We start from the raw sequence: 132,860 nt of genomic DNA, 5'->3' as shown, positions 1-132,860 counted from the left end.
CACTCCCAACCAGGTGCAGCCACAGACCTCTGCAGCTCCTGAAGTTTAATCATATTAAGACTTTGCCCTTCGGGGCCCTTATGTGTAGGAGGTTTGCAGAATTAGCAGCAGATGGTCCCACAAGAAATTCCAGTATCCCAGTGTGACTGCAGGAGAAGGCAGAGAGGGAGAGGGGCACCCATTGACCTCCCACTCCCCATCAGGTGGCTGTAAGGGATGTCCCCTTGCAGAGCTGGCCAGCAAGGTCACCACTGATGCTTCCCTTCCTACTGTGTCTTGTCTTGTCATCATCAGACCCCACAATCACTGTGAAGGTGTCAAAAAAGGGACAGGAAGAAAGAGGCCAAAGAACTTGACCACTCAGGCAGAAACCTTTCAGGGTGACAACAGCTGTGGGAAGTGACTTTTGGTGAAGAGGTCTGGCACCTCATGTTCTGACAGAGCTGCTGGCAGGCAGATCACAGCTCCCATTTGACCTGGGAAGCAATGTAGCTTGATTGTCCTTTCAAAAATAAATTAGGAAATGGCTAATGCCAATTTTTAACAAGTGTCAGAACAAAAGAAGCTTCCTAGCACTTTCCAAAATGATGCCAGAAGGTTGTTCTCAAAGGAATTAATTTTGTCTAATTAAATATCTTCACAGAGCTCTCCAAGTATCAAACCACAACATCAACATGCAGCACTCTGCAGACTAATCGGAGTTACACTGGAATTGGCATCGTGTGCTGAAGTGTCAACAGATGGAGAGGGTGGTCACGATGGAGGAGGAGTGGAACAACAAACCTCCCTTTCCACTTCTGCCCCAAATGACACACTTCACCCCCCATCTCAGCTCACCCATCTGTTAAATCCATGGAAAACACTTCCTGCAGCACGGATTCACCCCGAGGGCAAGCTGGCTATGGGCACAGAGCAGGGTGCAGAGGCCTTGAGGGAGCTGAGAGCTTTGGATGTTTTGGATGAGGTTCAGATGAGTGGGGGTAGAAGGATCTGGGGGATTGCATCTCACTCTGCACTACAGCAATGGGACCCTCACTTTGCAGCCCCTGAGCATTCAGGCTGCTCAAGGACTCTCAAATCTCTGTGTTTTGTTGTACATAGCAGCAGAGACAGCCCGGAGGCTTGAGCTGCATCCTGGAGGCAGAGGGCTGCTGCCAGCTCTGCCCTGGAGCATCCTCTTCTTGGATTGCTGATTCACACCAAAAAATCAACCAATTTTCCTTCCAGCCTGATTCAGTTACTGTCACTGGCTCCTTCTTTTCCTTATTAATGTCCCTAGGAAGTGAAAACCTTGTGTTACAATCAGCTCTGTTGTTACGCCCAAGTTGCTGTTCTGAACTCCTCCTCTTGATTGAGGAGGATTTACACCCATGGCTGTGTTTTGGTAAGATGGATGGGTTTCTGACACTTGGAAAAGAGCTTTTTAAAATGTACCGTATGTCAACACCTCCTGTTTTATAAAGCTAGGATTATTAGTTACAAATCAGATCAAATGGAAAGAAAAAAAGTGGGAAATAGCAAAGTCTTCAGAGGAGTATAAACAGCCAGTTGAAATTGCTGGTGCAGCCTGGTATAACAGAGCCATTCCATGCAGGCTCAATGATTTCTCCAGCTGCTCTGAAATCCCACTCGCTTTGCTACCTATTAGGAGCATTTACCCTATTTATAGGAGACACTGTGACAGTGAAACTGGATGAGATTGGACGTGGATGCTCCTGGAAAATCCTCCCTGAGTCAGCTGCAGCTCGCAGTGCAAACCTGGTGCCTCAGCACTGCTCGGGGTCACCTGCCTGCAGGAGCATCTCACCTGCTTAGAACTGTCAAATCACTGATCCCTTGCAGCAGACAATACAATTATTCCAGGGTATTCTGGCTTTTTTAGTGAAGTGACAGGCTCTCAGATGAATTGTTTGCAAGCTGGATGATTTCTGTTGACAGGGATAGTCTTTCTGTAGTAGGAAAAAGAAATCAAAAACTGACTTTTTCTCTTGCAAATAGTACAGGAGATGAACAAAATTATCAGTGCTGTGTGTCTATGTCCATTTAAATGTGGTTTTTTATGGCTTCTGCTATTGCCATGGCCCTGTAAATGCTGGCTAATAGAACGTCTCCCACGGGTGGATAGGGGCTAAAGAGAATTTTCAGCAGGAGAGGGAGCTCTCTCTGCACCAACTGCTGGGGAACCAACGCTTGCTTCAGGCATTAAAAATGCAAGGGAAAAGTTGTGCTCACCATTTTGTCCTCATGTGTTCTCTCATATGCTTGCAGGAATTTCACAGGCTGTTTAACTGCAGTGATTTGGGGTTATATATCTAGTGATGCTCTATAAATCTAATAGTTAAAAGAGCTTCCATGTGGGGTGTGCTTTCATTTGGTCCAAGAAGAAATAACACACACACACAAGCTTTTGGAGGAGCTTGGTGTTGGACAGGAAGAGCACACTTGCCACCTTAGGGAGCTGCAGGTGGGAAATTTTCCCTTATTTCAAGAAGTTTACAGAATGCTAAAAGCTGTGCAAGACAGAGCCACAGTGGTACTGAAATTCCAATTAAAAAATAAAAAACTAAATCAGATGAAAGTATTGCTGCCCTTCTGATGAAGGGAAGGGAAGGGAAGGGAAGGGAAGGGAAGGGAAGGGAATGCCCACAATACTTGACATCCTGCTCTGGTGGTTAGGGACGCAGGAAATAGATAGCTGGATAGATAGCTGGACAGATAGCTGGACAGATAGCTCCTTACGCCCTTGAGCTTAGAGGCACAGCTCTCAGGCAGGCTCAGCCCCCCGCACTGCCTGACATCCTGCTCTGGTGGTCAGGGAGGCAGGAAATAGATAGCTGGATAGATAGCTGGACAGATAGCTGGACAGATCGCTGGACAGATAGCTCCTTGCGCCCTTGAGCTTAGAGGCACAGCTCTCAGGCAGGCTCAGCCCCCCGCACTGGGCTCTGCCCTGGCCCCGCCGGTCCCGGAGGGGAGCAGGGGTGTCCGGTTCCCTGGTGCCGAAGGGGAGCAGAGGTGCTCGGTTCCCCGGTCCCGGTCCCGGAGGGGAGCAGGGGTGATCGGCTCCTCGGTCCCGGAGGGGAGCAGGGGTGCTCGGTTCCCCGGTCCCGGAGGGGAGCAGGGGTGCCCGGTTCCCCGGGGCCGGTCCCGCCGCGCGGGGGCAGCAGCAGGCGGTTTCCAGCGGGACGGGAGAGGGAGGCGCCGCATCCCGGGAATGCCGCGGCTCCCGTGGAGCTTGGCCCTGCTCTGAACCATAGAATCACGGATGGTTTGCGTTGGAAGGAACCTTTCATGTGCTGGGACACCTTCCACTACATCACGTTGCTCAAACCCCCATCCAGCCTTGCCTTTAATGTTTCCAGGGATGGGGCATGCACCACCTCTACGCCTGTTTCTCCACCCTCGTTATAAAAATTCCCCTTCCTTATATCTAATGTAAATCGACCTTCCTACAGTTGGAAACCATTCTTCCTTGTCCTGTCCCGACAGGCCCTGTGAAAGGTTGGTTCCCATCTTTCCTGTGAGCCCCTTTAGGTGCTGGAAGGGGCTCTAAGATCTCCCTGAAGCTCCTCCAGGCTGAACATCCCAACTCTCTCTCCCTGTCCCCACAGCAGAGGTACTTCAGCCCTGTCAGCATCTGAATTGCCTCCTCTGGCCTTGCCCCAGCAGCTCCATTCCCTCCTGTGCTGGGCCCCCAGCGCTGGAGGCAGCTCTGCAGGTGGGGTTTGCAGAGAGGGGCAGGATCCCCTCCCTCCCCTGCTGCCCACGCTCCTCTGGATGCAGACCAGGCTGTTTGGCTCTCTGGGCTATCAGCGCACATGGCCAGGCCATGGCCAGCCTCTCACGTCCAGTCTCACACCCAGCAGCATCCCCCAGCCCTTCTGGCAGAGCTGCTCTCCAGCCACTCCAGAGGTGCCCTTCCATCACCCTCAATGCGCTCCCTGAGGCCCCCGGGCTGTGCTTTGCTGGGAATGAGTGTGGGTGTGGGTGGGATTTAGCTCCAGTCACTGATAAGGGCAATGCCGTGCAACTGGCAGGGTGTTAAAGTGGATTAGAGTTTCATTTAGGGTCATTACAGTGGATTAGGGTTTGATTTAGGGGTGTTAAAATAGATTAGGGTTTGATGTAGCAGGCCCCAGATTTAAGGACTTCATGCTGCTCCTGCTGGGTGGTAAAATAAGGCTCTCCTACCTTTGTCCTCTGGGATCCCCACATGGATCTGTGGGAGCTTAGCTGTATTTTCTCATATTTTTTGCTTTATTTCATCCTGAATATTTAATTTAAATATCTGATGTAGTTCAATCCTCCTGGCTGTTAACACACTGAATAAGACAGATTTTAGCAGCCCTTTCGTTACTTTATCTTTCTTGTGGTTTTTTTTTTTTCTGTTTTTGAATTTTTTTTTCTTCTCAATAGGAAAGTCTCGTTTCCAATTTACTGCTGTGGACAAAGCAGTACATGACAAAGATGTGTTTCCTTTTCACACTCTGTGTTGGTTTTGGCTGGGTTTCAGGTCTGACCTCTCCCTATATACCAGATGTTTGTACCCTGTTGTGGTTGGTGCTGGACAGAAAACATTGCCAGACAAGCAGATCTTCTTTTTTCTCCTTTTAAGAAGAAAATCTTTGAAAAAAATCCTTATTCTTGGCTCAGAACAGGAGGGATTTAAGTCTTCTGGTATCGATTTGATTAAGAAAACATTTTTCATTTTCTGCTGTTTCTTCCATGTTGGGATATTCTCAAACACTAGGAAATTGCACAATTCAAATGACTGCTTAACTCAAAATTGCAACAACTCACAATTGCAACAGCCTTTGGAGTGAGCTCATGCCTGACTGCTGAAACAGAATATTCACTGATAAAATATTTATGTGTTTAAAGAAGAAAGCCTGCAATACATACCTTAAAGCCATGACTTACATTTCAATCTCATAAACAGATTTGGAAAACCACTGGGTTTGTTTTGTTTCTCAGCGTAGCAGAGCAATATTCACCTCTTAGCTTTGGGCACAAAGTTCATGGCAGAGAAATGGCATTTCAGGACTGATTTAATCTCTCTGTATTTCAAAGTTACTTCCATGAGGCACACAGGGGACCTCAGCATTTCACAGTGACAACAGGACTGAGTTGTGGACCTGCCTGTGCAAATCTCCCAGCCAGCAGCAAGTAAAGGTTTAGGAGCTGGAGCAGTCCCAGACCCAGCTAGAAGAAGGAAATGGGAGCAGTGGGCCACATATTAACCAGTTCTTTAATGGAAACTCTAACTGGTACAGCTGGGATGAAAACTGATGCAACTCTTCCAGGAGGTCACTGGTCTCATTAGGTACATATTTAACAGGAATAAATTCCAGTGCTGAGCCAAACCACAGCATCAGAGGTGAAATCAAAGTCCCCAGGGAAAGCCAGTATCCTCTGAGCACTATTTTAATCTCTCAGCCACCTTTGGTACTGACATTCATTTTTCCATGAAAGGGTTTTTATTTACTTGGGATAGTGTGTCATTCTTCCCTGGGGAGCTGGAATTTTAGCCAGGTGCAAGTCATAGCAAAGCTTTGCCAAATGCCCCATGCACTGCAGCGGGTGGCACAGGGAAAACCTGCAGCTCCTGGGTGGAAAAGGACAAGCCCTGGTGCTGCCATTCACCAGCACAGCCATGCTGACAGCAGGGTAAGACTGGGGTACCAATGTTTGACCCAGCCTGCTGGGGGCTTGAGATGGAGCACAGCAGCCAAAATACCAGTTTCCCCTTTCAAGTGTTCTCAGGGGTGCTGGTTTGGCATTATGCATGTCCTGGTGTGGAATGTGCACCCATTAGCATGTTCCTCCAGAATTAATCAGACAAATGGGACATGATTCTTCTCCAAGAGCAGGAAGTAAAGCCTCATTTCCTGTAAATCTGTGTCCTGTATTACTAGAATCCCTCCCCACAGCAAGCAGAGTGTGTGATGTGATGACATGCACGCTAATGAGCGGGCTGAAAGACAGCTGCCTCTGAGCAGGATGGCAGATGGCCACGCTCACAGGCTTCCTACCCTGACTGTCTGGAGGTCAAGTGGGAGAAGGAGTTTTCAGGAGACATATAGAAACTTCTCTTCAGTTCTAAAACATGTCTTTCAGGGGCAGTTGATGTGGCATTGGAGCTTGAAGTGTTTTAGCAGGCACTGGCAGAACGTGCAGCACAGCATTCCCCTCCCAGGAAAGCAGGATGGCAGGGCTGGGCTGGGCTGGGCTGGCTGCTGTCTCACCTGACTCCACAGAACCTCTACTTCTGCACCTCCCAAACATCCTCAGCAGGTCTGGAGCTGCAGATGTCGTCACACCAGAACAAGCTCCTGTTGGCTGGAGCCTGAGCTGTTTCCAGGCTTTGCCTTTTTTGGGGTAACCCAGGAATACATGCTGAGTTTAGAAAATGTGTAAATACTGAAACCAGAAGTGGGGTAACTTCTTTCTAAGAGTGAAAGAGTTGGTAGGCTTCTTCTTACAGGTCATCTTCCTGCAGTTCCTCTAAGATCTGGGTTGGCAATGCAGAGCAGGCTATGGGTTCTTCCTCTTTGCCTGCTGACTTCATGGTGCACATGCTGTGTGCTGGGTTCAGAGAGACAAACTTCCCCAAGTCCTTGGTACTGCTGGCTACAGGCATCTTGCACTCCACTGCCTCAGTCCCCCATCTGTACGCTGTGTGCTGGCTCTAGTGCTCATGGAACTGATCCAGCTGAAAAGTCAAGGAAAAAGGAAAAAGATGGAGTTTGAGCCTGGATGAATCCATCAATCTAACTGACAGTACAGCCACTTGACAGCAAGTGTTTCCACAAGAGAAGGGGCTGCTTTGTCCTTGAGCAGCAGCTGATCTAGAAGCCAGCTATTGAAAATCATGTTCCATGAGCACTCCTGCTTCCCTCCAGCCCCATCTGCTGTGTCCCAACCGAGGAATGCCCCTGCTCTGTTGTTGGTGGTTTCAGCCTGGGCTGAGCTGGCTGGAAGCTCTTGGTGAGTCGTCAGCTAAATTAATTCCTGCCCCAGCACCCTGGGTGGCTGTGTGTCACCAAGGGTGATGAGAAGGACATCAGTCTCTTCCCTTAACACTACAATGGATTTGTGCCCAATTAAAATGACTATTAACTGTGGCCTTCATTAGTAGGACTGACAATGGAAACTTTTAATCAAGTGTTTGGCTTGCAAAGAGGTGGAGGAGGGAAAGGATCACTTCTCCATTTATCACGGGTAAGTTACGAAAAAAAAAAAACCCAACCTAAAAAAAACTCCCCTTGAGTAATTTGAGTGCAATACAGCTGGATTTTAAAATTCATGATTTAGGCGTGGGAGGGAGAAAATGTATTTTAAACCCCTGCTTTCTCCGCCCAGCCAGATAAGTTTAGCAAGGATCAGGTTAAAGTGGTGACTGTTTTCCTTGTTGGCTCGAGTGTTTCTGCCAAAAGTGGATTTTTTTTGTCCACTTATAAGGGGGCTGGAGCAGGGGAAAGGTGCTGTAATGGAAGTGCTGACATCACTTCAGCACAGGGCAGCCCTGCTAATGGTGCCCACAGAGCTGGAGGAGCTCACTTGGCAGCTCACACCCAGCTCAGCCTGACAGAAAGGCTCTTTGAAAATAACTTACTGCTCCAAAAATAAACGCAGAAAGCCCAACCTTCTTCACACTGAACGGGTGGCAAAATTGCTCTCAGCTTTATGGGAGTCCCAAGACATTGTCCAGGGCTTTCTCCAGCCAGCACTGCCATGGGATAGGGTTAATTGCTTGAGGTGTGGTGGGAATTGTTGGGTGTGATTTAATAACACTCCACATCGAAAATAGGAGGGAGGAAAAACCAGCCAAGCTGGAACAGCCCTGGCCCTGCTGAGGGTGGAGGCCAAGCAGGGTGTAAAGGTGTCTTATCTATGCTGTGTCCTTCTGTCCCCAAGGAGAGCTCTTAGCTACCAAATGTCCTCCCAGCCCCAGAACCCTCCCATCGAGGACTGTCCCAGGCCGCTGTGGTCCCACTCTTGGCTTCCTCACATATTTTGCATGACAACGACCCCTTTTTCTTGTGTGGAGTGGGAATCTGTTCCCAGGGAGGAGGAACAAAGGCTAGGTGCTTTAAGCCACCGTGCTGTGGGCTTTGGGGAGTTTCTGGTGATGTTTTAGGAGGAGCTGCCTTTGTCTTTGCTCCTGTTGGAATGCATGTTGTGCTACAAACCACAGGGCACAGCAAACCCACTGCAGGTGTGGGCAGCAACCACCCTGCTCCACACAGCACCGACCCAGGAGAGCTGGGCTACGAAAAAGAATCTGCTGTTTAACACCATGTGAAAGTCCTTCAGCTAGGGACACCACCATTTATTTGATTTTTCAGGAAAGCAAGTCCAAAACTGAGTTTAAAGCAGTCAGCTGTTTGCAGAGGGGAGAACTGTGCAGAAATCAGGAAGCTCTCAGGGTTGCTGAAGCAGACACACTCATTCACACCACAGAATGTAAAGGGAAACTGAAGGGAGCCTGGGCCTTTCAACGAGAAATTGTCCTTTTTACATAATGAGTGTTTCAGCGGGGAGGTGACACTTCACCAGCAGGACTCAGAACACTGGGAATGCAAGGGACACTCAGGAGGTGGGAGAGCAGTGGGGCTATCACAAGAGCTGGGAAAATGAATTGAAAATGTGTATTTCAAGTGAACTTCTATAGTTTGGAAAAGTGATGGGGTTACTTGAAAAGCAGGCTATGAAGAGATTTTGTTTTAAACTCAAACCACGTTAAGGTGAAGAGCCCCAACACAGGCTTGTGCTCAGTGAGGCCCCAGCATGGTGCAGCACAGCACATCATTCACTTCCTTGCCCTCCCTTTCTGTGGAAAATGTGTTTATTTAGTGGTGGCCAGTGTTTTGTTTACCCATTATGCAGTGACAACAGTGTCCACTGTGTGGAAACCCAGGTTGCATTAGCAAACCTAACAAAGCTGGAGCATCTTTGCATTCCCTCCCTTGTCCGTGTTGACCGAGATGAAACCCCTTTTGCTTTCTTTGTCTCAGAGCACAGCCTTGGAACTGCAGTAGAAAATTCCCTTGATTCCTTCCAGCCGAGCAGAGGCTGCCACAGGGGCAGGTCCATGCCTGACCACGGGTCCTCTGTGCCTCTATGCAAGATGTCTTTATGTAACCCCAGCCTCCGACCCAGATTAGCTTTCGCCGAAATGCAGGTTTGCAGCAGCTGTTCCAGGGAGGCTCTGCAGGAAGCCTTGTGTGCTGCTGGAGGGTTTTATTTCACTTCTCTGTACAGCTTGTAAAAAGCTTCTTGGAAACCAGATCTTTGCGTTTTACTTAGAGTTCACTTATCTGCCACAAGCTGTTTCAAGTTACTCTTTCCGAACCATATTAAATTAATCCTTAGGTAAGAAGGAAACAGCAACAAGTACTGTGTATCTTTGTTGAGAACTCGCCGCTTCTAATTATGTGTCCCTCTTCTAAGTTTAATATCGAGGACTACAAAATGAGGTCAACCTCTATTAAATATAATGACTTTCCCTGTGGAGCTTGCAATGAAAACAGCTTCACAACAAAGGCTTCTATTTAAGGGAGAGGAAGTTTCTATTACAAAGTAGTCCCCTAACTTGGTGCAGGGGCTTTGTTTTCATTTGCTGGCTACAACAGAGTGAAAAAAGATTTGGGTTGAGGCTTTAACCAGTGCTTATCTGAGAAAAGCCAGGCAAATTAATACATGAAGATAGGGAAGAACAAAAGCACTGTTGCTGCAGGAGCTGACCTAGAACCAGTCTGGCATGCAACATCTGTGATCCTGAGCCACACCAGGGCCACTAGGAGCTGCATGCAGTGGGCAAAAAAGGAAAAGCAAGAGCAGCAGGTCTGCGTTTCTATTTTTGCTGTGGGCTGGACACAGTTCCCTATAGGCACCCCAAGAACAGGCAGCGTGGTCTGCTCCTGCAGGAGACAAAATGAAACTTGTAAGGGATGCAGGAGCTACTTTTGAAGACTTCTGGGAAGAGCACCTTTTGGTGCTGTGCTGTCTTACTGGGCAGCTCCTGTGTGCTCTGGGGGCAGACCCTGCCCTGCCCAACCAGTAAGTCTGCATATCTCTGGTTTTCAGAGGTGCAGTGGCTCGAGCTGGCTGTTGGGTGCTTCTGTAGCTATTTTTTGTGGCTTTTTGGCTTGGTATTAAAAGCTAGGTAAGCACAATGCTGTCTTATTAACTAAATTCTCTTTTACACCAGAAATAGAGGTAAACATGGCCATACTTTTTAATCATTATTGCTGTTGTCCTGAGAGCTTAACCACTGCCAAAGTTTGCTCTTTCTTTAAAGGTTTTTTTTTTTGTTTTTTTTTTTTTTTCTTTTTCCTGCAGCCTTGCAGGAATGTGCCAGGCAGTTGTTAAAACGCTGCTCCTGCCAAGAGCAGGAGGGTTATTTTGGCATCAGCCCGCAGCCCGTACGAACTGCACCGCCCTAAGGTTGCCGTGTTCGAGCCGCGTGGAGAGAGCAGTTCGAGAACGGCAGCCCTGCGTTGTTCAGCTCCGGCTGCTCTGCTCCCCCCTTCCCTCGCAGCTCAGCTCTCTGCTTTACGCTCCCGATGCCCGCAGCCGGCTGGAATAGCATGTCAATGCTATTTCAGTGTATCAATGCCCCGGTGCGCGGTGACGCGCGGCAGCCTCCCCGCAGGAAACTCGGGCTGACCCTGGGGCGCGCTGGCAAGCGCGATGCGGATCAGCCTTCTCCGCCAGCGGCGGTGCTCGCCCTTTAAGAAAAAGCCTGCAGTAATTTTCCATTACCCTGCACGGTCCTGTCTACGTGGCAAGAATTGTTTGTGGAGGCTGGAGCATCGCGGGTGAGGCGCAAGCCCCAATCCGCCTGCCGTTGCCTGGCTACGCGCTCGGCATGCCGGCAGCGCGCCAGGCTCCTGGGAAGCACCTTTGTTCCCGAAAAGGGATTTGAGTTGTGTTTTCATGCCGAAAGCTGGGGACAAATGCTGCTTTTTCTCAAGCAGCCTAGCAGAACTGGGCTTTCCAAACAGCACAAGCCAGCCAAAATGCTCAGTAGTAGCAGTAGCAGCAGCAGTAGTAGTAGTAGTAATAATAATAATAATAATAATGATAATAATAATAATAACAATAATATACATGGAGTCCATCTCTTGTGGCAGTTTCTCTTCCTTTACACAAGGAAATATCTTGTAATGAGCTCGTGATGTTTGTTTTCTGTTGCTCTGATAACAGTCAATCAAGGTAGAAATACTGTTAGCAAAATCCTCCCCCGCTCCTGTTCTTTCCATCTAATAAACCAGACGGATCGCTGTTGTTCTGCAACTTGATAAACAGGTTATTTTTTTTTTATGTAAGCTCTGGAGTCCTGACAGGAGAGTAGTCTGAAATGCCTAAAATATTTCAAATGCCGCCAGCAGAATCTGCAGCAGCAGGAGGAGCTGGTCTGTGTGCTGTCCCTGCTTGCTGGGGCTTAGCTTTAAGTATGGCAGCAGCGTCAGTGCAACAGGCGTTTCCATCATGCCTCAAGCATGGTTTCAGCTCTAGGATAGCTTATTTTATCTGTTTGAGGCTTGATACTTGTCATTAACAAGAGTTCTGTGTTCCTGCTAGCAGCCCGTGCTGCCAGGGTCTCTCCCAGCAGCAGCAGACAAGCTACAGTGGTAGCTGTCACACAAACAAATGTGCCCCCCACTTAGGTAATGCTGCCACTTCCCTTCTGCAGCAGCTCCAAGAACCCTGAGGAGTTGCTCCCCAGGAGGAATGAATGAAGATTACTTTGGGGTGTCTGTCTACCACTGGAAACCTGAGAATTGAAAAATTAAGTATAAAGTGGAACACGCTGAGCATCAGCCTTAATTCTGCTTCATGGAGTATGCAGCCAGAGGGAAATTTTGTGCTGGCATTCTGGCATCCTGCATTGCACAGAGGAACAAACCTCACCCAACAGAGCCCTGGCACAGCTACCCAGGGGACCATCTAGCCAGCCCCACTCCTTGGGGAGCTCCACTTGGATCGTGGCTTTGAGGCATCTCTCCTGGGCACAGGCATAGCCTGCTCTGCAGCCCCGTCACCTGTCTCCTAACCACAGCCTGTCTGAGGTTCACAGTTAAGAGATGTTGGTTTCCTGCAGTTTCTCTCGCAAATTAACAACGTTCTGTGCTTTCTGGGCCCCTTTTTGGTCCTCTTTCCTCACACCCAGCCTTTCCACCACCTCCTCCTCATCCCTGCTGCTGAGGGCTCTGTTGCTACCACCCAGCAGCTTCAGTGATGCCCCGGCCATCTGGGGACCTGCACAGTGTTCCCCACCTCTGGGAGAGCCATGCAGGAAGGGTGGAGCAGAGCATGTTTAGCAGCCTGGCTCCATGCCATCCATCACTGGGAATATGCTGATCCTCCACCAGTGAAGTGTGCCTTGTCTAATGGAAACAACTGAGCAGACGTTTGGGAGGGTGAGTTTCCACATCCCAAGGTCAAAATTTCCCATATGGATAACTTGATGGTAAGAATCAGCGCCTTATCCATGTTACACACTGCTTGGCTCTCTGCTCAGTGAACTTTTGGACTTGTTTTATCTGTCCTTGGATTGGTTTTTGTTTGTTTGTTTGGATTTTTAAAAGTAAACTACTGCCTCTTAGTATTAAAAAAACCTGTATCTAAGAAAAGATGGGTTTGGCTCTTAAAAACCGGTTGTTACTAGTAGCCCTTTTCCTTTTCAGTGTGTTTTCAGAAGTGAAAAGCAATACTTGGGAACTCTTTATTTTTTCAAGAAGGCATATAAACACAGAGGTGTGCAAAAGAGGGTCCCTTTCCAAAATACATGGGTCCTGTGCTGTGTCTGCTCTAAGACACCACCACAGCCGCCTTTGCTTGGGATTTGCTCCACACAGGAAAATGTGGAGGATCCTCACTGCCAGAGGAGAGTTTGCCTCCCTTGTTTGTGCAGTTAGGAATGTGGGTGAGTCACTGCTTTCTTTGAGGGATGAAACCTTCCATCCCAACCCCTTATGCCTTTGTTTGCTTTTAGAATTGCAGTGCTGTTGAAGGTAATTCACACTCCTGTGGCTTCTCTGGGGCTCAGGTTTAACATCTGTTTTCACATTTTGTATTCCCTTTTTAAAAGCACAGAGATGGGACTGTATCTTCCCACGTGTGGTCCAAAATCCATAGGATCCTGAAGACCATAGATCAGAGCAGGGTCCGCAGTGTTTCCAGCGCCACCAGGGCAGCAGGGTGTGGCTCTTGAACAGCAACATCCCTAATTAAAAGCGGCAATTTCCAATGACAAAATTAGAACAGTCTTTGAGGTCATTTCGTTTCAGGAAGGCAAGAAAAGCAGAGAAAGAAAAAATGTGCTAGAAAGACACAAAACCCAGATCACAGTTTTCTAACTTTTCTAGCTTTCAGCAATTTAAGCTTAGGGACCTGTGGCCATTTTGTGAATAAATTATCTGATTTCAAAGGTTTTTAAATGCCTTGAATGATATGCCTACTTTAGAAAATGAGGTCCTTACTTTATGGAGAGGCTTAAGTATCAGTTTCAGTTCTTTCTTTTATGTTTTGCAGATTGAAAAAAAAATATATAAAAGACTTCATAATCGTGCCATTTTTCTTGGCTGAAATTTGACATCTAAACCTGATCTTTTTTCCATATGTAATAGATAGTTTCATTTTTGTGTTGGTTTTGTTGTTTTTTTGTTTGATTGTTTGTTTGTTTGTTTTTTAACACTGTAAATCTGCAAGTTATTCCCAAAAGCCCAGTATTTATATTTATTCCATAGCAAGCATGTGACTGGTGTGACTGCATAATTATATCAAAATGAATTTGAGTTTCTTTTGTTGCAAAATGTTCCGGGGCTACAGATCTGTTTTGAATGCATAATAAGCTCCGGGTATTGAGATTACAAGAGAAACTATCTGCAAAATCCTATGGATTAAGGTCATGCATGAGATATTTAATTCTCCCTCCTGTGAGGTTTGATTGCAAGATAATGTGCTCCCACTGACTTCTTAAAATGAGAAAGCTTGAAAAATTGACCAGATTCTGTCAAATTTGCTGCACTGCTAGTGGAACTGGAGGTGTTGAAGAAATGAAGAACTGTGAGGAAAAGAAGAAGCAGAGACCAGGAGGGTCAAAATCCCTGCTGGTTCACAGCTTGGAAGTGAGGAAAGACACCATGATGACTTTTTTTTATTGCCACAATTTGATCTACTGTAGAATTCAGTATATGAGAAGGGGCAGCTCTTCCCTCTGTTGCTGTGACTGCAGCAGTGTCTCAAGGCTGCAGCTGGGATCAAGGTTCTGATGTGCCAGGCCAAAGGATGTGTCCTTGAGGGTAAAGGATGAAAAGTGTGGATGGCAGAAATGCGAGGAGCAGAATGGAGGTTGTGGGGGAGCACCTCAGTCCTGTGGAAATTCAGTGATATCTCTTCCCCTCACCCCAAATGTATATATGATCAGTGACCACAGAGACTTGATGGAAGATAAAACTGGTTAAAACTCTCTGGGGGACAGCCAGTCCCCAAGACCATTGCTCTCCTCCACGTCTGCCAGGAGGTGGATTCAGTGAATTCTTTTTTTTATAGAGGTGGTTATTCTTCTGCTTTTTTTTTTTTTTTCCCCTCTCCATAAACTATTGAAAATATCTATGGGAATAACTTCTAGTAACTGATCCTGTCATACAAATGGGGTGTATCCTTATAGAGAACAAACCACCCAGGGTTCAAGTTAAATATAGATCAGCTGCATGGACTCCCTCTCCAAAAAAGGTGTGGATGTAACAATTTCACCCTGTTGCAGACATGATTAGTCACTGGTGTTCTTCATGCCGTCTGTAACTAGGGCATCGCTGCTGCCTCACTGCCTGTCCGAAGGGACCTGGGTGGTGTTTCTGCAAACGCCATTGGGCTGAGGAAGGGGTGGAGAAATGCAGCTCTCAGCCCGGGATATATTTAGTGAATGCAGCTGTGGGAGGCAGCAGGAACAAGAGAGCTTTTGTATTGCCTGTGCTCTCACAGCTCACATGCCTAAATAATCTGCTAGTTTCTTACCCATATGTTTCCTCCCCCGGTCCCCAATGTTTTTAATTTGAATGTAAAGTTATACTTTAGCCAGAATCCTTCCTAGAGCTTAAAAGTGAGGTGTGTTGCAGTGTCAGCCTTGGTACAGCACTGCGGATGGGGCAAACTGCAACTTTCAAGGGCACTGGACTTTCTCCATGGCGACTAGGGAAATTTGACTTCATCTCTGAGGGAAGATAGTGATGTTTGAATATGGCTTTCATGTGCACTGCAGAGCTTGATGGGGTGGGAGCAGACCTGCAGTGCTGCTGCGGCCCCTCCCAAGCAAGTAAAGTCTGCTTCTTGCCACGGCTGCTGAGCTGCAGTGCAGAGCCTGCTTTTGGCACCCTGGGCACTTCAATGAGCTGTAAAAACCCTGCTGGTCCTCCTGGCATCCCTGGGAGTCTGATCCAATATTCACTGGTATGTCATGGGATAAAAAAGGAGGACAAAAATAGGTTTACTGACCTGTTGGGTCAAGCGGGAGCAGGTTTACTGTGGCTGTGCATTAGGACTAATTTGTCTGTGCTCTCTGGCAATGTTCAGACTTGCCCCCAGAGAAAAAGATCGAGGCTGAGAATTCCCTGTGCATCTTCTTCCCTGGCTTGTTCAGTGACATACAACAAGCCACGAGCTGGCCTGCCTCATGCTTTAAAGCTTTATAACAAGTTATACTGCAGCATATGAATTTTTTTTTTTTTTTGTCTTGTTCTGATGTGGTTAAGGGGTTGAAAAAACAAGACTGGTGGAGGGTAGTGCTGTCTGGATGGTGGAGACATGACATTTAGAGGGAGACAGACTCTGCCATCGCTTTCCTAGAGCTCATCCCACCTTAGGGTGTTTTTCCACCCACAGCAGCACTGCTGGGAGATGTTGCAGTGACACATCCGTTCTTGGGCAGAGCAGCACTCTGACCCTTCCCAGCCCACCATGGACAGCATGGATTTGCTGTTCCTGTGGCAGGGACCTGATATCCGTATCGGAAATGCACCTCCTGTGGGTGGCTTTTATCATTCCACCACAGGCCAGCACTGATCCTGAAACACATCCAGCTTCTATTAAAACTGTGTGGTGTACGTGTGCAGGATATAGCTGTCCCACCTTTGCATGCTGTGATCAGAGTTTCAGTGGCCAGTTTGTCTATCGAAAGTATTTATTATTAAAGTATAGGAAAAATGCATCTATGAAAAAATCTGTACGAACACGAGTCCACACGGTCTTTTCTGTCTCGAATCCCGCGGACTGGCTTTGTTTCCGCACTTAAATGGTTAACAGGAGCACTAATTGGCTCTGAGCGCTCCAGCCCTTTGCAACAGATTATTGGCATGCTGGTAGGAGCAGCTCCCTATCTTCCCTTCCCCCTTCATTATAAAAACATGTACTGTAGAGAAACCAAATACCACATGGCGCCCTGCGCCGAGCCCGTCACCGCTCCCGCTCCGTGTTCAGCACAAAAACTCCTTTTATATTTGGGAAGCGGAGGGAGAAAATTCTGGAAAGGCAAGATCGTGGCGATAGCGGCTGAATCGGCACATTTATTTACAGTGTGCAGGGGCTGGAGCCCACAGCCCCACACACCCACGCCCGTGTGGGGAGCAGTCCCGGGGGGGCTCCGAAAGCGGAGGGGAAAGGCCGTTTTGTGAAGGAGAACTCTCCCCGTCAGGGTTCGGCTTTGCGGGGGGCTCTCGGGAGGTACCGAGGGGCTGAATGTGAAGAGAGAAAAATAAAAGCTTTGCGGGGAAAAAAAAAAAAAAAACCAAAACAAAACAAAACCAAAAAAAAAACCCCAAACAAACAAAAAAAAGTAGTTGCATTTCTGCTTTCCCGAGGAGCCGTGGGCGTTCTGAGGCAGCTGTCTGCAGAGGCAGGCGCCATTTCGTGAGGCGGCATTAATGCAGCGAGAGGAGACATGTTGTGTTCGTGCAGTTCGGATTTTAAGGTTTTTCTCCTTGGTTTGAAGCAAAAGGCTTATTCATCTCACCTTCACCCTCGTTCAGTCCAAAGGCTTTCGTTTTTTTAAACTTGAAGGAAAAATGTTATGACAAGCGGGGAAAACCAGGGGAAAAGGGGGGAAGTTCTGAGGGTATCGCAGTGTGCAAGCAAAATCAGGTCTCCCTCCAGGAGACAAAAAATCTTAGAGGTGTACATGGTTCCAAAAATGTCACGAACAGTGTAGGGAGGATAACCAGGATGACAGCGTGGCTGTACACCCAGCCCAGGTGTGCAGGGAAAATGCGGTACATCAGGAATGTTTTAAATAGAGGATTTTTTTTTTTTCTGCTAAAAAAAAAAAAAAAAGAAAAAAAAAAAAAGAAGTCTGACTGGTCCATGCACACACGAAACTGGCCTTTTGTGATTTACACGAGCTGACTTGACTTCCAGGTTTTGAGATACTGGTTTTGATCTAAAAGCCCAGACTATTGCTAGTGCTGCAGAACTGTGCTTTTGATCAAAGGAGAAATAGCAATCGTGGCAGGAGTGGGCTCAGGCTGATGCCCTTCAGTGCAGTACTCCTGGAATAAGCTGCAGCATTTTCATTAAGAGCTTTTGGTATGGGAGTTGACTTTTTACCACTCCGGGACCTTTCACTTGCAAAATGCATTATAAGGCTCATTTGTTTAACAAGTCTCTGGGAGCTGGAAGAGGGAGAATTAATGCTGGCATTTGGGAATACAACTGATAGTGCTGCATTTGATTTTGGTTTCATGTCATTATTTTCTGGTTTCAGAGGCAGGAAAAGCTGCTCATTTATTTTTCATGTAGCTGTATTTTTTTCTCCTGGCTCCTTAAGGAGGCAGAGCTCATGATATGGTGCTGTTAAAGGCCTGGAGCTTTTGATCTGATGTTCAGTTTCAACAAATTTCTGTTCTAGAGGTTCTGCACTTTGGGGAAGGCTGCACGTTATAGAGATAAATCAGTGCATCTTCTAAAGGAAGAACTACAGAATGAGTGCAGAGGGTCTCTGTTTATTTTCCTTGCTGACCCATCAATGACCATCTCTCTGCCAGCTGACCGGTCCGTAATGTGTAGCTCAGAAATGTTGTAGCCTCTGTGGGAATATGGTGTGGGATTGGGAATGCTGCAGCAGTGCAGCACGCTTGGGTGTGGGGCTGCTGACTCCCAGGAAAGCAGCCATCGTTATTTCAGCTGCTCACAAAAGACTTGAAAACTTCCAGCCACAGTATTCAAATCCCAGCTAGGTTTTCAAGGAGTATTAGTCATATTTAAGACTCCTCCATGTTATGTGCAGCTGAATTTTGCAAGGTCTTTGATCTGCTTGCTCTGGGTCTAAAGGTTCCTTTTCAAGCTTGTCACCTGCAAAGATTTCTTTCAGACGATGATTCCTTTATTACAGAAAAGCCTCTTTGCCATTTCACAACCATTATTTTTCTTGATTGCCCTTTTTTACTCTTCTAAGGTTACATTCCATCTGCAGTTCAAACATAACCTGGGTGCAGTGCACTGATCAGCAGCAATAAATGTAGAACTCTAGCGTGACATTTGTGTATATCCTTGGTTTGTTTGTCTAAGACTCTGCATTATAATGATAACATAAAGCATAAAATAGTTTCCATATATAAAAATCACTTTTTCAACATATACTCATGTGCCTTTTGGAACCTCTTAATTAGGTTATATTTTCCCCTAAACTTCATTCCACATTATTAACAGCACTTGAGTAGACTTCCAACATTCCAATTTTGGTTACAATTTTCATTCTGTTCAATGCGTGTGTGTGTGTGTGTATATATATGTATATACAAGAAGATAATCCTTTATTAATTTTTTGAGCAGAACAGTTTTTGTTTGTGCAGCAGAAGTCTTGTGCCTGAATGTTCATTATCAGCACCTGATATGCTAGCCTGGAGCACAATAGCTTAATAATTGGAGTTTAAGGGGGAAAAAAAAAAAGCTAGTTAATAAAGTCAGTGTTTCATTTTCATGCATGTTATGATTGTAAATTATTCAAGCATTTGCCTTTAGCTCCTACACATATGAACTTATGCTCGCCACACTTTTTTTTCCCCAAAGTGCTCTATGGTTTCCTTTGTCTTACACCCTAGGTTGGACTATTCAAATGTACTGTTTAATATCAGTAGCATGTGTGCCTCATTACAAGAAAATCTGAGATAATTTCCAAATTAAAACATTTTATTTTGACCTATTTGTTTCTACTTCTGTCTCACGTTTGGTCTCTTCATTGCCAATGTTTTAGGGAGGGTTTTTAAAGGCGTACTGAAGGAGAGGAATAAGAGGTGAAGTACCTAGCACAATTTATATTCTTTCTTTTGCCATTATTAATAAAAATATGAAAAAAAAAAAAGAAGTGTTGGGGAAAATTAAAAGAATGGATGCAATTTTATCTGTATGTGCAAAGCTACAATGTGCTTGCTCTTACTCTTGAAATTTAGACCTCTGCTTCAGGTTTTCTTTCCCTTCTGCAGACCTGATTAGTTCATTTCAGTTGCATTTTGCAAGTACTGCCGTACATGTTCATCCCTAATTCACTTCATGTGCTTCCAAATCCTTAGGACAACATTAGGTTTAGACACCAAGAAAAAACTGGAGTGATTCCACGGGCCTAAATGTAATTACTCAGCCCTGAATTAAAGGCACAGGCACGTAACTTATGTCCCATGTGTCTGGTGTAACAAGAAGAGATCAAAATCTCAGCTTTTGTCATTAAAGTAAATGTTTCTACACTTAAGACACATTTGTAGACAGAAGTGATAGACTCTGGTTAGATGCATGATTAAATCTTGAAGAAAATAAATCTTGTTTTGGGCGCATAGAACCTTGTTGTGATCTTCCTCTGAGTGAAATGGCATTGAAGGTGACAGATTTTTCAGGTGGTGATCAAGCAGTGTGCGTGTCTCAGCCAAGATATCTTGTGTTTGCTCTGCTGCTTTAATTGCACAAAAAGCCATTGACCTAATTTTGTGAGAGGATTGTACCAACAGTGTTTTCTAGGGTTGCTTATGTTTTGCCACAGCTTGCTGCCTAATATAAAACTTCAACTATTAAAAGTGCACTGTGAATGGTTTTAAGCTGAGACAAGATTGTCACCCTTACTGGGTTGGTCGGAGAGAGGGGGAGTGTTTGTTTCCGCGTGAAAATCTCCTGTCTGCAACAGTTACAGCTGGTAATCCTGGAGTTTATGTGCCTGACATGCCCAGAGCTGCTCTAGTCCCTGGGCTGATGAGCTTTTCTGAGTTGGGTAAAGTTCTGGCAAGAGCCAGTTTATAAATTGACTGTAGGAAGAAAATATAAAAGTTCATAGGAAACATTAGCCTGACACAGGAGCTGTTTCTGTTCAGGTGACATTGTAACCCAAGTGTGTCGGTGCCTCTACTACAGCAAAAATTGGACTCCACATCTAGCAAGAATTGACAAATACGAAAAAGTTTGTTTTGAGCTACTACATAAGTGGTCTTTTATATATATGGTGCACTACAACAGGGTGATTCAGTGCTTTTTCACACTATGAAATAAAAAAAGTATATGCTTGTAAGATTTCAGAAAAAAAGGTACCATTCCTTTTCCCTGCATGTGGCAATTTACTGAATAATGCATCATTTTGTCAACTTTAATATACCAATCAATAAATGCCCTAAGGTGCCACCTGCACACGGGAGACGAGAATGAACATCATTATAGAAACAGGCTTGAAACTTGCTTGAAATAAAAATCCCAATTCTGTACTTGTGGTTTTGGAGGCCTGGGCTGTTTTTCTTTTCATTCTAGAGTAGCTGTAATTTATCTTGTTCAGTCTGAGTGAAATTCCTCATGTTTACAAGGCTGGTATGAAACCCTTTGCCTCCAAAACTCCAAGGAGATTTACCAAGAAAATATAGTTGTTGTTACAATCATCACCATAACTTTCCAAAGTCTCCACTAGAACTCAAATGGAGAGTGCGTAAAAATAAAAATTTGATCTTATAGTTGGACTTTTTTTTGTCCTCCATCCTTTGATTTTGATGTGTAAACACATATTTGTGCTAAGCCTGTTTTCCCTTTTCTGATCATATTCCTCAAACACTTAAGCAATCAAGCATTACTGGCTTTTGTTTGCAGGAAATAAGTTTCAAGGATGGTCATGTAAATACCTTTGGAAAATGAGATTTAAATGTGCGTAAAGAAATAATCATGCTAGAATTTCAAATTATCTCAACTTACAAAAAAATTAATTTCATTGTCTGTATCTTCTAAAAATATAATTTTTCAGCTACATTTAAAATCCAGATATTCTGAAGATTTGGCTTAAAAGTTAAAAAATGTTCTGACTCATTTTGTAACAATTCCATAACATATTGGAAAATGGGAGAACAGTATCTATTTTGAAATGTAAAATGGGATTAGGCTCCCTTAATATAGGCTCCCTTGGGAATAGGCTCCCTTGTGCTGATATTTCTGGGGTTTTCAAAACACTCCAGTGACTCTGCAGACTCTGTTTCCAGACAGAATGGTGAGATAAAGAACACTGCTTGCAGCTCCTACCATTTAAAGTGATTTTAAACCCTATCACCACGTCTAATCCTTGTATGGTTCCAGTACTGCAAGTTTCCAGGTAGGGAACTTGATCAGTGCAGAGCAGTTCAAGTGTGTCAGCCAGGTCACAGCACCTGCCTTGGTGTGCTCTACCTCTGGCATTACAGTCCCTGGGAAGGTGCACTTTAGTTTCTTATTTGCTTTCAAAGGTGATGTCAGCAGTAAGCAATAATTTTTTCATGTAACGAGACATGTAATACCTTGTTAACACTTTTATAAATTCCAGTGTCTAAGTGGAGACAGGTAAAATGGTCAGTATTTTTCTACCATGTCCTAGTACTCTTATAAAAGTTTTCCAAGCCAAGCAGAATAGTTTGTTACCTAAAAGGTGACCTTGAAAAAACAGGACATTCCATACAAGAAGTAGGGGCTAAAAAAGGGGGTAAAGAAACAGATTTGTTGTTCCAAGCTCCACTGGTTTACTTTAAGAAGTAATTAAACATATTATTATCCTATCACCCAGATTATTTAAGTTTGAAACAGTCTAGAGTTTTAAACACTCATAGGATTTCACCAGAATAAGGACTACTGCATCTTTCTGACTTTTCTTATACCTCTAAGGCTGCCATTTAAGGCAACAGCTGTGTGTTAGACATTGACCAAATACAGCATAAATACCTTGACTGAGATGGACTCTATTTCTTACATCCATTTAAGATGGCAGCAAGGGTTAGTTTGAAGATGATCTGTAATAAAAACAAAGAACTTCAAGTCTCAAATCTCCTTAAGAAAATTGGATTTGATTTCCCAAGAAAAATGTGTGTATATTCCCTAGTGGAGTTAATATAGAGGATAATAATTAATCCTCTCACTAGACAATAGTTGCTGGTCTGCTATTTGCTTTATTGTATACAGGAACTCATGCAAAACTGAAACAGCGAGGTGTGTCGGTTGTTAAGGAGCTCTTAGATCTAAACTTTGAGCTCAGGCCACAAGATCACATGTGCAGTAACAGTACTAACTCTTTGATAAATTGTGACCAACAAGCTAAAAATTTGCTTAGGAGAGACCATTAAGTCCCAAAAGATATGTTGAATCAATTTTTGACCTCCATTTCTTCTTTATATTTTTTTATTTATAACTTACTTTCCTTTGAAAGCAGGAATAGAAAGAGCTGAATCTTGGTTAAAATGGCTTCATTTTGAATAAACTGAAAAAACACTGGGGTTTGGCTTAGACCGAAAGATTTTTTTCTTTACCATATGTTTGTAACACTGATAAGAATTTGTTTCTAATTATTCACAGTAATAAATCTTTTTTTTTGCTGCTCACAAGGTTCACCATTCTGAACATGAGCCCCATGGAAGTGCCAGCAAACCCCCCATATTAACATAATCTCAGTTTTTGGTGTTAAAGCCTAGGAAAAAAAAAGGGCATATGTAAAAGTTCTCTTTACGTGTGTCGATGTGTTTGCAATTATTCATTACTGGCTGGAGCAAAAGTCTGGATTTCAATTCCAGTTCCAGACTTGAAGCAGAATGAGCAGCACTAGTTCATTGCTAGAAGTGAGTGTTATCCTTGCTGCTGCTGGGTTTATTGCTTGTCTTATGACAGTAGCAAAAAGCTTTAGCTGGGATCAATACTCCGGAATCATCTTCACACAGGGAATGTGGTTCCATGCTTAGAAGATGAATTTGTACCTACTTGAGCAGTAACTGTGATTTTAATAGTCAGTTACTGAGGAAGGAAACAAAAGGGGGGAGAGAAAAAAAGCATATTGTTTGTTTGACCAACATGTTACAGGTTGCATACAAAATCTGAAAATAGAGCTGCTGCTTGATTCAGGACAAAGTGACAACTTCTATAAACACCCAGTTCACAGGAAGTTAAATGCCTCCCACAAACAGCTTGCTGTGCTCAAAGGGCATTCCATATCCTGTTTGCATATTCTCTGTCCAAGTAATCCAAACTATTCTGTTTGGCCTAGGGCCTAGGGAATTGGCATTGATTTCTTCTGAAAAGTGAGAGTTTTGGTTGAAGAAAAGTTTGGTGACATCTCTCAGTCTTGTTCAGACTCGTGTTTTCTACTTCAAAAGGCAGATACAATACTTGGCCATTTTGTCCAATATTTGCCTTTCCAAACATTTTGTCCAATATTTGCCTTTCCGTTATATTTGTGTCTCCAAAGATCTGTGGGCTATGCTGTATAACAAAGAATAAACTGCTTCACCAACCTTTTGGTGTCCTCTGGTACAGAGGGCAGGTTGGGACAGGTGGGGAAGGGACACTGCCCTGAGGGATCACAGTGTGCCTTTGTATGTTGTCCCTAAGGGATAATAATATGGGGCTGGGGGAAGGAAGAAAGGTTCTAGAAGAAAACAGAGTACCAGAAAGTCAAGTTCCGTGCCTCCATCTGGAATTCCAGCCACAGACGCAATCTCAGAAAATAGTTCCCAAATTAGTAATGGAAACATTAACTCGTGTCATTATTTTCGGACATGTGGTTCATAAAACATGGCTGAAGTGTTTGGTCCAATGATACACAAAGGAAGAGAATGTGTTATCTGAAGAAGAAGGAATGAGGAAATTGCAGTGTAGAAGTGCTGAATTTAGGAGGCAAAAAATGGGGTAACTGCAGAGGCAGTAGGAATGAGAATTTTGTTCCACTGTTTCGTTAGGAAGAAGAATGCAAACAGTCTGTTCCTGGTAAGGAACAGCAGCACCATGGCACCATGGCTCTCAGAGGGACTGCACTTGTGTTCACCTCCATGCAGCTACTCAGGGCCAAGGAACGGAGGAGGTCATGGATACTCGTGGAAGGATTTCCAGAGCTGCTTCAGGTCTTGGTGCCCAGGAAGCCAAAGAGCAGTGCTGCACATATTTAATGAAGATATTAGACTTTGAGTAATTTTTTGGTTACAAATAGCAGCAATAGAGTACCAGACTTCCAGAAACATTTATCTATAAATGTACATAGGGTTGTTATGTTGTTTGTTTTGTGTGTGTGGTTTTTTTTTTGAAGATATTAGACTTTGAGTAATTTTTTGGTTACAAATAGCAGCAATAGAGTACCAGACTTCCAGAAACATTTATCTATAAATTTAGATGTTTATATGTTAAAATGTTTATAAACATTTATCTATAGGGTTGTTATGTTGTTTTTTTTGTGTGTGTGGTTTTTTTTTTTTTTTTTTGTTAAGAGGAACAGTCTATTACACTAGACAGTCTGGTATAGCTAGAGAAAATCAGATAACAGTGCGAGCACACAGGTTAGGTCTTGTTCAGGCATAATCTCAACTCTCCTGGCTGGAATCACACTACTCTTACAAGGTACTATTATGTCTAGAATCCCTGATCTCTTTTCTCTTTCATGTGGTTATTGCAAGTGATCACGCATATATTCTGCTAGAAACGTACTTGTGTTTGGGAAGAAATAAGAGAAAGGCTGGAAATTGTACATGGAATTTCTAATCTTGGTCTTTGCTGTGAAGTTTTACCATGCAGGATTGGCTGAAAATGCTGATATAAGGAGAAGTGCTGTTGCTGCACCCTGCTTTCATCTGGATCCTGCCTCATCATTCCCCCTTTTTTCACTGTTGGTGGTTTTCCAAGGAGGACAACATCTGAGTTCTGTCCATGCAAGCACCTTTAGATACAGTTATATGAGAGCAGATCCACTGAGAGCAAGAGAATTGGCCTTTGCAGGAATCTAAATGGGAAAGAAGTTGCAGAACAGGCTTTCTGCTATCCATCGTCTCCCTAGACTAGAACTTCAATAGTTCTTCTTGTGAGAGGGGAAAAAAAGGGCATTTTGCTCCTTTTCAGTGAGAAGCTGCATCAACTCTTTAGTACCACCACTGATTCCGTGACAGAGGTTCCTGTGCTGTAGCACCTTTATGTGGGTCACCACCATCCCTTCTCTGAAGATGGTAACACCTTATCCCACTGTCTACAAGTAGTAGCTATCCCCTGCTATCCTATACACGAGGTCATCTTTTGTCTGTATTTTGAAAGGAAATACAACTCTTGGCTCAAAATCATAGGGATTGATTCTTTTCAGCTGGCCACTTCCTTGTGGTTTTTCCAGGACTCAGGAGAGAGCTGCCAAAGTCCAGCTGCGTGGTTTCTAGTGCCAGACTGGATCCTGAGGCCTTTCAAAAAATCATTTGAAGTATTGTTAGTTTAATTCTGTCATAATTACCCAGGTTCATTAATATGAAAAAGGAAGACAGACAATTTCTTTCTGCTTTTAGTGGAGTCATAATCATTTGAAGTATTGTTTAATTCTGTCATAATTACCCAGGTTCATTAATATGAAAAAGGAAGACAAACAATTTCTTTCTGCTTTTAGTGGAGTCACTTGGGCAAATGAAAGAAAGTGAAACGTGCATATTATTCAAAGTGACTGCCAAAGTGAAACTTTATATCAGTAAAACTGATATAAATATCAGTTTTGTCATGTTTGCTCTGTGTGCTTCTTGCAGAGGAGCACCATAACTGGGGCTGGTGACAGGATTCATAGCAGTGTGAGGGATGCCTTTCCATCTTGCTGATATCTGAAGTGGTTTCCATGGCTCTAGTCAAAACAGGAGACTGTCCTGGTAAGGCTGGCACACCAGAATTTCTATGGTGTTAGCTGAGAAAAGAACACCTAGTTTTATTTGTGCATCTGTGCAGTTTCTGAGCAGCAGTAATGGGGGATTGATGTGGCAGACGGGCAGGTTACTGGGTTGTGCTGGCTCTGTGCCCCAGCCGGGCTCTGGAGCTGAAGGTGCACAACAGCGGTGTGTATCCCATCAGAACAGAGGGGTTCGTAGCCCCACTTCTCTGTAGGGACCCTGGCAGGCGAACTGTCCCTGGCTCATGTCAAGGGCTGGTAACAGAGGTGGTGTTCGTGGAATGGCGGCAAACGGGGCCGTGAGATGCGGGGCGCCAGCTTAGGGGGCTGAACCCCGCTGTGTGTCAGAGGCACGAGGAGATCTCTGGAGCGGGGTCTGGCAGAGCTCGGGCCCAGCGGGCTCAGGCTGTGCCGGGGCAGTTCAGGTGGGACGGCCCGGCCAGGTGGGGCTGGGAGGGGGCGGCGGCCGCTCCTGCTCCCGCTCCCGCCTCCCCCTGAGGGGCGGCTGCTGCGGCCGGCGCGCGAGGAGGCGGCGGGAGCCAATGGGGGGCGGCTGAGGCGGGGAGCGCGGGCCAATGGGAGGCCGCGGCGCCGGAGCGCGCGGGGCCCGGGCGGGGGGAGGCCAATGGGGAGCGGCGCGCGGCGCGCGCGCAGCCGAGGGCGGGGAGGGGCGGCGCGCAGAGGGGCGGGACGCACGCGCGGTGCCGCCCCTTCCCCGCCGCAGTGAGGAGCGACCGGGCGGCCATGTTGTGCGGGGGGAGGGGAGCAAGGAGTTGAGAGGAGACGGCGGAGGCTCCCTCACACACACGGCACAAGATGGCCGGGGAGCAGCGGCAGCTGCCGCCCGTCTCCCGGCGCTGTCCCCGCCGCTCGCGCCGGAGACGCCCGGCGGGCGCCGCCGGTGCCGCTCCCGGGCGCCAAATCGGGCCCGGCGCTCTGTGGGCTCCGGGGCTTCGGAGGGCGGCGAGCCGGGCTGCCGAGCGGGGCTGCCGACGGTCGGGCAGCAATGGCGCCGGGCTGCCGAGCGCTGCCCGCGCCGCTCCCTCGCCGGGCGGGCGCGGGGCTGCCCTTGGCCGCGGGCAGGGAGAGCCGGGAGCAGCGCCCGTCCTCGGGGTCCCGGGTGCCTGTCAGCGGGCTGCTTTTCGCCGGGTAAGTGCCGGAGTCTCCGGGCTCCTCATTGTCCTTTGTCCTTGGGAGGAAAAACAAAATGTCCTTGGAGCCGGGAGGGGGAGGGGGCGCTGCCTCCCCCTGCCCCCTCCTTTCCCCCCCGCCGCTCGCTGAGGGGACCTGCGGGTACCCTCGGGGACCCCCGCCCGTGCCCGAGACCGGGCTGGGCTGAGGGGGAGCGGCGGGACGAGGAGAGCCCCGGTGACCCTCGGCGGCTGCGGGCGCTCCCTTCGCTCTCCTGCAGCACCCGGGAGGCTCCGCACGCCCTGTCCCCGAAGCAGCCCCGGGGGCAGCAGCAGCGGGGTTTGGCTCCTCTGGGCAGCACCGAGCACAGGGGGGCTGCAGACCGGTTCCCCCCAGCGCGGCGTTCAAGGGGGGGTATCTGCAAACCAGCCTGGAACTCCAATGCAGCAGTGGAGGGAGGGGGGAGAGGTGAAGGCTGTACGACAGCATCACCGAAATGTTTAGCCCCGTGTCTGTGTGAAGAGCGTTTCTTGCCCGTCGCTGTTCGGATGGGGATATGTTTTCGTAGTTTCTAAGAACAAAGACGCCATGTCCTTTTCTCTTAAAAATAAAACTTGGAGTGGTTTTTTTGTGGGGTGTTGGCTTTTAACTCTTTGTAAACCAGTAAGGGAAAGAGGCTGCGGAGGAGACCGATTGGTACTTTATGAAACAATAGAGAAAAATTTATTTCACTGGAGAAGCAGCAATTCAGGTGAAGAAGTTTAAAAGAAAACTCCTAGGAATTACGTGCAAATTTGATTTTGCAATTAAAACGGCAGTGTAGAAACTTAAAAGCTTGAGAAAAACAAAGCTCGGTCATGCCAAGTCTACCGTTTAAAGTTGGCAAAATACTACAGTTGTGATTTAGACGACACTACAAAAAGAAAAGAGAGTTACTTAAATACGAATTGCACGATATGGAAACGGATGAGTTTGCGTCTGACATGGAAAGCTTTTAAAAAACATTTCATGGGTATCAGGTTTGTTTTTATTATTCAGTTTATAGGTTTTTCAGAGATCTCACAATTACTTCTCATTACAAAACATTTTAAACGTCGTTTCGGTGTTCTCATAATTTAGAAGTTGTACAACACCTATTGCAAGACTTTCTAAAAATGCAAGTTTAAATGTAATGGCTGACGTTTGTTTTGTATTGGCTTGCGTTCAGCAATTACCAATTTAAGGGTAAAATTGTGATTTTAAATATATGAGAAGTCTCTGTAGAAGAGCAAAAGGTAAATACTGAAAACTTTAGTTTTAATTGGAGGTTGTGTATAGCCATATTTGTTGGATTTTAATGGTGTACGCTTGTGCAAGGTTATAAAACTCTGTGCAGATTTTAAATACTGCAGTTGGAGGTAAATATGCATTTTTTCGGTACTTCCTCTGCAAATAAGAATCTGTCATTGTAACAATTGAAGTTAGTCCTTTTTTTTGGAAATAGAAATACAAGTTTTAACAACCACTGGACTTCTGTCACCTTTATGCAAAGTGTTCGATGTCTTTATTTTAGGTTTGGATTATGGTGGTTTTATAACCCCAGCAACAGTTCTGCAGTGTAGAACAGGTTCTGGCATACACACTTTGCCCTAAAGAAAGTTCTAGCTTTAGGTGGGTGTCTCCTGGATTTGTCTTAAGTATATTACAGGATAATTTTTAAATAGTTTTGACTGGTTTATTTTAACAGCTGAAAATAAAATAGGTAATTATCCAGAAAATAAATTACTTGTAATTCATAATGTGTTTTATTTAATAGTTCTGCGGCAGGTTTTTTATATTTTAAGGTGTAGGTGTTTGAATTTATACATCTTTTAATTCAGCGTAAAACCGGTTTTTAAAATTGTATATTTGCAGAATATTGTATATTTGCAGAATGACATACACTTCTGGAGTATGAAGTAATGCTGGTGATAAATATAATTGCTGCAAAATAAAATGTTGTGGCTTTTCACAAAACGCAAGAAAAGTTGGCTAGAGGTTGTGCAAATATGGTGTTCCTTGTGTTAAAAGAACATAGTTTGAGATCTGATTAAAGGTTAAAGAAGCTGAAGACTTCAAAACTGTGTTCTAGAGGGCAAAAAGATGTTTTTTTGGGGAGATGAAGTAACTTAGGACTTAAAATTCAGAGACGCTTATGACAGAAGCCATTTTAAAATAACCTTGCTATCAGTAGAGGTTTTATTTAATTTTGTATAGCCTACTGCTGAAGATTTTAATGTGAAAAAAATTAAAAGGGCTGAGGGATATTGTGTGAGAAATTACTCAGTAAAAAAAATCTTAAATTGGAATTTTAGCTTTAAGTCTTTCAAAATTCAAGTAATGGGAGACAGAAGAGCAGACTGCAGTTATTCATGAAAAACACAGGTCATGTATGTTGTATGTCAGTCACTCATCTCCAGAGGGTTTTTCTTCAGCCAGGAATGTACAGCCACTCAAACTTTTATTTTTAGAGTTCAGATCAAAAGACAGTTACTGCAATCATAAGTTTGTCCTGACTTTAGTAATTATTAAGATTGGTAGGCTTCAGGCATATGGCTAGCACTGCTTTTCTAAAGCAAAATACTGAAAATTTCCATACTTTGTTTTTTCAGGTAGGATTTCGTGAACAGAACCTTATTTCCTGACTAGCTTCCTGAGGATTCGTTCATGCCTTATTTTTCTTAGGTAAGAATGGTTATACCTTGTGTTAGTATATTCATTTCCTTGTTATTTTTTTGAAACTAGAAATTGCCTTTTTGCTACTGTGCAGATGGGAAGAAAAAAAAATTTCATAAGGAGGGGACACATTTTATGAATTGTCTGGACTTCTAAAAAGCTTTTCTTTGGGGTTACAGGTATGCTGTCTTCATGTAATGTCATGTTTATGTGCTGCTTGGGTATAAATTTCAGTTTACTGAGGCTATTTAATAAATGGACTGTTTATTTTTATAATATATGGATACATATATATATATTTAGTATTTGGTGGAAAAGGACAGTATTTGCGTATGAACTGAAGTTCTGTATGTCCTGTTTCGCCAGTGAAAACCTACATTAAACTTTGAAAATTATTTAGGTTTTTTTACTTAATGAGTTTGTAGCATTAATGTTTGGGGAAATTGTAGAATTTGTACTTGAAGGTAGTAACCCAAGACTTCAGGAATTCATAGAGGAGATTTTTGGGGGCCTGTTTCTTGTTTTTGGGGACTAACGCTTAACAACGATGGAGTATTGGTTTTGTACTGTTGGTAAAACTTTGATTTATTCAAGGACATTTCCTTTACGGGTTTTCAGAAAGTTTGTCAGTCAAGAATGTTAGGGCTTAATGAGCTTTTCTGTACCTCGTTTTCAGACAAACCTGGTTTTGTTGTTTTTTATCTTTAAGGGCTATTACTGGATATTGTTCTTCCAAAGATTCAGATGACTGGTTGGGCAAAAGACCTTGAGCAAAATCCTGTTCCGTGCGTGCCAGGTACGTTACCCTGTGTTGTGGGGTTTTGTTTGGTTTGTGTTTTTTGTTTTTTATCATCCTGGAAACGATTTTTTTTCAAAATAAACATTAAACATTTAAATTTCAGTGTTTTACCTTGTTGAATTTATTTTCTTTCAAGCATAGTGCATTTGGAAATTGTTAGTATGTATGTACTACAGCAATCTTAATGTCTCCTGCATCTTTGAAGATTTTATGGTCACTCACAAGTACAACTTTTTAACAATCTGCTATGACCATGTTGACATGTGGTGAAGCCAAAGGATTGTCATCTCCTAAGGATGTTGTCTAATCAAACTTCAGGAATGCTTTTCCTTAGTTCAAGGTATTGGTTTATTAGCAAGGGACGCTCATAAGCTTTTCCTTTTTGAGAAATTGTTTGTACAATAAACTTTAAAATTTGGGGTTTGGTGTAAATTTTATTCTGAAAGCCTAAAGTGGTGCCCAGTTATTACAAGATATCTTGCTCTCTTTGCAGTGTAAACAAAGCAGCTTTTTGCTGTTGATTTTTTGTTTTTACACTTGAGATTCTTCATTTAGGATCAGAGTAACCCTTGAGTCAGGCTTTCACCACTCTGTAATTAAAAGTGGGGGATCCTGTTTGCCTGTCTTAACCGATTCCTTTTCACAGCTTCCCATGCTCGTGTACTTGCGTGCATGCTCAGGACCTCAAAGCGTGAGGCGTCTTCATGAGGACACGTGTATCAGGATTCCGAAAAATACTTTTGATGATTTGCTTTTTCAAGTTACATAATTCATGATGATAACCCGAAAATACAATTGTGAACCCCCCACCTTAGTGCAGCTAGGGTTTTTTTGGCTTGGATGGAGCCTTCAGTCTGTTCACAGAAAAGATATTGTACACAATTTTCCATAAGCTTTACAAAAATGTCTCTTCAGGTTGTAATAAACCTTTATCTGCAGTGAGTCACTGCTGATGTGCAAGGTAGAGTTCAAATTATATTTATAGATATTGGATGTGTGCCACCATCATGGATGTCCTGCAGCAAACACAGCTAACGAGCAAGGTGATATGTCAGAATGTTCTGCAACTTCATCGTGTGACTGTCTGATGGCAGGTGTGAGAACTAGAAGTTTGTGTTAGAAATGATCTCATACCTTAAGAACAACTGGGCGTATCTAAAATCCCACCTAAGTTTTCAGTTTAGAGGGTCAAAAATCACAGATACTGCACAGCCTATTACGATAAAGGCAAGGCCAGTCTGAGTCACACAAACTTCTGATAACACTGATGGGATTGAACCTGTCAGACTCGATTTATATTCCTGGTATTAAATTCTGCAATGTCTGAATCTGCAATTTTTAACTAACCTGCTCTTTAAAAAACAAACAAACAAAAAAAAACCACTAAAAAAGTAAAAATCAGAAAATCACAGTGCTCAAGAGCAGATCTTGCCTGACTTGAGCGTTTTACTATAAATAGGAAATTCAGCACTTTGCTCTTAACGGTTTTGCATCTTTCCAGTATTGTCCTAATGCTGATAGTGCTGAATAGACATTACAGTAAAAGCAGCTTTAACTGTCCCTTTTGTGAGCTCTTCAGAGCTGCCTTTTCTTGCAAGAACAACTTGTTTTTGGCTTCCCCTCTAGAATAAGTAGACCTCAGTGGGTTAGATGCACACTGCTGGGACTTGAGGGAAGTTCTAAGTTCATGGCTACGCTACAGCGTGCTTGTGAGGATCGAGGGGGGTCAGGAGAACCTCTCAGGCTGAGTCCAAACATTCTCAGTAGAGGAAGCTGTTCTTCTGCAGGGATGTGAGCCCGCATAGAATAGATTCTGGTCGCATTGGCAGCGTATGTGGAAGAACGTTGGTGCGGTGATACGCATCGTCTTTGCCAAAATACTTTGTTAATTAAATAATACAAGACAAAATGTGGTACCAGTTCATAGCTTTTGGGTGTCTGACCTGACCTCTTGCTGAAAAGGGAGATGCACTGTGTGATGGTTAGTGCCAGTCTTTGGGGGAGCCTATGGTGCCGGGCATGTTTTGTGTGGTAGGCTGTACTGTACTTCAAGTGTCTGTAACTTTAAAACAAAAATAGGCTATTAGATAACCTAGAAAAAGTAAATTCATGTTTATTTTTAAATAGGGGATGGATTTTTGTAATCACCCAGGCTACAACAATTACAGCAGGTAGTCTGATTAAAAGATTTTGACATTAGATACAGGAAACACAGCTATTAAATGAAAAGTTAATTTCTTTCAGCCAGGATTGTATTTCCAAGCTCTGGTTTCTGGCTCGTGGCATAAACCTGTAGCTTTGGTGATTGATTCTGTAGTTTAAGAGTGAATGTGTTTTGGATGTAAAAATGAAAAACTTAAAGTACAGGGGCATATTCTATAATAGTGAAAAAATAACTAATGTGAATGAAATGTAATATGTTATCAACATCCTCGTGCTGTTTTTACAAAGCTCATTGTTTGGTTTATCCACTCCTTCCAAGAAGAGAAGTGTCACTATTACTACGTGATACCACTCTGACACACCAAAGATTCCTTTTGCACAAGTGTGCTGAGGTCAGAAGAACAAAACTCTGGTGGAGTCTTCATAACACTGTCATTAAAGGAAGGTGCTTTGTGGTGGCAGCCATATTAAATACTACCCTCATTAAAGTTTCTGTCAAACTGCCGTAGCTGTGTGCTTGCTCTAGAGCTGAACAAAACAAGAACCAACTTGGATGCAGTGATGGATGTGTAGCTGTGCCGTGAATTATTACAAATGGCTGAGAGCTGTAAATTGAGAGTCTTCCAGTCATTAAATTTACCTGTCTTCATATAGATTGTAGTTTCTAAGTGGTCTTTTTTGAGTGAAATGATTCAAAGTGCCCAAGTAACACTTGTTTCCCTGGTTCATTTTTTGTGCCTTGGATGACTGGTGGATGCCTCATGGCTGATCACGGTCCAGCAGCCATGTTGTGGTTCTTCTAAAATGGTGGATGGGCACTTCACAGAAGTTCTGTGCTTCCATTTAGTAGCAGCTGCTTGATGCAAATATATTTTAAAATATCATTAATACATTATTAAACCTAAATTTCACATGCATTAGGATATTCTACATGCTTCTGCCAGCCTACTGCTATTTTTTTGTAGTTTCCCTTTTTAAAGGCTTTTTCCATAATAAGCATTTCAAGTAAATTACATCAACAAAGAAATTACAGTCCTCTTCATCCCATATTTCTTTTTACACCTCTGAGTAGCTGTCAAATGGAAGAGAAGAATTTAGAGGATTGCACAGTACGCTGTCACTGGATAGGTTCATTAATTTTTATGTGTTTGAGGCTGTATTTCAGTATAAGTAGAATCTGAGAGATTACAAGAGAAGTGGTTTGCTTGTATGTGTCAGGAGGATAAACTTGAATGTCTTATTTCATGTAGTTGAAATTTACCCTGGAAAGGGGGTTCATGAGTTGTTTTAGAGTATTAAGTCTTTAATCTTTCTACCTTTGCTTAAGGTAACTGTGATTAAGAATTTATTGATACAGATTGCCAAGAGGCATTTTCAGAGTCAGATTTCCACATTCGGACCTTGCCCTTACATGAGTAACTTTGAGATCTAGTAGATAATTTGTTCCACATAAATGTGGTACATAATTGCCCTGCATCCAGCAGATATCTCCTCTCAATAAAAAGAGCATTTTATTTTCTCTTGTGAAGGGCAAGTCCGTTTGCTTAAGCATGCTTCCAGAATTAATGCCTGATTGATCTTTTTTGAAAACCTCACAGAATATATTTTTTGTTGTTTTTTTCTCAGTGAATTTGTGGACTGGGTGCGAATTTCTTAAGTTGTTCTCAAGTTTTTAATAACAGGTTCCTCAGTGATAATTTTAAATTTTTTTTTAATAAAATAACTTCTGTAGCACATGCTGTGAGCTGGGAATGGTTGTTTTTTTGTATTTGTGGGGGAGTTTTTTTGTTTGTTTTTTTTAATGAGGGCTTTTGTAATAAAAGCTGTTGCTTGGTCTTGTAGACCTTAAGGTTTAGATCTCTTTTATTTTTGAATTTATTTTAATTCAAGTGTTCTAATATCCCATTTTCCCTACAGATATGTTGAGGAATTGATTTACTCACTGTAAGCAAAATAGCTGCTCTTGGTTGAAGCACTGGTAAGTTGTTACTCCTAATAACATTTACTTTTTAGCTTTAAAAAAACCCCAGCAACCACACATGGCTATAATGTTTAAGTGGCTGAAGGCTTCGGCTGAATACATTCTGAAGGTCATTAGTGTGTGGCCATGTGTGCATGTGTGCTTCAGAAAAGCTTAAAAGGACCCTGGATCATTCCTGCTGGCCTCTGGGGAAGTGAGCAGTACTTGGGTAGTGCTCTCTCCCTGGCTGGCTGCAGAACAGCTTCCAGATCTGATTGTAGTTCTGGAGGCTTCCGTGATTTGACTCCAGATTTCACTGAGAACTTTTATATCATAGTCGTGCTTGTTCAGAAGGGTTTTTGGTATGCAGATGTCTGTTTCTAGAGAAGTACTACACACAATTTGGATAACAAATGGTGTGGAAAGTATAGCAGGAAGAACTTGCTGTACAAGCATCTTGTGTTGTCCTTATGCTTCTGTCAGGATCAGTGGGAGCCTTTGGGCAGACAGTTACTGTCTCCTGTTGTACAATTGTTCTGTTTGTCTTCTTCATTCATAAAGGTCTGCCTTTGCACAAAATTATAAATGCCAGTACAGTTTCCTGTATTTTTTTAAATGAAACTGCTAGCTGATAGACTTGAAATTATTCCTCATATAGTCAAAACATAAAATTGGCAGGCTTGTGTAGGTAAATTAATTCAGTTCTGTACTGGATGAATATAGGGAGAGAATTTTTTTTCCCATTTTCTTAAATAAAAGGGATTTGGTCTTGACTTTTTGTTGTCTCTGGCACATTTTGTGACTTCCTTGGAAGTTGCTTGTGGAAAGACCCAAGTCCTTTTGTCTTTCTCTCTGCTTATAATTCAGACTCCTTGATTCTGCATATTTAATTAGGGCATTCACTACATTTTGTGTGCATGGATTAACTTTTTTTATGTGAAGCTCTATTCCTGTAGCACTGTGCTTTGGAATATATGCTTTTCTTTAAGAGACAGTTTCTTTTTGTCTGACATGCTACCTGATTGAGCAAAGCCCTCCTTAGGCTTCAGATAACTTGGGAAAATGTTCCAAGATGCAAATCCACTCATTTTAGTGGCTAGATGACAGTGAATTTCAGCTGTCCCATGGCTGTGTTTGTTAGTAGAGCCCTCCAGCAGCCATTGCCTTCTGCACTGCCTCAGGTTCTGGGAGAGAAGCTGCTTTTGTACTCCAAAGTCCTGTGCTTCTCTTCCACTCCATAGTGTGGAGACTAATGTAGAGCCCTTCTGAAAAGGAAAAGGAATTTGTGGGAGAAGGTGCAGACCTTGCCAGGATGTCTTAGTGTGGCCTCCTGCTGCTTCTGGATCAGTTTCATTTTGGACCAATTTTTTCATTTGAGTTTTCAGTCCTAAAGCAAAGCAGTTAGAAAAAGATGTAACAAAAGAGTTCATGGGCTTTGAGGAATTAAGTTTTTAATGTGTGTACACAAACTTAGTTTTGATAAGTATTTTATTTCTTCTACTACTGTGGTCTGTAAGTTTTATTTCTTTGTTCTTTCAGAAGCCTTAAGCTATTTTTCCCACTGCAGGTGTGTGTCCAGCAGTATATTTCTTGATACGTTTCTTCTCCAGCTATTCCTCAAAACTCTTCTTATGCTATCCACTGATGCCTTCCTAGCCCCAGTCACCTGCTAGAATCTCTAAACATGTGACTCATGTTCCATTTCAGTATTAATCTTGGTGTGATTGCTACATCTTTCTGTGTGCATTTCTGTTTTTTCATTGGGTTGTAAATTAGCTATTGTCAGATCTGGCTCTTTGAGTAGAACTTTGGCTTTTCAGTTACACAATGAGTAATTTTCCATCCTTTTCTGGTTTACAATCCTTACCTAAAGGAAGAGGTGAATGTGAAACCCTTAAATGACTTAGTTGAAATGGTTGTCTACAAAAGAAGTTTCAAAAAGCAATTGTGAAAGCATTCCAGTGTGTGGATCTTGAAAGATCTGGTGTTGCATTCTTTGGTTAACATGGTGTTTAGTTGAAGCACTGAGTTTTATTTTTAACTCTCTTTTTTAAGAGATGAGAGAAAATACTCAAAAACACCAGGAGCTTTATTAAAGTTGGCATACTTTGCTTAATGAAGTAAAATTTATTATTTAAAAGTACTCACAAATGAGTGCATTTGTGAATAAAGCCACATCTTACCTGGAATTAACCTTGAAATGTGACAAACCTGGGAAATAGCCTTTCTTACCTATAAATACCCAACCCTACATGGGTTGTGCTTTTACTGCTCTGCTTAAGGAACACCTAAAGGTGGTAAAAGCAGACTTAGGGCTGTCCAGAGCACTTAGTTCCTGCTAAGGATGGTACAGAATAACATAATGGACTTAGCTGCCAATAGGGGACACTTCTTTCCTCCAGTGTAAAAGTTACCAGGGATGTCATTGAGAATAAAACTTTGGTTTAATGGGCTTTGAAGTGTAAAACTTGAGGTTTGGTTTGCTCAGAACCTCATTTTGTCCATTCTGCTCCCTCTGTTGGAGTGAATTCCCTTTCCCAAGTAGGTCACCTCGGTTAAGAGTTTGAGCCTCAGATTTCATTCTGGAATAGTTTGTAGATGTATTGGTGTCTTGTGCATGGATATTGTACGTGTTGGGCTTCGGTCTCACCCTTTAAGGAATGCAGGGTTACAGTGGACCTGAAATGGCTGAAGCCGTGGGTTTGGCTATAAGGGACGTCTGTTGTTGCTGCAATCTTCTAATACAGCAACAAATAATTGCAAAAGAAGCTGAAGAGAAAAACTTTGTAAACTCAGATGTTTTGTAATTGTTGCCTTGAACCTTTAAGCAGGTTGGGAATGGATGGCATGGAGTGCCAACATGTTACCAGTGGTTTGAAGGTAACTTTGTCAGGATTACAGGACTACCCAGGTCCCTGATTTATCATGACAAAAATAACAGTGCTTGGAAACCAAACCAGTAACTAGTAGATAACAGAAGCTTGAAAAATGGGCGGATGCCTAAATCATTTTACAGAAGGAATGGTAGACTCATGTCATCTAGGAAAAAAAATGGGTTTTCCAGTATCTTCCTCACATGTAGGATCACTGCGTATGTCTTCATGGAGGAGTGTATTTTTGTAACATTATTGAAATTTCTTAGTATAATGTGCCTCAATTGATAAGTAAACAAATGCTGTGAAATCTTTTAAAGCAAATGTAAATTTCACAAGTGTAGAGGCTGCTATTAATATTTTGGCCATTCCTGTGGCATCTTTTTGAGGTATAATAACTTGGAGAACAAGAATGTGTTCTTAATTCTAATACCTCATCAGTTCTGTTTACTGCTAATTATTTTACAAGATTTAGAGAAGCATTTAAGATGAAGGTCATGGGGTTACTTGTGAAGTTCTTGGTCCAACCAAGTGTAGGTGAACCGAGCGGGGAAATTTGCCCTGAAATTGCTTTTGGCAGGTCCTGTGAGTGTCTGAGGCAGAGGGCTAACCCAGCTGGAAAGAGCCTTTTAAAGGGTGACTAATGCATAACTAAATTACCTTTTTTAGAGGTGAGGAAAGTTCATGTCAGTAATTGGATTTCTATATCTTAGGCTTATTAAAAATAACTTTAATGGTCTTATTTATGGGATATCTACTGTACGTATGTTAGTACTTCTCAGTGTTTGATTGTGTCAATAATGCAACAACTTTGTGGTGTTTTTTTTCATGTTTTGATACTTCTGTCAAGACATTACCATGAAAAAACATTCAAAATTTTAATTCATCTTCAAATGCCTAAATAGATTTGAAATTAATTTGGTGAGAACTGGAAAAAAAACCAAACCCAAAGCAACCCCAAAACTAGCTTAATGGGAGGGAAAAACACCTTTCAAAATATTTAATACATTGTCTTAACTGAGGATGAGTTGAATGTTTGAAATAGAGCATTTCTTTAAACTTGAAAGTTCTGTTTCTGAAAGCATGAATGTCCTGGGGTTGAATACTCCTGCAGCTATTCATGTTTCACAGTGCAAAGCGAAATTACCAGATGTCATATTCCACTTCTATGTGCACGACTTTCCCATTGTATTTAAAACAGGGAAGTATAGAACAGCATAAAACAGGACACATGGGTACTTGTGAAAGTCAGACTGGGCTTGTTGCACTGCTTCCAGTGCTCTTTGCTTTGCTGTAACTGGTTATTTTGAGATGAGACTGGGGAAGCTGGGATGCAGAGGCAGAGACCACTAGATGGCCCCACTGGTTTTTGCTGGGCTATGGGTAATTTCTGCAACCCTTGTCAGAATCTGCCCAGGATTATCAGGGAGCAGAGTGGTGGTGAAATTGGCTTTCAGACTAAAATGTGGTTAAACCTATACATATTCAAAAATATAAATTGATGTTGGAATGCAGATACTCAAAATCATGAAGACATTTTAAACCCCTTTTTTGCATGTCAGCATTGGTTTCAAAATGATGTTCTTAACACTTAGTAACTTCCTGTACCTAAGTTTTGCATGTGAGGAGGAGTAAGGTTTTACTTGAAGTAAATTGAGCTTATATTTCTTAGAAGAAGATAGAAAGATGGGAACATTTGGTTTATATTTATCCATGTAGATATTGTTTGTTCAGCTTGTTTTGTCACTCACCTGTGGGCTTGGTTGCAGTTCCATGATGAGTACAGTTGGAATTACCTTGCTAAAGGTAGCTAGTGTGACTTGTGACCGTTTTGTCTGATTTCTGGTGTGTCCTTTCCCACCAGTAACTAAACCAGTCATTCCATTTGCTTGGAAGCGTGTTTGCTGTTGCACTGTACATCTTTCATGAGCTGGAAAACTGGGTTAAGATGGTGGAATGTCTTGTGTCCAATCACCCACCATCTGTCTATAAGAAACCAGTTTTCATTGGTTTTGGTGGATCTGTGTCTTTAAAGAAAGGAGCTTGAAGAGTACTTAAAAATTTTGGTTTGTTACAAGAACCTTGGTGTTCTGCTAAGCAATGTCAGCTTCAGGGGGTGGGCCAGTGCAATGAAAATGGTTGCAAGAGCAAATTTCTTTGATTTCCCACCACAGATTTCTCTAGTGGTTTAAAAATTTCAAATGGAATTCATGGATCCTGAAGGGGTTCTTGGACTTCTGATATTTTCTCCCATTTTTTATAGTTTTGGTGAAACTTACTTTTATTCTTGAATTGATTATTCTCCATTGTTTCTGATAAAAGTAGATATTGTGGACTGTGTAACATGGAATGAAGCATGAGTTACATGTTTAAATTATCTTCAAGGTACAGTAGTTGAATGTCTCAGTTTAAAGCAATGATGTGTGTTCCAACAGCATTTTTCTTCTAATTTTTCATAAAGAATCCATTCAGATGAAGAGTGTCAAAAGGAGTCTACGAATGAGACACCAAGATGGCAGTTCCACTGGGGAATGAGAGGTTGAGGAAATGGACTAATGCATGAGTGCTGGGATGTCTGTCCGAGAAAAGGATGTTAAAACGTGGACTCTCATGTTATTAAACCAGAGAAGATCTGGGTTGTGATCATCCTATCAAAATGGACTTGCATTTGAATTAATCAGTGACTGTCCAGTGATGGATCTGTTTGAGGACTGGGTGGCAAAATTTTCGTTTTGGGTTGTTTTTGCATGACAGGCAAATTAATTTGGTAAAAGATCTGTTGCTACTGCTTTTGAGAAAATGTAATTTATGAAGTGATTTTAAATAAAAGGTTTTGGTTTATTTCACACTTTGTGTTTGTCCTTTCTGGCTGAATATTTTTTATTGACTCGATACTGAAGTGGGTTACATTTTTGGTTGCTATTAAACTGGGAAATACTTTAGCTAAGTACTGAAGGCAAGGTAAAATTTTGTGCTATACTTGGTATCAAATGTGGTTTTCATTTGCAAATTATGTTCACTTTGCCATGACTTCCAATGAATTTTTATTCACTGGCTTGTTCATTCAGGTGCTTAATATGAGGGGTTTTCAGTACTTGGCCTATTGTCAGGGCACTGCTGCTGAACTTTGTGAAGTTATTTTAAGATGGAATTGATACCAATTGAAGGCTGAGAAAATACGACAATAAAGGAGTACTTGAATGTTTTGTATAACTTTTTTAGGTATGTTCTTGGGCTGTGTGTGCGTACCGAAACTTTTCAACAGATTTCCTGGACTACAGACTTCCTGAACAGTCTCTTTGGTCTTAAAATTGTTCTGTGCGAGTGTCCAATCTGCTTCACTGCTCTTGCATGTAGCCTCAGTGTCACAATACTGTGCCATGTGTTTGATGAGAAAAAAATGAGTTATTTTTGATATGGCTACAAATGACATATTAACCTTTGCAAATGAATTCTAAAATGGTTCTGATATTTGAAGTCATGATTTTCTTACAGGTTTCTAGTGGATCTAATAATTTAACTGTAGGCATTTATATGTTTCACCTGAAAGTCAAAGTTGTCTTTGTTTTGTGCTGGAGGGTCAAAATGGTAAACCTGGTGCTGAGATAATCTTGAAATTATATTTGAAAACCCAAACAAATTCCTGTTCATTGTCTGTGTTTAACTATTTGCCTTGTTCGGACTTTTTTGGAAGTACCCGTTTTTGCCATGATGAGTTGCTCATACCTGTTCCATCCAGCCATTTTGGTGGTACACGCTTGCCCCACTTTGGTTTTGCCGTGTGTTTTTATGGTGGAGTTGGATTCTGGGACCAACCTGAAGGGTTTCTCATTCAAATGAGTGGATTTCCTTAGTGTTACCAAAAAATATTTGGAATAGTCTTGCATTGTGGTTCTTTAGTTCTTACAGTTGAGGTGCAAGGAGTCTTCTGTGAATAATTGGTAAAGTGGAATTTTTTTAATGGCTTGTGGCATTGGAGAGTTCCTAATGAAACCCCTTGTGGAAAGAGGATGGATGGTTGTAGGAGATAAATGGCAGCTCTGTGGAGGAATTAAAGGGGATGGTGTTGGTTCTGATGGTCAAAGCCAATGGTTTTGGGCTGTTGGGATGCTGTGCCATGGATGTTCCCACAGAACCCCAAACTTGCCCATTGCCCCTTTGTCCTCCAGTGGTCCCCCAGTGGCTGATGGCTCTGTCTTGTTGTGATGCTTATGAATATGCAAGATGTTCTTACGCTTTAAGGGGTTGGTTTTGGTCATGGAAGACAACTGGTAGTCAGAATCAAGTGGTATGGGGGTACTTGGATCACCTCCATTCCCTTGGTGATACATCCTCTCAATTCCAGGATGTCGTGTTGGAGATGTCCATTGATTGATTTGCAATTCTGCAGCTTGGCTATTGTGCAGCTTTAAAATTAATTTGTTCTGTTAAAATCTGTTAATGACCATGAATGGGTTAAGAAAGTGCATTAGAAATGAGCAGTTTGATGGAGTTGGACTGGCTTGAGCGCAGTGCTTTGGCGTAGCTGATGGAAGCGGTGTGGCTGCTGGATTTGAGTTGTGGGGGGAACCACTAGGGAGGCGCTGTGGAGCCGGAGGGCAATCTCAGCTCTGTGGGCTTGGCTTGGGAGTGGAGGATGCTCCTGTCCCCCCCTGCCAGTGCCAGCACTGGGGGGCAAAGGGAAGAGCTCTTGTCTGGGGATTCTGCCACCGAACTGGGGGGAAGCTGCCCCTTGGGTGGGGTGACCCCCAGGGTGGGCTGCTGCTGCCTGCATGGCTGTGAGCTCCACTTCCATGCCTTCAAAATGGCTTGTAGCAGCACCACTTCCTGTCCAGGGAGGAAGTAATTTTAGCCCAGGCACTGAAATATTTAGCAAATCTTTAAAACAAAAGGCACAAATTCCATTTCTTTCTGGCTTCCAAAGGGTGCCTGAGCCACATGGGGTTAAGGTGCCCCTTGAGCTGGGGTAGTTGGAAGGAGCCAGGGCTGTGGGGTAGCAGGCACCCTTTAGGTGGAGGCTCTCTCTTTTTTTGGTAGAAATGAAGGGGTGGGTCTATGGTACATCACCTGAGTTGTGGGGTAAATGTAGAGAGTGTCAATCAAAGGCAGAGCTCAGAGCTGGGAAGGAGCTCTAGATGGCGGCTGTGCCTTAGAGAGAGCGCGCTCAGCTCCGTGCCTTCCCCAACACTTTACGCAACTTTCCCTAACTTTCAGGCAGCCTCAGGGGGCCCCCACAGCCCCTTGCCTCTCCTAGGCACTAATCGGGGGCCGAGCGGACCTTTTTCGGGCAGAAAAGCAGCTTTTGAGGGCTCCCTTTTCGTGCCTTGCTGGAAAGAAGAAGCCGTGGAGAGAGCCCAGGTCGTTGTTTTTCCAGCTTAGAAGCCATGGCGTACCTCCATTTTTGTGCGCTCTCCTAATGAGCTTTTTCCCCCGGACATTTTTGTACTAATTACCGCTTCTTTTGCTTTATCGGCAGCATATTTTTGGGATTAGAATATATATTTTTTTTTATTTTCTGAAAATTATATTTTATCGGTATAATTACAAATATTTTGGATCTAATGTTTTTCCACTACCCGAAACTAATATCGACTTGGTCCTGGCGGCGGTGCATGGATCAGGTAGGTGAGCAATTAATAATTTTTAGATTTCTGCCGTTTTGAATACTTTGATTTTCGACCGATTTGTGCTGTATTGGGATGACGCAATAAGATACAGAGATTATTTGCATCCAGTGTTACTTTGGGAAAGTTTGCAGGATGCTCCTCTCCTGTGTTTATTCTCGGATTTTTCTTGTAAAAATGATTATTTGTTTTAAATCTCGGGTTTGCCGTGTTGATCAGTGCTGTGTATTGTTATAACAATATCATTGCAGCGTCAGGACTTTGTTCCTGATAATGAAAGCCAGTGAAACGAACTGGGACCTTACCTTTCTTTCAACTTTTGACAGTAAATACCTGGGCACAGGACTTCAAAGCAAACAGACACCCCTGACCCCCTTTTAATATTTAAGAATAAAAAGATGATGAGAAATAAGGACAAAAGCCAAGGAGAGGAGGGTTCAGTCCACAGCAATGCATCGAGGTATGACCTATCAACTTTCTTTTTTTTTTTTTTTGTAAAACCTGTGAATACCCTGTTTACTTTGACAGCCTTGGGTTACTGTCAGTGCTTAATAGAAAACATTTTACTGATTTTGCTTCCTTTTTAAGGAATGACCTTGAGATTGTTAGCATGCCACACCCTAATTTTTTTTGGTAGCAATTTCTGAAACTTGTGTTGTGACTTAAGGGCCCATGTCCTAGGCAAAAGGTACTGTACCTTTATTCAGGGCAGCCCTTGCCCCTGTATGATGTTTTTCCAGCTTTTGAATTTCAGTTTTTAGGTTTTTTGTGCTGTGAAAAATGACCTTGTCGGTTTAGCCATTGCTGCATTGCACCATTTTACATACAAGGCAAATTTTTCTTTGAAGAATCTCAGAAGTCTAAACTTTAACTGAGGGCCATACAGAAGCCTGGTGTAGTAGTAAATTATAGTAAATAGGCACAAGAAAAAGTTACATGAATGAAAAAAAGCTTATTTTAAAATATAAACTGGAAAGTGCCTGTTTGTCGGATACCTCTTACTTCAAATTTTATTTGAGCTTGTAGAACTTTGATTCTCTGGAGGTATTTTAGAATATTTTTATACAATTTAACCAGACTTTGTCCTGCTGGTGATGGCATTTTGTATCATAAAATATACACAGGGACTGTTAACAAGAGGCACCAAATGATTTGCCTGTTTTGTTTAACGTATTTTTGCTCAGAGTATTTTTATTTACTTTTGTCAAGTAATGAGATTCTTTACAGATTTTTAGAAACTTAACCTTTATGTGGGAAAAGTATGAAATACTGAAAATGTTTGTGTGCTGGGAATGCAGAAGTACAATTATCAAATCGTTCATTTTGTATTTAAAAGGTCACTTCTTCCAAAAATTGGAAATTAAACTATATGCATTTTTGGTTTTTGGTTTGTAAATATTACTGAGTTTTGCATTTTGTTAATTTCAGTTGAATCTTGGCTTGTTTCTTTTTCTCTGGTGTTGCCTTCCTGCATTTTTAACCGACATTAATAAAAAAGAACTCTGAACTGTCTGTTGTATCACATGTGCTCTATGTGATGTTCAGGTGTTTGAATAGTGTTCCTGATGTCCAGTATTTAACCTTCCTTAAGCACACGAACTTGAAATAGTGTGGCAATATATATATTATCAAATTACTGTAACCTTCTGGTATAAACTTGGATGGTATTCTGGGTGTTTTAAAAATGCAGTCAAATTTTAAATTCTAAAATAAATGTGGGTAAGATTGTTTAATTTGAAATTATTAATAACTAAATTAGCCTCAGGGATTGTTGAAGCACTTAAACTGAGCTTTTCTAATAATGCAGTTTAAAAACATATCAGATTTTCATACTGTGCTTTCTTTACTGTAAATGCTGCACACAAAATATTATGTAAAAAGTCATCATTTATGAAAATTATTTTACAGATTATATAAATTTTTGTGCTTTTTTGAATGGAGATTATCAACAAGAGCAGCAATAGACATAATTTGTTGAGGAAATTGAAAGCATTTTACCAGTGTTGGAAAGGAATAAGAGCTAAAATCTGAGCCATGTAGCAGGAGTCCCAGAGGGGGTTTTGTCCTTAGGGGTATGAGATTTGCATAGTGTCTGTGCTTTTGGGGTTTTCATTGAAAGGTTATTTATCATAATTGATCTATTTGCATTTAACACCTGTTGTGTGAGGTAACCCTTCTCCCTCCTCACATCTTTTTTTTTCTCTAAATTAACCTGCTCTGTGTGACACCAACACACCTGAAGTGTGGGAACAATTGAGCACAGGATATTTGCAAGTGAACCCTGTTGAGCTTATTTGTGAGGTGTGAGTCAGCTCAATGTCATAAAATGTGCTTTACTTCCTGAGGTTGACCTGAAGTAGGGGAAATGATTTCGAGGAAGTAAAGCCACCACTTTGCTGTATTGTAACCCCGAAATGCACCGGTGTCTGCACTTCACATGCTGCTGAGACCAGCTTGGCATCCATGGAAGTACCTGAACAGGGAAGCTGCACAGTCCTGGTGGGAACCCTGGGTGGTGGAGGAGGTGGATATAGCCAGTGCCATTCACCTGGGCTGGAGAAAGGTGTTAGAGTGCAAGAAAATACAGTTTTTGCACACCACTGTAGTGCCCTAACTGAGGAATTGACTCCTTCTTTTCCAGTTCTAAGGGAATACAAAGGCCTGTGTGGAATAAACAAAAGTGCCTGAGAATTGTCCCAAAGCAGACGATTTATTCCTGGGGAGAGAGCTGGTGTTAACTCTTTACAGTTTGTAAGCTGAGGCTTGTACTCCTGCCTTTCCAGGTGCCCAGCAACACCTGTCCTTTGTGCTTTGGCAGTAAATCGAACTTGGAGCTGCAGGATTCATGCAACTTTGCCCAAAGTAAAAGTTGCTTTGGGTCTGCTGCAGTTATTGCTGACCCCCACCAGTGTGCCTGGGATTTGCGTAGTTGAACACAATCTGCTGTATTTTCTAGCATCTTCTGTGCTGCGTGTCTGAAGGGCAGGTAGTGTGAAGGTACATCACCCACGGTCGGCCCTCATGGGAAGTACAGAGCCAGAGGCAGGCTGGGGCCCCCCTGAAGCCCCGGAGTGAGTTTTGCAGAGATAGCAAGTAACAAGCGTGGGATACGTAGTTTTTCCTTTCCTTGGCCTGTATCTGTTGCAGTTGCTCTCCCACCTCTGAAATACCCAGCGTGGGAACGGTTTGAGCTGCAGACCCTGCCAGGCTGGGCCAGCCCTTGTGTCTGTATCCAGCTCTGGGCTTCTCTAGCATCAAAACATCTTTTTTTTGGGGAAAAAAAGGATGCGGTGGGTTAGCTCCCAGGCCTTTTTCTGTGCAGAGCTGGAGCTCCGAGGTCTGAAATGGCGTGTTTTTGCTCAGCAGCCACCTCCCAGCGCAGGGCTTTGCGCAGCACAACACCCTCGCCTGACGTGGCAGCCATTTTATGGAGATGTCGGTGCACACGAACCAGCATTTGGCGGAGGGGGGGAGAGGAGGGAAACGGTCGCGTTAAGCACAAACTGCCCCCGGTGCGTGGCGCTGGGAGCAGGGGGCAGCCCGTTGTCGCTGGGGCAGCGGAGGGGCCGGGGCGGGCGGCTCGGGCAGGCGGCGGCGGCCGGCGCTGTCACAAAATGGCTGTTCTTTGTGCCGCACTGCTCGGGCGCCGCGGGAAGCGGCCGCGGGGTTCAAAGGCCGCCCTGCGCCGGCCGCGCCGCCATTGGCTGCGCGCGGGCTGCGCGCGCCGCGCGGGCCCCCGGGAGCGCAGCGGGCCCAGCGCCGGCAGCGGGCGGCGGCAGCGGCCTCCCCCCGCTTCCGCTCCGCTGCCGGGCGTGGGCTCGCTCCGCTTTCATTTTAAGGGCTTTTCATTTTAATACTGCAAGCTATTTTGAGCAGTCACTTGAAAAGAAGCAGGGCTATTTTTTGCTTCGGATTTTTTATTTCTTTTTTTTTTCTTTATTTAAACTTCAAAAGGAATTGTAGAATGCCATAGTATTCCCAGAACATCTGTCTGTCTTTTTTGTTTTCTTTTTTTTCTTTCTTTTTTTCTTAAGGAGAGGTACAGCTTTCAGTATCCTTAAATCACCAAAATTCACTGTTTGCTTTCAGTGTGCATTTTGCAACTGATTTTCTTTCAGCTGAGTAGAAACATTGAACACACTTGTTAAAATGCCTCAGACTGTGGGTTTCAAGTTTTTATCCGGGTGATGAGTTATTTTTTAGCTGTTGTGGCCATGTGCATGTGCCGAGGCTTTCAGTTTCATTTGCACGGCCGCATTCTTCAACAAGGATTTTTTTTTCTCTCTCCCTTTTTAAGCTTTAACCCTTTGTGAAACTGTCCAGAGCCTTTTTTGAAAAGGAAAAATGCTTGATCAGTGCGGGACACAAAAGGAATAATGTACAAGGAATTCATATGAATCATGATGTAATCTGTGTGCAGCACAAAGGAGATTGTTCTTGTTTTGCTTTGTTACTTCTGTTTCACATTACCCTCGTGAAGGAAGTGTCTCATCTCATTACGCATGCACAATCCTGAGGCTTTAAACTCTGTTCCCTGTTTTGTGATTGCTGCCAGAGATGGATACAATATATACAGTGCTATAAAAAGAGCTCACCAACTGCAAGAAGCTACATTTAGCTGTAATTCATTGTCTTCTGGATTGTTCTTTTTTTTTTTTTTAGTTGAACATTTTAAGGTAATTAATCAAATTGCATAGATTCTCTAAAGTGCTTGACTTTTGCTGAATAAAAATTGGAAAATGGGAATGAAGAGCTCACCTGGGTACTTGTGTAACCCAGTTTCTGTGGCACAGCCTGTGCTGGGCTGGGGCGTTGCCATGGCTGAGCGCACGTGTGTGCAGGCATGTTCCCAGCTCCACCAGTGCCTCCAGCCAAGGGAAGGTGACGTGGCTCGGATCGCAGACTGGAGCCTGTTCCCCTTTCTGTCGGCTCCATCTTTCACCTGCCGCACTCTGAGGGCAGCAGTTGCCCTTATCTGCACCTTCCTCCTGGAGCCGAGCTGCGGCTCGGTGGCGGCGTTTCCGAGAACGCGGATCCCGGCTGTGCCTCGGGAGCAGCGCTGGGGCTGCCATAACCACATTTCTGTGTTCAAACAAACACTTCCACTGCCAGCTTTGACAGGAACGAGGCAAGGCACCGATCTTTCATTTCAATCTCCCTAACTCGGTATAGGGATAAACCAATTAGTGTCTTTGTTTGGGTGTTTTACCCGTAAGAAAGTTGCTCATAGCACTAGCAGGTTAGTGAGCTGCCAGACTTGTCTCTGAGGAGTTTTTATACTGGGCCATCTATTAATTCAGGTTTCTCAGTGCTGGTGTTGAGGAGCAGGTGAGAATACTAGTGGCAGGTGCAGGTGAAGTACCTGAGACAGCAAGCAGGAGTCTAGGGACTGAACTGAAGCTTCCAGCTCCATGGACTGGCTGCTTTTCAACTGAGACAGCCCAAGTAAACCTGCTTTGGGTAGGTTTGGCAGTTTACATTGTCATTGCATCTCTGATACATAACCTGGAGCTGTGTGTATCCACTGTATCTTGTTTCAGGTTGCACACGACAGTCCCAGCAGGAATTGCAATGTTAAATTAGGCTAAGTTCTGGAGATGGAAAAGGCTTCTAAATCTCTCCTTGCCCCTAGCTGAAATCCAGCTCAGGAAGGAGCTGATAATGGCTGGAGAAAGCTTCTGTTCTGCTTTATCTCTCCTCTCCTTCAAGGAAAATAAATACAAACAGCACAGCACTGGGGGAGGGGATGGCCTGGATTACCATAATTAGATAGAAGCAGCCTTCCAGCAAAGGAGAAGCTGTTCTACTGACATGGTTGTCTTACATCAATCTTTCTGGTGTGCTTTTATTAAAGCACATGTGCTGAAATGCCATGTGAAGATGCTCTTTCAGAAGGTGCTGGTGTGTATGTAAAGCCCACCTTCACATCCTGTAGAGGAGACTTGAAAGAAAAAAAGCCCAGAGAAAAAGTTTACCCCTAGTGACTTGCAGTGAATATTTTCTAAGTCTGTCACACTGTTAATGCCTCATTTTCTTAGAGAGGGAGTATCTTTTGGATATAATGAGACAAATGTTGCTGATTCTTTCCAAATGTGCAGCAGTTCATTTTACATTACAGTTTGTGTAGCACTGCTGTTACATTATAGTTTTCAATCTTCACCTTCCTTTATATTTACCTGTGGACTGAGATAACCTACTCTGTACTACATGTGCTTTTTTTGCCTTGACTAATAAGGGTTAAAAATTAAAAAGTTTTTAACAGTGATCTCAGATTCCTTTCTGGTATTGTGCTGGAAGTGCTGGCATGGCGTTTGATCTTGGCAGGGCTCAGTTCAGTGTGTCTGCCAAGCTCCACAGACGGGATGGGATGCTTAACACTTCATTGCTCACCAACCTTTACCCCAGCTATGAACAAGGGTGTTGCAATGTCAAGAATTCACTGACTCCAGAACACCCAACTCCTTAGGAAAAAGCCATGTTGCAAGTATTTATGTTTCTTGCAAGTGTTATTGTTAGGTATAGATGACTTAATAGAATTGCTAATACGTTAATTATAGGAGTCGTTTGCATCTCTCTCATGGGGAGGAATCTCTGTACTTCAGAGTTGTCACCAGTTGAGATTTGAATGCCATGTGCTGTCTGCAAAACGTAGTCTTACTGACGAGCCTTGGTTAAAAACAGCTTTTAAGAGTCACTTGGAATAACCCCCTCAGGCCAGATCAGGCTCCCTTTTTCTGAACTGCAGGTCACCTGGAACCATGAAGGAACATGCACCAGCATGTTCCTCTTAATGGGGTTTGGGCCCTAAATTTCCATAAACACTCCATGTCTTTAATCTGATAGGTTTTAAAGGAAGCTTACAAACGTTAACGGAGAAAAAGCACCCGCTTTTTCTGTACTAATTGTGTGTGCACACTCCAGCCCCCCTCCTGCATCCACGTGTCCTTTGCCGATGGGCTGCACCTGTGTGGAGTCCCCTTTGTGCTGCCACTGAGCTCAGCCTGGCTGTTCCCGGCGGGACATGGCGCAGCGGTGGCGGGAGGGGACAGGGACAGCCCTGCCCGCTGTCTGAGGAAGGCTCCTCTCCTTGGCTGGGCGTGAGGAGGAGCTGGGAGCTGCCAGGAGCCAGCCGGGGTCCGCCCGCTGATGCGGGATGTGGAGCCCGGAAATGCTTCGGAAACGCTTGGCTGCCTCCGGGGGAGGGAGAGATGGGCCCTTTCAAACCCTGAGAACTGCAATTGTTCTCCCCTTTCAGTGCAGGGAAAGGGAAGGATCCTGCCTTGGAGATTATCAATGGTGCTCCTTAATCAACCAGACAGGTTTTGACTCCTTTTGTCCCTCTGCTGGTGTGGTTTTTTTTTTTTCTTTTTTCTCTGTCCCCACTAAACGTCCCAAGCATTTTCAGCCTCTGGCTTAAAGATCAGAGAGCGAGAGAGCCAGCTCTCCCCATCTTGAATGAATTGCTCTTTTAGCTTGCTTGTGCAAACACAACATAGTGTCTTCCTAGTGGAGGAAAAAACCCCACCAGCTTTTGCAAAGTCTATCATTCAGGATTGCCCAATGTGCTTTGCTGAGCTGCAGCAGAGCAGTGAGGGATATATTTAGCTCTGCCTTTGGCATTTGGGAGTCCTGTGCTGGGGTAAGTAGCAGTGGCCAGAATAGGCTGGAAAGCCTCACAGCCTAGTTCAGGTGGATATTTTGGATAGATACCTCTTGGGTGCATAATCCCTCAGCTGGTACAGCAGCACCATGGCCCAGCTGTGCCTATTGCTGTGTAAATGTAATTAACACCCAACCCAGCAAGCCAAGGTTGCAGGCACAGAAGTGTGGATTCTCCATGAGAACTTCTCACATGCCTATTTAAGGGGAAAAAAAAGAAAAAAAAAAAGAAGTTGCTGATCATAAAATGCACATATGGAAATATTTTTATGCTGCTTTGAAAAAATTGTTGGTAATCTGGAAGGGCCAGCCCTATCACTGTGGGAGTTTGTTGTTCCCCTTTAAAGCTGGCCCAGATTGAACAAATTTTTTTTTGAGTATTCAAAGTTGTTTGAGACTCACTCCTAAACAGTACGAGGAACCTGGTTGTGTTTAGAATATTCTAGTTTTAAGTTCCTGCTTGGAGACAGATCAATGTGTAAAAGCACCATGCATAGGTATGGAGAGTAGAGGAGCAGGAGTATTTTTCTTCCTTCCCTTCCCCCCATTTCTACTATTCCCTGCAGAAAATAAACTGGGAAAAACTCTTTCAACAAATGACCCTTCTCAAGGCTTCTCACTCAGAAAATCTTTGCCTTGGGAGACAAGCAAGCACCAATCACTTTTTAGTAGACTTTCAGACTAAAATCAAGGGAACTGAAAAAGCTAGGAATGATTTTATTTATATTCAGTGTCACAATCTGTCCTTTGCTTGGCTCTCCCGCACACTCCATGTGCCGTGTCTGTATGGCCTTGTCTATGATTACTGTGGTATTTGCTCAGTCCTCTGTGGTACCCATATTATCTTCTCTTTATCTACTAATCTATAACTAGAACCCATCTTGTGTTCCTCTCCCTGGCTTGTTTAGCCTAAAGGTTAAATTTAGTTTAGTGCCTTTTTACAGCTACCCTGTGACTTGAGTGCACATATCAACATTCACGTGCTTGTTTGTATTTGCAATATATGTAGCCATTTCATATATGTTTATATAGAAACATAGAATGGTTTGGGTTGGAAGAGACCTCAAAGATCATCACATTCCAACCTCCCTGCCATAGGCAGGGACACCTTCCCCTAGACCAGGTTGCTCAGAGCCCCATCCAAGCTGCCTCAAATGCTTCCAGGGAAGGGGGCATTGTCTGGGCAACCTGCTCCAGTGCCTCAGCACAGTAAGGAAGTTTTTCCTAATAGTTAATCTAAACCTACTTCCTTTCAGTTTGAAGCCATTCCCTGTGTCCTGTCACTACATGCTCTTGTACACAGTTTCTCTTCGTAATAGGGAACATCACATTTATAGATCAGATATTCAAAGGAAATGTTTAATAGCAGCCAGTCCTCATCTCAGCCAATGTTTTTGCCCTTTCTGTAGTTTGTCACCATGCTTTTGTGTCCCACAGTTTGTACAGGTCACTTTGGGAAGACAGACCTGTTTAAACAGTTTTAAGTCGGTGGCCTCCACTGGCCTTGCTGCTCTGTGCTTTGGAGTAAATACCAGGTTGGTTCTGCTGGTGGATGGGAGTGGCTTGGAGCAGCTGGCAGTCTGAGCTGAAGAGCTGTGGGGGCCCAGGAGCTCCTCTCAGGTGGAGCTGGCTCTGCCAGACACCCTTGGGCTGACCCAGCAGCTCCTTCAGCCCTGGGCTGCTCAGGATCTAAGAGATTGGAAAAGATCCCTGAGATCACTGAGTCCAAGTTATTGTTGCACTGTCCACTCTGCAACTCTCCTGCACTACCAAGTGCAGTTTATTTCTACTGTTCCTGTTACTGTAAAGGCTTGGTCCTGCCTGGGCTTAAGCCAGCGGTGACCTGCTGTTTCTCTGGGCTGTCCAGGTGTGCTATCCGGAAGCCCAGCACATCCAGGCAGTGCTGGGAACACGGGCTGCAGGGGGAGCAGGGATGGGAGCGGGAAGGGGCTGTGTCCCAGCCACCTGCCCGGGGCAGTCTGGTGTCAGTGAGCCACTCGTGACGCTGTGGCCAGCAATGCACAGGAGTTAAAAATAGCGGTTCCTGCTGTCATCCAGCTCCTGATGTTATCCAGCCATGGGATAATCTGCCAAGGTCCTTCTCCAGCCTTCACAGGGTGGTTTTGCTGGTGCCGAATCCCTGCAGAGCCCAGTGGAATGTTGCTGTTGGGATTCAAACTTGTTTAGATTCAAAACATTCACAACAGTTCTTAAAGCTGGGAGGAGCTTTGCTCGTGGGAGGGTCTTGCGTTATTAATCCTCCTTTATTCTCCTGTCTGAATTCAAGTTCTGTCCCTCAAAAGCCACATTTTAAACACTGGGGCAGAATGGTCCCAGTTAGAGCCATTCCCCAGTCAGCTCTTGGTTTCACAAATGTGTATTGGGGTCATTTTTTCAGCTGTCTCACACCTGGAAGCATATCCACTGCTTCTTCTTACTGAGAACGTACAAAATTATTTGCTGCTTGCAAAGATGATCCCCTATAAAAGGAAGTTATATGTGAAATACTAAATGCAAAATCTGGAGGCTTCAGGCATGTGGTAATTGCCTTTTAAACTCAGATGCCTCACTGTAAAGGGTCTTATCGCTGCCTTTCAGCTACTTATTTCTTGGAAGGATCATGTTCTTCTTGGTAAGGAATGATTTAGTTTTGCTCCCTTTCAAGTCAGGAGCAGGCTCTTAATTACACCAGACTTACAGCCTAAAGTATTTCTTAGAAACCAGAGGAATGTATTTGGCTGAGTCTTTGCAGATTTCAACTTTTTTTAGGAGTTTCTCACTTCAAGGAAATGACCAATGATCCATCTGTTGCTTTCTTTTGATGTTCATGGGTTTTTGGAGGAGGGTGGTCTGGTTGAATTGTGATTTTTGTGACAATTAATTATAGCTTATTTCTCACTTTTACTTTAATTGAAAGTAGGTCTTGTTTGGATGCTAACTCAGGGGCATTAAACCAGGACAAATTCCAAAAATAACTTCTGAAAAGAGGACTTAGGTCTCCAGGAATATACAGTGTTAGGCCTGATTTGACATCTAGTGTTGCTGATACATTATATTATGTTGGCAGGTAGAAATGCTTCCTGATTGTTACAGTGACAGTTAGAAAGGATTGTTTTATGAAAACAGGCCTTTCAGTTATTTTTTTTTAATCTCATCAACACAGAAAAGAAGATAAACACATCTTTTGCCTCAATAACAGGTTGTTCCTTAATTAAAAAAAAAAAAAAATTGCAACAGCCTTCAAAAGGACATAACCACTTCTCATCTGTGTTTCTTTCCTTAGTAGGGGAAGCAGGTGTGCAGGCAAATATCTGCACATACAGATGTGTATGCCACCAGAGAACTCTCCCTCTTTTCAGATGACACAGTTCACAGCCTGAAAAAAAGAATTACAGTGTTCAGACAATGTTGTGGATAAAGCACATGAATTATGGCTCTTGATGTGCAGAGAGCCTGTGTCCCTGTGTCCTTGAAATAAAGCTTAAGGCTTTGAGGAACAAAGAGCTCCAGAGCGGGAGGAGAACACTAATTACTGTTCTGCCTCTAAACAAATACTGTCAGAGATGACTGGCCTCAGTCTTGCCTGGGCTGTTAAAAATCCTTCCAGCTATTGCTCAGAAATCTGATTGAAGGAAAAACTGTCTTCCTCTTCTGTGCGTCCCTGTGGGACACGGATGCCAGCGTGCTTCAAGCAGAGCCTGGTGTTGGCACTTATGTTTGTGACAGCAGAGGTTCGGATGCCTCCAGATCCCATTCCTTTGTGGAGGCCCAGTGGGATGGTGTCCTGCTGAGCCCTGCCCATGGACACCATCTGTCCCCAGAGCTGCTGGAGTGCCATTCCCAGGAGCAGTGTGGCACCACCATGGGTTATGGCTGTGGCACCACCACAGGCAATGGTGGACAAGGTGGGAGAACTGTTCTAGAGCACACACAACAAGGGCTGTAGTGGGACACTGTGCCTTTGGTTCTCGTGGATAACCTCCACTCACAGACAGGGACAGGCAGGAGGGACTGGGCAGCCTGGGATGGCCGTGGTTCAACTTGAATTTCCAGCCCTGCTTGTAGGACACAATGTGATAACCCCACTCCCTCAAACCCAGGCTGGGACAGTGAAACAGCAGCCACGGGTGATGGCTGCCCCGCTCCTTGCGGAAGGGGCTCCCTTTGTGTCCCCTTAGGCTCGGAGGGCCGCGCTCCCCACGGTTCCCCTTCCCGGGGGCAGTGCCAGGGATCCATCCCAGGGATCCATCCCAGGGATCGGGCTCAGCCCCGCGGTCGCAAGATGGCGGCGGAGGGGCGGCCGCGAAATGGCGGCGGCGGCGCCTGAGGGCGCGCGGGTGCTGCCCCCTGCCCGCCTCCCGGCCCACAGCCGCGGATCCCGGGATTTGTCCCGGCCGGGAGCGGGACGGGCCGCGCCTGTCTCCGGGCATCCCCGGATGGTAACCCCTGCGGAGTCGGATGGAAATGTACATGTGTGTGCATATGCTTTCTTTGGTTTTGGTTTTTTTTTTTTTTTTTTTTTTTTTTTTGTTTTTTTTTTGTTTTTTTTTTTAATTATTTCTCCCTTGAATTGTGAAATCTGAGCAAAGCCTTTCATGTACTTTGTCACTTTCGTACAAAAGTGGAAAAAAATAAAAAAAATCTGTTTAATCCCGCTGCAAAGTTTTCCTGACTCTTCTTTCATAGTGTTGTACCTAGGTGGATCCTTAAATGTCACAAACACATCTGGCTGCCAGTGGAAAGCTGACTGGGAAAGGGCTGGTCCTTGTTCCAAAAGTTTGTGGCATCGTCACTGTGTTTTTGTTTGTGGCAGTGGGGTTTGAATGCTGCCTTGCCAGTGCACGTGTGTTAAGGTGTACTGAGATTTCAGTTTGCTTTTTTGGCTCTTAAAAAATAAAAAATATATATGTTGGGAGTGATTGAGCAAAGGTATTTGAATGTTTTTGGCCACCTAAAATAGTTTGGCCTCTCATTGTTTTGTTGAGGAGCCTTTATTTAAGGGGATACTCTGGGTGTTAACACATTTTTATATAAAGATACTAAAAAAAAAGGGGGGGGGAACTAGAGCTTAGTTAGCAGAACTGAGTGTTCTGCTCTCGCATTATTGGCTTGAGAAATGCAGTCTGCACAGCACTGGTGTAATCCTTTAACGAGGAGCTGCCTCAACCACAAGCCCATAGAAGCTTCTTCCTTCTGCCCTGTTGCTGAATTAATTCCTTTTGCAGAAACATTCTATTTAACATAATTCATGGTGTTGTGGGTATAGTGTTTTTGATACTGGCCTCTTTCAGAAAGTGGATATCAGATTTATTTTGAACCACTGGCTACACTAGGATGTAGCGGAGAGTCGTGCTGGATCAACTGCTCATCTTTAATGTAAGAGGATGGTCTCTGGATGCTGCAGACCCCACTGTGCCTGACTCTGCCTCGCTCCAAGACACCCAGATCCTGCCAGGAGAACCTGTGCTGCTGGTGCTGCTAATGCTTCTCCTCACCTACCGCTGCTTTTGTTCCGGTGACGAGCAGGAGATCCCGGGCAGGGATTTTTGGGGCTGCACTCTCGCCCGTGTTCACTGCCAGTCCTGGGAAGGAATTGCCTCTGCTGCAGAATGCCACTGTGGGGTGTACACCTGGGCCTGCGGGTCCACACTTGTATTCAGGTTTTTCCAAACCTGTCCTTGTGGCTCGGATGTGTCTCAGGTTTGCTCCCTTCGTATTTCACAGCTGTCAGTGCAGTTAAAATGTAACCTCTTCTTTCTCTACCATTAGTCACTCGGCATCCGAAGAAGCCTCTGGCTCTGACTCTGCAAGCCAGTCTGAAAGTGAGCAGGGCAGCGAGTCAAACAGCAGCTCCGAGTCCTCTGAGAGTCAGTCTGAATCCGAAAGTGAATCAACGGGTTCCAAATCCCAGCAGACCCCTCCTGAAACCAAAGAAAAACCCGCCTCTAAGAAGGAAAGGATAGCAGATGTTAAAAAGGTATTACCCCTGCTGCTCTGCACGGACACGTTACTCCTGTACCCACCACGGACGGTCAGACAGCAGGACCTCAGTGAAGCTGTGCCCAACTTCCTGGCCACTTGGCACATGGACCAAACAGCCTCTGACCTCCAGTGTCCCCAGGGGCTGTTTGGTCTGTGTGCTGGAGCCCTGCTGCTGTCACCCTTGAGAGCAGGAGCTGCTGTGTTTGTGGAGCAACCTCTGGGGCACCAAGTAAATGGTGACAGGGCTGACTGGTGCGAATGAGGGGCAGGTGCCTGTCATCAGTACATGATCCTGTCATTTCATCCTCTCTCTCTGTCTTTCCACTCCTCTATCCTGTCTCTCCTCAGAAGCGGTAAAGCCTCCCCATGTGATAAATACTCAGAAAGAAGGTTTGAAGTTTGTCTAGGGTTTGAAGTTGGAACCACTTTTGGTTATTTTACGTCACTATTCCTCTCAAAAAAAGCATAGGAAAAACAAAAAAAACCCAAAACAAAACAAAAAAAAAAAAAAAAAAAAAAAACAAAAAAAAATCCAAAAACAAAAAAAATCCCCAAAAACCAAACCAAAACAAAAAAATAAGAACTTTCATTATTTATTAAGTCCAGAACAGGACAGTGCTTCTTTGTTCTGTTTTTTTTTTTTCCCCCTGCACCTTCCCAGCTCCTCCCTAGTCAGGTTTTCTCTTCACTTGCTGTCCAGCAGGAAAGGGGATTGTGGGTGTTACTGCTCATGGTATCGCTCTGCACACCCCAGGGCAGAAGCTGCGCATCAGGTACCTGCTTTACCTGAGGGATGGAGGTACCTGACTAACACAGGGCAGTGTGAGGTGAGAAAGAGGAGCCCAAATACCATTTGGAGACAGGAGCTCAGTGAACTGAGTTCGCTTGGAAGGAGAAAATTGTGGTTAGGCTAGCTTGTTTGTTTGTGGTGTGTAACCGTCCTGTTGTTCTTAGGCGTGGGTTGCACTGGGCACAGCTTCTCCTGAGAGTGAATTTTATGGAGAAAAGTGCTATGTGTGTAAAGGATAAGGAGGAAGGAGAGTGCTTCCAGCCTGTGCTCCCCACGGACCTGCCAGGAACAAGTAAAGGATTTTCTTACCACCTTCTCCCTCCCACAAAGCTCCAGGCTGCTGGCTAAATCCTACAGTGTTTGGACTGGCAAGGGAGGATGAGTTTGTAAGGCAGTTGTGGTAACACCACATTAAAATCTGGTTTATTGTTGATAAATGGGCATCAAAGGAAGTCTTCTCTCCCTCTGAAGAATTCTAAGAGCATGTCCCTAACAATAAACGTTAACATTATCCTGTAAGGAAGTGCATCCATACACAGGGTGATAATTAGCATGGGTGAAACATGAAAAGGTCAGGACACCCTCTAATAAGAAAGCCTCTCCCTTCCTTAATTTCTCTGTTAATGGGTGTCTTCCTTAGCTAGGTCCAACCTAGGCATGTTGATACATCTTCCCCTTGAATAACCAATGCAATTAATTATTACTGTTTATTTGGTGTTTGTCTAGATACACCCATGAAGGCGAGGTTAATCTGTGTTAGGTGCTATTAAGATTTGTCATGGAAGTGGCTCCCACATTCAAAACCCATGCCATTTAATAGATGAAAAGATAAGTTCTTCGGATGGTTTGGGGAGGGAGCATTAAGTTTGAGGGTTTATTCTTTCATGAGAATGTACCTCAGTCCTTGCATGCCCAATAGATACACAATGTCACAGTCTGTCCCTTATGCCATTACTCCTTTAACAGAGGCAGAAGAATTGCTGGGCTGCAGCCTCGTATCCATCACGCTCTCAATCCCATCACTGCTGCATCTGGCAGCATAGTTTGATTTCCTTTTCCTGCCAGTGGCTTGCAGAGATATTTGAGAATTGGAGGAAGAGAGAATCAGAAGGAATTGAATAGATGTAGAGAACTGCTGAGGGAGAGAGGAATTGCTGGTGTAGGAATTTGAGGGGCATGGTGGTGGTTTGTGTCTGCCCTGTAACTCTTGTGTTCTATGTCACCAACACAGCTCTGCATTCATCCCCATCAGGACATCCATTTTTGTGTCCCCTTCACCTGCCCATCCACAAGAACAATTGCATGCTCTTTTGCACAGAGTATTCAACTGGTGAGGGCCTCCTTTTTCAGCAAAGAGCACAACCATTGCCAGCAGTCACCTCTGCACATCCATGTGTCCTGCACTGCCAAACCACATTCCCATCAGTGCATTCAGGAGAGGAACCAGTAGCCACTGCCTTGCCTTGCCAAATGACAGGGTATCTTGCTCCATTTGCCATCCAGACTGGGCCACAGAATTCACCTTTGAAGCTGCAGCTGGCCATGTCTCCAGGCAGCTAGTGGGGCTTTCCACCAGGAAAGGAATTGTACTGGAAGCTGTTAGTGACAGAGAATTGCCCTGTTGAGTTGTTAGGTCTGTTCATTCCACGTCCAAGGTGTTGCCTCCATTCCTTTGGCACCAATGCTGCAGAGGGCTGGTTACCCCAACACTCTGTCCTTCAGCCTGAGAGAACTGGAGAGTGATTTGTGCCTCGGTGGAAAGATGGACCACTGTAAAGATAACACTGAGATAAACACATGCTGCTTTAGAAAGGTGTCATATATCTCAAAATAATAATAATAATCTTTCCAGCCAGTTTTTTAAGCTGTCCATCTACTGGTTGCTAATTCCCTAATGGATTTTGGATGATATTTTTAAGCCACCATCAAACTTCTCTAAAATGTCAAAAATAATTGGGGTGAAGCAGGCCTTCTGATGGTCTGTTTATTTTGCAGATGTGGGAAGAATATCCTGATGTTTATGGGGTTAGGAGGTCAAACCGAAGCAGACAAGAACCGTCACGATTTAATATAAAAGATGAGGTAAGGAAAAAAAAAAGGATGAGGGATTACTGAACATATAAAACCAACCAAACCCAAAGAGGAAAGGGAGGTCTCAGCTGCATTGCCTGTAAGCACTGAGTCCCAGTTTGGTGCATGGATGTTGGATCTCACAGTTGAGGTCCCAGTCCTGCAGCTGGATCCTTGGCCTGAGACCTCTGGAGTGAGCAGGACACTGCCTGGGCTGAGATCTGCATGCACTGATCTGATTGCTGGAATGGGGCGTAATGCAAGTCCTGCTCTGCTGTAGGAACATCCTGGAGAGGAGTCTGTGTAAATAAAAAACAGAACGAGACCAAAATGCAACACAAATCCAACCAGGAATAAAGGAAAGTTCCCAGAAACACCTCATAGCAACAGAACAGTCATTATTGCCCATCTTGAAATGGATCCCACTAATAAATGCATTTGTGTGTGTGCAGCTTTATGACGCATCACTTTTCTTTGGTTGAACATTGGGGAGTCTTTTATGCTTCAGTTGAAGGTGACAGTGGTCAGAGCCTGGCAGCCAAACCTTCTAATTGTTCCTGCTTCAGAACACTCTTGGGTTTTTTTTCTGAAGATGTAGAAATCAGGTTCCGCCTTCATTTGCATCGAGAGGTTTTCTGCATGGAGCAATTAATCTGCAGGTCTCCAGGAAGGTCGAGTAGCTATAGCAGAGGGGAAAGAGGACCTGAGACAGGCATCTGTGGAGAGCTTGGGGCTTGGGGCTGGGAACCTGAAGATAAGCAGCAGACTTTGGAGCCCAGTGGTGCTCTCTGACTCAGGCTGTTTGTGCTTCGCCACCGAGATGTGTGTTCAGATGCTCACGGGGTGGCACGCAGGTCTCCAGCTCCTCGCTCTGGTGCGTTATTGCTGAGCCTTGGTGGCACCCCAGTGCCACCAGCTGCCCCCAGACTCCTGTGCTGGCTGTCCCGCAGAGCAGAGGTCAGGAAGGGGCTCGGGGTGCACCATTGACACAGCTTTTGTTTTCCTTTTCAAGTTGGCAGAGGCTGGGCTGGCCGGCCGCCCCTCTGTGCGATGCCCTGGCATGCACTGTGCCGGCGACCTCACACCCACCCCAGAGCTCCGCTGCACACCCCCCTGCCCTCTTAGGGGCCCAGGTAAGTCCCTTCTTTTTTTGTTTTACAATATTACGTGGTTTTGCAAATGTTGTTTTCTTTTTCAATATCTTTATTTCCTACTACTTAAGGTAAAATTAAAAAAAAAAAAAATCTGAGATGCAAAAAAAGTGCTATACCACAAAATATTGTAAAAAACAAAAAAAAACCCAAAACCACCCCAAAGGTCCTCCAAATGACCCTCACTGCAACTTCTGTGAAACAGCTGAAATAAAAAAAATTGGAGCATGCCTTCTCCCCTCTCTCCCCAAAGCAACACTGACTGGTCCCCACAGGGAAGCTCCCATCTGCAGCAGAGTGTTGGATGGTGTGACCTGTCGGGAGCACAGTGCTGGGGCCTCGCAGAGAGCGGGAGGAAGACACCAAGAAAGAGGAGATAGCATAGCTCAAGCCTGTGTGGTGCTGAGCACTCCTTGCTGCTGCTGGAGGGGGCAGAAACCCAAGGCACATCTGAAGATGCTTTTTGCCTTCACAGGGTTAATCTTGTCTCCAGTGACCTGCACCTCTCACTTGCTGCTTGGGACTTCCAGCACAGTGTCTTGGGGCTTGTAATTGCCTAATGCTTCTCTGCAGATTAGCAAAGAGCATCGTGCAGGCAGTGTGGCAGGCTCAGAGACCAGAGCAAGGATGGATGAGCCATCCCAGCTCCCTGCGCTGCCCCGTGACTCACCTGAGCGGGGGAGAAGGCTCAGAGGTGAAGGTGATTCAGGTTTTGGGGCTCTGCTCAATCACTGTGTCCTCTGAGAGCAGCACTCTGGGTAGGGTTATTTGTGTGTTAGACGTGGTTATCTTCCGAGGATTTCTGGGCTCGTTGTGTAGGTGTCTGAGGGGCAATCAGGGAGGGTGATAACTCGTGATCAATATCCAGGCATGAGCTGAGCCACTGGGGAAGCGAAAGTGCAGCTTTGCATAGGAGAACAGATCTGCTCAGAGGCCCAGAGCTGTCTCCAGGAACAAGAGAATGTGTGAGTTTTTTAGTAAAAACACTACTTCCCCAGGCATTTTCTTTGCAGTTAATAAATCAGCTTCAGGTTTCAGCCAGGGGATGTGAGACGTGCAGAACCAGGTGCTTTTCAGAGTATTTAAATTGAAATGGGGGAGATTAGGTTAGCTATATAAGGGAAATTCTTCCCTGTGGGGCTGATGAGACACTGGCACAGGGTGCCCAGAGAAGCTGTGGCTGCCCCATCCCCAGGATTGGATGGGGCACTAAGCAACCTGATCTAGTGGAAAGTGTCCCCTGCTCATGGCTGGCTGTTGGAACTGAATGATCTTCAAGGTCCCTTCCAACCCAAACCATTTTATCATTCTGTGATTCTGGGGCAGTTGAGAAATAAATGTGCCCCAACCAGACACAGTCTTTTTACTATAAAAAGAATAGTTTCAGATTGAAATTGGTGGCAAATGTCAGTGTATTTTTTTTCTGTCAGAGAGAGGCCACAAGTCACGCCACCAGTGTGTTCTAAAAATACAGCTGGTTTTCTTATTGGAAAAAAAAATCTGCTCATTTGCATTTTGGTCAATGCTTTGCCTCATGTATTTGCTGAAAATTCAAACACTACTGGTCTCACTGGAAAAGAGAAGTTCAGAGACATAAAACTAACCTGGTTAGCTGAGATTCTCCAGCCTTTCTGGAGCACTAGAGTTTGGCCTCTGTTGAGCCTGAAATGAGCAAATCCTCACTTTGACTTTAGTCTGAAATGCTTTTGTCTCTGTTTGAGCAAGTCATTATCTTTCCTAGTGAGAGCTCCAGAGGCTCACCTGGACCTCCTCTCCAATGGCCTGGAATCTCAATTTCTCCCAGGCTGGGCTAGTGGCAAGGACACTCATGGATAATCTATAGGAGCAGAACTTTGAATTGCTCTACATTGGTGCTACACATGCAGCATCATTATGTTTGTTCAGTGGTTGCTCCATGCAAAATACAGTGCAATTAATCTGGCAAAAGTGTGTGCACTTTATGTGCTGGGAGAGGGAAAGAATTGATGGAAGGAGTCAGTGAGGCATGGAGAGGGAAGGCTGATCCTTTCAGCTGGAGATGAGGAAATTTTAAGAGGCCAGATCCTAGTCCAGCTCGAAGCAGTGGTGCAGGAGTGAATTTGGCACATTTTGATAAGGGGGAGCCAGGCCTGTCTTTCCCCTTGGCCACAGCAGCAGCACCCCAGCAGGGCAGCACTGGCACTTGGGCTCTGGAGCGAGCAGTGTGACCCCAGCATCTCGTGCTGGGCTGACAAAAATCCCACTGGGACTGGGGATGGACTTTGCCAGTCTAGCTTGTGTCATTCGGGGAGGTGATGTTACAAAAATTCAAGTTGCATGTGATTTCCCAACCAGTGTGTTCTGGTGGTGGTGGTGGGCAGACAGGGCCCCAGGTGCACACTCTGCACCTGGCATTCCCTGGCTCTCTGGCTGTCCTCTGTGCTTCCTTAAACAAGGAATTTACCACCAGGAGACATGAGGGAGCGGGGAGGAGAGGCTGAGGAGCTGCAGCACGGCACATCCCAGCACTCCATTCTGGGATGGGGAGGATGTGGGAGCACAGGGCAGGCAGGTGACTCAAGCTGGGGACTGGCTGTGTCAGAGGAGATAGGGCTGGGCTTGACACGCATCCAAAACAGACAATGCTGTCTTTGAAATATGCAAGAGAAGGTGGCTGAGCTGCAGTCACAAGTTAGTTTTTCAAGGTGGAAGAGGGGAGGAAAAGTCCAGTCATTTAGAGATAACCATCAGCTTTGTAGAGACAAGTGGCAGAGCAGGGGGAGTGTATAGGCATTGGGAAAATGGACACTAGAAACTTGGAAAATGGGATTTTGGCACAGAAATGGAGTTAATTTCAAAGAGCTAAAGGTTGTGTTTGGTTTTCTCCCAATGTGATCTCTGACGCAGAACAGAAGAGAAATCCACCTCTCTTTACCTGTGGCTTGCCGAAATACAACAAAAGTAAACGTGCATTGAGGGGCACCTGTTAAAGTCATGCCAAATCAGAATAGAAAAGTTTCAGAAAGTGGATAAGAGATTAAAAGAGACAAGGAAAACTGAGGACTTTTAAATTTTGTGTGTCAAAACTGAAACCTGTGGAATGGTTGGCTTGTGTTGCAAGGGTAGGTAGGGCTCTCCATGGTGTTTGCCAGGCACTTGCTCCATGGCTGGTAAATGAGACAGGGATTTCATGCAGGGCCGTGAAACAGGTGGATGAACACGTGTTTGTAGTAAGATATGGTGCAAAAGCTGTTATTGTGCCACATGCAAATCTAACACCAAATCCAGGAAAGCTCATGGTCAGACATGGCATCCAGTGTTTTAGTGGATACACTGATGCAAGTGAGACAGAAGTTTCTGTGGGTGGAAGGAAAACTGGAAAATGGGAATGAAGGATGTGTGTTACAGCTCTCACCATTCCACAAACTCCTTGTGCACACAGCTGTGTGAGATCTGTCCAGGAGGGCAGTGGGAATGCAAACTCTGCTACCCATAGTGATGGATAGACAGTGGTGGACAGACAGACAGAGCCAAAGCTGAACACTGTGTCAAAAAGCAGCTAGAAGTGGAAGATTTCCACTTCCACAGAAGTGTGTGGAGCAAGCAATTTTGGAGGCTACTTCTGTCATTTTAATACTTCCTTAGAAATCTCACATGGGTTTCTTCAATTTTGTCCCTGCCTATTTGCATTTTCTGGGGGAGGCTAAGGAGAAGTCATGTTATCTGTGTGGTGATCTGTTTTCATGGTTGACTAGTTTTTATGAAAATGGGGCTGTGTACAACCAGCATAAAGAGATTATTTTAGCTATCTTGCTCTGTGGGAATTTGTGACGCCCACTTTTAAAATAGTGCAGCAAGTAGTTAGAATAGCTCTAGATATATTTAGCCAAAGAGACTTCGCTGGTGGAGACTGGAGAACTAGGAGGAAGGAAAGCAGCAGGACACAGCTCTGACCCAGTAAGGTCCTTGATGACTTGCTGTGGGAGAAAAAACCCAATAGCAAGACAAGGATACTTTTGATAAGAATATTGCCTTTCTGTGACAGTATTTTTTTTTTCATTCCTTGTAGGAAGTTTGAGCAATGAAGGCAGAGATCATAATGCAATGGTTGGGATAAATTCACCCGTGGGTTTGCAATCCCTGGGGTGTTGCACACACTGCAGGTCTGCCTGGCCACTGCTGCCATGGTGCCTGTTGGGCACTGGGGGTTGGTGCTGGCAGGGGGTGGATGGGTCCTGAGCCTCAGGGACTTCAAGATAGGTGATGCTGTAGAGCTCTCCAGGCTTCCTGCAGTGTTTTCTTCTTCACACTGAGAGCAGAGCAGCGGGACTGAGCAGCTGAGGTGGCTGTGCTGGGAGGAGGCTGCTCTGCACCAGTGTCCTTCAGGCTGCAGGGAAAGGACCCTGGCTCAGCCCACAAGCACGTGTGTCACTTGCATCCTCGAGGAGCCAGTCCACAGTGAAGCCTACAACTTGATTTTCTTTCTTTTCAATTAAAGGCAAGTAGCGAATCTGAAAATGAGAGCCCAAAAAGAAGACGCCAGAAGCAGTTGAAAAGAAAGTAAGTTTCTAAGGAAAGCGTTTTGAGTGGTGATGCTTTGGTTGATTTCTCAGAACAGTAGTGCATTGGATTGTTTGATGGGAGTTGTCAGCATGGTGAGCTTGTAAAATAAATATTTTAGTAATACTTCAGATTACTAAAATTGAAGTATGACTATGAATCTATAGATGGATGCAGTTTTCCAACCTTTGTTTGTATGTTCCTGCTGTGCCTGTGATGGAATCTAAATGAGTCAGGTTCACTTTCTGTTGTCAGCCTTTCACTTTTCTAGCAAATTACTGATTCTCCTTCAGAGGTACTTAAAACAGTTTAATCCCTTCTTCTCCGACCTTTTTGATTAGCTGAGAATAAGATACCAAATGATTATATTCTTTTATCTTTTATAACCCCCTGTTAAAACAAAACTTCCATAAAGAATGTTTTGGATGTCTAAGCGCCATAACTTGAGTTCACTTACAGTCATATTTTATTGCCTTTTCCCATCTAGTAAGTACCTTCTAGTTTTTCCATACACTAAAGTGGAGTAGGGAACTATGAGCTGCCTGATGGAGAAAATCTAAACAGAGGCACATCATCCTGCTTGCTTTCTCCTGCATCTTGTCTTTTAACTCTTCATTTAGTTGTACCCATCAGTGCAGGAGGGAAGGTGATACAGCACAGGGAGGACTGTGGTAGTATGGACCTCTCTTGGGCAAGGGCAGTGATCCTTGTGGACACTCCATGTCCTCTTGAGAGAGGAGGGGCTCCTCCAAAAGGCATTTTGGAGCTGCAGCTTTGTTCCTAGTTGTCCCCAGAGAACAGGCTTCCTTCCACTAATGTACAATGTGACTTGGCATCACACTTGGAAACTTGAATTGGCAGGAGAATTTCCATGGCAGGAGACTTGTTCCATTTTCTGGGCTCCAAGGAGCTCATGTAACTGCACACTGTGGCTCATGCTCTGTGACAGTGAGCACTTCTCTCCAGATCCTTGCAGCCCATCTCAAAAATGCAGAAGTAGAGAAAAGAAAAATTCATCAATCAAAGCCCTTACCCACCCAGGTTTGAGCAGTACAGCTCTGCCACCAGCACATGTGCTAAGAGCTGCTCTCACTCAAGGCAGCCCTGCCACTGTGTGAACAAAGCCCCAGGTGACTGAGACCCCCCTCCTAAAAGCAGAGGATCACAACACAACACCCCCCCTGCATTGCAATGTACAGCCAAGGATAGAATTTTGAACCTTTTTCCTGTAATTATGGACCTGATGGTTTGTTCAGCCAAGTATTTGTGTAGAAATATTGTTGCCCTTCATGACCTACATTTCTGACCACAGAATTAAGTGGAAAAGGGAGGTCTCTGCTGGAGAAGAGGATGAAGATGGAGGGGAGCAAGGCACCAGTGGAGAGAGCGAGCCTGAACCGAAGAAAATTAAAGCAAGAAGACCTGTCCAGAGGAGGTAAGGAATGGTTGGTTCAGTCTCTTTTTCTGCCTCTGCTGTGTGGAGAGGAAATCCCTGTTTGTCACTAATGAATTTTTTGTGCAATATTACCTTTGTTTGTGACCTAGTAAAGCTAGGGCCTAGTTATTCCCTCATCTCTCCATCTCATGCTCCAGTGAGCACTAGAGTGGTTTTCATGATAGTTAGAGCAGATTAAATCCCTTAGGAGTCTAATATTTGAGATTCGTGCTTCCTTAAAGACTTATTAAAGTGGATATTTACATAAACCATGCTGTATTATGGCTTTATTAACTCTTATTTTAGAACAGTGGCCAAAACTGGTGTTAAAAAGCCCCACAAAATCCAGCGTGGGAAGAGGAAGAAACCAGACTCATCTGAAGATGACGATGATGATGAAGACGATGAGACCCCCAAGAGACAAACTCGGCGAAGAGCAGCCAAAAATGTCAGGTGTGAAGAAGTGTGGGGTTGCTTGGGGGTGAGAGCTGGCTGGGGAAGGGGGGCACTGGGGGCCCTGACTCCTCTGTGGTCCTGCAGAGACCTGTGGCTCTTCTTGGCTCTTCTGACAGGTTCCTGCTAGGGCACATCTGGGGTTTATCTCATTTTGCCCTCTGTGAAGGAGGGAATGTTTACCAGTCCCTCCTAAGAGAAACTTGAGGATGGTTGCATAATATTTCTAAAGCACTCTCAGATGAAATGAATAATTGCAAATAGATGAAAATGAGCAAAAGGGAGCAGCTGTGCTGGACTGGACCAATTGTCTGAGGGTGGCTGATAGGTAGTGCCTTGGCACGGTGTGTTGAGCCAGCGTGGAGTAAAGCTTTATCCATTCCACAGTGTACTTCCTCACCTTTCAGGCAGTCCCAATAAGGGACTTGCAAAGAGCCATCCAAATGATATTTTGTGGTGGTTAAACGTGCACCAAAGATGAGAAGTGCAGTTCCTAGGGCAGTGTAGGCACCCATGCAGCTTTTCAGTGCTCTGCAACCTCCATAGAATAATCTTTCCCTCCATAGTGGAGACTTTCTCTGTTATGGGATTGTTCCACCTTATGAATCACCTGATGTTGGCCATGTTCAGAAAAACGTAGTGGAGACTTTCTCTGTTATGGCTTTGATTCTGCTGCAGGGATTGTTCCACCTTATGAATCACCTGATGTTGGCCATGTTCAGAAAAACTGTATGGGCAAGATAGAGGATTAGTGTGATAAAGTGTAGCTGAGTGTCTTGGGGAAAAATACTGAATGGATGACTTAAGACATGCGTGTGCTGAACGTGCACTGAACCACAGCATAAATTCTGGAGAAGCTGCTCCACTCTGAGCCATTCTCTGTGTTGGTGGGCTGGGAAGAGTCAAAGATTTTATATCCATTTGGTTTTGATCTTACTCAGCTACAAAGAAGATGATGATTTTGAGACGGATTCTGATGACCTGATAGAGATGACTGGGGAAGGAGCTGATGAACAACAAGACAACAGCGAAACTATTGAGAAAGTCTTGGACATCAGGCTTGGAAAAAAGGGAGGTGCGTGGCTCTGGAAGAAGCCTTTATTTCTCTTGAACTGGTGCAACACTTCTGCAGCTTTAAAGGGGGCTCAAGGGTTGTTTCAGTGCTTTTCATCTTTTCCTCTATGCCTCTTAGCTACACCTTGTAATGTGTAATAGCTTGTGTAACACATAATATTTAAAATCCTAAAATCTCTATAGTTTATGTGCTCGGCAGCTTTCATTTAGCCTGCACACATTTTAAAGATGCATCCATTGTTCTGCAATTCCTGCTTTTCTCTGCTTTGAAATATGAAACAGATCTAGGAGAGTCAGTTTTCACCGCCCCATTGACAAAGCCATAATGAAAATAAAGCCAATGTTTTCTTCTCAAAGCCTTACAAAAGTGTTTTTTTGTAAAACTGAATGGTTGTGAACACTTTCAAGTGGCCTTTGAATTATACCTAAAGAAAAGCTACTCACGACAGATTTAAAAAGATTCTGTTGCATGGAGAACTTTTGTGTGCCTGCCTTATAGGTTTGCAGAATCTTTTGGATGTTCTTTGTGCTCCCACAAAAGATGTATTAGAAGGGTGTGATGCAGCTGATGCCCAGGGTGGGTTAGGAGGGTACCAAATGCAGGCTGGCTTCTCTTGCAGCCATTGGAGCCTCCACCACAGTGTACGTGACCGAGGCCAACGGCAACCCCAGCGCCGACTTCGACCCCGAGAAGGACGAGGGCGAGGTCCAGTACCTGATCAAATGGAAGGGCTGGTCATACATCCACAGCACGTGGGAGAGCGAGGAGTCCTTGCAGCAGCAGAAAGTGAAGGGCCTGAAAAAGCTAGAAAACTTCAAGAAGAAAGAGGAGGAGATCAAGCAATGGTAGGCTTCACTTCAAGCAGTGATTTGGCCTTGGGCAGTTTGTTTTTAGCCAGAGGTTTGAGGAGTCGTGACTGAAAATGTTTGATTTCTTCGTACGAAGTGTGTTTCATGTGCACTCTGGCCTGCTGAGGAGCATCCCCCACACAGAAATTATATCTGTGGTGTGGATGGCTGGAAAATGGAGAGGACAAGGCCTGAAATCCACACTACTGCCACTTCCTAGGCTTAAGAATTGGGAAGGCTGATGACCAATAAATGGTGCACAGACTCACCTGGCCCAGGAGGGCTTGCAGCCTTATTAACCCCTTGTTAATTATGGGCTTCTCTGTGTGCAAGTTTTTGCATCACTTTATGTCCAGCTTCCCCAGGAACTATAAGGGGAGCTACAGTGTCTTTCCAAAGTGCTAAAGCTGGAGTAGCAGCTTCCATCTCAGTTTGGTTCCTGTTTTGAGACTGATTCTTGCATCAGAATAAGGCAGCATTTAACAGGAAGACAATGATCATCTGTGACATTTGCTTCTCGGCAATAATTTACAATTTTAGAAAATTTAAGAAACATATCATATAACAATAATTTGCCCCTGTGACTTGTCTGAATGACAAAACCATATAGGAAAGTACATTTTCTATGTGCAAATTTGTGGGCACTATGACAGAATCATTATAATCGTTTGTTTTGTTTTGTTTTGAATTATTTTGCATCTAGGCTGGGCAAGGTATCACCTGAAGATGTAGAATATTTCAACTGCCAACAAGAGCTGGCTTCAGAGCTAAACAAACAGTATCAAATAGTGGAGAGGGTAATAGGTAAGTGGAGCCAAGACTTTGGTGAAGGGGTGAAGTAGGAATGGGAACTTTATTCCACGTGACAGCAGAATGAGTGTGCAGCTCTCTCTTCTTCCCTGCTCTCCAGTACCCCTGAAGAAACCCCCATGATGTTTACTGTATTTCATTGTGGAATTTGGAATTTGGACAGTAGAAATCCAGGCTTACAGATTTGTATTTATGAGCAATACAAATCAGTGACTCTCCTTGCCTGGAGTAAGGGATGACACACTAGTTTCCAACAGGTTGCTGAAATTGTTGCTGCTGAATTTCTTAGTCTTCAACCCTTTGGATGCAAGATGTTTGTTTCCAAAGCAGCAGCATGGGCCTGGCTTTTGAGAGGTCCACTTCCCATGGTGTGGTTAAGGGTGTGGTTAGGCTGCAGGGCAGCTCAAGAGGGGAGATTTTCATGGTTAATTAATAAAAATAAAGCCAGCACTTACTGAGCACTTCGGTAATATCACAGTCATGTCAGTCAGAGATGCCAGCACCCAGTTGCTTTGGGAGTTGGCTTTGAGAGCTGTGTAACCCATTTTCAATACAATTCCTGTGAAAACGTGGGTGTGAGGCAGTGATGGCCTGCCCTGCTCCCTCTGCTGGCTGCCAGCATTCCAACCCTCCCTTCCCTTCTCTCTCCAAACACAGCTGTGAAGACCAGTAAGTCTGCCACAGGACATTCAGATTTCCCAGGTAAAGGCACATTTTTTTGGTCTCTCTGCACTTTTGCTATGAGCCAAGACCTGTTTTGTGGCTGTCTGGGCAGTTCAGCCTGTGAACCATGCTTGTGGTTCAGCTGCTCAGCTGCAGGTGCTGAGGTTTGGGCTTTTTTTGCATATTTTACAGCAAACAGTCGCAAAACATCCTCGAATGACCCCGAATACCTGTGCAAGTGGATGGGGCTGCCCTATGCTGAGTGCAGCTGGGAAGATGAGGCTCTGATCAGCAAGAAATTCCAGCACTGCATTGACAGCTTCAACAGCAGGAACAACTCCAAGACGATTCCCACCCGTGACTGCAAGGTTTGCTGGCTTCTCTTCTTTGCTGGCTTCCTCCAGGCTGGGGGAAGGTGCAAGCATTGGGAACATGAAGTTTTGTCAGGATAAATGTCAGAACACTTTCCCATCCTCCCACCTGCATTTGAAGGGTTGTTTGCTGTTCTTGTATTGCACTTCAAGCAGAGATGTGAAGCCCTTTGAGTTTCATTTACTCTGTGCACAGTGAGAACGTTATGTCCCCCTGGGGAGTGGGAGGCTTAATTAATCCTTGCAAAGTGCTTCCTCCTCAGAAGGAGCTGCAGCAGTTTTAATGTCAGTTGGATGAAAAAACAGCACACCTGGGAAAAGAGGAAGCCTGCAAGATGCTGATACAGTGAAGGAGAGGGACAGAAATAATGGGAGAAAAACCAAAAGAGGACAAAGAAGGAAGTGGAGCTTGTTCTGAGTCCTGTGTATTTTGTGCAGCTTACTACACTCCTGGGGGACTCAGAGCCCTGATCATAAACCAGAGAGCAGCAGGCAAATCACAAGAAGTGCAGACACAAGCACTGGCTAGGAAAATGTGGATGGAGGTGAAGTCCTCTTCACTTGAGCCAGTGAACAGATACTCACTCTTTGCTGAATTCATCAATTTCATTGCTGAATTTTCAGCCTTTCAGCCACTGAGAGTTCTGTCTTTCTCCTCAGTGGACTTAGGGCAGCATCTCTTTCAGGTGTTGAAGCAGAGGCCGAGGTTTGTTGCCTTGAAGAAGCAGCCCTCGTACATCGGCGGGGAGAACCTGGAGCTGCGCGATTACCAGCTGGAGGGCCTCAACTGGCTCGCTCACTCCTGGTGCAAGTATGTACAGAGCCTGGGATGTTCATTCTGCAGCTCTTCTGTCCCTCAAGGATTTGGCACACCTCCTTTTCAAGTGAGGTCTTTACCCACCCTCCTTCTGCAGCTTGGAGGGTTTCAAATGTTACCGTGCCCAGCTGCATCACAGACAGTGCAAGCAGGAACTACCTAAAGCATGAACTTAAGAAACCTTGTGTGAAAACAAAAAGCATTTTCCCTGTCTGGGCCTGTTCACATGATGGATTTGGCTGAGCCTGGTACATATAAGCCCTAGATTTCCATTGACTTAATGGGAAAAAATGGTTTCTGGCTCAGTGTGCTTATATACTTATTGAAGTCTTTGAGAGATGTCCTCCTAAAATTAGGCCACTGATTCCCCTCTGCCTTTGCCTGTTTTCCTCCAGTTTGGAGTCATCATAGTTAATTTTTGCACATTATTGTGCCATGTTCATTCTGGCTGCCCCTGGGATCCACTTGGAAGTGTTCAAATAACTGTTTTTGCACTGCCCCTCTCTGTCCTTGTTGTGGATTGCTGTTCATGTGGCAGAAACGTGCACTCAGACAGCATTTTTGTTTGTTCTCCTCTTTCTCAGGAACAACAGCGTGATCCTGGCTGATGAAATGGGACTGGGCAAGACCATTCAGACAATATCATTCCTGTCTTACCTGTTCCATCAGCACCAGCTGTATGGCCCTTTCCTGGTGGTGGTGCCCCTGTCCACCCTCACCTCCTGGCAGAGGGAGTTTGAAGTGTGGGCACCTGAGATAAACGTGGTGGTTTACATTGGAGACCTCATGAGCAGGAACATGGTGTGTAATCAGAGAGCAAAGGGTGAGGGCTCAGGGAGAAGCACTGGGTGCAAAGCAGCAGCTGGTGTGTGATGTGTGTGACACACAGTCAGCTGGAGAGGCTGGTGGATAGTGCTGGCAGCACTGCAGGCAGCTGGAGCTGGTGTAGCTGAGTCTGTGGGTGTAACTCCCTGCTACAGGGAATTTTCTGCTTTATTTTGCCCCTTGGAGTTAGTGCAAGGGGCAAAATTACTTCTCTCAGAGAGTGCAGGAGCACTGACTTCTCTCAGAGCTTGTACTGATCTGGAGTGAAACATGCAGTGAGAAGTCCAGCAGTGCAAAATGCTTGTCTTCAGTGTTTGGGGCTGGTCAGACAATGGAGCACACAAGTGTTGGGACTCCAGTGGTGTCTGCAGTGAGGTGCTGTGTTCATTAATGCCACAACTGCAGGTTAACCTTATTTTGTTACCTGTGCAAGGGCAGTTGAACCATGTGTGCACTAAAACTAATTGTTCCTTGGGCACCTTGAGCTCATCAAACAGCATCTTAGAAGGGGTTTGGTCTTGGTTGGAATCTCTGGCTTACAGCTACACTAAAATAACAATTGTTAACTCTTTCCTTTTGATAACAAATGTTCAAGTTAACTTTTGTCTCCCCTCATAGATTCGTGAATATGAGTGGATCCATTCTCAGTCTAAAAGATTGAAATTCAATGCACTTATCACAACATATGAGATCCTCCTGAAGGATAAGGTGAGTCATTACTCCAAGAATGTTTTTATTTAGACTTTCTGTCATTTTCAAAGGAGAAAGCCAGTTCTCAGCTAGTGGGTTTCACCTCTTCCCTCTGTGGTGATGGAAAACTACAGCCACTATTTGCTTTTCCTTCCCAGTAATGCAAGGGAATGTGGGAATGTGGGACACATTTTGAAAAAATCACTCTTGTACTGCACAGTTGTGTTATGTTTTTTACATGTAAGACATCTGGCAGGATCCAGCAGTACCTGGATTTTTACCTTTAGGTTTGTTAAGAGGACAAAACATTAGACTGAACCACAGTGTTAAGAGGACAAAACATTAGACTGAACCACAGTGTTAACAGTATTTACATGTTTACATCTACAAAAAATCTTACAAGTCTCCTTAGGAAATATTCATCAGCCCTGTCAGTGTATCACTGAGTCCTAGCAGAAAACTAACAGCTTAAAAAAAAAAAAAAGAAAAAATAATTTAAATCAAAACTCTTGGATTACCTGAAATTTTTAGCTTTGTTCATCTGCTCTCCTGTTCTTGCTCCAGTGGGACTAGTGCTACCCAGGGCCCCAAGGGCATGGAGAAAGGGGGGAATAAAGAGCTGGGGAAGGACTCTGCTTTCTGGGTAAAGCAAAGGAGGACTAGGGTAGGTGTACTTGCTGCAGGGCTATTGAGATACAGCAGGAGTGTTGTTCAGCATGGCTGACTTTCACCTTTTCCTTTCTGGGAAGGCACCCTGGTCCCCAAATTTTGTTAGCAAGGAAATCCTGTGAGGATGCAGCCACAGGGCTGGGTCAGGACACCCTGGGCAGCGCACACTGCAGGGCTTCCTGCCTTGGGGGGACACACATGTGCAAGGTGCTGGGGCCTGTCTGACCAGCATCTCCTTGGTGCCTGTGTTTTTTCCTTCTCTGCCTCCAGACTGTTTTGGGAAGCATTAACTGGGCCTTTCTGGGCGTGGACGAAGCCCATCGGTTGAAAAACGACGACTCCTTGCTGTACAAAACCTTGATTGATTTCAAGTCCAACCACAGGCTGCTGATCACTGGCACCCCACTTCAAAACTCACTCAAGGAGCTCTGGTCCCTGCTGCACTTCATCATGCCAGAGAAGTGAGTCTTCTTTCAGGCCTTCCAAGAAATGTCTCTGTTCCATTCTTGTCTGTTAAACAGGCTCAAGGGAGTGCAGAATGGCAGAAATCCCTGAAATAAACTCAGTGGTGTGACAGCAATGATAGGAGAACAGACATTACTGGGGAGAATCAAAGGTTAAATAACTAACACAAGGAGTATTTCTGGCAGCAAACTGAATGGGGAAACCTGATACATGCCTTTCAAATCTGTCTGCTGTCTTCCAGACATCTCTAAAAAGATAAATTTGTTTTAAGCAATCATTTCTGCCATTTCTGAGGTTTCCAGTACACTGTGGTTCAGGCACCTCTGCCAGCCATTTCGTGGCAGCTCTGGGGGTGCTGTCTGGCTGATTGTGTGTCCACAGTGTAACAAATGTTTTGTTTCCTTTAAAATAAAATGAGCTATGGGCATCTCTAAAGCTAAGGCAGGCATGCCCCAAAAGCTCACTGAAATTGTGTTTGACTGCAAGAAGAGCTGTCCCCCAAATTCTTTTTGTTGGATCACATAAACAGTGAAGGAGAGGCTTGAAGTTTCCCAAGTGGAGGAGAGCAGATCTCCACATTTCAAAGGAGCTGTCAGAGGAAGCAACAATCCCAAAAGAGCCTTCAGAGCAGGGTAAAACAGTCCAGTTGTCAAAGCCGTGCCTGGGGGAGGCACCGTGGAAAGTTCAGAAACTGCTGCCAGGTAAATGCCAACAGAGTGAAATAGTGGGAAACTTGGGATTTTGGGTCCTGGGAGTCAGTGTGGAGCTCAAATATAAGATGTGAGGAAGGTATCTAAGCCCAGAGATCTTCTAGCTTTGCCACCAATCTGTTCAATTAACCAGAGCAGAGTGAATCTGTCATCTTGCACTGTTTCCATTAAACTGCTGTTCTCCTCTCTTGTGGTGCAGCAGGAGTGTATCCAACAGATGCTGTTTGGTGCCATAAGACAAGAGGTATTCTGACACCTCCCTTCTCCTCCTTTCTGTTGCCAGGTTTGAGTTCTGGGAGGATTTTGAGGAGGATCATGGGAAAGGTAGAGAGAACGGCTACCAGAGCCTTCACAAAGTCCTGGAGCCGTTTCTGCTGCGCAGAGTGAAGAAGGATGTGGAGAAATCTTTGCCAGCCAAAGTGGAGCAGATCCTCCGGGTGGAAATGTCTGCTCTGCAGAAGCAGTACTACAAGTGAGTCACTGAAGGAGTTACTGGGAGTGCCAGTGGAAATGGGCACATCTTTCTGTGGGCCTTGGCAATGTGTTCCAGTGCTCTGTGCATACTGTGGCCTTCAGTGTGCAATGAGACACCATCACCTGTAGTACTGGGAGCTTCCCAGCAGGAATATGGGGATAGGGGAGTTGATTTCTTTCCTTCTGGAAGATGTTTCTGTAGAGTGGTGCAGTTCAGCTGGCCAGTTTTGCAAGACAGAGGTTATGTCTTCCCTGGGGGAGTGACAATATGCACAAAGTTGGGATGCTGTTCAATATTAAACAGTGATAATATCAATAGGAAAGTCAGATCAGGGTTTTTGGAAAGGAAAAAGCATCCTGTAAGAGAAGTGAGGAGAGATGGAGGCAGGGAAGTAGACTGATGCCTGAATGAGGTGTTCCTGAAGGTTTTGTTCCTCCAAGGCTCTGCTCTGCACTGAGTAATGATCTGAACTTTAATTTTCCTGCCTTCAGGTGGATTTTGACAAGAAACTACAAAGCTCTTTCAAAGGGAACAAGGGGAAGCACATCTGGTTTCCTGAATATTGTGATGGAATTGAAAAAGTGCTGCAACCATTGCTACCTTATCAAACCTCCCGAGGAAAATGAGAGAGAGAATGGCCTTGAGACCCTGCAGGTGAGTGGTGTCCTTGGTCACCACCTTTTTTCCTTAAATTTCATTCTTTTGTCCTCCCAACAAAATAATATCTGGTGAAGCTTTATAATCTGTAGCTTCTTCCTCAAAAATAGTTCTCACAGCTAAGCCATTTGAACCCCCAGCCCTCCACTTCTACTGTAGGCAACATTTTATGGCCTTCTAGAGCAGGAGTTGTGGGCAGTGTAGGATCTGTCTTGTGTGATTCATTGTGTGTGTGGGCTCTGCTGTGTAAATCCAGATGATTAGATTAGAGATGTACAACAGATGAATGACCCTGAAAAGAGCAGGTCTGTGCAGGGCTCTGTGTGATGCACATAAGGGTAAGATTGGAAATGATGGTTATTTCTTCAGTCTTTGATCAGGAGCAGTGGAAAGCTGATTCTCTTGGACAAGCTGCTGACCAGGCTGCGGGAGAGAGGCAACAGAGTGCTGATCTTCTCCCAGATGGTGAGGATGCTGGACATCTTGGCAGAGTACCTGACTATCAAACACTACCCTTTTCAGGTGAGAAACATCAGCATGGAAAACAGTGGGATCCCCTTGAAGGTGTGGGAAAAAAATGGAGGGAGCTCGAGCAGTGGGAGTCACTGAGTTCCCCAGAGGCTGGTGGCTGGGATTGCAGGCGGCACTTACTGGAAGGAACTGGGATGTCCCTTCATTGCAGTGTGGCCGAATCTCTGCAAAACTCCTGTGGCAGGCCCCTGGTTTGGGCTGTGTCACCCGAGGACAGCGAGCACAGAGAGCCTGTAACGGGAGCTGCGGTGTCACCCGCTGTGTGCCTGCTCCTGAGCATCCCCCAGCCCTTGTGACACAGCTGAGGCAGCGCGGTTATTTTTAATTGGCGGCTATTTTTAACAATTAAACGCTGCAGGCAGCACAGGGGGCTGTAGGGCTGGCAGCACTCGGGTGCAGCAGTGCCTCAGGGCTCCTTTACCTTCTTTCTTTTATCACTGTGGTTGGTTTTTGCAGCGCTTGGACGGCTCGATCAAGGGGGAGATCCGAAAGCAGGCGCTGGATCACTTCAACGCCGACGGCTCCGAGGTACCGCAGTCCTGGGCAGAGGGTTTGTGGCTGAGCCACAGGTTGTGACTGACACCAGGGGGTTAGTTAGGTCAGTTCTTCTCACAAGACCCCAGGTACTTTTAAAGACATGGATATGGCATGCTTTGCAGCCAGCCATATTGCTTATTTGGAATCTCTCACATCCAAGGAACGGGGCGGCAAGTCACAATTCCAGAAAGTTCTGAAGAGGCTGGGAAGAGCCAAATTTTAGCAGTTCTCTCCTTTTTGGTCTGGAGAATGAGATGGTTGCTGAGTGATTCCAGTCTGAAGCTGGTTTTGAATATGAAATGACAGAGGCAAAAGAAGGATTTTAAGTGTTGGCAGGCAGTGGAGTCTGGTGCTGGAGGTGAAAGTCTCCAGTGTAATAGGAGAGGGCATCTGAAACCTCTCATCTGGGCTTGCTGACTCACAGTGACTGGTGCAAGACACTTGTTTTTGTGTCAGTCAGCCCAGCTGTGAGAAATACCTTTCCTCACTCCAGGAGCCTGGGCTGGAGCAGGATTCTTGGCTCACACAGGGATTGTGAGAGATCATGGTTGTAGGAAAATTAATGAAAGGAAGTGTGAGGGGGGAAGAAACAAGAATGCCAGTAGAACCTGCCCTTTTCCCTGTCCTGAGGGACACCTATGGGGGCTCAGGCATCTTGGGTTCTAAGATGGTACAGTCTGTTCATTGCTGATCTCACTCCTAACAGGATTCAGGCAGCAAAAAGCAGATGTTTGCCTGCTGCCTTTGTAGGAGTCTGATGAGCAATGTGGTCTGACCTTCAGAAGTAACTACAAGGTGCCCTTGCCTTGAGCTGCTTGTGTTGCTCTCCCATATTGATTCATCCCTTCAACTGGGCCAGCACTGCCTCACCCTGGGTCTGGGCTTAAAGCCTGGTGCTGCTCAGCCTGCATGAACAGGGGACATGCGAAGGAAATCCTTTTTCTGCATTAAGAACCATGAGTGCAACAGAGCCTTCCCTTTTACAGCTTTTGAGTCACCACTGCTATATTATGCCCACATTTAACCGGTTAACTCATGGATGCTTTTTATTTTTTCCTTCCCAGGACTTCTGTTTCTTGTTGTCAACAAGAGCTGGAGGGTTGGGAATTAATTTGGCCTCTGCTGATACTGTTGTTATCTTTGACTCGGACTGGAACCCCCAAAATGATCTTCAGGCTCAGGCCCGAGCTCATCGGATTGGACAGAAGAAGCAGGTCAGCAGAGCTGCCTGGGTTGTTTTCACTGTGCCTTCAGTGTGTGCACCTAAACATCTTCTCACCTCACCAAAGCTTCTGAAAACACGGGCTTTTGGTCCCAGTCCTTGCTCCAGAGAGTGCTGCCTGAGGGAATCTCGTTTAAAAAGTAGGAGACAAAAAGCAGCCCAGATTTGCCAGGTGCCAAGTCTTCCTGTTGGTTTTGAGCATACCCAGAACCCAACCCATGGCATTGCACTTCTCAGCCTAATTCTAGTGGACTCTGTTCTTTCTTGTCCTGAACAAGTAAACAAAGTAGAACATCCACCTTTACTAGGGGTTATTAGATATGTGAAAAGCTAGTTTGGTGCTGGTTTGAATTTAGAGTGATTGTTTCAGAAGATTTTTGCTCTGTGCTTAGGCACACTACAGGATCTGTGTTAACCATCCTGATTTTAACTGGATCTCCTGAGGTACAGAGAGAATGTGATTGTTTTTCTTCTGAAAAAGCACATCTATACATGAAGAGACAATGTCAGCAGCCCAGTGAAAACAGCTGAGGGATGCATTGCTGTACCAGCAGAGCCTGTCCAGTAAATAGCTGTGGTCTCTTTTTGCCTCTCAGGTGAATATTTACCGCCTGGTCACCAAGGGGACAGTGGAGGAGGAGATCATTGAGAGAGCCAAGAAGAAAATGGTGCTGGATCATTTGGTTATCCAGCGTATGGACACCACTGGCCGGACTGTTCTGGACAACAACTCTGGGAGATCCAAGTACGTGGCTGTGTCAGGAGGCAGAAATGTCTGGAGCACGTGGCATAACCAGCTTCCCCTGCTGGCATTTCCCAGTATTTATTTGATAGGGTACAGGGCAGAAGGCTAATAAATCATGGCAGCTTCCACTGATTTGGCTTCTGCTGCCATTAATTTGGATACATAAGATAAAGATGATCAGAAATTTAAAATTAGTTTTTGCTTAGCCATTAATTTGGATACATCAGAAATTTAAAATTAGTTTTTGCTTCTGTCTCTCACCCAGAGATCATCCTGGTCTGAGGGGAACCTGGCTGTGCAATGGCTGCATTTTAGCAGTGACCTCAGTTTCTCTTCATTTCCCCCAGTAGATGGAGGTGGTTCCCATTGCAGTCTTTGTGTGTGCTGGAGCAGGAAAGAGAATAATAACAAAGCTTTTTATAGTGCTGGGTAGAAAACTTACTCCTCGCTTCAATTAGGAAAAACTTTGGTATGGTTTTGTGCTGTAGCAGTTCTGACTGAACAGCTCAAAGCACCTTTTCCTTCTTTTCTTCTTGCAGCTCAAATCCCTTCAATAAAGAGGAGCTGACAGCTATTTTGAAGTTTGGAGCTGAAGATCTTTTCAAGGAGCTTGAAGGGGAAGAGTCAGAGCCTCAGGTAGTTTGAAATTGAAATCACACAGCAGTTTGTAGTGCTCTCCAGGTCTGCAGGAAGGACTGTGTGTGGTTGCTCCTGCTTTGTTCTTGCCCTGTACATGAGAGCAAGTTGGTGAATAGGACGTGTTGGAGTCTGGAGAAGCTGGAAGCAGAGTCTGGGATTGGGGGATCAGGGGTTGAGGAGAGCCTTGTTGTTAGGGATTAAATATTAATGGTCACCCAGGGAGTCCCTTGCCTTCTGAGGGTTATTAGCTAATGATAGCACAGCCTGCTGAAGGCTCCTCTCCCTGCCTCTTCTGAGCACTTGCCCAGCACCCTTTTTTGGTGGTTCTGAGCGAGGCAGGAGTCAGCACAGTGCAATAAACAGGTTGCTCTCTTCTGCCTCAGTGCAACATTGCTTGACAGTTTAGCATTGAGTGTTTTGACCAATTCTCTTAATGGCCCAAGCAGCAGAGTTTCTCCCCAGGGAAACAGTCTACAGTTCATACATCTCTGCCTGGAAATTTTCCCCACTGTTCAGCCTTCGTGGTCCTTTCCTTCTGTTCTGTCACCTTATTTGTACTTCGTTGTACCACTTGAGATAGTTCATCCCTGCCCTCTGGGATGACACCCTGCAGATATTTGCACTTTATTTAGCTCATATCAGCACACGAGCCTGTTCTCAAAGCCTCTTACTTCCTGCTGTGCCTGGCACCCTCTGCTTTATCCCTCCTTCTCCCTGACTGGCAGGAGATGGACATCGATGAGATTCTGCGTCTGGCTGAAACCCGGGAGAATGAGGTGTCCACCAGTGCCACCGACGAGCTGCTCTCACAGTTCAAGGTATGGACCCCAGGCTCTGCACTGGGGTGTGGCAGTGTGGCTCCCCACACCACGCCATGGAGGTGAGGTCAGTAACAGGCAGGAGCACCTCGCAGAGATCTCAGAGTCACAGAATGGTTTGGGTTGGAAGGGAGCTTAGAGATCATCCAGTTCCAACACCCCTGAGGTAGGTATTCATTTAATATCAGGAAAGTGGTTTTGAAGGCTGTGAATAAAATGCAGAATTTACCAAATTTGGAAACAAACCCAATAATTTACAAATACTCAGCAGTACTTCTTAAACTGCACGTACTTCCTCAAAAGCTGTTAGTCCAAAGACGAGGCAAGGAGCCAGGAATGTAGTGGCATAGGGATCAATTATGGAGTAGTTATGGAAGTGTTGGCAGAATTCCTGTGGAGAAGAAGTTGAGGCTTAGCAGACAGCTCTGGGGTGCTTCTGCCAGGGGAGGGAATTGCTAAAACTTCTCCTTTGCTTGTAAAAGGTTGCCAACTTTGCAACCATGGAGGAGGAAGAGACAGAGCTGGATGAGCGGTCCCAGAAGGATTGGGATGATATCATTCCAGAAGAGCAGAGGAAAAAGGTGGAGGAGGAAGAAAGGCAGAAAGAATTGGAGGAAATCTACATGCTGCCTCGAATCCGGAGCTCAACGAAAAAGGTACAGCCCATCTTGAGGGGATGAGAGGCTGGAGGAGAGAGCTGCCAGAGACAATGCTCAGGGCCTCCTTGCCATCTAAGCATCTCTCCCTCCTCCAGAGTTGGTTGGGAATATAGCACAGAGGTAGCACAGTGACCTCTTGTTGGAACTGTGCATTGGAGCAATGGTTTGGGATGCAGCCTGAGGGCCCAGACTGGACTTGGTGCGACTCATCTCACATTAGCAGACAAAATCAAAAGAATCTGTAGTGACCACAAAGCAAAGTACCCAATTGTATTGGATTTTGCTGCAGATTTTGCCATTTTTTGGCTGTCTCTTTTCCTTGGGTTCTCTAGCTCCCTGGGTGGCTCTTGCCTAAATCTGGATCCTGAGGAGCAAAAGAGATGGTGTCTTCCCAAGTTCTTCTTTATATAATGGGATCTACCCCAATCCAAAAGAAAGCTGACTGTGAGAGGATGCTCTGCTGGGGTGTGGGACTTTAAGGGGTTAGAACTGTTATATGGGGTGAGCTCTGGGGAAAAACATTGATGTGAAAAACACAGAGAAGGATCATTCATATTGGATGAATCCACATTGGTTTCTGAGGTGTCCTGGTTTTCAAAATAGTCCAAGGGACTGTGGCACAAACCCATGGAAATCAATATTTTAACATCTCTTAGTAGATCAAAATGCAGTTGTGAAACTGGTGGCTGTAAAAGGAGGATGACCACCACAGCCTCAGCCAGCTGGGAACTGCAGAGGGTGTGCAGCCTCTCTGGGCTGGTCACATGGGCTCCTGCACCTTCAGGCATGGATGCTCAGGTGGTTTACAGTCCATTAGATAGTGCCAGTGCAGGAGGGACAGAAAAGGTTGTTAGCTGGTTAGATGAGCAGTTGTTAACTGTCCTGCTGTTTCTCTGCTACCTGCAGGCTCAGACAAATGACAGCGAATCTGATGCAGAGACCAAGAGAAGGCTGCAGAGATCGTCTGGGTCAGAAAGCGAGACCGACGATACCGACGACGAGAAGAGACCCAAGCGCAGGGGACGCCCTCGGAGTGTTAGAAAAGACACTGTGGAAGGGTTTACTGATGCTGAAATCAGGAGGTCAGTGCTGGGCACAAGAGACAGTTCAGAAGACAAATATAGAAATCCCATGCAGGTGAAGAAAATCCCAGATTAATCCAGGATGTGTTCACCCGTAAGCACGTCAGTTGTTAGGCAGAGCTGGTTCACTGGCACCTTTATATAATTCAGCTTGATCCCAGCTGATGACCTTAACATTCAGGTCAGTGCAGAATGGACTGGATTGTCTTTAGTTAGGACACAGTGACTGGTACCTTCCTAAAATTAATCCCTGCTGTAACTGCCCTTTGTGGGCCAAGTGGATGGAGCTAATGCTGTATAACATGTGAGGTCTTAGGTGCCATGAGCTGCAGATCTGGAGAAGCCAAGGGCTCTGGCCTTGCTGACACTTTTCTGGCAGTCATCCTGCTGATTTAAGCTCTCAGTGAAAGGCAGGCTCTGGCAAAATGACCTCATGAGAAGCACTGGTCCTGTCGATCCGAGTGTGTCAGTCTCTGATGTCAGCTGGAGACTGAATTTCAGAGCATTGTTTTCTTCTCCTATCTTCTAATTCTTGAGTCTTTCCCAGAGATCTTTGTCTTACAGCTCTACCCAGATGTTCAGCCAAAGATGGAAGAGAGGGAGTTGTGAGTTTTCCTTAACTCTCTATCTCTGAGCTGGTGTATTTTTAAGCAGGAGATAACAGAGTTTTTGGGCTGTGATAGCTGCCCCATAACCATCTTAAAACCCTGGAGCAGGAAGGACATGTTACAATATGCAATACAACAGCCATTTAGGTTATTGTGATGTAGGAGAAAGGAGCTGAAAGAATACAAAATGAAAATAAGAAGGCAGAACATTAATTAATTTTAAAAATAACCTGTAGTTGTAGCCATTGTGTCTACTCCCAGCTCAAGGCAATGTTTGATTGCAGCAACTCTTGCTCTAAAGATGTGTTAGCCACAGCAGGGATTTTCACAATAAAAATAAGACATGAAAATAAATAGCAAACCTCATCTGCAAACCTCTGGGATGGATTGAACCACATTTGGCTCTTCTGTGATGGGTTGCTACATTTACAGCCCAAGCTTTAAAATTACTAATGACATTGATTTAATGCCTCTTTTCTTCCTGGAAAAATGAAGTTAATAATTACCAACATGGTGTGAGCCAATGCTTTCTTCAATTTTTTTTTTTTTTGCCCTACAGTTACCACTCTCCTTTTTTTTTTACCCCTCATCTGTCAAACACTCAACATTCATAATAATGTTGTGTTCTTCTTCAGCCAAGGTCACAAAACTCTTTGTGGGGGCTAATGGATGAGGCTTCCCAGTTCTGAAGGATGCTGAGCTGATCAGTGGGGAATGCAAGGGTGATAATGTGACAGGCTGTAATTAATATATTCAAGGACATTTGTGATATTGGACCTACTTTTTATGGCAGCTAGTTTAGTTTTTTAAATTTTTTTTTTTCTCCTTAGGTTTATCAAGGCTTACAAGAAGTTTGGATTGCCTCTTGAACGGTGAGTCCCAGCCTGGCCCTGCTCCAGAGGGGAATCATGGAGGCACATTGTACTTTGAGCACAGCCAGGCACACATTGCTCTGGGTGTTTGACACAGCCTGCACAGACAGCACAAGCCTTGCTGCCCTGCCATCAGACCCCAAGCACTGCTGGACACTCCCTGGTGTCTCTGTTGATGGGCACTGATGAGTGCTGGCCAAAAACCAGCTGGAGCAGTCGTGGTGCCAGGCTGTGACACAGCAGGGTCCTGCTGGCACAGTCCTGCCCTTGGGGCATTCCCACTCTGCCCAGAAAGGAGAGGGAGCAGCTGTCAGAAAAACAAATGCTACCCAAAATACTTGCCAAGCTTCTCTGTACACGTTAGCCTCAGGACTGAATTTGGAGCATCTTTCCATGCTCTGTCCCTCCCGAAGGGAAACAAAGAGAGGCACCATCCTTAAATATGGATCTGCAGGGCCCTGGCCCTGTGCTGGCTCAGGAAAGGTCTCAGGGCTGGGTCAGAGTTCCCTGAATGTGTTATAGGAGAAATTTAGTGCTTTTTCAGCTGGTTCTACTCTCCTGGTATGAAACACAAGGCTTTCATGTGAGTCTTGATGTTCCTGACTTCAGGCAGGCAAAAGAGACAGCAGATGGCAGCTTTGGACCATCAAATGGAGTTAGTGGGGAACTGGAAAAGCCTGAGGGAATACTGGACAGTCACAGAGGGTCCCTGTTGTCCCCAAGATACACAGTTCTCACCTTTGCTTTGGTACTAAAAAATCCAGAGGATTGGATCTGTTTCTCTACATCTGCACTGCAGCTGTTAGACCAAAAAAAGACAAAGACTGGGTTATTTCCTGCATGAACTCAACTCATGCATGTTTTATACATTCACATTTGTACAGCATTGAGCTGTGAAACAATTGAATAGGAAGTGATTGAGAGAAGAACTGCTGTATCACACACAAAACTCTCCCTGTTCCCCAGGTTGGAGTGCATTGCCCGGGATGCTGAGCTGGTGGACAAGTCTGTGGCTGACCTGAAGCGTTTAGGGGAGCTCATCCACAACAGCTGTGTGTCAGCAATGCAGGAATATGAGGAGCAGCTGAAGGAAAATCCAGCAGAAGGTAGGCAAGGGGGTTGTGTGCTGCTGTTAGGGTGGTTTTGGGAGTGTTCCATGGAGCTTGTGAGGAAACCATTCCTGTGCCAGACAGGGAGGCCACACTGTGACTTAGAAGCAATGAACAAGAACACATTCAAACAACCCCATCTCTGCCAGGCACCTCTCACCCACAGAAAGGAGCCCCTGAGCTTTCTGCTCAGATTGGACAGTGCCACTTGGGTCTGTTGGCTTCTGCTGGACATGAGTTTTTGTGGGGAGAGGCTGAAGTGACCAGCTCATTGAATGCTGGGCCACAAAGCGAAGCAGATCTTATTTTAACTGCTCCTGGGACTGGAAATCAAACTGGTGCTGTGTACTCTATGGTAAAGCTGGGTCCACAGTTAGCAATTCCCAGAGCTGGAATCACCACCCACTCTCTGGCTGTTCTTTGCTGTTTGTTTGGACATACAGAGTCAGGGATGGATTTCCTGCTGGGTCTCTGCCTGTTGCAGCTGACCAAGACTGCAGAATCAACAGCTCCAGTGTATTTAGAAGTATTTTTAAGAAAATGGTACTGGGAGGTGTTCAAATTGCAGATCTAAGTGAGTTAGTGGAAGAAAATTTGTATTTTCAGCATTATGTTTAAATAAGAGGTTGCAGGCAAGGTCTTGATCACTGTCTGTGAAGCCATTTTACAGAGACACTTCCTTCTGTAAGAGTTCTCTTAATTGCTGTGTTTTATTACTGAGCAGGGAAAGGACCTGGAAAGAGACGAGGTCCTACCATCAAGATTTCTGGTGTCCAAGTCAATGTGAAATCCATCATCCAGCACGAAGAGGAGTTTGAAATGCTGCACAAATCCATTCCCTCGGACCCAGAGGAAAGGAAGAAGTGAGTTTGGCTAAGTAGGCAATGCAGAAAGAGGCTCAGGGAATTTGGATTTTGTAGTGGAAAGAGAATAGCCTGGATGTGTGGATTTGCTTTATCCTCCACAGCATTAAAAGTAGCTCGTGTTTGAAATGCCTTTAGGTACCGCCTGACGTGCCGCGTCAAAGCTGCTCATTTTGATGTAGACTGGGGAGTGGAGGAGGATTCTCGCTTGTTAGTGGGAATTTACGAGCATGGTTATGGAAACTGGGAGCTAATTAAAACAGATCCGGAGTTGAAGTTGTCTGATAAGGTAGGTGGCTTTGCTTGCTGCTTCCATTGGGTCCATTGCAGTGCTCATAGCAAACACACCTCATTTACTCCAGAAACAGATGTTTATGTTGGTAACTACTCCAAAAACCGTGATCAATAATAATGAGGAAAACAGTGGCCTTCATGGAATGTTGCATGCTCGATGGAAAGCAGAGTTGTGTCATTTGGTGGGCAGTACCAGGTGAACCACACTGAATTGATGCAGGCAGAAAATGGCAGTGCTGACATGTGTGGTTCTGTGCACAGGATGGAAGAGGCTGTGACTTGATGTTTTCTTGAGCATCTCACAAGAAGCTGAGTGTGAATTTCTCAGTGGAAATAATTTTTCACAGATTTGACATTGCTTATGTCAAGGCTGTTCCGTGTTAGCTTTGAGGGTATGGTTACACGACTGGGAATGGCAGCACAGCCAGCTGGAAAGCCTCCATCTAGTTCCTCTCTTCCTCAGTCATCCCCACAAGAACAGTTTACAGGCACCATGTTGAAATGATCTGGGTTAAAAATAATCCACCATTCCTTGTGTCAGTGTGGTGGAAAGAGTGTGGAAACTGCAGCACGGGGCTGAGGAGCACTGGGAGTCTCCACACCAGCTTTGCTGCCAGCGTGCAGCATTCCCCTGACATCCCTGCTGGTGCTTTTAGCAAAGATCAGGCTCTGCCTGAGAGCCCTCCATGTGTGGAGCTCAGAAAGGCGTTTTGCAATGGAAACAGCTGCCTGAAACGCGCCACCCATTTTCCAGTGAAGTATGAAGCAAACCTAGCTGGCAAGCTGAGCTATTTCCTCCACAAAGTGTCACCTTTCAGCCTTGTTTTCCACTCAAAATTGTGCATCTGTGCCCTGCTGTAGCAATGTCTCAGGTTACCAGAGTGACTGGGCTGCTGTGACCAAGCTGTCACAAACAAATCTGAGGTGTCACGGCAAGTGGACTCAGTTTTGCAACTCAAGGTCCCAAATATAGCTTGTAAAGGACTTTTTTCTTCAAGAGAATTTAGCTAGCTTGCAAGGCTTAGCAAGCCTTGGGATCCTTTATCTTCTGCAGTATTCCAAGGGGAGGGATGCTTGCTTGCTAGGAGCTTTGCCTTTGGACAGACAGGGACAGTCTGAGAGGGGGAAGGAAGGATTGAGCCTTCTTGTTCCCCCAGAAGGTGCAGCATCTGCTGCCCTTTGCTGGGCCTGGAAGGGCTGCTGCTAATGTGAAAATCTTTTGTCAAGCTTTGTGCCTATGGGTGTATATATATATATATATTTTATTTTTTTTTTCTGCTTTATCAAAGATTCTACCAGTTGAGACAGATAAGAAACCTCAGGGAAAACAGCTCCAGACCCGAGTTGATTATCTGCTGAAACTGTTGAAAAAAGATCTGGACAAGAAAGAAAACATGAAAGATGGGGAAGAGGTGAGATGTGGCTGCTTGATTCTGAGGGTTTCAGGGAGAGTGGTTGGCTGATATTCCCAGGTCACCAGACATCATTTCTATGAAGGAATATGAACTTATTTTCTGATTGAATTGTGATATTTCTCTTTTAAATGATAATTAATAAGGGGCAGGTTATTACTGCTGTTACTGAAGGAATTGGGCTCATCAGTTTTCCTGCCAGCCTGCAGGATCTGCAGCTGTTTGCACAATGCTCAGGAGATGGGAAATGTCCCCAGGAAATAGCTGTAGCTATTTGCTTTCCCTGACTTGTTCTATATTTTTACCAGGGCAAGCTAAAGAAGAGGAAACCACGAGTGAAGAAAGAGAACAAGGCTCCCAAAGTCAAAGATGAGCATGGGAATGAACTCTCCTCTCCTCGGCACTCAGACAACCAGTCAGAAGAAGGTGAAGTCAAGGTGAGTCAGCCTTGGTGAACAGTGGCTTTTCCAGGTTTCCTTGAGCTGTGCTGTTACTGCCCAACCTCACCTTGGGAAGCATTCCCAGCAAAGCCCCCAGGAGTCAGAGGCACTAAGAGTGAATTCCCACAGGACTGGCAAACTCACAAAACCACCCATACAGCTATTGGTGTGAAAGAAGGACCTTTCCCACCTATTCTTTTAGCTCAGTGCTTTAAGGGATTTGGGGCATCCCAGAATGGCCACAAACATCCACACATTGACTCAGGGGAAAGGTTGTCTCAGGACAAAGCCTGTTGCCCTTATAAAGGAGAGAAAGAAGAATTGTTTCCCTCTCCTTTTGGGCATGTCAGCCCGTGGTGAAGCTGGAGTTTACCAAGGTCATGCTGTTGCTTAGAAAATGTTCAGTCTTTGAGTGGTTTGGCTTGTAGTCTGAGGTTTTTTGTTCGTGTGCTGATCAGTATCTACCTCAGGGGCTGATCGTTCTGGAGTGCAGCTGGCACAGGAGAGCAGGGCTGCTCTGCAGCTTGCCAGCTTGTCACAGAGTGGGGCTGGTCTGGTTTTCATACCCTTTTGTCACCTTTGGGGGGATGGCAGCTGCTTGAGCAAGGCTCGATGTCTGCTTAAAGAGGTGTGAGGGTAAATCTGGATGGACCTCAAAAGTTGCCTGCGTTTTAAGGATGTTTTATGGAAGAAAATGTACATGAGGTGAGGGACTCCAACTTTGTGCTGTGACTGATGTTCTAGGAGGATGGCTTGGACAAGAGCCCAGTGAAAAAGAAACAGAAGAAGAAAGAGAACAAAGAGAACAAGGAAAAACAGACATCCTCTAAGAAAGAAAAGGAAAGCGATAAAGAGAAAAAGAAGACAAAAGACAAGAAAGAGAAGGTATGTGATACTTTCAGGAGCAGCATGATAGGGAAGTCCCTGAGCAGGACATCTGTGAGACTTAGGATTCATTAAAGGCCCTGTGAGATGAGGGGGTATCCCTTTTTCAGCCCTTCTGAATTGCCATAAAAAGTAGAAAAGGCGATATGTCCTAAAGCTTTGTGGAATGCGACCAAAATGGAAGAGATTTTGTCAGGCTGCCTTTAAAGTACAGCTGTCCCTGTGGCATGGATATGGCCACAGAGCTGATGCTAAGGAAAGAGCCTGGAGCACTCAGATCAAAGTTCTGTCCAGCTGTGATTTATCACAGGGTTGGCAGGTCCTTGTCTGTATTGCCCTTTAATTTAAACTCACCCAAATGACCCAAGTGTCCACACCATCAAGACTGTAAGTTGTCATTGTCACTGTTCAGGACTCAACAGAATGAGTGTTTCAACATCACTGGTATGCTGGAGGCTCAAATGTCTCTTGAATTTTGGGTACAGCTGCCCTGAGGCTGGGTGCAAATTGGAAGGGGGGTAAAAGCTTCCATAATAATGACCTGAAGTACCTGTCCAAGAAACAGGTATGTACTACATGCCCAGTGTCTTTTGACACTGAGGTCATAAGTGCAAAAAAGAAGTTTTGTTGCCTATGTAGGGGAAAGTTTGCTTTCCAGTGATTTTTGGTGTGACTTTCATTGCAAGGAAGTCATATAGGTAAAAATGTACATGAACAGGCCATGATTTGAGAACTAGTGGTATCACAAAAAGTTGTAGATCCTTGTAGACATGAGACTACCCTGAGTCCTTTGTGAGGGAGAGATACTCTTTATTTTAACCTCTCTTCCAAGTCTTCAACATTGGTTTCTCCCCATGAGTGTGAATATCATATTCGTGTCCAAACTGTTGGCTCTGACTTCTCCCTGCTCCCTCATGGATGACATAAAGCTAAACAGAGCCATTGCAGCTCAACAGTTGGAGATTTTGGGAGGAAAGTTGTAGGAACAGTGCCCAGGTTTAGCAACTGCCAGTAACAATAGTGTGGAGGTTGTTAGCTGGGTCACTGGGGATCCTCCATTCTGGCTCATTGCGTGATGTGTGTAATTTGTCCTTGTAAAGCCTAAAGGTGGTGAGGCCAAATCTGGAAGTAAAGGGAAGAGATCACAGGGTCCTGTCCACATCACTGCAGGGAGCGAGCCAATTCCCATTGGAGAAGACGAGGATGATGATCTGGACCAAGAAACATTCAGCATAGTGAGTATTTTCCTTGGGAAATGGGAGGGCAGTGCCGAGAGCCTGGCGAGGCAGCCAAGGTTTGCTCAGATGTCATCCAAGGATGTGTTTTAGGTGTTGGGGTGTGAACCCCCTCCTTATGCCCCACAGGGGTTTCCTCTGGCTGATCTGAGAGGAGGGCAGGACAGCCCTGGACAAGAGCTGCCCACCAGTGCTGCCAGCTGGTAGCCTGTCAGCAGAGCATGCACAGGGGCTCTCTGCTTCAGCTGGTGACTTCCCCTGCTCAGCTGGCAGCCCTGGGTTACAGAACACCCTGCAGCCTTATATTCCCTCTCTTGTAGAAGCCAAGGAGCCAGTGAAGCTCTTTCAGGCAAGGAAATGTAGGAGAGTTTTGAGGGTGACCTTGACGGAGGTGCAGAGCTGTGTAAATGCTCTCACAGCAAACATGCCCACAGGGCTCATTGTAAAAATTGCCTTTTAGTAAAAGTTGTCATGGCAGATTCTCCTTGGCTGGAATACCACTTCTTAAAATCAGTTCTCTCAATGCAAATCTCTGTATTTGTCATAGGTCCTGTGGGGTTGTCTTTAACTTTCCTTCTCTGGTGTACAAAAGATCCCGGCAGGCAGTCAAAAAACCTGTCTGATTTCCTATCTGTGCACAGTGTTGATGTGCCCAGGCCGAAAAACACGGTGCTTTCATTTCATGTCTGCTAGTTTTGGTAAAAGCAAGCATTAAAGTGACCAAAGATGGGATTGCACAGAATTGAACTGAGCAGTCTTTCAGCTGGGGTGGCTGGTTCAGTGTGTGGAGGCTTGGATACACTGCCCTGCCTGCCCTGGGATCCGTGCAGGGGCAAACTATGTGTGGTTCCTGCCTGCAAAGCAAATTGTTCCCTCCTAAAAGGCAGGGGCGGTGGAGGTGGGGAGACTCTTGTCTTTTACTGATTATTGTCTGCAGCTTGTCTAACAATTTCCTATTTTATAGCTGATTTCTCCTTGCCTAATGGCCAGATAAAGCTAAACGAGCTTCTTTTCGATTAACGGGGCAATGATGTAGAGCCTTCTGCCAAATTAATCACTTTCAACTCTCTGTTGCTCTTTCAAGTGCAAGGAAAGGATGAGACCAGTCAAAAAAGCACTGAAGCAACTTGATAAGCCTGATAAGGGACTGACAGTTCAAGAACAGCTGGAGCACACACGCAACTGCCTGCTGAAAATCGGTGATCGCATCTCTGAGTGCCTTAAAGCCTACACTGACCAGGATCACATCAAGCTGTGGAGAAGGTGAGGGATCATTTTGTTTTCCTTAGCTGGTCTAGGATATTTTGAAATGGTAGTCAGAAGCTCCTGGCTTTTTTGTGGATGGATGTGCCATTTGCCTCCTACTTAACCCGTGAAATCTTGTGGTTTCTGGTCCACTCAGCCTACAGAATCACAGAATAATGGAATGGTTTGGGTTGACAAAGAAATAGTGGTAAAGAAATTCTATTACTGCATGGGCGATCCCTGAGGAAGGGGAGAGAATGACGAGGAGGATTCTAGTTTATCTGAAGGCTAATTAATTACTTTATTATACTATATTATATACATTTCACCTAAACTGAATCTGTTAAGTATTTACTCTGCACACAACTGCACAGTACTTTGCATTCATTTTGTGATTGTTTCATGACTGTCAGTAGACAGTCCTGACACACACACACACATTCTTGGCCGCGATAGGCCAAGGGAACAAAACATCTTCACTTTGGGTAAATAAATTTTATATTGTATTCTACTTTGGCACAACACAGGTACAGCAAACGAGACAAGAATTGTGTTTTCTTTCTCTGAAAGAAAACATTCAGAGAAAATGTTCAGAGATTGTGAATCTCAGAAATATTCTTGGGAAGAATTGTGCCTTGCTTTTCTCTGTGAAGAGAAATGTGGCAACAAAATTCAAAGAATAAAATTGGGCCAACATAGTTTAGGGAGGAGAAAGCTAAAGGTATGTCAATAGGTATTATTTCTTGGAGAATTCAGGGAAACAGATGGGCTTAAACCAAAGCACTAAAGAGACTCTTTGCTCGTGGCAGACCGAGGAGACTGGCAGAGGGATCGAAAGTTCAACTACGGCGGCAACAGCAACCAGATGTGGGGCGGGGAGCGGCACCACCAGTACGAGCAGCACTGGTACAAGGACCACCACTACGGGGAGCGGCGCTCGCGGGGGGATCCCCACCGCAGCTCCGGGAACTACAGACCAAACAACCTGTCCCGCAAGAGGCCCTACGAGCAGTACAACAGCGACCGAGACCACAGGGGCCACCGCGACTACTACGACAGGTGAGCGATGGCCTGCCGCGGTTTGGAGCGACAGGGGTCTGCTGAGGAAGGCAGGAGCCTCCCCTGAAATGGAAAATGTAAATAATAACCACTCCACTGATAGGAATAGAATACACACACCCATTTCCCACCTAAGACATTGCCCTCGCCTCAGCGGGCTTGGGGAGCTGATCTCCATCCATTTTTCTCTCCACAGGCACCACCACGATTCCAAACGTCGACGGTCCGACGACTTCAGGCCTCAGAACTACCACCAGCAGGATTTCCGGCGGATGTCTGACCACAGGCCACCCATGGGCTACCATGGCCAAGGACCTTCGGACCACTACCGGTCCTTCCACACAGACAAACTGGGGGATTACAAACAGCCCCTCCCTCCATCCCACCCTGCCGTGTCGGACCCTCGCTCGCCCCCCTCTCAGAAATCCCCCCACGATTCCAAGTCACCTCTTGATCACAGGTCACCTCTGGATAGGTCATTGGAACAGAAAAACAATCCAGATTATAACTGGAACATTCGGAAAGCGTAAGGCGACTGAGAGGGCGAAGTGCGCGTCTGGAACCCTGGGGTTGGTGCGACGGTGGCTGCTTTCTCCAGGCCAGCAACGAGAAACTCTGAACATGCTGCTATCATCTGGCTGGGTCAAGGAGGATTTTGGGGGAGTGGGTGGAGGAAGATTTTCCCTAGTTCTTGATTCTGGTTTAGATTCCCATTTCCTTTCCCCTTTTTTACCATTGAACTGTTCTGTCATGGAACCAGCCTTGCTGCCTCGTTTGTTGTTTTGATTTTGTTTTCCTCAGTCCAATGGACCCAAGGGAGTTTTCCCCAGCCGGTGTTTCCTCAGAAGGAGAAGGCAGATTGATGCTGCTTAGGATGGTGCAGAAGGCTGTGTGCCTGCTCTGACTTGATGTTACGTGACAGATGCTGCTTTGGGGTTGGGGATAAACTGGTTGGGCTGGGATTTGTGTGTCACCAGCATGGGGCAATGGGAGGATATGTTCAAGGAGGGACAGGAAAGTCCCTCAGCAGCCAAACTTGGTTGAAAGAGGGACTTGATGTCCCTGCAGAATGACTCCAAAGGAGCTGGAGCCATGCTGGTGACAATGCATCACTTTTCTGGCCATGTTATCATTTTCATGTCTTTATCCATTTCAAGAAACTGGCTCTGCTTTGATTGCTGTTGTGTCCCCTGCAACAGAAGAGGTGGGGGGATCTTCCTCCCATCTCCAGAGCTGGAACTGGCAAATCTTGACTCTGGGGGTAAGTGGGAGCTGGGAAAAAAAGGGCCAACATCCTTAGCAAAGGCTGAGTTCACTTCTAACCACCAGGAAAGAAATTGGGGTGAGAACAGTATTTCCCAGTGTACAGGGCTCAGGAATTCATAACAAAACTCTTCTCGTCTGGCTTGGGTGGTCCAGGAACTAACAGATGGTAGCTAGGAGGTGCAAGATCAAAAGATGGCTCTGGGGATACTGGAACTCCTAATCTTCCTGCCACTAAAGAATCTGGTCTTCGGGCAAATCACTTCTCTCTTTGCTTCACAAAGCAGTGATCACAAACCTTTACTGTAACTGAAGGATAGGGGATGGTAGAACGAAGTGAAGTAGGAATCCAGTGGAGTGATCACTGTTCAGGGAATGGTCACCTTCCTGCCACCTTTCCAGCAGTCAGCAGTGACTCTGAATTGCTAAAAGTACCTGCACTTAGAGACCTTTGGTTTGTCTAAATTGGAAATGAACCTGAGGACTTAGCACCTCAGTGAGCAGGGACAGAATGAGGAATTCAGGACTGATCTGTAAAGATCCTTGGAGCAAATGTCTTAAAGCCCAGCATGGCAGAGGGAAAAGAGGAATGTGCAGCCCAGCTCAGTGGACTTCAGGGCAAACACTCCAAGTATTCAAACCACAGTATTTGATGCAAACCAGTGTCCAGCCTGGACACTTGGCGTGGTGAGAGGGGTTGGTTGTGCACATCCTGCTGGCCAGAAGCACCTTGGGTGATTATTTTTCAGGTTGGAGCTCCCTGGAGACCACAAAGGCTGCCCCGAGCGTGGTGTCTGGGGCTGCATCACCACCCTGAGCTCAGTATTAAAGACCGGGCAGTTCCAGCCTCCTGTTTGGCAGGGCACAGAAGCTGGGCCTCTTATTAAGATGCCAGTATTTGACTCTAATAAGCTGTGATGTCCCTTCCCCATAAGACTGAGGGCAGATGGGTGTTCAGGGCTGGCTTCCTGACTCCAGCCAGTGCCTTGGAAGGCACGTGCAAACTGACACTAATATTCCTCCATGCAGTATATCCCTGGAAATCTGCTGCCATCACTCCTCCCCATCCCGCTGCTCTAAGGGGACACACGGGAAGTGTTTTGTTCCCCTTTTGCTTTTACGTTGCAAGATTTCCACCGAATTCAGGGCAGTTTTGTTTCCTGTGGGGCACTTGCTGCCCTGATCAAGTGTTAAACTCGTGTTTACCTGTGCAGGGTGAGGTGAAGGCAAGTCTTCCACAGTCCCCCTCGGAGGGGTGGGAGGTGTGGAGAGAGCACGTTTCCGTGGTGTTTCCCACTAAGCTGTGATTGCAGGCTGTGGTATTCAACAAAGAGGTCCTTTCTTTTCAGAGGTATTAGCTTTTAATGTGAAAATGGAGACAGCCTCAGAAGGGCAAAGAGAATTGCTGTTTTTGTCACGGTGCTGTCACGGTGGGAAGTTTGTGCCATACTCGTGTAGCAAAGGCAATACTGGCAACCAGTGTGAGGGCTGGTGCAGGAAAACTTTGGATCCCAGCAGGAGGCATTTTCTCTGTCGAGGTGTGGGGGTTTCTGCTTATCCCAGGTTCCAGGCACGAGGTTGGTTGGGATTTCCTTCTTGTGCAACAGCAAAGGCTTTACCCATATCCACTGGAGAGCTGTCCCCATTGTCACTTTAGCCTGACGTTGAAGTCACATCACGTCCACTCATGATGGGTGAGTCTTTGCTGGGTTTGGCTTTAGTGAAGCTGGAGAAGGAGATTTGGGAGAAAGTCTTCCCTGAGCACACACACACACACACACACACACACTTCTGCATTTTATGTCCCCTCAGCATAGGGACCACAACCCAACACAGTCACGGGGACGTGAGTGGGATCAGAGGGGACACATCCACAGCCATAAACTTCCACAAAACTGTGGTGTTTGTGTCAGCACTGGTACAGCTCTTCCTTCCTAACCAGCTGTGGGATTCCCTCCAGACTCTTGGCAGAAAAAAGCAGTAACTTGCTGGGGTTCAATTAAAAAAAAAAAAAAAAATTCAGCCTGACCTCTTTGGAAATGGTAAAGTTGTGAGTTCACATGGTGGAAATCCTGCAGACCAAAACTTGCTGTGGGGACAGGTGATGTGGTCCCAACCAAAATGGACACAGAACTGAGTGCTGAAGTCCTTGTGTGAATGGTTTGTGATCCACACAAAAATATTTTTCTGCTTTCACCCGTTTCCTCCCCACCTCTGCCTCCCCTCTGGGGAGAGAAGGACTCTTACTGTAAATTTACGGACTTTTAAACCTGTTGACTAAAAACAGTAATTAATATTAATTTATATTTGTGAAAGAAATGCCACTGTCCTAGTGATTTCTGATGTAAATATGTTGTTTATATAGTATGTATGAAATTTTCCTACATTGTAAAACTGCTGTACTTTTGATTCTTGTATATTAAAAAGTGTTACTGAGATTTTCAGAAGGGCCCCAGTGTGGTGTCTCTGGGGGTCCCGTGGCAGGTCTGGGGGCTGGTTTGGGATGACAGGGCCCTTTCCTGCCAGCCACAGGCAAGCCACCATGGATATTTTCACTGTGCAGGAATAACTATGTTCTGATGGCTGTTTTTACATAGTTTCACAGTCTGTGGGGATAGAGACTTGGAAGCTTCTTCAGATAGGAATTTCCACCTGATCAGAAGGAGCTGTACATTCTCTAACCCAGATCCACCAGGATTTCAGTGGGATGATACTGATGATTATGTGTTTATGAGGATGTGTAAATTTCTTTTTTACCTTTTCTGGGGAGAATTCCCCTTTGTCTAGGAGAAGTATTGCTCCTGCTGCATTGGTGAGTTCTCCTCTCTGTCCCCAGCCCCTCCTGGGCAGGATGTGCCTCTCCCAGGTGGGATGTGATGGCATCCAGTGGCTGCTTTGGTTTGGTCTTTACCCTCCACTGCTCACACAGGGGCCCACACAGAGCAGGGATTGGAGCCATTCCTCCCAAGTTATAAAAGCTCATTGTAAAAAGCACTTTTCACACCTGTAGCCACTGGGTCCAGCCCTTCCCAGTCTCTGCTGCTGAGCCAACTTTCAGCCAAGAGTGAAATTTCACAGCTGAGTTATATGCTCCTGAAAAATGGATTTCCTAATGGAAAGAGTGACTGGCTGTCAGCCATGGGGCTCAGCTGCAGGGAGGCACAGGGGCTGCAGGAGCTGGGCTGGCTGTTACGTGCCTGGGTGAATCTACCTGAGGCCAGTGACTTTTAAATGTTTTTGATTTAAGCAGGCAGGTAAGGATGTGAGCACTCTGATGCCAGGTGTCTCCCCCAGCCCTGCCTTGCACCCACCCCAGTGAGGGGACAGGGCTGTGCTTTACACTGGGGCAGACCCTCTAGAGGGAGCCGGTTCCCAGCAAAAAGCCCGTTTTTGGTGAAAAACATCACTCTGCAGTGGTGGCTGCTCCCGGACAGCTGGTCCTGGCTCACCCCAAACACTCAGAGCCCAAGACAGTGCCAAAGGCCAGGGGATGGGCAGGCAGAGCAGAAGTGGGGCTGGAAACCCACCCCAGGCCCCAGGTGGTGGCACTTGAGCTGCTGCCCATCAGAGTGATGGGATGGGACCCTGGATCCCCCAGGGGCTGCCCCCTCACCAGCCCTGAACATGGTCTGGAGAGCAGTTTGAACCTCTCCAGAGGTTTGAACCTCTCCCAGGTGCCACGAGGCCACCACTGCCACCACCACTGTCCCTTCACAGCCTGTGCCCTCCCCACTCACCTCCTGGGGATGCTCTGCTGCCTTGTGCCTTGTGGTTAATGGGGATGAGGCATCCCTGTGCCTCGGGGGTCACATCAGCACTTTGTCCCACTGGAACATGCAGGGGCTCCCTGCTCACTGTCCCAGGCTGGACAGCAGGGGACCATTGGTGACCTCCTGGCAGAACAGTCAGTGAGGGAGACCCCCAGCCCCTGCACTCTGGGCACTTGGCAGATGAATTTTCAGATTTAGCCATTTCTCTCATGCAAGGAATGGCAGAGGAAGTGGATTTGGCTCTTCCCAAACGCTGCCAGTTCTCTGGGCTTTGAAGGAGGGGAAGGCCAGAAGTCAATCACATCTCTGGGGCTGGGCATCGCTGCACGGATCCACCCAAATCATGTGTTTTGAGCTGGTGTGGGTGTCCCACCTGCCCTCAGCATCTCCCTGTCTCCAGCCGCTGTGACAATGAGTCCCTTCAGATTTCAAAAACTGAAAATTTAACAGGAAAAAAATGCAATTTTCTTTTTCCTCATTAGAGGGCAGCAACAAACCCAGCTGGAACAGGAGAGCTGCCCAACAAAGGGAGGAATACCATTACTGGGATGTACATCCCAGTCTGCTGTGGTGAGCAGGGGAAGGGTGGTGGTACCCACTTGAAGTCTATTGCTGCACATCTCCCTTCCCAGAGAAGCAAGGCTCTAATGGTTTCTTATCTGTATTTTCACCCCCATCCCCTTTTTAATTTTCTCATTTGGCTGTAGATAAATCAAACTCCAGAGTGAAAATTCTCAGTAGGATTCAGGACAGAAATGAGCTCTCAGGGGGTCCTTCAGGTGGAAGAAAGCTGCTTTGGAGTGAGTGCAGAAATGGGGCAACACTTGCATCCTGAGTGGGGAACAGCACCAGGCAACACACGGGGAACAAAGCGAGACCCACTCGTTTATTGTCAAAAAAACCTCAAACTTTACTTGCGTTTCTCTCAATAAATAATTTACAGTATTTACAGGCGGTGACACTCCCGTGGGTCTCAGAGCAGGGAGGAGCTGGGGGGGCCTTTTCAGCATGCCCCCCCTTTGCCTATGGTTTTTTTTTTATTTTGTTTGTTTCCAAGTATCGGGTCCTTCTTGGCCACACTTCACCTTTAACCAGAACTGGGTCAAACACAACCAAAATAAAGTGCTTCACTGTTTGCTTCTAAAACAGGGATACCCCAACCACCTCACACCATCAGCCACCACTGGAGCACCCACCTGGACAGAGGGACTGAGCCAAGCCATAACCAGACTTTCCTTGGATGGAAACTGTCCCTAAACCACAGCATGCCATGCCATGGGTGATTGTTTTGTAGGAAGGGGAGGTCTTAAGGGAATTATTGACCTGTTGGCACGCTGTGGCTGGGCCAGCTCAGGCAGCTTTCAAGCAGCACTGTGCGCTCAGAAGGAGGCTGTGCACAGCTGCATTTAGCTGTGGGGTAAACCTCTTCTTTGCCCAGAGACAGATTTTGGCTTTTAAAAGGTGGGTTTTAAACTTCTAGGGAAGATAAAAATTTGTTTTCTCTAGAACAAAGGAAATAGAAAGTCCAAATCAGCCTGGCTGAGCATTAGTGCATTGGGAAATGAAACTGTCCAGAGCCGTGGTCCAGTGGCTGCTCCCCTCAGCACCTCCAAACTGTGATATCCTTATTTCAAAATCTCCCTAAACAGAGTATCTGGGGCATCAGCAAACAAAGCAAGGAGCAAAGTAGTAAACACATCTTTTTGTTTCTTTTCTTTCCTTAAACATTTAAAAACCAATTACATCTTTTCATCTGTACAGTCACACGAGATCAATGCCAGGGCTCTATATATTAAAGAGACAATATAAATTACATCAATTGACACAAGTTTGCATTTCTCTGCTGCTTTACAAATGGAGCTCTAGAGCTGTAAGGACACAATGAATAGTCATGTTCAGTATTTACACCAGGCTGCCTCTTGGCACCAGTTCAGACTGCCAAACCAAGCCTGTTCCCACCTCTTTTGGTGCTAGCTTGTCTCATCACGCCCAGAGACCTCCCTTTTGAGAGGAGGAGGTGCCCTCCTCCTGTGTTTTGGGGCTTGTTTCTGGGAACTTCCCCCTGAGGAAAGGTGGGGGAAACCCACCAGGAGGTCTTGGAAGGCGCAGACCAAAGGTGGTCTTGGTGTTTGTTCAGTGAGCAATGGGGTGAACCACAGAGGAACGTGGAGTGGAGGAGATGGGCAGCACTACGTGGTGGGGGAAGGAGATTATGGATGGTTTCGAGGCAGGGAACAGACATCTGGAGGCAGCTGGGGGGGGTCCTCTGCTGCATCCCGTCTCCTGGCTGAATTCTGACATTGCCCCATTTCTGATTCAAGCCCAGAAGGGCTTAAGGTGCAACTGGTCTGCAATGGGGTTGCAAGTCGCGGCCCCAGGATGGGGAGCAGAGCAGAGACCTAGCAGCAAAAAAAAAGAGCACCATGCTCCTGCTCCATCCCAGGACTGGGCCAGGCCGAGCCACAGGCAGGGAAGGGCTGGAGGGAGGTGCAGGTTGGGTCTCCCACTGAGCAGCCACCCTGCTGCCAGCTTCAGGGGACCAGAGAGTGAATGGTGTGAGGAACTCATCCAATGCTGGGCAGAAGTTGCAGAAACCGCTTGAATACTGGCCAGGTTTCTCCCATTGCCATCAAGAGTCCACGGTGGGTCCAGGCAGAGACAAGGGAGGCAGGAGTAAAACTACTGAGCAAATCAGCCAGGTGAACTGGCTAAAATAGGGGATGCCTTTGAACCACAAAAAATGCAGGCCAAGGCTTGAGGAACGTGTCCTCCTTCCACTCAGAAGGTGCCTGGCACCAGCAGCCAAGGAAGTGTGGGATCATTGCCCACCATTTCGGCCCCTTGCACCACCTTCTGCAACAACAGGGCTGTGGGCAGAGCAGGAAAAGCAGAGCCCAGCCCTGGTGAGCAGGACATCCTGCCCTGCTGTGCTGGCCAGGCTTGGTCCTGTCTCACTGCTCCGTGCCCTCCTCAGGGGCTCTGCCCTCCTCAGACAAAGCCATGTTCACACACGCCAGTGTCACAGTCACCAGGTGCACGGCTAGGACCAGGGGAGTGCTGCAAGGGCTCCCCAGCACCCACTCCAATGGCAGCAGGAGGAGGGGGAAGTGAGGAAGGTCCAGACAAGGTACAGTCCAGCAAAAACTCCTGACTGGTCCCACTGGCAGCACATTCCTCCCAGGCAAGAGCTGGGAAGGTGGAGGACTTGCACCAAGAGAGAGACTGAGGTCTGAGGACAACCCATGTGGCTCTGATGTCCAACCTCTTCTTTTCCAACACCTGCATCTCATCCCTGGTTGCCTCCTGCTCCCTTTCCCTTCTCTCCAAGGTGTGAAGGAGCAAACCTCTATAACAAGCACAACCAACACAAACACAGCAGTGCTACCCAGAGGGTGGGATGTGTTCCCGTGGGCGCCGTGTTGCCCGGGGTCAGGACCCGTGTCCTTTCATAGAGGTGCAGCTTGTCTTTGTTGGAGTGAAGCATCTTCACGTCCTCAAAGGCATAGTAAGCAGCCAGCATGAAGTTGACATCCCCTGTGGTGAGGAGGTCAAAGACACAGGACTGGAAGTAGAGGTCCTCCACGGGCAGCTTCTCCCTGCACTTGGCCGTGGCCGTTTCGTAGGTGAAGGCCTCGGGGGGGGCGGGCAGGCTGGGCCCCTTCCGACGGGCACGACCCTCCGAGGCCTGAGCCGAGCGGATGGTCTGGAAGTCAATCTGCTGGTTGGCTGGACAGCCACGGAGGCACAGGTAGAGGCCCTGACTGTCCCGGTCCTCCACGGCGTTGACCACCTCCTCCGGCATGCGCACGGCGAAGGTGAGGTACCGCCCCACCTGCCTCACCACGATGGTGGTGCCGATGTACTTGGCCTGGATCTCGATGTGCTGCCCCGACACCTTCTCTGTGATCTTCAGGCTGTTGGCTCCGTGCTTGTCCCCTCCGTTCTTGGAGCCGTCGACAAAGGCGGCGGGGAGCTCGTCCATCTCTGCCTGGTACACTTTCTGATCCACACACTCCTGGAAGCTCTTGAAGATGATGGTGAGCTGCGGGGGAGGAAAGGAGCATGGTTACAGCCAGCGATGACCACCTGAGAGCGCACAGCCACCACCAGCAGTGGGGTGGGAGGTGGAAGGGCTGGATGCTCACTCCAGACAGGAGTGTGACCTTCAGGCTCATGGTCTTTCATCCTAAGAAGAGGCCCTGACTTTTAGCCCCCCAGACATGGTGATCCTGCTGCAGCCAAAGGGTGAAGACACTTGTGTAGAGATCCAAGACCCAGAGGCTTGACTGAATGCACCACCTGGATCTGCCTGTTATCTCCAGGCCCAGCACAGGAGCTTCCTTGCAGCTGGAGCTGGGTGGAGTATCCCTACTCACAGGCCTGTGGCAGCATGCCCGTGCACGCAGCACTGCCTTGCCTCCAGGGCTGGCAGATGGCAGCAGGGATGAGCCCTGACTCCCTTGGAGGCGGTGGAGCTTCTCTTCTGACTCCCATGACATTTACATCCCAAGGGCTGGACCAATTTGTTTCCCTAACCAACTGCAGACCAACAGGATTTCTCCCATGGGCCCTCAAACACGTCCTGCTCCATCTCAACCCCACAGGCACACTTGTGCTCAGCCTGCTCCAGTGGGATGGCCCTTCTGGGGATGACTTCATGGTGGCCTTGGCAGTGCTGGGTTAATGGCTGGACTCAATCTTAAAGAGTTTTTCCCCAGCCTTAATGATTCTGTGATTCTATGACACAAACATAGCCCAACATGCCTCCTCACCCCTGGCTGGGCTCAAACACAGGCCCCTTCCAGAGGAAGGACCTCACAGTGCTTGCTATTCCCTTGCTGGCCTGGATTTTGGAGGGAAGACCTGGGGAGGAAAATGAGTAAAATTTGCATGTACAAACAGTACAAACTACATTTCCTCTTTCAGCTCTTGCAGAGTTGCTTTTGCACCTTTCTGCCCATGAGGGAGAAGTGGCAAAGGGGACCTCCTGCCACGTGGGCCCCATGAAGGGGGAGACTGAGACCTGGCCAGAGTGGGGTGGGGCTGGAGAAGAGAGCAGAGAACACAAAGAGCCCCAAGCACTGAGTGCTCCCATAGTTTCCAGCAGCACAGTGCCCACAGCAGTGCTTCCCACAGCTCACGCTGCAGATCTCATGACTAATCCCTCCTCACCACAAGCCTGTGAGGCAGATAAGGAGAGAAAAGGCTCAATTAAGATGGTGATCCTGCGATCCCAGCAGGTCCTGGGATCCTTAAGGACCACTTTCTCCAAGCCAGAATTCCTTGCAAGCTTCAGCAGGTTTTGATGTCTTTTAGCAGGTGAGGACATCAGAGTATCATTAAGTATCTTTTAGGAGGTTTATCTGGGACAGGTCAGATCCTCACTGCCAGTTCCAGCTCAGGATAAAGGGGTGACATCCAGAGCAGAGAAGCAGCCCCTGTTCTACATGTGCTTCTCTGCCCTCCCCACACACAGGGAGAAGCAGAACTCCCAGACATGGTGGGACAGGTCATTTTCCAAAAGCAAGAAGATGCCTCCCCTGCTAAGCCTCCCTTTTCCTTTGGCACAACAAGTGTGCACAAGTCCCCTGCTAGCTTTAGAGCAGCACACCAGTTCCTCAGCTCCAGATCCCTCCTGAAGCTGAGCCTGTGACACAAAAGTCCTGCTGTATCACAGCAGCGTATTTTCACTTGGGCTCTCTGTGTTTGCCTTGTACCTTCAGGATGTTTATTTAGTCTGTCAAAGTACCTCCAGAACAGACTGTTCCCCACAAAATGTCTTGACTTGGCTGCAAACCACAGAGACAATTACAAGCCTGGGTAGAGGGGAAGGGAGTGTGAGGAGCTCAGTTCCCTCCAGGCTTTTCCTGCAAGCTGGAGCCTCCCTGGAGGGCAGTCCTAGGTTTGCTTGGGCCTTGGGGGTCCCCCAAGAGGTGCCAGCATCTTTCCTGATCTGGCTGTTCACAGCCATACCAAGGTGGGAGTCCTCTTAAATTTGCAATACCTGGCTTGGCCATGAAGGCCCCTTGAGGCCTTCAGCCTGCTCACTGTGATGGGGCTGGATGTGCTCAACAAGAACCACATTTCAGTGAAGGCTGGGGACAAAAGAAGGATGGACATCTGATATTGAGGGACAGACATTCAAATTCAGAGGAGCTCAGGCTCTGTCTTACCCTCCCCAAGGAGATGTGGAAACGGGGGAAGACACAGAGGAAAGAAAGGCTGCTCTGAAGCCTCTCTGCCCTCGCCCACCTCTGTCCAGGGGGACAAGGCTCACCTTGCTGGTGGCGGTGGCTGAGGAGCCAGGCAGCACCGGCGTGTTGGTGACCTGCACGTTCAGGTAGTTATTGTCTATGAGCGGCCAAGCCCCCTGCACCTTGCAGGTCTGGAAAGTGTCCGTGAAAGTCCTGAGGTGGGGGTCCCCAAAGAGCCCGCAGTGGGTGTAGTTGGGGGCGGCCGAGTGCTTGTGGAAGCTCTTCTCGTAGTGGCAGATCTCGGGGCTGTCGGAGCGCTCCTGGCTGTCCCCGGGGGGCAATGTCCGGAGGCGGGGCTGGGACGTGGGGCCATCCTTGGAGCAGTTGTGCTGCACCATGAGGTCGTCTATGCCATGCACGGCCGAGTGGTAGGCCAGGTCTCCCCTGCAGGTGCGGGCGGTGCGGCGCGTGCAGTGCGCGTAGGCCCGCAGCGCCGTGCAGAACTCCGGCGCCTCCTCCGCGCCCAGGTGGTGCGAGCCCGACGTGGCCGCCCAGAACTCAGAGTTGCACTTGAGGATCTTGCATGGAGACGTCACTGCGGGAGGGCAGGAGAACACAAGGGGGTCAGTGCTGGCTTGCCCGACTCTAGCCCATCCAGAGGCCGCGTCCTCCTCCCGCTGCCCAAACTCATGACACCGGCCCGGCCGCGTGACGGGGCCTCGCTCACCAGACGTGACCCTCTCACATGACCCAACTCTCATGCATCAAAGCCAAAGAAACCAACAGGATCTGCCCCAATTGAAGCCAAAAAGGGAAAGAACATCCAGCCTTTAGATAAATGATCATGGGGGGAAACCATGGTGTGGAAGAATGGGACATATTCATAAGCAGTGTTGAGGGAGGATCATTAATGTGGGGGGAGATGCAATGGGGTTTTTAATGCCCTTTTAGGGTTTGACATTCTAAGTTCTGTGCTGCATGAGCTACTGGGCACTGTGTCCAGACTGATCTCTACCAACACAAAGCTCTCTTCCTTTTCCTCCTTTATGGGCTTGGGAAAACAGAGCAGCATCATAACCACTGTGCCCAGGATAGAGCAGGACTAGTGCCACGACCCACCCTGCAGCACGGCCAGAGGCCATCCACCATCACCAGTGCCACAGCAGTGACGCTGCAGTGCTTGTCCCTGTGCCTCCGGAAAGAAGTGGGAGCCAAAAAACCTCTTTCTTGACATCTGTGCAGCTTTGCCCAGCCCTGGGAGCCCGCTCCCCACCATGGCCCGCTGAGAGAGAACGAGAGGTGGAGGAGAAAAACCGGCACAGCAGGTGCGGGGATGCCAGGGAGCCCCCGCCTTCCCTTCCCTTCCCACCCGCCGTGCGCTGCCCAGGCGGAGGCGAAGCCAGAGGCTGCAGGGCCTTTGCCGGGCTCAGCCGCAGCCCTGGTGCTTCCTGGCAAGGCGGTGGAAGGCAAAGAAAATTCAGATCCTGTTTCTTCCCCCCACACACAACGTCTGCTCCCTGGGGCAGTGTGGCTTCCCTGGAGCAGACTTGAAAGCAGCTGTGCGAAAAGCACATGGCCATGGCTGAATGTCGCAGACACTGCTCTGCCCCTGCCAATTTGGAGTCTTGCTGGGTGAACCCAGGCTCACACTACTTAAAATTCATGGCATTTTCCTTCCTCTCCTCTTAATCGACCCCCTCGGAACGCTTGGAAACAGGGCGGGTTCAGGCAGAAAAGGCAGCAGGAGGAGGAGAAGACAAGCCCCACCATTTCCAGATGCTTTCATGGTGCCTTTTGCACGCGTACCCATATACTCCTGTCTTGGGGCTTGTTTAGAAGGAGCTTGGCAGGACATTCCTGCCAAAAGTATCTCAGATTTGTTTAGAAAGAAAGTTACAAAACCCAGTATTGTTTCAGGGAAAACAGTATGCTTGAGTTTTAAACATCACAGTGCTGGAAACCTAAACAGAGTTGGTGCTGGAAAATCAGAAAGGGAGACTTAGATTATAAAACACTGAGCACTTCAGCTGTGAGAAATAAGCCAGTCTCCTCTCTGTTTTCAAGAAGATTGAAGTGCAAATAGGAAATGGTGACAGGTTCCTCACAGTTTTAAAATTCATGTTTAATAAACTCAGATGCTAGCAACGGCACTGAGAACCCGTGAGCTGTTTGGTCTTGGCAGCATCCCACTTAAACCTGCAAGAAGCTTCGTGGAAAGCCTTTAACTCATCATTGACCAGAGGTGACTCAACAACAAGGCTCTGACCTGGGACATATTTCTGTATGTAGGACTTAAATTTAAACATATTTATTATTTCACACCCCTCTCTTGTTCATCCCAGGAGTGTGGTTTTCCAGGACTGTCATAATGGATGGCAGGAGTCAAAACAGCACACAGGAGTGTGACCAGTGCCACCACTGGTTATCCCAAACCCTTGTGGCATCGGGCAATTAAAGTCATTGCTCTCCTAGTTGTTATGCTAATGTACAGCTTGAGGATGCCTTGGGGTTTCGTGTGGCAGAAGGTGCTGTCACTGCAGCCCGACCTGCCCGCCCAGCCCCAGAAGAAGCTGGAGGACACATCCCTGGACACGCAAGAGCCACACAACCCACAGCTCAGCAAGGCACCAGGATGCACTACACAGAGCATCCCATCCAGGGAGCAGCGTGCAGAGTCCTGGCTGCAGCACTTTGCCTGCTCCAGCCCTTCGGCTGCTGCGTAGAGAGGATTTTTTCAGTAGGAACAAACCCACTGCCTCTTGCTCTTTAAGGACTTGCTTCACTGGCTCGGATGAGGAGATGCAGGCATGAGCTGTGGCTGCCCAGGGACACAGAGGGCCCTGCTGAACAGCCCCCCGACACCCAGTGCTGGGCACATGCTGGTGCTGAGCATCCCCCACTGCTGCCCTGCCCGGGGTCACACATGACTTTATAAGGTACTGAATTAAAAAATCCCAACCAAAGGGAGGGCAGGGAAGCCCATCTCCTTCCTCCCTGCGCCTGCAGGGGGAGCGTTCTGCTCTGAGATGTTATCGCTGCACTTTTGGCACCGATCCCCTTCTGGCTGTTTCGCTCAGGGCCCCATATAAGGCCAGATCTCCAAATCCAGGTGCCCTGGCGCAGGGCAGTGTGTGAGCGGGACCACTCACGCCTGGCCTTTCCCATGGACATTTCCTCAGACACCCTCATGGCAAATCCCCCATGCTGCTGGCGAGGGACCACAGCTGACAAAGGCTGTGGAGGGGAGCAAACACGACCCTCACCCCTCCCAAGCAGCTTTGCCTCGTCCCCTCTGGCAGCAGCTTTGGCACAGTGGTGCAGGCTCATTTGTACCCTGGCCAAGAAACGATGTTTATTCAATTTCGCATAATCTATTTTCCATCGACTCACAATGGTTCTGTTTTTCAACCACAGATGACTTAGCATGGAAACAAATCCCTCTCAGGCAGGAACCTAGCAAGGCTCTCCTGGGATCTGTGAGACATCCCCAGGTCTGGGTGATTTCTCGTCCATGACAGAGCAGCCTTCATCTCACAGACAGGTGACTTCAACCCCTCCAAACCACCTCCCAACCCTCCCCATGACCTTCTTTCAAGACCTTAGTGCCACTCAAACCAGAGAACAAAATTTCCTTTGTTATCTTGAAACCAACGGTTTCAGAAAGCTGAAGCCAGAAAAAAAAAAAAGAGAAAACCACCTGGACTAGGACAGCCCCCTCCCATATCCCCCATTTGCTCAGGGACACTTCCCTTGACGACTCCCGAGGCCTGTGCCCACTGAAAAGCCACCCCTTTCCTCGGCAGGAGTTTATCACCTTTACAAAACACGGGTCTTGGTTCTAAGTGGACTTTATCTGATTTCATTGTAAGGACATAAAAAGAACCAGCGATTTTCTCCAAAGCAGTAAAAGGTCCGTTAGTAACCAGTGTGTTTCCCACAAAGATATTTACACACTGCAATCAAGTCCCTTGTCAATCCTCCAGATAAGCTAAACGGTTTGCACTTTTAAGTTCTCGCTGGAAGGTGTTTGCCCAGCCCCACCATCAGATCTCCTTCCAGCAGCCCTGTTTCCTGCACAACCTACCACCCGACAGGGCACAGGGATAAAGACACGCTCACAACTCTCCCGAGGTCAGCCCTTTAACCAGGACATTGCACTGAGCAGGCAATGAATGAATTGTGACCTTTTCCTGAGCTCCTGGTTTGGAAAGGCCTGGTCCTCCATTCAACAACATCCCACGGACCACCAAACACACACTCAGGGCTCTGGGGTATCACCCGACCCCAGCTGCAGTGCTCTGCCCTCATCATCAGTACACTGATGTCAAATTAAACGTTCAAACATATGCACACATCTAACTTTAATAGCGTTTAATTATCAGTGCTCCCCTACTCTGCCTTCACTGGGTGTCAAGTAACCTGGATTTCATTTACCCAAATCAGACTCTTACAGAAAACTAGCACAAAACCAACATTTCATCTATTCTCCTGTAATTCCTATAACAAAGAGAATTACTGGAAATTAATTTCTGTAAGCAAAAGCCAATTCTTTTAAGACTCTTGAATGCACGTTCACCAGACCTGTTAATTTTAAAGTGTTCATTGCTAAGCAATGTTTTTTAATATCCTCTTGGTTCCTAACGGGCTGGAAAGTATTTCATCACCCACATGTGATGCAAATACATCATCCCGCGTTTTTCCAAATACACGGATTGAAGTGTAGATGTGCAAGCCTCACACATGCAGTAAAGGGCCTTTTTGGAGAACACAGTAAAACGTAATTACCTTTGGCCTCAGATCTGAGCACCCAGACTTAGGCTCCTAAACACATATTTATTTAAGTAATCTAAATAAACATATTTGTGCTGACACCTCAATAGGAAAGGCACGGTTCTCCAAGGTGCTAAATACCAGCAACATCTGCCAGCTTCAAGGAGATTTGGGCTCCTCTGCTCACAGTCAGACAGCAGTCACCACCAGCATGAAAACGAACCCAAAAATGTTTAAAAAAAAAAAAATCAAAAAAATCACATTGTTCCTTAAAAACATGGCACAAGGGATTGCTCCCAGCAAGGTATCAGGAGTCCCAAGCAAAAATTGAGGGAAAGAACATTTGTTATTCATATCCAACCCCTCGCGCTGCTCCTGTCCCAGGGGGTGTCCCCATGAGCCATTCCTCATGGTGGCCATGCTGGACCCTCATCTTGATACCCGTGAGGGTCGTGAGATTAGATACAAAGAAGGAAATTTTTTACAGTTTTTCTCAGTTAGGGCGCTGAGACACTGGCACAGGTTGCCCAGAGAGGTGGTGGGTGCCCCACCCCCGAAGACATTCCAAGAGACCCCTGTCCATGGACGGCGTGACCTTTCAAGGCCCCTTCCAACCCAAATCATTCTGTGATTCTATTTTATGACACGGATCAGCCGGCGCCTTGTCACACCAGGGAGAGAAAGGAGCGATTCGGTGCAGCCCTGATGGATGGGATGCCATGGGCAGGGACAGCTCTCCCGCACCCCACGGGGCACCGCGGGGCGAGCAAGACCCAAGGGCCACCTGACCCAAGCATGGTGAAAGGATTTGTGCGGGAAGGCAGCGCCGGGCTCTTACAGCGACCTCCTTTGAACTGTTAATCAAGCACAATCTTGCAGAATAATAGCCTGGTTATTATTGCCTTGTTTGCATAACAAAGAGGCCCAATAAAACTGATTTGACTGTGCTCAGAGGGGGTGTGAAAGATCAGCCCTGAGAAAAGAGCTGCAGGAATGCAGCAAACTGCTCCAAAGCCTCAACCCAGGAAGAAAGACAATGCAATTTGCCATCAAGAAAAGCCCAATAGACCAATAAATTACCCATGTGCAAAGGGATTAGATCAGGTTTCAGTTGCACTGAAGTGGGGGGAGGACCAGGAGGAGGGGACTGAAGGAGAAAAATAAACCTGACTCTCTTAAAGAGCTGGGGCTCCTATTTTGCAAGGGTGTGCTTATGGAGGTTGGCTCAGAGGGGCCACCTTCCACGCTGGGGCCGGGGTTACGTGCTCATTTCCACCAGCAAAAGCAGCAAATGCATTAAATCCAGGCAGAGGCCCTACTTTGTGTACGATAAAGTGATTCTAGATGTACCCCAGAGGGCACCTCAAACGATGCAGCTTCCTTTAACAGAGTCCTTGTCTTGCTCAAGAGGATGCTGGGGGAAGGAGAAACCAGTTCCTCGAAGTCAGAAGAGGGACACAGAAGGATTTTTCTCGTTTCAGCCTGTATCAATCGCTAAAGCATCCGGAGGACCTGCCATGGCCACATCCTTTCTGTCCTCAGCACCGAGTTCACGGCCCCCCACCTCTCCTCTGCAGGCATCACAGAGACACAGGGCAAGTACAGGCAGGAAACCAGCAGAGTCAGTGTCTTCACCAGCTCCAGCACAAACTTCTGCGCGCTGCCGAAGGAGCCCTTGATCGCTGCTGTCACTTAGTCAGCTCTTTTGGCTCCAGACTCCGCTTACGGCTGACCCGGCATGCTCCGCGCCAGCCAAGGCAGCTCTCCCCAGCCCCCAGCCAGCACTGCTCCTCCTGGCTCACCTCAGCATCCATGTGCAGGGAGAAGGGTGAGCAGACACCATCGGAGAGGGCATCACCCATGGAGCTGCCAGCCAGGGCTGTGCTGCTCTGAGAACTACCAGCAAACCTTGGGGAGTTCAGCAGGCATGATGGGCTGAGAGGGGGAACCAGTGCAACAGACAACGCAGCAATGGGGTCACAGACTTTGCTCTTGAATCTTCCACCTGGGATTCAGGCCTTAGTGCTACCTTTGCCTCAGCTGTTGAGCTTTTGCCTACTCAGAGGAAGCGGTGCCTGTGGGTGGTTCAGGAGATGCAGGCTTTACTCCTCCACGAGCTGGTGGATGGAGGATGAGCAGGGAGGGAAGCCATAAGGCAGTGATCTCTGACTCTTCATCCGCAAAAGGGCACTAACAAAGCTGGCTCTCCAGTAGCACAGTGTGCTGCAGGCTAGGAAGCCATTCTGGAGCTGCACACCTGACTTTCCCTGCTGGGAGTGCACCTGGACACTTTCACCAGCAGTTCCCAAGAGCTGGCAAATCTCCTCAGGCAAGTGGTCCAGTTTAGAGATGAGGACACTGAAGGACGTTAAGGCTTTCACCCAAGATGAGCGCCGTGGGAAAAGAGGTGCATTTGCACTCTCATGCCCTGCATGAAGCATCACCCTCACCTTCCTCTTCAGCCACCACCATTCATGTCCCCATCTCTCTGGAGAAGCGGTCCCCGGATAAGGTCACCTCTGCCAGCCACCCCCACTGCCGAGCGTTTCAGGTTTCCAGCAGACATCTCTCTCCCCACGCCAGAGCTGTTTTCCCAGGGTGCCTTTGAAGGCAGTGCTGCCACCCACCAGTGCCTGGGGGCCCCCCAGGTGTGGCAGTGGGTCCCTCGCCCTCCTCCCCCTCGCCCGGGCCGCAGCAGGGCTGGCAGGGAAACGCTTTCTGCTCACAGGTGTGGATTCCCTCTAGGAATAATCATCCCCGCTGTGCTCTTGTGAAATTTCAACCCTTCAAACGCAGAGGTAAATGAGATACAAAACGAGGAGATGGAGAAAAGCCCGGAGCACATAAATCTGGATGAGGCAAATTTATACAATTAGATGTCTGCCAAAAAATTGCGGCATCTCAATCGGAGGCGTTGGCTTGCGCAGGGCGTGGGGTGGCAGCTGCCCGGCTGGAAGGCAGCAGCCCCACAAGCCCATCAAGACACCTGACTGATTCTGGAGCCCCACCTGGGGGTGCAGGGTACCCTGTGGATCTGTTCCTGCAGGCTGGGCTCTCACCCAGCACCAGATTCCCTCCCCATCACCCATATCCCATGGAAGCCACAGTTCATCTTTCACAGCCACAGACCTTCAGAGGTTTATTTATTTTTAAATGCTGCCTCTCCTGGACTCAGGTTTTACTTTTAAGAAGAAAAAGTAACTTTCTAACTGGAACCCACTCCCCCAGTCCCACTGCTCCCCCACGCGTATCCCAGCACAGTGATGCTTTCTCATCACTGTGGGCTGGCAAAGTTTGGAGTCATGTCCTGCCACATGCCCTTGTCATCTCAGAAAGGGCCAGCTGGAGTGTGTCACACAGCAAGAGAAAAAGGTAGCTTGTCCAAAACCCAAAATGCCATAGATCATTACTAAGGCTTTGGGGACCAAAGTCAACAGCTGTCCAGGAAGGAGAGGAAACCAAGGGAGGAGAAAATTCTTTGGCCTCAAGTGAAGCTTGCTCTCTGCCTGACCCATAAAACCTGCAGGTCAGGGACAGCTCTACTTGCTGGAACTGAACGGCCAAACACTTCTGGATGCTCATGTAGTGCAAGTGGGACTCGACACCCTTCTGAAGGATCTGCTGTCCCTGCAGCTGTGGGGACATGAGACCCTGGCCACCCCACACACCACGGCCAGGCTGTCAGACAGAGCAGCTCAGTGTGTGCCTACCAGGGCTGCGTGTGTGTTGGAGCCAGCTTGTTCTCCGCAGTGAGAGCCCGATGACTTCATCAAGGGGATGGCATCTGGTTTTGCAGTTGGCTATAATTCAATTCTCCCCCTTGCTGCAGGAATTTCAGCTGGTGGAGCAGTGATTTACTCAGCCGGGCTGCACTTGAGTGCAAAGCAATCTTGAGGCTACAATCGAACGCACTGTTATTTTGAGAGCTCACAGACAAGGGAATAAATATCCTCTTCTTTTCATCCCAGTAGCTGCCAAGTGCAGGCTACAGAGCTTTTTAAAGGCATTTAGGAGCTCTCTTCTAACAAGTGCACTCTGGATGCTGTGCATGGTCAGGCAGGACCTTGCCTGCACAGCTCACTCCTGATCTGTGGCATCAGGATGGGATTTGCAAGGACAGTCAGACACAGGCCAGGGCATCCCCTCACCTGCGTACCACAGCTGCATCTCCATGCAACCCCCATTTTCCCCAAAACCCCTTCTCCGTCACCCCAGCACACATCACTCCTGAATTCCAGCAGCCCTGAGCTCACCCCAGCCCCCTTCAAACCACCTGGGACCATGAGGCTCTTTTGGTCCTGGGTTCCTACACTCCCCCTTACTCCAAGTCTGGTGTCTGCTCTAACAGGAAAAGCAAAAAAATCAGACCAAAAAAAGGAAAAATCAAAAGGAAAAGCAAAAATCAGACCAAATCAAACTCATCCACATGGATCAAAAGCCCTCATCTTTGACCTCTTTTACTGTCTCACCACCTTTATCCCTTGGGAGCAGTAGGGCTTGGCTGTGGGATCCCCTGAAGGACTGATGGGCTGAGGAGGGGCTTGCTCCACTGCCATGCCAGAGCCTACGGATGCTTTATGGGATGTGCCCATCAGGGAGCCAGAAGAGAGACCACAAAACTCATTGTCACTGGGGCTGCAGCCTGGCTCTCCAGGGACAGCAGGTCAGGGCAGAGCTCAAGAAGAGCCCCCAGGTCAGGAAGTTTTTATGGTTGCCCAGCCCTGTGAGCACTTTCATGTGCACATCCGACTCAACACAGCTGTCCAGGCCACAGAGAAAGAAACCTCCACTGTTCCCATGATAAACCCAAAGTCACTCTTAACACTGCCTTGTGCCCAGTAACCAAGGGCCAGGAATTCCATGATTTTCTGTGGAAACAAGCAACATATCCACCCCATCTACAATAAAAACAAGGCGCCTCCTTCCAGCCCCACAACGTGCCTTGCTGCCAATGGCAGAGAACTCCCTGTTCCAAGTACGAGACCAGCTCCAAGCCTGCAACAAAACAGGGAAGCCAAAATATTTCCAGGTTTACGTTTGAATCCCTCCCTTCTTCTTTGCCCTGACAACATCCCGCACAGGCGCGTTCCTCTCCTGCCTCCACCTTCCCCAGGATGGGGCTCCATGTTCACAGCACCGTGGGGGTTATTTTAGTCTCTAAACCATTTCAATTTTGGCTTAATGCTGCCATCACCTCCCTACTGCTGAGACAAAAAGCCATTTATTGACTACCCTGATACACCTCCAATAAGGTTGGATCCTTATCTGGAATCCACAGCGGTGCCTGGATGGACCAAGAACAGAAAACTCCAAATTTTTATGGAGGCAGAAATGTGTTACAGCTAGAACAGCCAAGCTGAAAACAAACAGAGAAAGCCAAAGCAAACCTGAGCCTGTCACACCTAGGGCAAAAACACCCAAGGCCAGATTCTGGAAGTACAAAAGGATTTTCAAGAAAGCTAAGCACAGCCTGTACTGGGAGGCACAGGTTTGGTTCACCCAGGAGATCAGGGTCTCAGCTGGGAGAGCACCCATGAGCAACACTGGGACTTGGCAGAAGCTCCAAGGAGAATTTCTGCCAAGGAAACTGTGAGCTCTGCCCAGACCTCCTTTCCCCAGCTGCCTCACGGTCACCCTGACCAGAGCACCCAGCTCAAGGGCGCTGCATGGTGTGGGCTGCCCAGGAGGCAGCAGGGCGAAGCCATCAGTGTCAGAGCAGCACAAGCGGGAATCCAGCCCGGGCTGTGAGCGTAGGGGGGGTTAAGCAAATAAATAAATAGGGCAGCACTCGGCGAGGCACTGATCTGACACGCCGAGCGCCCGCTTGGGCAGCCTCCAGCGGCCCTGCTCACCTGGGGCTCCCAGGAGGGCCGCGAAGCCTCCTTGGTGCTGGGAACCCACAAATTCCCAGGAAGCATAGGGAAAAAGGGGGAAAAGGATACGGCAGGGAATAAATCCCCCCTTTTCCCTACCTTCCCACCCACAAAGCTTCCAAAAAAGCCCCCAGCCTGCTCCCAGCCCACGGCACGGGGAGCCCCGTCTCCGCCTGCGCCCCGCTCCCGCGGGCTCTGGATCGCCTCGTTCTGCCAGTTCTTTGCACCTTATTTGACTGCTGAAGGGAGAATCAAACAAAGCAGCCAGCCAGATCTCCTATCAAGTTCTTTCTTGCACCGTAAATCTCACAGCCTCGACGCTTTGCAACTCAACCGCTCCAAAAAGGGCGTTAAGCAACACATACGGGAGCAGCTCCAGAGTTTCCAGAAAAAAAACCAGGGGGTTCAGCTTCCAGCCTGCTGGGAAGTTTCATGGGAAAAGTGGGGTCCAGTGAGACACCTCAGTGCTAAGGGCAGCGCTGGAAAGGTCTTCCTGGAAGAGGGCGAAGAGGGCAAAGATGGGAGGAAGGGCGTAAAGAAGTTATTTATTTATTTCCTACATGTGTGTGCAAGACTACTTCACCTACGGTTATGCAAAAGAAAGGCAGAGGCGATTTAAAAATTAATAAATTAAATTTTTTTTTAAAATTGAAAGTTTTACTAAAATAAAGAGAGATAGAAGAACTCTAAGGTTTAAATCTCCCTTTCTCCCTCCTGCTTTCTCTCAATTTTTCGCCCCCTTGCAAGTGAAAAAAAAAAAAAAAAAAAAAAGGTAAAGAAACTGGAGAGTTTTGGAAGGAACAAATCCGCCTCTGTGGACTGGGTTTCCCCTCCCCCAACAAAAACAAGCACTCAGGGCTTGAAGGAATTTGCAGGCAGAGATCTGCCAAAAACATTGTGAAAAACTATGGGGGATTCATTGGAAACAGATGGCGTTTTCAGCTGTAATTCTGAAATTCTCCCCTTTTCTGACACAATACAAACATCGGGGCCGGGGGCGGCGGGGGGGCCGAGCCCCGCGGCGGGTGCGAGCGGCCGGCCCGGGGGTGCCGATGCTCGCGGGACCATTTGGTTGCCATCCCGCCCTCGGACAGCACAACAGCTCCCGGCCCAACCAGGGCAAGTTTTCCAAGCAAACGAGGCTGCTGAGCCCCCAGAGCCGTGCGGCGGGGAGGGAGAAGGGGCGGCCGCCCGGAGCGCCCGCGCATCCCCCGCCCGCCCGCCCAGGTGCGCCCCGCGGCCGCGATCCCCCCGCCGGGGCCGTGCGACCCCCGGGCCCCCACCGACCCCAAATAACACCGCAAAAACCTCCCCGAGCCCCTCCGCGACCGCTCCCCGGCTCTGCCCTCCGCGGGGGCTCGGAGCGTGCTCCCACAGCAGAAATTTCGGATGGGGGTGTTTTGTGTGTGGGTCGCCCCACCAGTGTCCCCCCTTCCTTTCGCGGGGAAGAGCAGAACAAGGTAAGCTGGTGCTGTCAGGAACACCTCCCGGCTGCCTTCGCCGCTTTGATTTCCACCATCTCCTTCCTTGTGGGATGAGGAGCGGGGAGACAAAGAAGATGAGGTCAAGGAGAAACACCCACCGCAACTGCTTGGGGAACGGGGAATTGGGGGTGCACGCAGCACAGCTGAGCCCCACTTGCTTATTTTAAACATGTGGCAAACTGCTGCGAGGAGAGGGAGAGGGAAAGAGGCCCAGGGACAGGGGAACGGGGGCGGCGATCCAAGGGCTGCCAGAAACACAAGGAAAAAGTCTGCAAAATAAAGAGGCTGTTCCTTACCTGAAGGGAAGATGCAGAGAAAGACAGGGAGGATTTGGAAAAGTCCCAGGGCTGTGGATCCTGCCCCTCTCCCCATACCCATCCATCCAGCTCGAGCTTTAACCACTATCCTCTCCCTGGAAGAAGAGTTTAAAAAGGAAAAAAAAAAAAAAAAAAAAAAAAAGGAGAAGGGGAGAGAGGAAGAGGGGAGGAAAAAAAAAAAAGGAAAAATAAATCAATCGAAAGAACTTGAGGGAAAAAAAATGAAATCAAAAGCCCCACATGGCTCCGCGGAGCGCGGCAGGCACGGGCGGCCCCAGCTCCGGGCTCTGCACTGAAAGATTACACAGAGTTTTTCTCCTTGTTCTCCTCCTCTCCGTCCCCTCCCATTACAACCCAGCCCCAGCCATCAATCATCCCGCTGCCTCCCAATGCCTGCATCCTCCGGCGCGCCTCCTCCTCCGAGCGCGCCCGCCTCCCCGGCCATGCTGCGGGAAGGGGCGGGAGCGGCCGCGGCCATGGGAGCCAGGCGGGGAGGAGCGGGGAGAAAGAGCCGGGGAGAGCCCGGAGAGGGGGTTGGAGATGGGGATGGAGCCGCCAAGCTCTGCCGTGCCCCGGGGGAAGGGGGTGGCGGTGGTCTCACGCAGGATGGGTAACGGGAAGGGCTCTTGATGTGTTGCCATCATCGCAGCTCGGTGGCACTTTGGGAGAGGGGCTTCCTCCCACCCCATCGGGTCTCAACACACACTGTGCCTTCCCCGCCCCTCTCCCATGGGCCTACCAAGAGCCCTCTGATCCAAAGAACAAGGTATCCTGTCTCTGGTATCCTGGGCCCAAAAACTAAACAGTTTGGGGTAAAGGAGCTGTCATACAGCAGAGGAGGGAAACTGAGGCAGGGAGGCTTTAGGCAGCTGGCACAGGGTAGGGCTTGTGACAGCGACACTGAGGTCTCCAGCCTGCTGGGGGATGGCGTACCCCCAGCACATGGAGCTCCTCCATGTCTTCCCAGCCCTGGCACCATGGCAGGTGAGAGTTTCACAACAGTTCCAGGTCATTCACCCGCACCTGCACTGGCAGCGGTGAAGTAACCCCAGGTGACTCAGAAACAGCAAGTCTCATAGATCCTTATCATGAAACTGGCACTCCTTACATAGGGACACAGCTCTCAGGTACCCAAATCCAGCTGCCAGCCCACCAAGGGTGGATGGAGATGAATAACAATACCTAAACTCACTCAGGACCACCACCACTGCCTCCTGCACCACCAGCCCACTCACAGACTGGATGTTCACTGGGGGAAAGTCTCACCAATTATGTTGGAAGCGTTGTCCCAGGGTCTCACTTTTAAGCCTCCCTTAGAGACCCCCTGGGCAGCCCTAGGCGGAGACCAACCCTTAGAGAGCCCTGCCTGCTCACAGACCATCAGATGGAACAGCAGCTTGGAGCACACAGGCGTTTGCCTGCTGAGTTTCAAGATCCTGCTCTTTTATCCCTCCTGCAATACCACAGCGTGTGGAGGTGAGCAGATTGGATCTGCATCCCCATCATCCCAGGGGTCTGTGCCACCCATGAGAGGGCTAGGCTAGCAGGAAGGCATCCACTTAGCTTGGATCTCTTAAAAATTTCCCTTGAGGGATGTTTTAGCCACAGTGAACTAAGACCACTTCTGAATGAGGGTGCCCACGAGCGTAGGCTTTAATGACTTCCCTGTTTTGGATCATTAGCTCTCCTTTGATGGCGTGTCCCCTTGCCATCCGGATGTTTCATCTCCTTTCTTTTGGGGTTCTTATGCAAAGACTAAAAGGATGCTGGTTGTTTCACACCACCCTTCTCCCAACTCTCCTAAGACCATGCATCTTTCCTCCTGCAGGTTGGTATAGGCTGGGATACTCCTTGACATTTCTTCTAATTATTCTTGGAAACCTCCTCTTCTAGCTCATAAACATCCTTAAGCATGCTTTTTCAAGTGACTGTGGCTTAAATCTCTAAAAAAGAGTTTGTGATCTCCTTCCTGTTGTGGATTGAATCTCTGATCCAGTACAACAAATATCCCACAGAAGGAGGAAGAGGAGATGGGAATAAATATCCAAGAAGCAAAGATATCTTTTAACACCTATCTATTTCTCCATGAGGGGAGTGAGCCCCCATGCCTCCAAATGAAGGAGGAGCTTCTCTGGGGCTTTATCCAGGCTGCAACAGGAATTAAAACACTGCAGCTTTTCCATCTGGGACCCAGATGGGATCCAAAAATCCTGTGGCCTCGCCTGCCTAACGGAGTATCTGCCTTGGTCCTGCTGGTCCTAGAGCTGTGCTCAGATGGTGTCCACTAAAGTCAAGAGGGAGCTCTGTGTGCAGAGGAGCTGCCAGAGTGGGCAGAGCTGGGCAGGAGATGAAAGCTGGCAGGCTGGATCCAGACCTGTAGCAGAGGCAGTGTGGGAGGAACGCCGACTCGAAGCACCTCTTTGTGGGGGATGTCAAACAGGGGCAAATATGTCCAAACCCTGCCAGCTGCTCCTACCACCCAAGAAGAAATGCCTGCTGATGGGATGTGTAGGCAGCTGGAGCTGGAAGGGGCCTAGGGGGAGGAGAGAGAGGGTCTGTGAGCTGGGGAGAGCCCAGGAAAAGGCGGGGGGGAGATCCAGGGGATGGGGTTCCAGACCTCAAATCCCTTCCTCTTGCTCCCACCCTCTCCTCTTGCAATGCGACTTTTGCTTTTATTTCAAAGTGAAAAACATTAATTTCTGCTGTTATCCTGACTGATGACATCTAACATGATCTGTTTAACTAAAAAAACCCATCTGAATTACGAACTTTGAAAACCCAGCTGTTAAATAGCTGCTGGGAGGCTGCTTTGATGGTTTGACCTAAAGCACCACTTTGGTATTGCCGTTTTGGGGCAGGCTGACACATTGCAACGATAGCCTGGAATCCAGTCTGAGGCATTATAGTTAAAATAAGACCCTTGATGGAAATTCTGCCTTTGGTGTAGGGAAAACTGTGCTGCTATAAAGCAACGGTCGGATGCCCCTGGCTCCAGTTTGTAAAAATTTCTCCTTGATTTTGCTCCGTTGCATCATGCATTGCAAATGGGATTGCTGTTCTTGGCACTGATCAAAGCAGCGGATTTCGCTGGAGAAAACAACAGATGTGTCCAAACCGTAACTTCGGGGAGGAAAAGGCCCCAAATAAGGTGTGTTTCTGAAATCCTGCTCCCCCTTACACATTTTTGAAATAAACTTCACCTTTCTGTTTAGCTGAATCAAAGCTCTGGACTTTAAATCGCCTACTGAATCAGAGGCTGTGTGAAATTCAGATCTGTGCCCTGCTTTATGGGGATATCTAGGCTTGGAAATGTGGAGCTACTGCGTTTCCCCCAACTTCTTTCCTTCTCAAAGCCCATCCAGGACTCCCTGTTCAGGCAGCGTTGAGCCCGATGCTCCTTGCAAACAGAATGTGGCAAACCACCCACGGCTGACATGCAACCACTGCAGCGGCTCAGCTCCGGGGCACAGGCACCTCCGTGGTCATCTGCACGTGTTTGGTGTCACTGTGGAGGGGTGACATGCAAATCACAGCCTTCTCCGAGGTATGTGCAGGATGCTGGAGGAGTCACAGATCCCGTGGGACACTCAGCTGGGATTGCTGGGCTGAACTTTCCTTTTCTCTGCCCTGCGTGGCTGTGGGCTTCAGTGGGGTTGAGTGAATGTGGCTGATTTGAACGCAGAGGTTTGCAGATGAGGGCTGCCCTTCCAGCCTTCCTAATGGAATCATTCACTACCTGTAATTATATGGCTAAAATAGTAAACATGGGTATTTCTGAGGGCTGCAACTAGTAGTTAGAGGAGTGGATGTCGGGGCTCCTGGTCTGCTCCTGACTCTCCCATGAACTTTCTGTGTGGCCACTTTTCACACCACTATCTCCACACTCCTGCTCTGCCTCAGGACACGGTGTTCAACTCATGGCCTGTCTGGGATAAGCCATAATCACTCCTGCAGGAAGCTAATCCTGAAATGCTCTGCAGGGATATGTGCGTGTTTGGGGTGAGCAGCAAAAAGCAAGCTGCTCCTTAAAGGAGGAAGAAAGGAAGTTTGGAATAGAAACTCCCCAGTTGTTGCCTGGAGAAGTTTGACAACTGATCCCAAAATGTTTGTGAAAATAAAAGCAAACATTTGTGCACTGAACAATTCCCTTACTAAAGAAAAAAAAAAAAAACCCTCTGAATAAGAAGAACCAAAAATACCCCTACATCTTTTTGCATAACAGCCACCTCTGATATCTGCAATTAAATTTAAAGACCTTCTTTTTACTCATCATTCCAAGCTGCCAAATATGCATCTAAACCCCCTTCCCTACCAATATTTTCTTGCAGGTAGAGCAGGAAAATGTCCCCCCAGGATCTCCTTAGTGCCCTGCACTAAACTTTGGCAGGGCAGGCAGAGGGGATGGCACAGAGCTGGGCTTTGAAGAGTGACCCACTCCTGCGTAGCAAAGTGCAGAGAGGAGTTTGTTGGTTTATCTAAATCCTCCTTCCCACTGCTGCCCCTGTGAACATCAGCCTCATCAACCTGGCTGTGTAAAAAGAGGCCAGTTGTGAAAGGCGGAAAAAAAATACAGCTTTGTGCCACCAGTAAATGAAATGTAAGAACTCTTTGTTGACCTGCATCCTTGCATCTGCAGATTAACTGATTATCAGCAACCCCCACTGAAGTCACAGTGGGTAACCTTCTCTCCTCAAATTGCCTGCTCCAAGCCCACAGCCATAAAAATCACCTCTACATGCTGAAAAACAGCCAGGCTGCATAAGCAGAAGGGAAGATGGGCTGGTGGAACTCTTTCAGTCTCACCCATGACAGAAAGCAAAACAAGCAGGGATATTTTAAGGCAAAGAGTTCATCACATTGACTTTTTTTTTGGACTTGTTAACACTCATTTGTGTCTCTCCCTTTCCCTTGCCTGCAAAGCCCTGGGGGGGCAAGCCCTAATTCCTACACATGGGAACATGTAACCATCCCTTGTTCAGCAGTGTTTGGAGGGCTGGCTGGAATTCACCATCTGTATATTTAATTCTCTGCAGGGAGCTGGTCTTCCTGGCCCAGTCTCCTCTTTGGGGTAAATATCAAGCAGTATCTCTGTAGTGTATCTTCTTCACAGCTGGGCTCCCCTCTAAGCAAAAATAGAAGATGGGCTGGGAGGTTCCCTAGATCAAGTTCAAATGGCCAAATGTCAGCTCAGCAGAAAAGATGGATACGTCTGAACTGCCAAAAAATTATCAGAATCATAGAATCACAGAATGCTTGGAGTTGGAAGGGGCCTTAAAGATCATCCAGTTCTGATTCCCGTGCCATGGGCAGGAACACCAGAAGAATTGCAGAGAACCAGGTGCTTGTCAGCACAGACAGGAGCCAGTCTGTGTAGTGGGACAGTCTTTCTCTGCTGCTTTTAAAAGCTCCTGACATCTCGAGAAAGTGCAAACATAGCTCACTAATTCCTCTCCTCTGGCTGACAGGTCAGCTAAGGACATCTCATCCTATTTAAAGGTGGGAGATGGCCTCGAGTGTTTGCAAGCCTACATCTGCAGCCCTTTGAGCAAGGGGTGTTTGAAGGATCCTCTGGAAAAAGCTCTGTGAAACCCAATCAGCTTTGCCAGGTCTCCTTCTGTCAATTTGCAGCAGCAGTGGCCAGAAATACAACCCAACACAGGATGCCTTTCCTGCATTCTCAGTTGTGACACACTGAGTCACAGTGACCTCAGCTGATTGAAAACTTTGTTCTGAATATCTGAGAAAGAGGCACTCCTTCTTATGGGGGAAAAACACCCCAAACCCAAACAACTTTAATCCAGCACTTCTGTGGGTATTTTGGCAAATGAAAATGTGAGTTTTTGTGAAGAGGGAGCATCTTGGAGTTGGCACCAGGAGTCCAGGGTGTGCCTGGCTCGGAGCTGGGCTGGGATTAAGGCTGAGACTGGGGCTGGGGTTTAAAATGGGACTAAGGAGTTGAGCTGGGACTGGGATGAGCTGGACTAGTACTGGGCTGGACTGGGATTGGGCTGGGCCGGGGCTGCGGCCCCACTGGGTGGTGCTGTTATCCCTGCGCCGCCTGCAAAAGTATCCAGTTTATAAAATAAATGCAATCCAACGCCGCCTTAAACCACATGACATAACAGCAGCTTGCGAGCTCCCATTAAAATCTCAATTTGGGGAAATTGATTCTACCTCTGAGCAATTGCGATGCAATTACCCCAACAGGCAGCAATCAAGAATCACATCAAAACAACACCAAACTTTCATCTCCTGCCTCACAACCACCACCACAACAAAAAGCACCTGTCTTGCGAACGCAGCCCAGTTTCCATAAATATATGTAATTTTTAGGAAGGGCAACGTGCATGTCCCAGAGTGGAAGCTTGGACAGAGGCTGCTCTGGCTGGTGCGTTTGAACTGTCCTGTCTGGGGGCTTTATTCTGTTCCCCACCCCGTCTCCTGGAGGGGTTTTTGGGCTATTGACGGACTCAGGACATCAGGAACGAAGTCGCTCCCGCTGCCCTGCCGCACTCCAGCTGCCCAGCCTCTCCCTGCGCACAGATGTGCCCGTCCCAGCCCTGTCCCACATCTGTCCAGCTGTCACCCCCCGTCTTCTTCCCTCGGGGCTCGTAACACCCCCAAGGACTTTTTCAACCAAGGGAGTTCACGGAGAGCTTTGTGTCCCCGCTCCACTCTCGATAACCGCGATCAGCCCCGGGATGAGCAACCCGAGGGAAAGGGGGAAATATTGGGGAGGATGTTTACAGTTCTCATCCGTGGTCTGCAAGGAATTACTCGACTGACTTAGCGCAGCAGGGAGCAGCTTTAGTGGCAACCATCAGAAGGGAGGATAAATGAATAACCTCATGCATGCCAGCTAGCGCCGAGCCGGGCAGGGAGCGCAGGGCAGGGGAAGCGGGAAGAATCCAGGTTCCTTATAAAAACGGCCGGGAAGGGGGGAGCCAGGAGAGGACCGGGAGCCTCAACAGGTCCGGAGGAGGAAGGGCCATGCAGGGAGCCGGGGGACATGCGGCCGGGGGGTCCCCAGCCCCCGCCCCGCTTACCTTGGCGGCCGCATCAGCCTCTCCAGCCCCGCGGGGGTCGGTGCAGGCAGCGGCGGCTTTTTTTGTATTTTTTTTCCAGGAGGGGTAAATAAAACAAAAATAAAAAACTAAATCAAATGAAACCCAAACGAAATAAAACAGCCCCCAAGGGTCGAAGTGGGGGTGGCGGGGGGGTGGAGGCCGAGGGGCGCGGGCAGCCCCCCGCCCTGCGGGCAGCCCCGGCGGGGTGCAGGCGGCCTCGCTCAGCGGGACGCGGGGAGCCGCATCGCCCTCCCGGAGCATGTGAGAGGCAGCGGAGGAGATAGAGCCAGATAGGGAGGTCCCCTCCCTCCTCCCTCCTTCCCTCCTCCCTCCCTCCTTCCCTCCGCACACGCTGAGCAGCGTCGTTCGCAAGGAGCGGCGGAGGGAGGGAGCGAGAGAGGGAGGGAGGCGCAGCCCCGGCCCCGAGAAGGGGGGGCTGGGGGTCTCTGCTGCAACACCCCGACCCCCAGCACCCCCTCTCCGTGTGCAGGCAGACAGGGCTAGGGGATGTGGAGGAGGATTTCAGGGTTTTGCCGGAGGGGTGGGGATGCTCCACCTGCAGCAGGAGGAGATGAAGGGGAAGTGGGGTTTGGGGAGCATCCCTCTGTCCAGCCCCTGGGGTGTGTGTAGGTGCTGAGAGCATCTTTACGTTGAGGGGGATGGTGACAAAGACTAGGACTGGAGACGGGAGGACGACCCTCAGCAGGACTGTGCGGTGAGGAAGGGATGGAGACCCCAGGCTGCCTCAGAGCCCCTCAGGGTAGCTGCCCACCCCAGCTGCCCCAGCACCCAGCATTGCTGAGAGCTGGGCAGTGTGGCAGCTCACCCTCAAGTCTCCCCAGCACTCCTGGTGAGAGGCTTGTGGGGGCTGGTTTTGGCAGGCACGGGTACCAGGGCAATGGGAAAGCTCTGGGTGCCAGGCTGTGCCAACCCAAGTGTCAGACACACAATTAATTACTGCAGCCCCAGAGCCACAAACACTAAATATGCTGTCGCCGTAGTGCGTGGATAATAGCAGCTCTTTGCAAAGTGTTTCTTTCTCCCCTTTCTTCTCTGTGTGCAAGAGACAGCGACTGCAGAGAGCACACAGCAGCTCTCTACTGCTTGATTAAGTCAGCAGTGAAGACAAAATGTGCCTGTACAGCTCAGGCTTAAGGAGGGATTTGAGTGTGTGTAAGGTACAAATTAGAAAATGGATGTGATTTAATCACAACAAATCTAAACAGCCCTGCTACAGAAACCTTGCCATCAAAGAGGGCTTTCTCTTAAATGTGGGCACAGTGAGTGTATAGTCCTGACAAAGGAACAACGTGTTTGGGGATGAGTTATTAAAGCAGGAACAGAGAGAAGACTGGGGAAAGCCTGATGTATACCAGATAAGTTATCAGTTATAGAAGAAACGGCTTCCTTCCGTAATAATTATTTGCAAATCAGTCCTCAGTTCTGGATACTCTGGTGTCTGGACACCACAGCAGAGACAGAGCAGCTTCTGTCAGGCTTGGGATGCTGCACAGACAGGAAACCAGGCACAGACCCTGCCTGGGAGAAGGTGAACTGCTTGTTTGGAGGAGCCCGAGTGAATGCAGCAGACAAAGAGGAGGGGGGAGAAGCGATGGCAAGCCCAGGCCTTCCTGCAGGTGTGCACAGTGGGTTGGGTGTGAGTCCCAGGCTGTAAAATACCGTACACTGGAGCGTTACTAATCCCAGCTCTTGGGGACTGTGCCCCTGCTGGCTGGGGGGGCATTGCCACCGCAACCACAGCAGCTTTGGCTGTGCTGGGGAAGGGCTTCCCGGAGAAGACAAAGCACAAGAGAGAAGAATGCTAATGCACAGGGCGCTGAGGTGCCTTGGTAACAGCAGCAGAGCATTGCGGCGGCAGCAAATTGGTGCTGAGCCCGGTTCCTGTTGGGAACCAGGAGCCCCAGAGTGGGGAGGCTCCACCAAAGCACAGCTGCATTCGTGGGAACTCTCAGAAGTCTCCGCTGGCCGCTTCCCCCAGCTCTTATCGGCGCACCCGTTAATCTTTGGCATCAAAACTGGAGTTGGCACCTCCAGTTCCAGGTGCAAGGTGCATGTCTTTGACCTTGCCATTTCCTCCATAAACACCCTGCGAGGTGTAAGAGCAACAACGGCCCTGTGTGGGCACCTTCTGGGTGAGCTCAGCCCCTGTGGTGACAGCAGCACCCAGCTGGCAGGGCAGTGGTGGGGATGACTGCGGGTCCTGGGCAAGAGAAGGCCTTCATGGGGCTTGGACTATTGTCCTTGCAGGGAAACTCCAAGAGTACTGATGTAAATTTGGTCCTCATGTGTGAAGCACAGCCAGGTTAAAATTAGATTCAGCATATTCAGATTTCTCTTTTCTTTGCTTGTCTGGTGAACCCCCAGTTTCGTGCCTCTGACCAGTTTCTTAGCCCTGGAGATGAATTTGCCACTCTGCCTGTGCAAGGACCTTCCTGGCCACAAACCAAACAAAGCAAAGAGTACAGTTTGTCCTTCCAGATATGATTAAGAAAACACAAATGAACAGGGAGTTAAAGGAGGAGGTTGGCCATGGGAGAAGAGGAGCATGAGACCCATTATCAGGAGTCAGGTGGCTGTCCTGGGAAGCAGGAAGACTTAGGAAGACTATGACCTGGGAAACATTGATGGCTTGGGATATGCTGTAGAATCATAGAATGGTTTGGACTGGAAGGGACCTTAAAGATCATCCAGTTCCAACCCCCATGCCATGGGATATGTGGCAGGGATCACAGCTCACTGACACTGATGGAAATCATCTTCAAGAGTTTTTGGGCATCACCAGGCTGACATGCAGGTGCAACCGAGAGCGTGAGACACATGAGCTTTCCATCTGCCATTTCCATCCATGCATGAGGATTGCCTAAACCTATTATTTTGAGGGCATTTTCCATGCTGCAGCTATCTTCCTTGACCTCTAAAAGATCTGGCTGATCCTGATCTCAAGATGAAAGATTGCCACCTCACGGGCTGTGAACACCCGTCTGTGAGATTAGGCCCTGAATTATTAATACAATCAATGACTACCTCTTTTCATCCTGGAAGAGGCACAAAGGAAAGCTACGGGGGCCCTGAAAGGGAGGGAGGATTCTCGAGCAAGGGGGGGAAGAAGTCACCAGTGGAAACTGGTTTTCTTTGGGTGGAAACGCCTCCTGTGTGTGTTTTATTTTGGAGGCAGCAACAATGGCACCATTCAGGAGGTGACAGCCCAGCTGTGTTGGTAGGGCTGATGGTGGCACTGGGAAACCTCCCATGGGGACTGTGTCCCCAAGCCCCTTCCAGCCCCTCTCCGGCATTCAGTGCATCGTGGTCTGCACTAAAATGGGGGCCCAAAGAGCCTGAACTGCCGAGCTAAAGCTTGTGGAGCCACCGAGGAGAGGAGGAGCTGGGGAGCAGGGGGATGTGCTCATCCTTCCAGTGCACAAAGCTACCAACACCTACACCCACAGGTCAGACCTGACCTGCAGGCAGGTGACAGAGCCTGTGTTTTGTGGGGTGCATGGGGGGGTTTTTTCACCATGGGAAGGTTGTGGACATCACCAGACTGAGGGATGGACTGCAAGGCCATGCTTTTGCTGCCTGGAGCACAGTAACCTTTCCTTTCCTCTCTTCCCTGTGGAAGCTTCAGTGTGGAGGTGTTGTGACCGTGTGCTGCTGGGTCTCTGTCCTGATCTTTACACTTTTCCTTGGATTGAGCCTGACTGACCAGTTTGGGACATTTTGGTGATACTGGTTCCTTTCTCCTTTCCCTGTTGCATTTGGGTGGAAGGTATCATGTCCCCGTCCTCATCCAGGACCAGAGAAAATTCCCCAGTTCTGAGCCCCACATAGAAAATGAAGCTAGTTGGAAACCAAAAATAAAATTCTATCTTTGCTCCGTTTTTCAAGAGGTTAAAAAAAAAATTATTGTGCTAGTGAAGCTATTCTTTCTGAGTAGATAATGTAAAGCATTGCTTCAGTGCTGGCCAAAATGTCTGAGAAACATTTTTTTTTCCCTCCTTTTAATTAAAGTTCATATTAACATTGCAAATAAGATAAGAAAAGAAGTGTTCAGTTACAATTATGTAGCGCTTTGTGATCACAAACAGATTCTGTAATCCCTACTCAGGGGGTTTCAGAGCTGAATTTAGCTTATTTCAGAGTACAAAGTTGAGCTCAGCCAAGACTGCTCTCCTACTCTGTATGATCCTCATCTGTGCTCTGGTCACACAAGGGACCCATGGCAAGCCAGGCTGCACAGCCAACAACATCCCACAGATGCATCAGCTGCCCTGGCTGGGGACCAAACCTCCTTTTTGCCTATGCAGCTATTTATTAATATTCTTCTACCTATTAGTTTTAAACTGATGCTTGCTTCAAGCATCAAAACCTGGTACTGGTTCAGCTGCAGTTGCTGATGAGAAGAGAGATATGAAGCTCTTCACTGTGGCTGAAAGTGAGCATTTATGGGCTCTGACCTGGCCAGCGTTGTCCTGTCCTAAGCAGGGCCATGGCCCATGGGCACAGGCAGGATCCTGAGCAGGTGGAGATATTCCTTCTCCCTGACCTGTTCTTCTAAGCTGTCTGACCTTAAAGTATTTGCAGCAGGCATGGGAGTAGTCCCCTGGGTTCAGCATGGCCACCCTGTGTTTAAATTTAGGCATGAGTTGAAATACCTGACTGAGAGCCTTGGAGTGACATTTACGGTAGAGCAACCCCTGGCACTTAATGGACTTAAGAGAGCAATGCAATCCCCAGCAAATGTGAAATTCAGCGCCAGGCTGTGTGTGGATAAAGCTACAGAGACAGGGAGATGGACAGGAGTCAAGTGCATCTGGGCTTCTGGAGAGCAGCCCCAGCTGCTCGTGGCTTCTGCTGTCATTCCTTGGCTTGATGTCACAAGATGGAAAGAGCAGAGGATGGAAGGTCAGTGGCAAGAGGATGCCCTCTCCACAAAAATAGTCCTTTGCTGTGCTACAGAGCTCTACCTCCGTTTCCAGGCAGCTGTTAGAGAAACATTTTTACATCGTTATGTCTCCTAGAGTGATCCACGAAGAGGAGCTTAGGGAGGCATTAGAGTTTTATGTGAGTTTAGGTTGCAGTTTGCAAAAGTGCTTTGTTCCTAAAATGCTGATTAGTTTCCTGCAGACACTGGTGTGTTAGAGGCAAGTCTGGCTAGAAGGTGAGGAAAAAGTCACCTGCCAAGCAATTTGGAGAGCTCAGGTCTCCCCAGATAGTTCAGTTCCATCAGGTGACTCATGCAGGACACCACCAGAAATCTCCGGTTCAGAAGGCCGCATCTGGAGAGTGAGTGGGGAGGTAAAATTAAATTAAATTGAAAAGTTCAGCCAAGGATTTTGGGGATTTTCTGGAGAGATAGTGTTAACTTCAACATCAATCACTAGAAATAAAGGCTAATGAAGTTCTGAGCTCCAAAAAGCAAAGGAACAATGTGGAGGGTCTCAATACCAGCAAAATGGCGTGAAGACACTGAAGAAGCATTAAATAATTAACACAAATGTCTGAAGGCACTTTAGACCTTTCTCCCCCGTTTCAGGCTATGCACTGTGGGGAGATTAGCTAAATTTGATATTACCCAAACCCTTGTGCCCCACCGTGCAGGGCTGATGTCCCCCCTCCCCGGGGCAGCCACCCTCCCCTCTGCTGCTGCCGGTGACCCCCTCTCCCTCCCTGCTCCGCTCCAGAGCCTCCTCACCCGGGGAATACAAATTGGGCAGCACTGGAGCATATGGAGGGGAAGAATGCTCAGCTGTGAGTTTCGGGGATGGGTATTATCCAAACGCAGCCACCAGCACGTCACCTTTTCAAAGGCTTCAAATCCGCTACAAATTGCTTCTGAATGACAATGGGAATTTCTCGCCCTTCACAAAGCCCCCCGTATTAGCATCTTTATTGGAATAAACTAGCTAATTTCTGCAGTCGAAGGGCTGGTCTGCAGAATCCGTAATTCTAATTAGATGGATATTCATCAGCACCCTGATGCTTGCGGGGTGTCTAGTCCAGCCAGGGGCTGCCACCTGCCCAAGTGTGGATCAGACAAAGGGAAGGGCAGCGTTCAGTCCCCGGGGCCAGCAGCAGAGCAGGACATGGCAGGGACCGAGGGGTCCTTGAAATCCTCAATTTGTTCTTTGTGCCGTTTGTTAATTCCCAGGCACAGGGTGGGGAGCCTCTACTTGCAGGAATAATGATAAATCTGTGCCCTTCATCTGTCAGGTCCCAGTATGGCAAATACACCTACAGCTAAGCCAGGCTGACTGACTGTGGCCTGACTGAAACACTTTAGGAGTAGAAGGAGATTCAGTCTGTCTGTCTGTCCATCCTGAATAATTGCATAACAGCTTGTCAATAAAATCAGCATTTATCTTGGAGAATGGTTGTGGGGTTTCTCCAAACCAAGGGCTGATGCCTTGCAGCTGGCAGTGGTGCACAGATGAAATTTCTTCTTTATTGCTACACAATAGATTCCATAAAGAGAAAGGAAAAAGAGAAGAGATAAGTAAAAATCCATAAACATTAACACCCCAAAACTAAACCTCAATGATTTTGCAGGGAAGCAGAGCTTATTTCTAACTATGCATTGAAAATGTGAAGACTTGGGAGGGCTTTTTCTGGGCGTGTAGGAGCATTAATCAATTGGGCATTCACTGGCCTGGCTCATAGCCAGGATGGCTCAGGACTGTCCCAGGACTGTCCCCACAAAAAATCCTGATCTATAACCCAGGTGCCAGCCATGCTGTAGTAACTGCAGTGTTATCAAGAGGGAGAGTGAGTGATGTGCTTTTCTGCCTGTAGCAGGTATCTTTAATCTCTGATCTGTTTGGCCAGAAGTGGCTCAGATCAGTTGCATTCAGTGGCTCTCAGTGTCATCAGAGCAATATTTTTCCCTTTGTTTTTATGTTAAACTCTTGGATTTAACCCAAGAGGCATGGCTGTTCAGGAGCATTGAAGTCTCCACGGTGTCATTTGAGGGGGACAGATCCTTCAGATTTTATTCTCTTACAAGGTCAGGCTTGGTGGAGGAATGCTGAAAATCTCTCATCTCTGTGCTGAATAAACACAGCCTGAGGGCAAAGCAGGGCTAGTTTTGACACTGTCTGTCTAATTGTCAGAAGAGTGAAGCCCCCCAGATGTGCAGCATCAGAGGCAAAGCTGGTGGCTCCAGAGTCCTCATAACTGCTTGTCAGTTATCTGACAGTGTGCTGTGGACCAGGCAAAGCAGCAAGACCATGCCAGGCTGCTGTCCCCGTGCTTCCCCCATGGATAAATCTGTGCCCGTGGTGTGTCTGAGAGCAGCTCACTGCCCTTCACACGTAGCACCAACCACCCAGAGTGCAAACCCATTCCTTTCTCTGCCTCCCACCTCTCCGAGGGTTAATGGAAACAGGAGATGGGCTGCGAAATGCCAGTAAACAAGGCTCAGCTGCTGAGGGGAGAAGGTCAAAGGACAAAAATGAGAACAAGTCTGTGCTCAGCCCGGCTGCTGCTGCTGCCACCTGCCCCGGCCCCAGGATGGAAATTGCTGCTTGGCTCTCCCTTCCTCCTGTTGAAGGTCTCGCCCTTCATCCAGGCTCTGTTTGTATTTCAATGGATTTGCCAGAGGCTCTCTTCTCCCCCAGACCAGTGGCTGAGGCTCCCATGGATGTAAATTGTCTTGTTCTGGGCTTTTCTGAGATGGAGACCCAAGGGTTTCTGCTGGGGAGGGGATTTGACCCAAAATGTGCAGAGCAGTGAAGTGTGCTTCCCATCACCCAAAAACTGCCAGACCACCCCTTGCCTGATGCAACACCTTACACAGGCAGATTGCAGAGCCTGAGCCATGGTACTGCCTGATTTGTTAGCCTTGCTGCAGACTTATTTGTGCTGGAAAAAATTATATTTGAGAATATTTTCCCCAGCCACTGCTGGGGTGGGATGTGGGAGCCTTGATATGGGCTTTCCTATCCCTTGCCAGTGCTCCTATCCCAAGTATCAGCCATCTTTCAGCAGTGCTGTGGTGATGGGATTAACGTGCATTAGGAGGTTTTGTTCTCATCTCTCCCTGGGAGGATCAGATGCAGTGAAATATCTCATTTTGCTGGTTGCTTTTTGAAAAATGTGTGGTATGTGTTAATGTTAGAAAGGCAAGGTCAAAGGAACAGGACCGCAGGACACAGGGCTGGAAAAACCCTTTTAGGGCAAGGATTTTGGTCTGTGTTATTGTAGCCCTGTTTGCACTGTTTTAGAAGCAGTGCAGTTGTTTACCCCCAGCACATGTGCTGCAAGGCTGTTCCTGGATCCCAACTGTTTCCTGTGAAGAAATGTGGAAGAAAAGCTGCGGATCTTGTGTCACTTGTCCTTCAACAAGAGAGCAAGCCCTGTGCCAGCTCAGCACAAGCTCCATCTGCTGCACCTACAGGCATGTAGGTTATCCTGCCTTGGGAGGTTTCTGCTCTACCCAAGAAATACAAGTTGTTGCAGATATTTATCCCAAAGTTTTTCATTGGCCATTTTGGCTGGAGGAATGTGAATCTGAGTTGGAGCAGTTTTGGCAGAAATCAGCCCTGAAAGGAGGCTTTCTTCAGTTTGTAGAGAGCACCGATGGCATGGTTTAGGTAGGATGTTGAGAGTAACAAATCCAGCTGAAGCAAGCATTCATGTGAGCAAGTTTAAACACCAAAAGCCATTTAGGCAGCATTGGTACATTGCTGCTGGCATCAGGTACAGCTGTTAACTGAGCTCCTTGATGGACAAAGTGTCAGTGACATCCCTACCACATACCTCCTGCATGTTTGATCTGTGACCCATTTCTCTTGTGGGGCAATGCCCCCAGCTTGACCTGCTCGAGTCAGAGTCATCTCAGCCTGAAACTGTTCCTCATGTGGAAGCAGAAGTGCTTTTAGATCAGCTGCTTGGAGATAATTTATACCTCTAGTACACCAGAAGTGTGGAAGTATACATCTGTATTTCTAGGCACTTCAAGTTTTGTGGGTATGGTACTAAGGTCTCTGGAGAATTCCCTAATAATGATGCCTCACATATTGCTTTTCTTGGCTTCTCCATCCTGAAGTTCGTCCTCCTTCCTGGCTCACAGTAATGGAGAGGTGTCCAAAGAGGGTTGCACCTTCCTCCAAGCAGATGTGACAGCCACAACCAGAGGTGACCACTGAGTGCACCTGGGCCACACGCCTGGAATGAGTCCCACACTGAATGGTGCAAGTGGGAGCCTTATGAACCCTTTCAGGAAACAGATTTACAAAGACAGGAGTGTTTTCCCAGTGCTGGAGTGAAATAAGTGGTAGCAGTGGCAGAAACATTGTTTTTGTGGTGAA

The 132,860-nt window shown here is 47.0% G+C and overlaps 2 protein-coding genes across 2 annotated transcripts; one reads left to right on the top strand and one right to left on the bottom strand.

Moving 5' to 3' along the window:
* Nucleotides 1-42,074: 42,074 nt before the first annotated feature.
* On the top strand, nucleotides 42,075-93,326 carry CHD2 (chromodomain helicase DNA binding protein 2). The gene is made up of 38 exons (XM_041468910.1): nucleotides 42,075-43,388; nucleotides 43,714-43,847; nucleotides 56,816-57,023; nucleotides 59,814-59,900; nucleotides 65,517-65,578; nucleotides 66,891-67,013; nucleotides 67,320-67,466; nucleotides 68,408-68,541; nucleotides 69,161-69,386; nucleotides 70,093-70,193; nucleotides 70,857-70,901; nucleotides 71,055-71,230; nucleotides 71,920-72,044; nucleotides 72,635-72,851; nucleotides 73,494-73,583; nucleotides 74,505-74,695; nucleotides 75,693-75,881; nucleotides 76,376-76,538; nucleotides 76,911-77,063; nucleotides 77,529-77,600; nucleotides 78,674-78,823; nucleotides 79,428-79,576; nucleotides 80,116-80,212; nucleotides 80,941-81,033; nucleotides 81,516-81,689; nucleotides 82,599-82,774; nucleotides 84,213-84,254; nucleotides 85,221-85,360; nucleotides 86,088-86,226; nucleotides 86,365-86,515; nucleotides 87,810-87,932; nucleotides 88,241-88,369; nucleotides 89,117-89,257; nucleotides 90,358-90,492; nucleotides 91,577-91,755; nucleotides 92,194-92,222; nucleotides 92,547-92,796; nucleotides 92,993-93,326. Exons 2-38 carry the CDS (start codon nucleotides 43,786-43,788, stop codon nucleotides 93,324-93,326), a joined length of 5,202 nt encoding a protein of 1,733 aa, XP_041324844.1. The 5' UTR covers nucleotides 42,075-43,388; nucleotides 43,714-43,785.
* A 5,388-nt stretch (nucleotides 93,327-98,714) lies between these two features.
* Nucleotides 98,715-123,740, bottom strand: RGMA (repulsive guidance molecule BMP co-receptor a). The gene is made up of 4 exons (XM_041469171.1): nucleotides 123,514-123,740; nucleotides 116,447-116,562; nucleotides 104,107-104,618; nucleotides 98,715-101,871 (listed from the first exon to the last, which is right to left on the bottom strand). Exons 1-4 carry the CDS (start codon nucleotides 123,525-123,527, stop codon nucleotides 101,176-101,178), a joined length of 1,338 nt encoding a protein of 445 aa, XP_041325105.1. The 5' UTR covers nucleotides 123,528-123,740; the 3' UTR covers nucleotides 98,715-101,175.
* Nucleotides 123,741-132,860: the final 9,120 nt, after the last annotated feature.

This window comes from Pyrgilauda ruficollis, unplaced genomic scaffold, assembly GCF_017590135.1.
Source record: "Pyrgilauda ruficollis isolate IOZ18807 unplaced genomic scaffold, ASM1759013v1 scaffold23, whole genome shotgun sequence".
NCBI classification, from domain to species: Eukaryota; Metazoa; Chordata; class Aves; order Passeriformes; family Passeridae; genus Pyrgilauda; species Pyrgilauda ruficollis.
This window is presented reverse-complemented; position numbering and strand designations above follow the sequence as displayed.

What these genes read in the sequence shown, in the direction of transcription:
- CHD2 (XM_041468910.1), top strand. Translation starts at nt 43,786, where the DNA reads ATGATGAGAAATAAGGACAAAAGCCAAGGAGAGGAGGGTTCAGTCCAC. An exon ending in GTCCACAGCAATGCATCGAG is followed by an intron (nt 43,848 to 56,815) that starts GTATGACCTATC and finishes CTCTACCATTAG; the next exon opens with TCACTCGGCATCCGAAGAAG. An exon ending in GACCCAGAGGAAAGGAAGAA is followed by an intron (nt 86,227 to 86,364) that starts GTGAGTTTGGCT and finishes AAATGCCTTTAG; the next exon opens with GTACCGCCTGACGTGCCGCG.
- RGMA (XM_041469171.1), bottom strand. An exon ending in TCTCTGCATCTTCCCTTCAG is followed by an intron (nt 104,619 to 116,446) that starts GTAAGGAACAGC and finishes GCCCTCCCGCAG; the next exon opens with TGACGTCTCCATGCAAGATC. An exon ending in CAGCCACCGCCACCAGCAAG is followed by an intron (nt 101,872 to 104,106) that starts GTGAGCCTTGTC and finishes CCTCCCCCGCAG; the next exon opens with CTCACCATCATCTTCAAGAG.